General features: G+C 37.5%; 1 protein-coding gene across 2 annotated transcripts; it reads left to right on the top strand.

Annotated features, from left to right (window-relative positions):
- The first annotated feature begins 5390 nt into the window (after positions 1 to 5390).
- Positions 5391 to 113837, top strand: LOC124171575. 2 transcript variants are annotated; one of them, XM_046550754.1, is made up of 29 exons: positions 5391 to 5529; positions 70654 to 70732; positions 75996 to 76154; positions 77889 to 77999; positions 78376 to 78532; positions 78613 to 78740; positions 79847 to 79953; positions 81504 to 81648; positions 82281 to 82550; positions 84920 to 85195; positions 85773 to 85958; positions 87175 to 87384; positions 87804 to 88079; positions 88219 to 88357; positions 91080 to 91201; positions 92154 to 92305; positions 92863 to 93389; positions 94013 to 94224; positions 95592 to 95733; positions 96793 to 96917; positions 97531 to 97788; positions 98940 to 99112; positions 101837 to 102003; positions 102681 to 102911; positions 103455 to 103605; positions 103692 to 103878; positions 110278 to 110417; positions 110978 to 111101; positions 112339 to 113837. In XM_046550754.1, exons 1-29 carry the CDS (start codon positions 5491 to 5493, stop codon positions 112668 to 112670), a joined length of 5325 nt encoding a protein of 1774 aa, XP_046406710.1. In that variant the 5' UTR covers positions 5391 to 5490; the 3' UTR covers positions 112671 to 113837. The 2 variants fall into 2 exon arrangements, with proteins under 2 accessions (XP_046406710.1, XP_046406709.1); XM_046550753.1 differs by having other exon boundaries at positions 112336 to 113837.
- The last annotated feature ends 5226 nt before the right edge of the window (positions 113838 to 119063 follow it).

The following is a 119063-nucleotide window of genomic DNA, read 5'->3' as shown; positions in this document are numbered from 1 at the left end:
TCTCGTAATTTTGAAAAAAAAAATGCAGCAGTTGTCACCCAATTTTCATGAGTTGGTGACTTCATTGGAGTTCCGGTTAGTTTTATCGATCAGGAACATTTTAATTTCAGGGCACTTTAATGAGGGACGCAAAATCCAAAGATTCAAGCGTGATGGTGATGAAATTTTCTATATTGAAATAAATGCTTGCAATTAAATCGAAACTTGAAGCTTGTACGTGGTGGAAGGGCTCCATATTAGCTATAAAAGACAATTTGTTACTTCCGCAATATATTTTTTTCAATCCGACCGCTTTCAGCTGTGACACCATTATCAAGTTCAGAAAATGTATTTTTTAATTGATAATGGTGTAACAGCCGACACCGGTTTTTCACTTTCGACTACGTGTTGGAAGTGCTTTTTTCCTTCAGCTCGCTGAGGAGGACTGCATTGTAGACGAAATTCGTGTTTGATTTTCACCCTCGTTTGTGTCGGACCCCGCAAAGGTGTCACCTTAGCGAGGTCCGACAGCCTTGCGAAGGTGTCAATTCGGGTGTGTGTTTGTGTCTGTGGTAGTCCCTGGCGTGGAAGTAATTCTCGTAAATTTATAGGAGGGCATTCTGGTGAGGTGTTCTTTGTTGTCTTAATCCTCTGACGAGTGGTGACAAAAAATTTTTACGGCCATTTGAGAACCTCCTTTTGAATTATCTATCGATAGAGACCGTAGAGCTTAATTCCCCCGTTATTTATTACTTTGGTTTTCACGGAAAGATGCAATTTGGAAGGCATAAAAAATTAATTCTCAGACAAATACGAATAGTTAAGGAAAAATGATTGAAGCAATAAGAGACGAAGTCGATTAAATCGGTATTAAGTTATTGCACTTATAAACCACATGGGTAAGTTATTTTTTATAGTTTTACAGCTTGAGGAGATAAAGTGAATTGCAAAGGAGAAGCCCTTTCGTTCAATTAATGAAAGGTTCCTTCTTGTGATAGAACAAGTTCAAATACCATTCGAAATATTATTATTCTGATATTGTTTACAATGGATGACTCGAAGCAGGTATTTTTGGTGCTCAGTAAGTGTAGAAGTGCTTCAAACTTTCTGTAGTCAGAGATGCCGGCTTACAAAAAATATTGGGGGTGTCCAAACCGGGTATCTTGCCCCGGGAAATTTTATAAGTAGTGAGTTTTAAGTTTTTAAAGCATTTTAGAAGAGTCATATGATCAACATTAGAACCCTAGTAACTCGAATCTCGATATCTGGGCACTCCGGGGAAAATCAACAAGCCTGACAGATTTTTTTCTCAGACCCATAATGGATTTTTGAGGGAGCTCGGGCCTCCTCAGGCCCCATGGAGTCGGCGCCACTGTCCGTAGTGTATCCAAACCTTCTATAGAATATCGAAAAGCTATTCCGAAAATTTTGTAAGTACCATTTTCATGCCAAATTGGCAAAGCCGCCGAACCACCGCTGTATCGGGGAACAACAAACCCTCAGAGTTGGAAGGAACGGTCATTTTTCGGTGCAGTCAAAAAGGAGTATGCAGCTCTTCGAGAAGGGGAAATTGACCAGAGAAGTAATTTTTTATAATGGAATGCGTACGAGTCTTGGCCACCAAGCGAGCGTGAATTCCTCACAGATTAAAGTTATTGGTAACAAGTATTCTGTAGATCTCATCCTCAGCGGAAAGCATTTCTGTGCGTATAGCTGGGAGGGATATGCCATAATACAACTAATAAGCCATTTTTAGGGCTACCATTGGATATACCTTATCTCAAACCTGGAAATGCCCTTGCGATTGTGGTTATGCGGGGTATCTGACTTGCTTCGTCTTTATCAGAATTAAATTTTAATAAATGGCGACCCATAGGCAAGGAATTTTTATGAAGTCATACATGAAGGTCAAAGGTTCAGCTGAGGAAGCGGGAGTCTACACGTTTTCTTTGGCAAAATATTTCATAATATCGTCTTATCAACTTTTCGGAGCTTTGTACCAATCGCAAATTTATAAATTTTCGCAAATTTGTACCAATGAGTAATAAACATACTCCATGAAATAAATTCTATTATAAGAAATTTTATTTTCTAATAAAATTTTTGTTAAAACTATTCTATTAACAAAAATATGCACAGTTAATGTACAATCCATAAACGCAGCTAAATATATTAAAGTTGATCCATCGCCAAATATCTTAAATTACTTATTACAATCTATGTATCATGAATCTCACAATTTTGGAGCTTAGTAACTGAGATATAGCTATGTTTTCCTTCCTCATCAATGGCGGTTCAAAGCTGTTATTGATTTCTAGGCTGAGGCTCCTTTTTCTCCATATCACGCACGCATCATATCATGTGCAACACAATTCATATGTATTCATGTGACATGTACAACTTAAGCGAGGGATTAATAAGATGCGTTGCTGACTGAAACTGTTTTTTTTTTCGAGATATGAGGAATTATTATCACCAACTGGAATTTTTTCGTTCCTGCCGAGGAGGACGATAATCCAAAAGTTTTCATGAAAAATCGATAGAGGACCGGAAGAGAATCTAGGGTTCCTCTTTTGTTCTCAATATATTTCACCTTCAGAGGATCGAATAGGATGATACAGTTGAAATATTGTGGACATTGATTGGCTGCCTAAGCAGTTAATGTATCGCTGAAAGCAGTTGTTGATTCTTAATATTGAGACACTGGACAAGGCATTCCGCGCCATCGGGGCAGTTTCCCTTTGCTCTCGTTAATGAGGAAAACTAGCTAAATTAGAGCGCGATAATACCTAAGATCGGCTATTTGCCCGAGTTGTTGCTGGTACTAAGGGTCGAGGTTAATTGCCCTGTAGGTTTGCTAAAAATAAAAGATTAGAAACATGGAGATATATCTTGTTAAAAAACCAATTTTGGAAATACCAGGCATAGGAAAGACTATGAAGAATGGTATAATGCCATAAAAAATAAATAAATGTGTAGTATCGAAAATTGCTTTTGTTGCATTGGGTGAGAAATTTCTAGATACTAAGTTGGTGCTCATGAAGGAGTACAAACTTTGGGGACACCCTCTCTGTAGCCAAACAAAGGAATTGAGATATGCAGCAGATGGATGTGACATTACCATTTTTGTACGGATGATTTGATGAAGATATTTTTAATCTACCACAAAGATTAAATATAAAAGAAGGATATGTGGTAAGCTTAAAAGCAATAAACCTTTCCATAGGCTCAAGAACTCATAAGCCCTTGGTATGAACATTTTAGTGAAACCATCACTGCGTATAGCTCTCAAAGAAATAGTGAAATCCAGCATTATGAGAGTTCATTGCAAATGAAGATGACATAAGTTATTCCTATTGAAAGATATAGCTATTCCTATAGAAAGAAATAGCAATTTGTGTAGTTTGAGTTTGCGTTGTCTTCTCTTGTTTGGGTACTAATAATACTAATAACATAGGCCTGCATTTTAACGGTTCTTATATGTTTTTCAAGTTCTGCTGATGGAGTAATATATGTTTCGGTGCGCTAAATAAAAAAAAGTGTCTTATTTTTGCTAGATTGAGCCAAATTTTTTTTCTATATTCGCCATCTGTCAATTTTTAAACTGTCATTTATGGAAGAAAATCGAAAATATAAGACGCACACAATTGTGTGCGTACTGACGAGTAAAATGCAAGGTAATGTGCACATACCTACTTTTTATAATTGTTGCGTGTTAGCCTTATTAATTATTATATTCATCATTGGATATATCAGTGGAAATTATATTAATACTGCTATGCTAATTCAAGCAATATTATGCTGTTGTTGTGAAAAATTCTCATCGCTTTTTGGGTGCGATCCAATATAAGAACTGGTGCTTCGTTCATAAATCGATAAATAAAAGTGAGGGAACTATGATGAACAAAGTTAAATTATATCGGAAATGCGTCATATTTTGTGCATGCCAGCTCACATAAATATTTAAATTTTAAATAAGTGCTTCATCATCAGGGTTGTGCGTCAGAATATATGGGTGTGTGATAAATGCTGACAAAAATGTTTCCTGCATTAAAAAAATTAAGCTAAAATTATTGAAACTAAAATAATGTTCATTGTTTAATTTTATTCAAATTAATACATAAAACTATGTTAAATGAATAATAATGAGATAATAATATATTTTGTTCCACATTATGGTATCTACATGAAATTATAACAGCTTACTCAAGCATGAGTTTTTACAAGGATATAGGCACCCCTGTCGTAAGGACCAGTGTTAGGGTTGCCACCTCTTAAATTAACAAGCTGACAGCTGGCTGGTGCGGCCAAAAAAAGAAGATCCCGTAACTAATGAGTCAAAGGACGCGTTAACCTGTGTTCCTTTGAGAATATTATGAAGGATTGAAACAAAAACAAATGAAAACAAATACATTAATTACCACGATGCATATAAATATTCCATACACTGAACAGAAATTAGACTAATAATATTGCATAGCAATACGTTGCACCAAAACAATAGGACTTACGGCAAATGAAGTGACTTGGGAGCGTCGAGCATCAGCGCGACGTGGCGCCACTTAGGGTGGCACGCGCTCACTCTCGGGGCCGTATCTCGAGAACCACGGTTTACAATTGAAAAAAATTTTAAGTGCAGCATATCAAATGCCCAATGTGTCCTTGGTTACCATAGAAAATCAGTTGAACAATACCAGCGCCTTCTTATCGCCATTCATGCCCGAAAATCAGCCAAAAAAGCCAAAATTTCTCAATTTTTAGTGCGATGCAGTACGTCTTCCCGTATTGCAAATGCAAAAATATTTTAAATTGTATGTTTTTACACTGATTGACAAAAAATGAGGGGGTACTTGGAAAGACATTCGAAAAATCGAAAAAAGGGACCGCCCTCCTGACGCAGCAGGAGGGGATAATGAGTGCCCTTAAAATAACTCGTTAGATTCACTGCCGTTTTGGGAAGTCTCACGGCCAGTGTTGGGTGCAGTTCAATTATACATCTCTTCATCGCTCTGATCTCCTGATCGGTTTGCACACACCCAGCGCCGAAGCGAGCAATAGTTCACCAGCCATAAAAGGCGGCCACACAAGGGGTCCAAACGACCAAGGCGTATCTCACGCAACGTGGGAATCTTGTAGCGCGTGGTGCGACCGAATCTGGGGGTTGGGGGGTCCGATAGCCCCCCGTGGGATCGCACAGTTCAATACGGAAGGGGCGGACTTCTGGCACTCACGCCCACGAGACAACCGCCCCACCAGCCATCCGCATCCAGCGTGGGGGCCTGCTTGGGGCACCCAACCCCCGCCCACCCGCGCTGAAATCGACAACAATGGATTATTGCCGCATGGGCGACTGCCCTTCCGCCGCTGTCCACCTAGGCGACCATCCGCTTAGTCATTCGCGAGCCTTCCGCTGGTCGAGATTATTCCGCAGTGACCAGCGAACACCTCTGCCGCGAGCATCCGTCGAGGTTTACCTTTCCATGGAGCCTTTGGGACTAAAGCGGTAGTTGTATGACGGATACTGGATCAGCCATGAAGCCCCGCAGAGAGGTAGGTGTCAACAAGTGTTGTGCCCCCACCATTTGTCGAGAGCCCGAGGGAACTTGGGTCCATCTTCTCTTTAAATTTCTCTCGTCATCATTGATCATCCTGGTCGTCATTTCATATTAATAATACACTCGTTGAATTCCATCAATATACCTGGGTGTAAACCCAACAGCTCTCTATCAGGGACGCTGAAGTGACATCACGTGAGCAGTCAAGAGCAAAATCAGGACTAAGACTTGAACCTCGGATCATTGCCTTACCAGTATATAGGCTAGTGCTCTATCAGAATCCTTAGTTTTTTTTCAAGAGAGGAATCGCAAACCTTTTTGTGACTTCCGGTTCGGAGAAGGCTGTAATCTGGAAGCAGAAATGGAGACCTAACTTAAACTGAAGAATCTATCTACATATGTGCCGTTATTTTTCACCTCCGAGCATCGTGAGGAAACTCCTATATCATTGAGTTCTTCGAGAGAACTAGGGAACCAGGATAGCATATTGTCATGTTTACCGGTCCGTGAAGCGTAAAATCTCAAGTTTAATAATCGGTTCAGGGGAGCTTTTACTTATGGCTAATGTGATGACAGATCTGTGTACATCAAGTATATTAGTGTTCTAAGCTGGGTATTATTGATTAATTTTATCGACTAAATATGACGTGATGATCTGGATGATCAATAACGACATTTTGTTAATTTAATTGCCAAGAGCAATGAGCAGTTCAACGAAGTCACCTGTTAGGACACCTGAAAACCCTGAATAATTTTTCTCCTTCCATTATCGCCATTTGCTTGGCATTTCTTTTGTTGCGTAGAATTTTTCCAGGAAACACAACAGTGGGCGATGAACCACAAAAAATGATTAATTGGTTAGTCATACAAAAAGGACCAAGATCACAACAGCGAGTTTTCCATCATCTGGGAATAAAAATCGCAGTTGAAATAGGAAAAGCGAGGTGTGATGCCTTGCGCGTATTGAAAAGTAAATTGTGAGAGTTTCACGGGGAAACTTAAGTGCTGAGCTAGATGAAACACTGGGTTGGACAAAATTATTCTCATTTACCAAGGAAGTCATACATGGGCAATGCCTTCTGTTATAATGAATCAGAATTTAATGGAACGTGCTTTTGTGGTGTGCCACCGGTGTATTGAACGTTGTTATCGTGCGATGGACTATGCTATTGAATTACAAAAAGGAAAAAGACCACTATGCATTCGTGGAATGACTGCTAGCTGACAAAACTTAACAGCACACGAAGTTACTCAGGGAAATTTCACCTCTAATGCTTCATTAAACTTCTGATTATCTCTTCCCGTCATCACGAACTATTTACTGGACTTAGGAATGGAGTTTTTTGGGATACTATTTATTCTTTCCTTTTGCGTCGTGTTCCCTTCCTCTGTAATATTTCACCTCGCTGTAACTTGAAAAAATAGATATTATAAAAAAGAACAAAAGAATATTTCTCCATTTTAAGAATAGAAATACTCTCAAAATATAATAGATACCCCATACAATTTTACTTACACAGATATCTACTTTGGCCTGTGTATATAAAACTGAAAAAAAAATCCAAAATAGTTGCAGCGAAATTTATTTGACTAATAGTGCTATCCTTGTGAAACGTTAATGGCATGACTTGTTCGTTCCCAATAAAAAAATACAGCACACCTCATTTTCAGGAATATCTTCCTTTTCTTATCGGGGATGTAGGCCAGCAAAACATTTGGGCACATTACGCTACGTACCACATTATGCATTGAGCAAATACGAATCATTGCCACTTTATCTTTGATTTGGCAAGGTGGAATTGAAAATATTTCGCGCAATTAGAATGCTACAGCAGGAAACATAAATATGTACAGCATACTTGTATCAATAATTGTAATATATGTCGAGGTGGTTAAAAATTCCGTATTGATGATTACACTGTGGAATAATTTCGTTGGTTGGAAGATGGAAAAAGACAAAATTAATTGGAATTAGATCTTCCTCGAGCATAAAATTAAATCTTTATTAGTTATAAATAGATCAATGAATACCATAACTTACTAATCAGGTCTACTATTCATGTCATTTGAAACGGATTAAATTTTTGTACGCACTTGGTTATGCCGCAACTCTTATCGTTATCTCAGTTTGAAAGCTATAATTACCTAGACCTACATCGAAATTATGTAAAAATTTGAAAACTACGGCTTAAATAAAGCAGCCTTAGCTTTTCAAAACCTTTATTAGTCTCAAATACAGTGTTTATTAGTCATAGACAATTTTTTCGGTCAATATACTTTCCAGAATTGCTCACCGATGGTAACTCTAGCAGTTACAATAATAAATTGCTTAAATATAGCACTCAGCATAATGAGGTGATTTCGTTTTTATTTAATCATAAATTATTGCATGCGTACCTAGATTATTCCATTTTTTTCCATAACAGAATTTATGTAGTGGTTTTAATGTAAATTTTAACTGCCGGTAGAAAAAGTATAATAAGAAGAGATGCATTAAAATGAAATTTACTAAAAAATATTGCTCATGAAGCTATGAAGTGATTTTTAATAAAAATCGTGGACGTAAAACAATTGAGGCATTTTTTCACATTAAAACAATATAGAAAACGTTTTTCGATGCAACGCGTTTATTTCCACTCTCTAAGGCGCGTACCTTGTGATCACAAAATACGAATTCTTTTGTAGGGCTGTTAACCCCAATTTATGTTAGGGAATATAGAATCCCCAAAATGCATTTTTTTCAATGCTATTCCTCGCAAGCGCAAAGTATACTGCAAATATGAAGAGTTAATGGATCGCTCGACACCCATCGTCGCGCTGAGGAACTTCGTGAAAATCGATTAAAATTCGTCCTATTTGTTAACAGATACCAAGCTTCAACGGGCAGACCAAGGCTCTCTTTATGCAGCTTCCTTGACTCAAATGCTAAGAATACTTTCCGTAACGCTAGATGACAATCTCACGTTAATCTATTCATATGGTCTTCTAGGCCAACAAGCTTCAGACATTTCGTTGATTGCCGCATTCATCTTGTACAGGGATGCATTCGTTGGAGTCATGGATCTCTGGGGATGAAGGGTGAGTCATTCTAGCATACGCAGGAAATTATGGAGAGCCTAGATCCGGATCATAAATGAAATCGCTGTAGTTAAATTTTAAATAAATCCTACTAAAAAATGATTTCGCTTGTAGCCACGCACAAAAGTGTACCATTCACTTAAAAATAATTTTGCTTGACCGGGACTAAGACCCCCTGAGACCAGGATTAAGGTCTTTCATGTGCTGAGCTTCTTTCAAGTTTTCCTTAAATAAAAATATAGCATGGTGATGAAACGGATAATATGGGTACCTGTCTGACCGCTTTGATATCAGAACTTATTCCGGTAGGGTTGAATAGTGGCACCAGAACATTTCGTTGTTGGTTGCTGGAATGCAGCTGAAAGTATGATACCAGTTTTAGCAATTTTTACCAGATATAGCAATTTTTGTTCGTACTCACATACGTCAGTAAAAGCTCCCTTTTACGATGAAAATTCTCAATCACAATTTTTCCTCTTAACTAATGGTCTCATTTAAATGCAAACAAGGTTAAAATTTAACAATTAGATGCGGAATGAAAATGAACTCAACAAGAATTAGGGATTAGCGAAATATCGTCATGTTTTTGAAACTTATGCTGTATACAACCATTATCGAGTGATATATTAAGGAGGGAACGACCCCACAATTTCTGGAGAAAGTGAGAAGATGCAAGTCTTTAAGAAGACTCTCCAATGAAAGTTTTTATTTCACTTAAATAAATAAAACAATGATTAAAATAATTGATGTCAAAAGCCACTATTCCATAAATATCAGTAGCCATACCCATTAGCACTGATAGGTATTATACACCACCAAAGCGTAGTGGATATTGAATAGAAGTTCCCCCGAACAAAGATAGGAATCCACTCCTGACTATGTAGCAACCCAAAGTATAAAAAAACATTCCAGATTATCGAAGTTAAGTGTAGGAAGAGAAAATGGCAAAACGATCAGTAAGCACAAGATATGTGTTCAGTAGATATCCACAAATGGGAGAAGAATCCTATATTGAACATCAAAGAAAGAGGTTGAGTTTCATCTTAACCAAGAGGAGCTACTACATTGCGCTTTAATAAAAAAATGTATTTCTCTAAATGCCCTCTCAAAATTTTATCACGGTTTAAATGGTTCTCTAAGACAAACCGGATAATGAGAGAAAATGGAAAGTGAATGGGTGGAATTCAAAACCAAGGTAGATGATTTAATGTTTACTGTAGGGTGGGCTACATTTAAATTTAGTTTTTCTGAGGAAATATCCATTTAGATCCAGAAGTGTATTTTCCATGATATTTTTTAGAAGATTGAATTCAGAGGGTTTTATCGGAAGATAGTATATGCAGCTGGGTATATGGATATTACGAGGAAATAGACTTGTAGGTAGTTTGCCCTCCAATTTGCAAAATAATGTTAATGACCCTCTTATGCCCTTCAATTCAGTTACACGTATAGCCTGGAAAATTGGCATAGTTATGGGCAGACAGACAGATGGGCAGATTGGAAGTTTTACTTCCTAATTAAAATAATAATTTAATAGAATAAAAGCACTGCTGCCCAAGCTTTTCATTTGTAATACGAAATAGAAAAATCAATTTTAACGCAAATGCATTCGTTTATATCCGGAAAACAATTCCTTATTATCTTTTTTTAATAGGAAATTTTAATCAATTGGAGTATTTTTCAACTTTAGTACCACATGATGTTAGGGTGGCCATAAATGTTTTAACCGAGACCAGAATAACAAAGTAGCGGAGAGGGGGTCCCCTGTGAAGTCCGAAAACCATTTGCCTTAATCAATGCAATAAGGTTGTAAAATCAAAACTAAGCTTGATTAAATTTATTATTATTTTATTTTTTCCGTCTTTAACAAACTAAACTCTTGTTGCCGTATTGTGTCACGCTATCTGTTATGAACTGATATTACAAAAATATTGTTCCCATAATTTTTGCATAGAACCAGGGCATTGTAGAGAATTTTCGGCCAACGACGGGAAGTCCTCAAAAGCGGTCTAAACCGTGATTGTACCGGCAAAACCGGGACGTATTACTACTTTAAAATAATATAGTAGACACCAGGAAAGTGGCAATATGGGAGCATGATAATAGGATTTTAGCATTACTTTTGAACTTGGGAAAACTCAAATTAGGATTGTAAACATCAGGTGTTGCAAAAGGTTTCTAAAGATCAATCAAAGGTATGATTAGAAATTGCAGCGATTTGTGATTTGGTGTATTATATTTAACAAAAGTTTTTGCCATAAGAATCTCAAAAGACGTTTGTGGATGAAATCGAGAAAATTGAATTTTGGCTTCAAAATCGGTGCATTACACTGCAACATGAATGGTGCAGGCAAATTTTGAGTGATAGAGTCATTTTAATAATTTCATATACTTTAATATTTACAGGTATTTTTCTCCTCCTCGCCATGCATTTATGCCTAAAGTTTACTTATAATTTGGCTATATTTCACGTGGATTTCATCAGAATTACCTCATTGCACGAGAAAGATTTTTCTGCAACATATCCATGCTATTATTTCATAAAAAATAAACTGGTTTATTTATTGTTTCTTTTGCGATAACCACTACTATTGTTCACATGTGGTGAAATAGGGGTTGGCGTAAAATTTGCTAGAAAAGAGCTCCACATAGATAGGGATAAAGGAGTTGGGAGCCATTATTTAACCGTGCATACCTTAATATACCTATTGGGTTACACAATATCGCCATAGTATTTAATATTTCCCGTAGCTCACTATCCTCATACTCATAGGCGGATCCAGGGGGGGGGGGGCACGGGGGCACGTGCCCCCCCCAGACCCTTAAAAATATGCTCGATTTTTAATACGGTCCCATTATCATTTCGTTCGTTTTGTATGACGAAGTATCCTTGTGCCCCCCCCTGAACAAAATCCTGGATACGGCCTTGCTTGTGCCCCTCCCAGAAAGAAATCCTGGATCCGCCCCTGCTCATACTGACACTTAAGCATTTCCAGCGCGTATATTTTATGTTCTTTTATAAAGCTGGATTTCTGTCGAATGTACTCCACAAAAGTCGACAATCTGTTCTTTGCCTAATCTTGATAGGGAAATGTTCGAACGCTTTTTTGCTGGAGCAGCGACCAGTTAGTTTTGGGATTTATAGTTAAGCTACCCAAATTGAAACCAATGTATTGTGATATTGGATATGTTATTGAGGCATAAATATGACCAATGGAAATAAGTAGCACAAGTTTGGCTTTTTGCTGATTATTCTCACAGGGCCTACTTGCGTTTTCTGAAGTTTGACAAAAGAAATGAAAATGATTTACGTCTTCAAAAGATGAGTATGTTAAGAAGAAAATGCATTTGAATATTCTACCTCCGTATTTTCATATCAGTTCCCAGGAAATTTTCATACCACCTGGAAAAGGAACCCATTACTGACACCGATAATGCTAAAAATTCAGTTAACTAAAATAAAACATTGAATAATGACAAAAGTTACAAGTCTGAATTTAAACTACTAAAAAAATATGATATTCATACCAAATACAAATTTTCCTAGAATTGCATTTTTAATCGAGTTTTCCAGATGATTGTTCATAGCTAGGAATCCTTTCCTAAAATTTCTTGCTGATAAAAATGAAATAATCTTAGTGAATTCGCTAAATAGATGAATGAAAGCATATAGGTATTACTTTTTTCCGCCAAAATTGTCAAGAATTGGGAAGTATGACCTTATGTGGGAACTTTATACTTGTTCGCCTCGGGAAAGTATCTCGGGGGGTCTTCTGGGGCTTAAACCCCCTTGAAAGTTTTTTCTTTGTAGCGACTACCCGCAATAATTATGGTGAGGAGACCACTGGCCCCGGAGTATGTATCCTTTGGCATTCTATTTTCTGTAATTGATATATTTTTTATGTCTTCCAATGACAAACGATGATTTGATTATCAGCATTATTCAAATGAAATATATAGTTGATTTGATGAAATCAATAATTATAGGAATCGTGTGGATTAATATCCAAAATATTATAATAGGCAACCCCATAACACTGAAGCCCCAGACGAAAATTTCTGGAAACGTGCGTGGTTCACCTTAACACCCTTAGACAGTGGAAAGTTCCAAGATTTCAAGTCTAAAAACTAGAAAGATATATAGCACAGCAAGGGGTAGAACCTCCAATGATACAACTGCTGTTCGTGAAGACCTAGCCTTTCTGAGCACAGTTTCAAATGAAACATCCTACTCGGTGGGTGCAGTCAACTTGTACCACGTTCACGGTGGACAAAACGCGTAGGATTCCTTCAATTGGCCGTTTTGGCTTAGCTATGGCTCTGTTAAGAAGTGCAAAGCGAGGAACTCGATCTCTGCGACCCCACTCCAATTTTTCACGTAAAAATTTGGTTTTGCACGCTAACGATGCGTAGTTAAGATGTGCCAAATACCACTTTACCCATTCTCCTTTACTTGCATGGCGTAATTATCTCTCTACTTACATTCGAGGTGTCTAAAATTTCCAGGAACTAAGGTAAAACGACTCACTCTATAGTTAATAACTTTAAAATATGTAAATATGTTTTACAATATAAAAAACACGTTTTATTAAAAAAGAATAAAACGTGTGCGCGTAAGATTATTTTCGTTTTCACTAAGAGACAAGGACGATATCTATTGACCGGCTTGTATTAATATTATAATCTCTCATGCGCACCACGTTATTCGTTTGTGAAATCTGAAATGTTCTTTTAAAACTAATTGTAACTTTCTCATCTAACATATTTGAAATTATCTATAAGTTAAGGGGCCATAGGTGTAAACATAAATAAAACGTATTTTTTTTATAAAATATGATATTTTTGTATTTTAAAATATTTTAAGACTCATCATCATAATCATTTTCTTTGAGAAGAAAAACGGCTACACGAGACGGCCATGGTAACAACTGGGCTACGTCGGAACTTACACATGAAATGATTGAAGCACCTCCATTGAATTCAGGTGGCTATTTTTTTTAACAAATCTTTGTTTATTTTTCTATTTCTGAATATTAATCGAGATACTACTCTGATCATGTTAAAAATGTAAAACCATTGTATAGCCATCCAGTTTTGAGCTATTCTGAAAATTTCAGCGATATACGATTTGCAAGGTTTTTCCCGGAAGGACAAACAAACATGAAGGCGTGTATAGTAAAACGTGGTAGAATCCAAAAGTAGGTTCGAGAAGGTGAGGATAAGAAATCACCGTGGACTTGAGCCATTGGCGTATGACACTCACAGTCGGGGCAGGGGTTTACTAAGCAAAGATTCTTTTCCATGGGCAACTTCGTCCTTCGAGGATTTTTATACGCGGTGTTTTAAGGCTAGAGTGGGGTGAACTTTGGACTGGTGATGTCAAGGTCCCGGGTTCAAATCCCGCTTGAAATTCTGGCACCAAAAATATCCTCGAAATGCGAGGTGGGCCAGGGAAATTGATCTACTTTGAATTTAATTCATTAAGTTAGTGGAGAGAGAGCTCTACCCTCACCTATCTAAATCATTCAGTCTGCAAAAAGAGGCTTCGAAACCATTATTAGACGAAATGCTGTAGTTGGTGGTGGCATGGCTAAGCCTTCATTCCATTCTCTTCACCCATCAACCTCCGCCCTGCTCCAAACGATAATGTTGAGCATCCGTTGTCCGTTGGAGCGCCGACGCGAAAAGTTTTCAGGCCGTGCCGTCCTCAAATTCACGAGCGAGTGAACCAGGTGACAAGGGGGAGGGAGAGGAGTGGGGGGGGGGGAGAAGTGGTGGGGAGGAGGTTGAGGAGGGGGAGGAACACGCAAGAAGTTTTTCACATGTGCAGAGCAACAGGAATATCAGCTTATGGAAAAAATAGGAAAGATTGAGAAGAAATGAAACTCTAAGAGCCGGTTTTATAATGTCTAGTTGAACTGGAGTTAACGCTAAGCGTCGGTTAAGTCCCAAAATTCTGTTTTACAATCGATGGTTAAGTCAAATCTGAGTGTTAAAGTGGTAATCAAACTAAACCATGGATTTCCCTCGGGTAAAAGATTAACGTGGAGTTTAAATTGTTGAAAATGGCGGGCGTTTTGAAATGCTGAAGTACTCTACACAAGTTAGACAAGTAAAAGAAGTTTCAAACCGGCGGTAGGATTTGCTTTATAAAACTCAACCTCTCGTTAAACTCCACGTTACCGTTATCTCCACGTTAGTGAACGTGAGGTTTAACCAGACATTATAAAACCGGCCCTAAGGTTGATTAAGTAGATGAGTGTAATAGTTCACTGTAGTCTCAGCCTTTGCCTAGTTTGTTATAAATTCTAACGCTTCCAATAACCATAAATGTCATCAAATGGGGTACATATTTCATTTGAATAATGCTGAGAGTTAAATTTGCTGCTGTGAGTTAAATTCAGTTATTGGCATACATATATAAATTCGCCTATTCCAGAAAATGGAGTCTCCGACGATGCGTGCGTGAGAAAGAGAGCAATGAGCCTTGTCATGACTTAAATTTACTAGGTAATTCGTAGTCAGTAAAGAAAAATTTCCTTTTCATAGGCCTCCTTATCTTTCGAAAATTTTAACTATGGAGTGTCGTGAGGCTGTACCCAGCATTTGAGTAAGCTTTGGGCAAGTGATCGAAGGGTCTATCGTTCAAATCCCCGGGTAACGCCAATTGGCACATATGAAAAATAACATTGATATAATGAAGCATGAAATTCGCTTAGCGTGAGATTCCAGTACGCATTAGTCAATGATGACGTTTACAAAAAAAAATGAACGCTGAACCTGGGGAACTTGGCGAGAAAATAAGCTTTGGTAGTAATTTTTTCTCGGGAATTCATCCGGGTAAGCTCCTCGATCTCCATCGCTGCCGATGTTTCGATGGGATTCTTTTCCTGCGTCATTTGGGCCACTTGCCTGGAAAAAGTGAAGTCCTGGATTGGAGTTTGATCTATTTGGCATTAACGGGAAAGTGGAGTGAAGCTTCGGAACGCATAGTGTCGTTGTCATTTATTTCAATCGGTTTTCATACGTTTATGTGAGCTCAAGCTGTGCATCATGGAAGATGATATCTCAGGAAGAATAATAGCACCGATATGCTAAAATAGAATCGAGGAGTAACTCCGAAAAAGACATTGTTGCAGCTGAGAAATAACTCAATTTCAAAAGTGCAGCAATGTGCTCTTTCTTATTTATTTAGGAGAAAGGCAGATGTCGTCGAGTACGCGCCAATATTTCTATTGATACCCCACGGCTGTGAAGCTCATTTTTGTTTAAGCGCGTAATTTTAATTTATTTCAGCATTTTTTACAAAGCGTCTTTCAGAGTAAATGGCAAGAGTGAATTTGGTGAGGAAGCATCTACAGGTGTGGGTGGGAGGGTGTGAACGGGGACTTCCTATTCTTTTGGCGTTCATCCATCGAGGCCTCCACTATTTTAATCATAAGATGAGGACTCATCGAATTCTCTTTAGCCGAGCAAATTAAAGCGACAGCGATCTCTGTCTTCTGTGCAAGGAGCATAAATTGAAATGGCGAAATCCAAGTTCAAATGGTGAGTCTAATGGATTTAATTGGCTGACTACAGCGATAGCTTTTCTAAATATTCTATTTATTTCTATAGAAATCTTATTTCCATTTAATTTGAAACTCTTGCAGAAATAGAGATGTCAGGCCTTTGATAAAATATATTGAAATGCATTTCATTTGATAAATTTTCCATTTCCCATTGTACTATTGAAGTTTTGAGTTTTATTTTTGGATTCGACTTCTGATTATTGTGCAGAAATCGTGAGAACTGATGAGTATATTTGATCTTAGAAGAGCGGCCCGTGCGCAATTGTTTCTTCGCTGACTCTCTTGTGGGTGCGAGGTAGCGCCATATGTTTTTTTTATGTTCACCTCATAGGTAATATAAAAAAGAGAACGATATGCTTCTGCACGAGTGACCACTATTGAAATGCAACAATGGAGATACGAGTGGATAATCTGTCTCGTGAAGGGGTACTTATGATTATTTTTATAAAAGGCACGTAATTATACTTTCGAAGGCGTATTTGGCGTCATCTGAATTCCAAGAGATATTACTTCTGTCTCACTGCTACCTAAAAATGATAGGTTGCTAATAAATCACTTATAAGAATAATATGCTGATAAATTCCCTTCTCTCCTTCAATTCAGGGAAATAAAAATATTTGGTTCGCAACAGAACTATTTCATTGGCATCGAGTGTGATGAATCGCTCACATATTTTTTGAACTTAATATTTTAAAAGAGAGTATTTGAAAATATATGAATTGACGCATAGTGTATTAAAAATGTCTATTAGTATAAAATAAAATGTGACGTATTGTCTAATAACACTAAAGAATCTGAAATTGCATGCGTGGACAAGGCGTTTTTATACATCGGAGTGTAAGCACACAATGGAATTCAACTCAAGAGTAGGTACAAACTGCTGGACAACATTTTTCATATCTGTGATTAGCAAAATTGAACAATCAAGGTCCAGAATTACGGCTAAAATTGGCATGATGATAAACATACGGCATAATTCTCCCTATAATTATTTAAATTAAATGCGGTTCCTCACAATAAATAACGGAAATATAGAAATATGGTGCAGAAATTGAATCGCAAATTACCAAATAATACTCACTGCTACAAGGAAGATGAATGGTGTACACAAGGTGAATGAAGAACATGGTAGTATACTTGCACTTACTCCAAGTAAAACCCCACTAAGATATGGAAGTAATCACAAGTAGGAGTTTATTGACTCAATTGGTCTGAAAATTTTGCGAAAAGCCTAGATGTATAACTTTAAATTTAAGACCTCCTTAAATACACTTTAAATGTTTCCACTCGCAATGCTATTCTAATAGAAATGGGAGTAGGTATCTCATGATTCAACGATAGGTTAACAGCATCGTCAATCACTATGTAAATCATAATATATTATCAGAGAAAATAAAATTACTTCATTAAAAAAACTATTATACGTGAATTTTGCACCCTTAGCCTCAATTAGATTTTTTCAATTGTGTTTCATTCGTTAATTCCATTTTTCGCTAGTGACTCAAGAAGGTCAGGAAATACTCCTCACCTATACACAGCACTTAGGGGTGGCACATTCATGCCTCGAGATGTTGTTTTATCACTTGATCTTATTTCGCCAAAAACTAAATTCCTCCTCCAAACACATTTTTTGGAGCTAGTACTCGATTTATAAGCTTTATAATAATATGTAGCTGATTACCTAATTTTTAAAACTCAAGTCAGGCGTGATTCCACTTAATTCGTCATTCGTCAGCAAAAAAATTCTTCGAATAGACACAAGTGGTCGAACCTGAAGAATCTGTATTAACCTCACGACGTCAAGATATACGCTCTTTTACATGGTAGGGCAATGAATAAATCGATTTTAATCCTCTTCGCTGATGATTGATAACATGTACTTCCGACTACGTTTTCATTTGTCCTTAAATTTATCGGTTTAAGTATTCATAATCTGCATTCAATTCGGATTTGATGAATCTTTTCATTTAATTGGATACAATTAATGTGCCGTTAACTACTACCCGAAATTGATACTCATTAAAATAAATCAGTAGATGGACGGGAATATATGCAATGGCGATTATAAATCCTTCCTCATTCAGCCATTCTTTAATACGTTTTCAATAAAAAACGCGAAAGTTGCTGCCCACTTTTCATGAGTTGATGGTATCATAAGATTTTGGGCTCAAGTACCCCGTCAGAGAGAGAACTTCTCAGGAGTCGGTGAAATCATGTACTCTCCACGGAAGGATTTAACCCGTACATCTTTCGCCATTAATATCTCGAGAGGTCGCCGCTGGATCGAATGATGGAATACAAAAGGGTTTCTGTGTTTTTCAAAATCTATCATTACCGACACTTTCGAAAAAATTGGCGGACGAGCCTATTATCCACAGCATATCGAAATATCGAAGGTCACTTGCCTTGATTATGCTAAAAATGTTTGAAAATCATCTATCCAAGAAAATCAAACTCAGGTTCCCATTACTTTTGTTAGATTTGATCGCCTAAACCTCTGGTCACAATTTATCGTTACATGAAGACGAAGAGTAAACTGTAAAGGGGAAGCAAACGTCTTTTGTAATAAATGCAACGTAGGCCTTCATCCAAAAATTTTCTACGGATATAATGTAAAAGTGTCAAAATGTATAATGTTTCTAGTTTATATGCTCTTTATGTATCGTCTTTTAACATCAAATCACTGCCATGATTATTGTACTCATCTATTAAATAATTTCAGCAAAACATCTATAGGAATGCACTACACCAACCCACACTACTGCCCCCAGTGCATGGCGTCCGATATATCCTGTATTATTTAAACTATTGATTGTAAAAATTTAAAAATTGCATAAATTAGTTAAAATGAACCTTAATAGCCAGAATAATAACTTTTTAAATAAATATTTGACGAAAATAACCTTATGCACTAATGGGTTAATCAAGCCAAGGCTGTAAAAATTATAGGGGGTGTTCAAGGGGCTCAAAACCCCCTCGAAGTTTTTAAGAGACACGGTTATGAGATTTACCCCTTGCATTGAACCCCGCCCAACATTTACTTCCCCCGGTATTTTTTAACGCCCGGTCACTTCAAAACCGTTCCGATTCGAAGATTTTCCAAGAGAGTTCGTCGAATGATTAATATTAGTGATTCCTATCTTAATTCTTCACCATAAAATCCTCTACTTGATCTGCATACATGTACAAGCTGTGGCTCTTTACTGCTTCTTTCCTCATCCTTTATGAGATAGTTGGAATCCCTCTTAAACTATTTAATTTTATCGAATCGTGGCCTTCCTTAATATCCTCCTCCCAGTCAAAAGTTGTCCTAATGAGACCCTCTGATCATACCGTGGACCCCTTCAATTCTTCTCCCCCCTTTATATGCCTTTGAATACTATTCTTTCACTCCATTATATGGCAAAAAAAACTTCATTTGGTCGTTTTTAAATTATCATTATACTCGTGAATTAGCATTTAAGATGGCATTCTAATAACTTCCGTCTGAATGTATTCTTTTTTACGATGAATTTCTTTATTCAAACTTAGAATCATCTGAAAATTCCTTGGGGGTATATAATACACATGTGTCAATATTTTCCTGTTTCTCAAATATTAAATTTCTGCATTTGGGAAAATACTGAGGCATAAATGTGGAATTCGAGGTACAGGAAAATGTTGACTAGGTTTTACCATATATACTCTGAAAATTTCAACGTGAAAAATGAAGTTTTGAACGAGTAATTTGCCGAAAAAAAGACTAGTTTAGAGGAAGTTATGTGTCGCCTCGAGTGAAAAGGCGATAGAAATCCCCCCAACAGAAAGAGGACGGGTGGTTGAGTTAATAAGCTCATGCTTTCTTTCCAATACTGACCTAATTTTTCAATTTAATAGCTTTCCACTGCCGGCATCAGCTGTCACTGCCATCGGCACTCGAACGCAGAGAACAAAAACTCCCGAGTCTGCGGACACGGCGATTTGGGTCGCCGCTTCCCGATGCGCAGTTGCGACCGCTCGGCCAATGTGCTCTGCTCGTAGGCGCGGAGGATTCCATCCTCACATATTATAATGGGGTGGTTTCCTATTATTTTTTCATTGCCTAAATTTAAAGATTATTACTCCTGGAGTACGCATTTCACGCTTTTAGATTTTTAAATGACGATGTCTATTTTTCGCGATTAAATGAAAAGTGAAAATTTTCAAGCGCGCAAAAACGCGACGGTTAAGTATGAATGCCGGGAAAACCCCACGTGACGTTATTATGGTTCCTGCTGTCGCCGTGTGAGGTAACCTTGGGGCGAGGGTATATGCTTGGCTGCGATGCAGGCTGGTAGCACGTAGAGCTTGGCTTAAATAAGGATTATTAATACCCTATAAAACGATGAAAACTTTCCGACCTTGGGCAGTTTCAATGTGTGATTATTAAGAGATTTTTCCCTGAGCTCTGTGCCTCATGCATGCATTGGTAATCTCAGACGATGTAAAACTCCTATCTAATCGTATAGAAACTAGGTCCCTGTGACGTCACGTGGAGTGACATCGCATGGACGCCAATCTTGCCTTTTTCAAATGCGGTTAAATTGACCATTGCCATTCGTCTAAACTGGGATTTCTAAAACAAAATAATTTGTGTATTATGAATACATTAATGGTGGGTAACAAGTCTCAATCAATGCCTTTCGTTTTCTTTGATGAAGGAAGCTACCCTATTCTTTAGTCGGCCTCCACACGCGCTCTAAACCACAGCTCCTTTAAATGGGTCTACAAAAGTCACCACTCGCGTCGCTGACGGACAAAGCGACCCGAGTTTCACTGAGAAATAATATCAGGGCTGTTAACCAAATTTTTATTCTTCGTTAAAACTTTCGCGGGTACTCGTCATGTTGAATAAAAAAAAGCTTTTGGGCTTTGTCGCCGCACCAATTTTTGGGTGGCCCCAACGCTTCCCGACTGATGCTGGGCGCTTTCTCAAGGGATTCTAAAGAGGTGGGAATTTAAATTCATATATGTAGGTATCCGTGTCAGGGATGGGGGAGGCTGAAGGAGTAGGTGGTTGATTGTTTTCTTCTTCCTCTTGGACGACCGTCGCGTTGCCTTTGTCACCTGATGCTGGCAGTGGAAAGCTAATAAATTGAAAATTTTGGTCGGTATTGAAAAGAAAGCATGAGCTTATTAACTCAACCGCCCATACTGTTTCTGTTGGGGGTATTTATATTACTGATGATTTCTATTTATATCTATCAAACTTATAACTTTTCAATGCTATTCCTAGCAATTGCAACTACAATACCACAAGTTATTGTTTAAAATTGGGTTGCTCTACACTCATCGCCGCGTTGTAGACGATTTTGAAAACCGATGACAAAGCACCACAAAAGACAATGGACATCTAATGGGATGGCATGGAACCTGCTGTATGTAACCCCGTTGATGTCGTCATTGTCCCCCATACAAAGAAGCATGAAAAGTACGAGTCAAATATTACGAGTTTCTTGGGGAGCTGGTTAAAATGGCGGCTAGATTGCTGGCTTCAAACTATGAGAGGCCGGGTTCAAGTCCCGGTGCACAATGGGCTGAAACTGAGGAAATGGTCAATATCTGAATACGTAATCATAGATAAATTGATAGAAATTTTACGTACCATCTTTTTTAAGGATGCAAGGAGGCCATTTTTAGGGCGATCAAGAACTTAATATTGGATAGGAGGGCATTGCAGCTGAAAATGGTAAAAAACGGGACGGGACGTGAACCCGTGATACTAGTAGATAAGTTTTTAGTGGAGGTTTAAGCAAGAAATGGTACATTTTTCAGCAAGTACCATCTGAAGATTTCGAAGCTAAAAATCCTTCCTGAAAACTTACCATGCCTTTTATTGCATATGTTTATGCGTGCCTAATTTTTGAATTTCTGAATTTGAGCCTCATAACTTGGGCCCAACACCATAAAAAAACGAATTGCACACGTAGACATAAACCTCTACTATATCAAACCGTTAACCTTAAAAATCTAGAATGACCGGATTTTTCGACTACTTAATGTGCTATTTTGGCTCATTATGGTATTTATGTACTTTCTTTAACATTTTGAGCTTCGAGGTTGTATTTCTAATAAAAAGATGAGACTATACAGACATTTTAATGTTACGAATTCAGTATTTCTGGACTCTTGGACCCGGTGGACAACGCGAGAACTCTTCTTAATTTCAAGACGATAGCGTAGTATGTTTTAAATGAGTCACCAACAAACACTACATTCGACCGAGCCTGAAGGAAGGAAGTGTCGTCTGCACTGTCCGCATATCCGGAAGATGTGACGCGGAGGTCCGTGCTATGGGAGAGCAGGTGTTGTAATCACGCCGCCAGCGTTTGATCGACGGCTTTTAATCAAGGTTCGCCGAAGACGAACCAAAGCACCTCGAGGCTGATTAATAGGAGCAGAGGGATCGGGGATTGTTTGAAATTCTTCCGCTGAAGACGAAGAGCTTCGAAAGAACAGCGATTTTTTTGCTATCTTTCATGCTTTATCGAAAAACGGATAAGCTTTGAGAGGATATTTTAATTTCCTTCCAGGGTTAAGCAAAGTGTCTTTAAGCCTCTAGACATCATGTTTCAAAATATTATTCATTAAATTTTACCCTTTTCAGTTTGTTAACCTTCAAGTAATATGTGCTATGGCGGTGTCTGAGGGTGTGGAATACCCGCCAGGGTAAGCGGGAGAAGCGGGGGCCCTCCCCTGGATAAAATTCATTGCTAGAAATACGCCACCATCAGTCATATCGAGTTAACCACGCTTATTCATTTTATATCGAGTTGAAAATACGTCACCGTCACTCACATGCACAAGACTGCTTTTGATTCCAATGACCGAGCCTGCGTTCTGACATATACGCTTTACTTCTGCAAGATTGTGTATTATATCACGGAAATAAATTACGGCAAGTCTCGGAATGGGAGTAGAGACGAAGATTCGTACCATAGTGCTGCACCGACTGATCTTCAGGTACAGCGCTCCAACGGTTGTATGTTATGCCGCGGTCCTTCCCCTTGATACAAGTGCCTTACATCTTGGCGCAATTGACCTCCAGCTGTCGGCTGCCAACTCCAAATTAAAAAGTGCACGCGCAAGACTTGATAGGGCGTGTATAGCTTAAAGGTGGCGATTTAAAAAATATCAGCACCTTGTACATTCTGCCCTTCAGAGTAACGTAATTATTCTATTTTACGCCGACAGGCTGTATATGAGGTTTGTTCCATAAGTAATTCGACCAAATTCATTAAAAATCATTTATTCATTTATTGAATGCATTCGTACGAATAATAAAAAATATTGAGTCCATCTTGAGTTGAGTTATATTAACCTTTGAAGAAGTTCTGTCGGCCAATAATTGATTTATAGTTCTATTTATATCACTCTCAATAAGAATGTTAAAAATGTATTGAATATAAAGTACTAGCTCGGTGAAGAACCGTGTTTTCAATTTTTATCAGAGACTTTGCAAAAAACACATGTACGAAGTAAATATGTCGAAATATCAGAAAAACGTTGGAGGCGCCTTAAAGAGATCTTCCGGGGAAAAAGAAATGGCACAAGATAAAGGAGATGGCAACTGGGGATTCATCTGGTGAATCTGCTTGCCTTTAAGGTCTTGCTCACGGAACTGCTGGACGTAGGGATTGTTTTTCAGTCGTGCAAGCTTTTTTACTGCCTCAGAAAACAGTTCAGGCTTCAGAACAATAAACTCTTAGAATGTATGTAAATATACTAGGAAGTAAAGGCTCAATATGAGCGTTTTCTTCACCATTTTACGAACTAATAAAACCGTGATGAAGATGTTTTCCTCATTTTCGCGTCACAGCTAATTTCGGGTTGCTAATTATTGTCCGAAAAGTTTTGCCCAGTACTTCAATAAGAAATATTTTTTGCAACCATCAGTTTTTTAATTGAAATAATATAATACAAAATAATACGATACTGTAATCTAGAATTATATAATTCAAATTATATTAATAAGGCATTTCCTTATTCACTGACGATAAAACAACACCATAATCGGATATCACGAAGTGTGGAAAGTAAAAGCTACCAGGAAGAATAACTTAGAATAAAACTTTTTCCATTGAAGCCCTGGAAAAGCCATTTATGATCAATGAAGCTCCTTATATTGGTTTTCAAAAGGAAATGTATCGAATGATGGTTCAATAGCCTTGATACCTTGATACAAAGGATAATACCTGCTAATACTGTTAATTTATGAGACGAGAATCTTGAGACCAAACCTGAAACCGATTCCAATATCGGAAAACATGATGGGGCGTATTAAATATTATGGAGGGAATACCTTAAATCAAAATATAATTAGGCAAGCATAACAGGACTAAATTATCGGAAGATTTAAAATTAATGTACCAATACGAGAAATCTCAACGAAGTGGCGATAAACGTAATTTTGCTGCCATATGCCACATTTCCGTCATTTAACTCATCATTTGCTTTGACTCGGCCTGACTAGCGGTATCAAGGTGGAAGTAAAATTGGTGAGTTTCTTAACTTTTTCGATTTCAGACATTTTCGCCAATCCTCACTTAGATTTCTTGCATTCGGCGCCCTCGTGTTATGATTTCCAAAATGACGTATTTAGTTCAGTTACATGCAAATGTCGTCATTATAAGTCATCAATCGCAGATGGTGTGACGTATAACTCTAATTAAATCACCTTTTATTTATGTTTTCATATTTACCTATAGATATACCTACTGAATGCTTCTATAAACTTATTTTTGGCCTTCTTAGGCTGTGCATCCCATCTAATTCTCCTTTAAAGTATTTGCAAGGCCATCATGCCTTCAGTTATAACGATAAGTTATGAAAAGCCTGCAGGTAATATTAAATAGGATTTTTTTCCTGTGAATTTTTATGAAAATTATTACTAGGTAAACAGAAAAGTAGAATGTGAAGAACATATTGAAAATTGCGGCAAGTGCTATTTTTAACTTTAACGGTTTGAATTGCTTCTGTTAAGAAAGCATACCAACGTATAATTATAATGACCTTAACATTCCCTTACAAACGACTTGATTCCGCGTGATTACAATGATCTTTGTTTAAACAGCAGTAGAGTCTACAGTAAATCCAACTCTCAAGGTTTATTTGTTTCATAAATACGATTTAATTATGTTTTGGAGATGCTAAACGGCCCATATGCGGATTCCGCCGCTGGCACTAAGTCTGGAAGAACCGAGTAATCGAGACAATATCACTTGGTAATCTTTCGCCAAGGAACCGACGAGTATATTCCACAAAACTCAAATGAGGTTGTAAAATATGTATCACCGGTAAACCACGATATTAGGGAAGGACTCAGGAAATAGAGGTAAGAGTAAAATGTATTCAAAAATGAAATAAAGTAAGGTAACTTAACGATACAAGTTTGTGGCAAAAGAAAGTGACGCTGCTCACTGAACAAAATAACATCAGCGCGTTCTGCATTACGAACTTTAAAGAGAATATTACTCGGTGGCTTACTCGAAGAAAATCCCAAGTAATTTTATAAATGAAAGTGAAAAAACTTTGTGAATGTCCACAGTAGTGTGGGCATTCACAAAGTTTTTTCACTCTCATTTATAACTGTAATATGTTCCACATCTCGCTAAACACCATTGAATACACCAAGTAATTTTGGTGAAATGAGAGAGCAATTTAAAAAAAAAAATATTCTACTGCAGATTCGTTATTAAATGGAGACCGTAAAATAGTAACCAGGCATGCTGAAAAAACTAACGCGTTAAATTCCCACTTCAAAAGTGTTACTATATACTTTTGATTATGCCGCGCACGATCAAGGTATCCCATTCGTCAAGGAAGTGGTGGAAGCTATTGAAAGCAATGAAACTACGGTTAGTTACGTATTAACTACAACGTATTAACTACGTTGGATGAAGAGTTATAGATATCCGGAGACAAAGAGAAAACCGTCGTTCTTACGGAGTTAGTAACGCAGATTGTACCGTTCATAGTTATACTATCCAAGAATTCACTGTCTAAAGGAAAGGAATTCATAGATTGGAAAATGGATAACATCATATAAAAGCTCAAAATGTAAAATAAATATGATCCAGAAATGTTCGACCTCCATCATTAAATTGATTATTGACAAGATTCTTAAACATATTGTTGTTAGAAATGTTGTGGCTTTCCTAGAAAGCCGAAACTTTCTAAATGATTGTTCATGTCGAAACTTCCTTCATGGCAGTTAACAAGGCTTCCGGTAGGGTAGGCTTTGTGAAACAAGGCTAATGCTCTTCCTTCACGAAATTAAGGAAAATCGAAAAAAAAATAATTTGAAGCCTTATTTCACAATTTGTAGAAATAATTGGACACGGTGCCTCACAAAAAAACTTTCAAACATTAAAATCGTTCGGAAAATACAAAAAAATTGTTAATTGAATACGCGACTTTCTGAGCGGTCGTGAGGCATAGCTACTGACGGAATCAGTTCAATGTTGTGAAAGTCACATCCGGTGTCCCATAAGGAGGCCTATTTCAACCTCTTTTTTCATAGTAGGCAAAAATACCTCATCATTCAAATTAGCAATAAAATATGGATATTTCCTGACTCCGTTGTCATCAATAGTAAATTGGTGAAGATTGACTTTGAAATCCTCTGTTTGAAACTGAGGTTCGTGCGAGGAGCCAAGATTGAGAAACAGAACTAAGTGGCAGACGTACTTTGTAGTATATTTAGTGAGTAGCATGTCTTACACTCCCAATTTAAATATTGTAGAAGGAGCTAAGAAGGCGTTTGATGAAGCCAAGTATCGGGAAGTTACCATAATTTCCAACCTACCACCGTGGGAAACTCAGAAATTCTTTAGTTTATAAGCATATTAAAAATATAATCATAATACAGGCAGGTCTTTGTCTAACCTAGTGCCGCGTCCATACCCTCCGCGCGCAGCACTTATACGGCGGAAGGTTTGTCCTAATGAGCCTTTTAGTCCTTTATCATTAGATGTCACACACACAATACACTTGTTCATCGCTGTCGATACAGCGTTTTAACGAAACTAAGTACAGTGACGGCTCATATATTCTTTACCATCGTAATAATTTAGTGTACATTTACATAAAGGCACTTATCAACACTCACTTTCGTTTCACAACTCGTTACTAAGTACCGTCCATTCGCTCTCTCGATTGTCGCATGGCACTACCTGAAAAAAAAAGGGTAAAAAAGTCAGCATCATCAGAGTCGGCGATAGCGTGGGGCGTATAAGGCCAACCGTTCGCTTAAGGCTTCGCATTAATGCCATTGTCTGGATGGATGTCGTCGAGTCCTAACACAGCTGGTGAAAGAGAGGAGTAACTCCGCACTCTTGAGGCAGCATCTTGAGTACGAAACAAGCATACGGGATCCGGCGCGGAAAGATTTATACCGTGAACTAAATACAATTGAAAGAAATGCGCGGGGTTCGTCGAATTTCCTACGAGAAAATGGTGAAAGCTACGTATATTTTACCCAAATTAGGCTGGGAAACACAAGAGACTCCGAGGCTACGCGTTAAGGTAAGATTTCTCGGGTGATTAAGAATAAATACCCTTCATTGTGTCGCGGAGAGTATCAAATTAGAAACACACGAACTTCACAGGTGCGACCGAAACGATAAGCTGAGAGAATCTATATTGCTTACGGATAGGCATAGGGATTCGTTTTTCCCCCAAATAATAAAGGATTTTCATAAACTTTAGGTCGTACTCAGATAATTGAATCACTTGTAAGACGTACCTAGATTTTTATATCTCCTCCCACAAGTCGACGATTGTTGTCCTAACACTCCCCGCCAGACGCCTATAAATACGGCTCTCACGGTGGCATTTATATGCAGATTAGCCGAATATCCCCAGGACACTACGCTACTCCCCTCTGCGCCAAGATGAAGACTTCGGGCGCCTTTAAGTAAAACTCCTTCACTGTCTGAAAAAATAGCAATGCGCCTCATTTTGATGAGTTCTATCGTCCAAACGAAGCAACCACTGTCAATGACTCAAAAAGCAAATGAGAGACCATACATTTCTACGCTGGATCATATACCTTAGAAAATCATCTTCTCCGTAGTATTTGTTTCACTAAAAATTTTCTCAAATAAGTACACGTTTTACGCACGTAAAATCACGTTGCTCAAATCTGACCGCTTGGTAATCCCGTAGTTTTTGTTCCCATACCCTACAGTTTTGAGTCAAAGAATTCAGATCAATTTACATCTGTTTGCAAAACACAGTTTTATGGCAATAACATTAGAGAAGCTTATGTAAGCAACGCAAGTAAGAGTGAGGTGGGAGCCGTTGTTACCCGAAACAAGTCCACGCTTCGGCGCCGCAGAAATTAAGGCTGGGGGGGGGGGGTTTAGGTGCAACTAATACCGGGATGTGTGGGTGTATGGAATACCCACCAGGATAAGCGGTATGTACGGGATTAGCAAATTGCGGAATTTTAGGATAAATGCTTCAAAATGGTGAGTTTTACGACTTTCTGAGGTGTATTTTGTTAAACCCTACACTATTTTATTAGTAATATCAATCCAATTACATAAAATGGATTAAACTTAAAAATTTCTCTGAGCTCTGGGGGGGGGGGGGGGGGTTATTCGCCTCGCTGCGCCACTGCTCGGCACTAGAATAAACACTCAAAATTTAGTGTATTTTTGCACTTCATTATCCTCTGATCACAATTTATAATCGTCAGTTTCTAATTGGCGCAGTAGAGATGATCGGCTGGGGCGTCAGCCCACGCCGAACGCCGCTTGAAATAAGTCCGGACGCCCGCGCCGGCGCGGCGCCTTCCTTTCTTTATTTACATTAATACTCATACCACCATATAAAACACATTAGCCCCTTTACATTCATATATTCAATACACTTAACTATTATAAATGTAGGAACAACCACGCCCAGGATAGGGGCTACCTACCCAGGTGGGACTCGAACCCGCGACCTCTTGTATGGCAGGCGAGAACGTTAACCCGCCGCCACCGAGGCGGCAATTTTAATTTTCACTGCCACCCATATCCAGCGCCAGGGAAAGAGGTACGAAAGGAACATCTTCCTACACCCTGAATGTGTGTTCCTCACACGCCTGTGGCTGTTACAGGAGAGAGCTTTTTTACCCACACATGGCCACATCAACCTTTGGGTTGAAGCAGAGAGTTAGTATATCTTCCCATTAATTTCCCTTTGAAACAGTATTAGTCACGGTTTTAGGGGTAAATATGCGAAATATTTCGAATTTCACTTCATGAATTTGAAATTTTACATGAAAAATTCATAAAGAGAAAATCGCAAGTTTTTGTTATTTCCACCAAATCACTATTTTGTCAGTGATAGTTTTACCAAATGGACACATAAAAATTGACTGGCTTAAAATGAAATCTTCCGAGAAATTCAGCGTGGGATACCAATCTTTTCTTCAGTTGGTAGAGAACAACAAGAAGGACAAATCCTGAAAGTTTTTGTAAACCCACGTAAGCCTTGTTACGGAATGGGACCTTCCTACCGCCACTGAAATTCGACCCCGACTTTTTTTGCACAGCTATATCAATGCAAATTAGACATCCCCTCAAACTTTCCCGTTGGCTGAATTGCTGATCAGATTGGCTCCGGTCCTCGTTAAACGGAAATTCCAATGGCCGAAATGCAAGAATTCAGCTGGAAAAAAACTGGGCGGGAAGAGAAATGGACCCAGTGACGGACTGACTCCACCCTATCGTCCTTCTGGCAATTGTTCACTGCTATCCAATCACGTCCCTAGTCCTTGAGGACAAATGATGACGAAACGCAGCCAAACTCTCTACACTGCAAAGGACCTGGCATTCGCATTATACAACGCGTTACGCATTATGATAAGATCTTAAGCCTCAAGTAGTCCCGTCGCAGCGATATGACGTGATAATTTTTTAAATGGAGAGAACTTACATTCAGTTAAATATTTTAGCAAATTGCGTTCCATGTAATCTCATAAGGAACATTTCCCTTTCTTTTAATGGAATTTTTGTGTTCGGATATGTGATTTTGTACAGTAAGTTATCGCTCTTCGTAACAAAAATACAGCTCTTCGACTACTAGTGAGTGTTAATGATAAATATTTGACATGTGAAGATAGTAGTTGCAAATTATGACTAAAACGTGTAATAGGCAACGGATTCTAATGGAAAGACAAAATAAAATACTTCAAATAGCAACAGCTTTTTTTTTAATAAAACTCAGATTTATTTCCAATCATGTAACCATTATTATTAGAGAGGTTTAAACTCTGGGTCAATATGACCCGACGCGAGTAGTAGTTACGCAACTTTATCACACGCGAACACTTAAGGGATAAGCGTGTAAACAGGAGCGTAAGCACGCTAGCCTTTGCTCTCCGAGTAAATAGGTAGTGAAAGATGTGATAGAGTGATCAAGGCGGTGGTAGATGGTCAGGAAAAAAATCTATGCCCAAAGTTTTTCCAGGATACCCGCTGAAAGTTGTCAAGTGGCCAAAAAATTAGATTGTCAAGCTGAAGCTGAGCATGACGACGTTTTGAAGTACCTCGCCAAGAGTAAATTTTATTGTTAAAAATACAAGTTTTGCGAGCATTTACGGTTTGTTCTCCGCAAAACACAAAAACAGCAAAAACTTGGTAATAACGTCATAAATTAGGGAATTTAATTGCTATAAAGGTTAATTCTGGCATGTTTACGATGAAGCCGATAAATTTGGTAGTATTCAATAATTTTTACGATAGGTCATGTTGCAACCATTCAGGGTGACTTAAAATGACCAGGCCCAATTATGGCAGATAAAAAATGTTAGCTAATGAAGTACGTATAAATATTTACCCAAATATTGATACTTCTTCGTGAATATACCGTAGTCACCATAACACATATCACGTGATTTAGCCATTTCAAACTTGATCGAATGCGTAGGAGCCGAATTCCCCCTTGATCATATTCAAACATTCGTACCGATTGAACTAAACAAGGTGGAAGCAGCCCAACAAAAAACTAGGCCCTATTTGTTTCCTACTGGAGTAGAATTATTGTAGATTCCCATGCTAGGCACACAATTTATGTTTTCTACCACAACTCACATGGGGCTCATTCTGACTATGAAATGCGAAGTTTTCGTGGTAGAGAGATTTATAGACATTAAATGATACAAAACAGTGTCATTTAATCTTTCATGCTAATGTAAGTAAGAGTCTAATACTTTACCACTACTTTAATTTTGGAACTAGCTTTTCCTTGATAGTGGAATATTTAAAATCTGCCTTGTGAACAGCGGTGAAATTGACATGTATTGGGAAAGTGGCACGGAAAGCCAGAGGTCCGTGGTTCCATTCCCACTCCAGGGGTATTATTTCACACGGTAGTTCTCCTTGACAGTGATTGCAACTGTTAACTTTAAAAGTAACTGTTGGCTTTAAAATTTTATCGTTGGCTGATTTGGTGTTAAATATTTATATTTGAAGTTTGTTTTGATTTAATAAGATTTTTTTGAAAAAAAATTAATTAGGAATTGAAAACATTATTTCCTTCTTGTCCCTTCGATTTTCGCTACTTTATTCGAGATTATTGCCTTCCGATAAAAATAGGACTCCCGACAATTTTTACGGTGAGAGATGAGCATCACGAGAGGAGAGGACTCATGACGAATACCTTTTGTCTCACGGACTCACTAGCAAGTGAAACACAGTGGGCGAAAAATTCACACAGGATCAAATATGCCACTCGGTCGTCAACTCGATAGGGGGTCCGCCAAATATTTCTAGAGAGCTTTAAGAGACCGCATCACAACTGCTCAGCTGGTCTTGTTATGACTTCTTCTTGCCGAATAACTTGATTCAAAGTAATTTTAACATGCTAAAATCTAGGGCAGGGGTCTCCAAAATACGGCCCGCGGAGGGCTTTCATCCGACCCGCGCACTCGTTTCAAGTAGCGCGCCATTCTCGCTCGTTTAACTCTGTGAGACGCAGCTAGGAGCATTGCAGCGCTGTACTGCACGTCAAAGTTGCCTTCAACTGTTCGTTCATAAGAAATACGCCACCGGATACTTCAGTAGACGTTGGTATTGAATACATCAGTAATCGGCAAATTTGCTATCCAGCCCGCGGGGCGATTTGGAACTTGGAATGTGGCCCTCGTGGCCTAGTAAATTGGAGACCCCTGACATAGAATTAATCCTTTTCAACATGTATACGTAACTTAAATATAAACGTTTTACATTCGAAAAAGTACTGGAGCAAATTTTTCAAGCATGTGATACAAGCATATATTGGCAGCAGTATAGTCTTAAGCCATTAATGAAATCAAAGAAAAGGAATTGGGAGTGAATATCCATGGAGAAAAAATTAGCATGCTAAGATTTGCCGATGACATAGCCGTTATAGCAGAAACAGAGAAGGATTTGAAAAATATTCTGGTTAATATGGGTAGGGTAATGAGTAGATATCAACTGAAAATAAGCACGAAGAAAACCAAGATCTTAGTATGCAGCAGAAGAGAAGAAGTCAAGACCAACATTAAAATAGGGAGGCAAAAACTGATAGAAGTGGATGAATTCTGATGATGAGTATAGTCTTCGTTTTCAAGATGATATCATGAGTTTTAAAGAAGCATAAAGCCACAAAAAATGCTAATATTGAACAGTTCGTGCGAGGGCGATGAGTTCTCTTATGAAATTCCGATAGTGAGGCGTTCCCTTTTCTTGGGATTGTCTGTGGCTTTTAAATAATGACGGCCAGGAATAAAGGTTGCCTCTTATTTGACAAAAATATCTATTACTTTTATGCAGCTCATCCTGAATCCATCGAGCAAAATATGTAAATGGTTCAAAAGCTCCATATAATTTCTTAATGCGATAAAGAATTAGCAGATGTATTAATAAACACTCAAATGACGTAAGTAAATCAAAATACTTAGATTTTAAATGGCCTCGAACGTATACGTATAAATATGAAAGATCGCGATTTAACCTCTTTTTATAATTAAATATCGTACTTTGATATATTTATCTAAGTATGACAACGTTGCCGATAATCTAATTGGAAAACATTTCCAACTTATGATTTCAGCAAGACGCAAATCGTATTTCAGGCGAAAGAATTAATCGTTGTTTCTAAAAATTTTGCATTAAATACTCAGACCAGGGCATAAGAAGCATTTTTCCCTAGTCGTAATTGAATAATAACCGTATATATAAGGCGTTAGTCAGGAGCCAATGTGAAACAATAAGCAAAAATCAATTCCAACAGATTAAAAAGAAGAACTTTGTGGCTTCACATGAATATTCCGTTTATTTTTTATTATAAATATTCATGTGAAAGCTCAAAGTTCTTCTTTTTAGTTTAAATAATGAATCACTTTGACAAAGTTACGCCTCAAAAAATCAATTCCAACAAACATTTTAGAATGGAGGAAAATGAACTAAATTCTAAGTGCATGCAAATGGTGAAAGAGAGCAATATAATTAGCGGTTCTCATCATGGGCTCCCTTCGAAGCTCCATGCCGAGTCAAATGTTGAGGAATTAGAATATCTAAAACATGGTAACATCAATAATCATCATATTTTATTCATGTTGGGATTGGTTTGACTCTATTGTTTACTCTACTCTCCTACTGTGTTATGTTTTCGTTATTTAGTATACTTATCTTCTTTTTTATATCGTTCATAACTAGTAAAAAATAATTTATTCTTTTGGAGGCATTCCTTTGACGTCACCGTTTAATTCTATATATTTTTTCAAACAACGCTTAATTTTAACCTGGCTATTAACGCATCTCGCCATCAGTTGGAGCTATTTTGCTAATTTCAATTGATATTCCTCTCAGTGACAATTTATGAAAGAAATATTATTTATTTATTTAATTTCATTACCCCATAAACAGCGCATTTATGGCCTTTGCAATGGCGAATTAACAATCCACAAAGAAGGACATTCACGTACGCCCAAGACTTAGTCAGGGTATAAGGGTAACTTAGCCAGGCGGGATTTGAACCCGTGGCCTTGGATTTGGCAGGCAAGAACTTTACCCCGCCACCACCGAGGCCTATTGATTATTGCTCAAATCGAGATTTTTCATAAATTAGTGGTTTTCTATCATTTTTTTATTGCCTAAATCGAGAGACTATTACTCCTGGAGTATGTATTTCACGCTTTTAGATTTTTAAATGACGATATCTATTTATCGCGATTAAATGAAAAGTGAAAATTTTTAATCGCGCGAAAACGCGACGGCTAAGGGTGCCTTTACAGTTCGGCGTTGCGTTGACGCCGTGGCTCGCGAGCCAATCAGAGCTCGTCTTCGAGGATCGATGACGTCATGTCGCCAGCTCGCTGCGTCGTCGCAGAAAAATTGAACCTGTCGGATTTTCTCCTCAATAAGGCGGCAGTACGCCGACGATTTCAAATTGGTGTTTGTTTATGGGAAGCTTAGATATACAAATATGCAAGATTAGCTCTAATGGGAGTGACAAATGCTATTGATTTCATTATTTACTATTATTTTGAAGTGTTAAGCATAGATATGTCGTATCTTTCCTTAACATAACACAAATTTTTACCCTAAATTAGATTGCAATCACTGAGAAGTATAGATCAGCATAGCACATACCCGTCAATGGCATTACAAGCTAAATTCAGCGTGAGAGCTCCTCGCTGGTGACTACGGTCGTTTAAATTCCAATTGATATCTAATAATTGTGCCCTCATGATCTGTTCAGTTGAAGCTATTCAGATAGCACGACTAGGACAATCTGTTTGAACAGCAGTTATCATAAATAAATATTCCTGATAATATTCCACGTTACTCGTGTTCACTGAGTGTATGTAATTTGTTATTTTTCGTATATTCCGAGTTAGGAATTAAAATTTAAGGGTCATAATAATGCATAGGCAATGCGTAAAATGCCCAAAATAACATATGTATTGTGCGTTTGGCACGAAATCATAAGATGATATGCTCCTAGGCCGATTTTTAGGAGCCGACGCTTTTTGCTTTTCATTTGTTTTCGCAACGCAGAGCTGTGAAGGCACCCTAAGTATAAATGCTGGGAAAAGCCCGAGTGACGTCATTATGGTTCCGGATGCCACCGTATGAGGCCACCTTAGTGCGAGGCTATGAGCGCCGCCACGATGCAGCTGCTAGCAGGTAGCAGAGTATCCTGTAAGCAGGTAGCACGTGGCTTAAATAAGGATTATTAACACCTTATCAAACGAAGGAAACTTACCAACCATAGGCAATTGATTGATTATTAAGAAATGTATCCCTGAGCTCTGTGCCTCATGCATGCACTGGTAATCTCAGACGACGTAAAACTCCTATCTACTCGTAGAGAAACTAGGTCCCCGTGACGTCACGTGGAGTGGCATCGCATGGGCGCCAATCAGGCCTTTTTCAAATGCAGTTATAATTGACCATTGCCATTCGTCTACACTGGGATTTCTAAAACCAAATAATTTTTATATTATGAATACACTAATGGTGGGTAACGAATCGCAACCAATGCCTTTCGTTTTCTTTGATGAAGGAAACTACTCTATTGATGCTGATTGTGTCTGTTGAGTTTTGTGTCAGCCATGTATCACTACGGGGTGAACCGCTTAGGAGGTTCCCAAAAATGCAGACTAAAAAAAGTCGTAGAGAGAAATTAGGATTCACTTTGAACTGAACTCGAACTAAGATTCCCCAGAATTGTTGCAACTGATATATTTTCATGACACCTGGTGCCCTTTTAAGAGGGCATATTATACTACTTAATTGGAGCAATTAAATTTTTAACTGATTCTCATCATTGCAGCAGTCTTATTTTAGCATGAAATAACTATACCATCCCTTGAACATGAAAATATTTTTAATGTTTATAGGACTCTCGTAAATCTGTGTTTGTTAGTGATTCTCCGTTATAAAAATGCGTATATTTTACTTTTTCTAATTTTATATTTAAATTGTCCGTTTCGAAATTTTTATATTGTGAAATTCATTCTAATTTGACAATGCCGGAAAGAGAACAATGTATTCACCAAGGTCACCTCCTAATCAACTGACTTAGGGTGAATTTTAAGAATACCGGGAATAGCTACGGCGATATCCTCACGGAGTCATCCGCAATGCAATAACTGTCCGTAAGTTCCACAGAGAAAATCCTGGTCAAGGCGAATGATTTTTTATCTGTGGATTTTTCGCACTGTTTAGGGTGATTTGAGAGACCGTGGTGGTGAGCTCTGTGGAATATATACTGCTACGTTATATATACATGGACGAGCATACCTTGCCATTATTGTCTCGAGGACAAATCTAAATGGATATTAGGGGTGTTTGATCACACGTTCATTTTTCAAATATAGCCAAGTAATTGACAAATGTAAAATTCACACTGATAAAAGATCCATGTAAGTTCTCTAATTATGTCTGACTCGGCGTAGATTCGAAGGCTCCTGGTTCGAGTACTGGTCAAAGTTAATGATTCCTCTACCTAAACTCATCTTCCTCATTGTTGCTGGAAATAAAAAAGACAGGACAGTTAAAAGCTTTCCATCATCGTCAGCGCTGAGCCATCATTTCATTCATTCATAGGTAATGGCGTACTTTTTGTCTTTCGATTTAATTACTGAGGCTCTTTCTTCCTGATGTAATCACTGTATCTCTATATTAGTACAGCATGCCAAAGATACTTTCCGGCTTTTTTTGTGGAAATATTTAACTTAATGAAATCACTTAGTCTTCATTCCACACAATTTCATTTCGACTGACCTAGGTTTCGGCACATCATGCCATTTTAAAGGTGTGGAAATAAGGGTAAGTGATTTCACTATGTTGTTTGTACAAAATGCTTGAATATTTTTTGTTACATATTATTGTATTCTGTAGTTTTGGCTTGGTCTTTCTCGAAGTGTGTTTATAGTAGAAAAATTAAAGTACTTTTTCAATCTTCGCTCCATTCGTCAGCTGTAACATTAAAGGCTTTATCTAGCCCCGAATTGTTTAAGAAATGATGATAATAGATGCTCTCTTACATCCAGGCCTGTATTGTACCCTGATGGATATGTAATGATTAATAATAAGCGGTATTTAAGTCAAGGTGATCCTAATTTGAATTTTTTGAAGCATCGCTCTGTAGATATCGGAAACAGTCCGAAATATTTAAGTTTAACTATTTTTCATAGATGCTATTCACATGTCACAGGCTGTTAGGAAATCAGCCGTTTACAAAAAGAAAAAGAGGAAAGGTGCGCATTGAGTCTCACCTGCAATTAATTAAAATCCTACATTTCTAGGTCTAACTTCCTATACCTACCTATTCGTTCGGCAAAATAAACAAGTTATATAGTTTGCGGACGGGCGAAATCAGGGGTCATGAAACTTTACGCGGTCGGTTGTCAATGATGCGACAGAATTAATGAGATGCTGGATCGCGACGTATTTCGAGTTACTAAGGAAGCTGAGTTCGCATCTCACTATCTCAGCGGATGGGGAGCGATCAATTAAAATTACGTCGTTTTGCTATTTAATTCGGATGCTGTGGTTCAAGTTTCAAGTTCAAGTAGCAAGCTTTGAATCTCATAATATGAGATATATTTATTATATATACGATGATGATACGCGCGTAGCCAGGAAAAAGCTCGGGTTTGTTTGGATTTTATGCGAGTTGCCTACACTGGTAATTTTTTTGAATTCCCACGCATCGGCATACTACCTGAATAATTTATTTCTCGAATGACATAGCTCGCTTTCATTTACTAATTTAACTGATTTGGCATTATCCAATTTAATATAAAATAACCAAATGACTTGCTAAATACTTAGGATATGGCCATCGAATGGGTTTGTTCTTTTTTTAACAGTTTGAATTGTAATACAATTAGTTTTTGTACATTTCAATTGGTATAATTGCACTTTTAATTTTCTTTTCTAAAAAAATACCTTAAATTCCACTTAATTATAGTTATCGTTTTTTTTTGTGAAACTGGTGAAGATGTAATGGTTAGGTATCCGTAGGTGTTTTTTTCCAATCCGTCCGTTTTTTCGAAATAAATTTTAACTTTAGGGCTCTGGCGGTATTAGTTACTATTATCCGATTTTGAGAAAGGGCAAAGGTGCATAGGAGGGTGAAAAGTCCCCCCTCCGGGATTTTTTCCATGCTTAGGACATTGTATTGGGATTTAAGACTTTCGGCTAGAGTATCAGAAAAAATTTTTTGGTGACGTAACATCGCGAAAAATTAGAATATGCGATTTTGAACTTTTTTACTGTTTTTCCTATGTTTTGGACCTCTATAACACCTGTTTCTTACCATCTTACATACATTTAGTTCTCTCATGAACGCCAACGCTCATACGGATTGAAATTCCCGCCCCAGGAACAGATTTGTGTGGAAACTGGTGGCGAAAATAGTTTCAGGGCCCTTTAAGACACCCGTGAAAGCTAAAAAATATTCCCAGACCACCAACCCTCCTCCATCATTCCTTTTACACCAGGGAATAGATTTGATTGGCAAACGTATCACCAGAGTTTAATCTGCATCCTCGTTGATATTCTTGTCAGATATATTCATTGAGACTACCCCACTAAATCCTTGGGATTTCATCATAAGTTAATGATAAGTGTGTTATGAAATGAAGAGAATCTTTTTCCTGATTGGAATACAAATAAAAAATATAGTCAACAATATCTGGTCAAACAGATGGATTTATGGTGGATTTTCAAAACGCAAATTTATATTGACTAAAGGATATCATTGGAAATGAATCTTTAAAGGTTATTCGTCGTCCTCTGAATATTTATTGATCCATGTTATTATATTGTCCGTCAAAACAATTCCAGTTAATACCTCGGCCGGTGTTGCAATTTTATCTTGGTAATGCACATTATATATATAATAAATTATAGCGCAATAGATGAATAATATATAAGCGCAAAACCCTACTCTTCCATTTCTCTTACCACAATCACAGCAATATCTCAATAAACTGTCTCATTCTATCCCATTCGCTGTTTATTTTTTAAAGCAATTAGGTATAGTTCATTCTATTTCAATGTGTAGATGTCACTTGAATTCTTAATATTATATTGTTCTCCTTGGAATTACAAACTTTCAGTGTATCATTTTCATCTAGAATCTCAGCTAATTATGATAGGCTCTGCTTGATATGGTAACTCCCTGTAAAAAAATATCAAGTCAGGTAGAGTCAATTATGGAAAGTCTAAAATGTCAGAAGCAGTCATCTCTTTAAACTATCTCCTTCCACATTTCAACGCTTGTTTTCACCCTCTGCTCTCTAAGTATTTCGCAACATTCTCTAGCTTCCATTGCATTTACAACTTCCTCACTGATTTCAACAACACAATCAAGCCGTTTCCCAATTCCCTTATTAAGAAAACATGCTATTCTGCAATATTTTACTGTTTTGGTTAATATTTTACCATCCAACTTGTCTAGCAAATGATATTTTTCTTTACTTTTTCATTACTCATCTTAATGTGAATAGATATAACGCGGGGAAAACTCAAATCGAGCTCATTTTCATAATCTATATTCTCAAATTCCGCCAGTTTTCGGAGGCCCTGAAGCCATTTTCGGCTCCTGAGTTTCCACAAAAAATCATTACTTGTGGTGAGCAATAGTACGTGAGAGGACGAAATATTTGTAAAATGGTATGTAATGGGTGTTATGGTGGGCCAGAACATTGGAAAAACAGCATAAATGGCCAAAATCTCATACTTTATTTTTTCGCGATGTTCCACCATCTAAATTTCTTTCTGGCACTCTAGCCAAAACTTATTTAAAAACGCCCCCGGAAAACATTATCTCTTCGTGGCCCTATCAAAAATATTTCATGAAAACATACGATAGAAATTTTCCAGTAAACGCCATTTCTCCTTGTTCCACTTAAAATTCTTGAAAACAACTAGACATATGCTCCATTCTATAAGCTTTCAAGTGTCTTAAACCGCATTAAAATATGTGCTTTATTGACCGAGATTTCTAAAGACAACCACAAGTTAAATAGCTTCGCAGAATGTGTGTCTCTTGGTTAGCAATCTCCACTGACCTCCAGTGAAGCGAGTAAGGCTGACTGTTCTATCGTCGATGGCTAGGGCCGTCCCTTCCTTTTCCGATTTAGTTTTCCCTCCTTTCCCCGGGTGTATATCGAACTTTTGTTTTTATTGCGTTTTGCGCCGGTTTTCGCTACTATCGATGGCAGGGTGAGAGGAGAAGAAAGGAAGAGAGAGCGCATCATTATAAAGAAACAAAAGTATGGCATACCTACTCCGCACTTCCCCGTGATACCTTTGCCAAAGCCGGCCGCGGCGCGGCGCCACCAGTCCATGTGAGGCTACTAACACACGGATTCTATGTTAACCAACAGAGTTTCGTAACATTTTAACTTTTAACAGAAGATAAATATGGCCAGCTAAGACGCTGTGTCAGATGGACAATAACAATGTTAATGATCGTATAGCGAGCAGATAAAAATGTGTTATACGCACTTTAACGGGTAAAAATCAATGACGTTCATTTAAGGTAGATAATTACAGTAACATCAGCCTAAAAAAACACAGCCTAAATAAATGAAAATCAAACAGTGAATACATCAAAATATCACCTACGAAGAAAGCGTGTTACCATGCGAAAAGAGTCGAATACCAGGAGGTACTTACATTAGCCTTGAACAAATGTTTGTCTTCACTCCGGTAAGATGGAAAATGGTTAAAGTTTGTCCTTTTTCTTTGTAGATCCATACCCTGTGCAGCATGTAGTCACGAAACAAAACCTTTTAACCCATTTTTCGCCAATATTTTACTAAATTCCTACGTCAACAAGGAATATACCCCATAATGGCTGACGTCCATCTTCAAAAAAGTTAAACAAAAACAATGAAAGTGCCAGGAGGTTGGTGTGGCTGAGAGTGTGAGTAGTCAATAGGACGTCCGGCCTGACGACAGTTGGTCCCTCCGTGGAGGAGCCATCTTGCCGTCAGAGTAGAGGAAATACTTGACTGTAGTTGGGCTCTTTTCCTCCTTCATTGCTCTCCCAACCGCACATATTCATTTCCTAACCCTTTGGCTGTGCCAGTTTGTGATTTTAGCTACCAGCCTGTTAGGAAGAGAAGCAAGGAATATTTTCCCCCTCTAGCCTAGCCGAGCGTCTTGCAGGGAGTGAACACTTATTATCCGGGGCGTACCCTTCCTTCTTCCTTACTAAGGATGAGCTTACATTTGGGCAACTATCGTGAGCAAAATAACAGCGTGGAGTGGGTGGGAAACAATACAAAATGGGAAGTACGATTGGAAATAGGGTGGTTTCCTATTATTTTTTTATTGCTTAAATCGTAAGATTATTACTCCTGGAGTACGCATTTCAGGCTTTCAGATTTTTAAATGACGATATCTATTTTTCGCGATTAAATGAAAAGTAAAAATTTTCAAGCGTGCGAAAACGCGACGGCTAAGTATGAATGCTGGGAAAAGCCCTTGTGACGTCATTCTAGATCCCACTTTCGCCGTGTGAGGTGACCGTGGGGCGAGGATATTGTGCGCCGCTGCGATGCTGGCAGCTAGCAGGTAGCGCTTGGCTTAAATATGGATTATTAATACCTTATCAAACGAAGGAAAGTTTTCGACCATAGGTAGTTTTAATAGGTGATTATTAAGAGATGTTTCCCTGAAGTATGTGCCTCATGCATGCATTGGTAATCTCAGACGATGTAAAACTCCTATCTACTCGTATAGAAACTAGGTCCCTATGACGTCACGTGGAGTGGCATCGCATGGGCGACAATCTGGCCTTTTTCAAATGCAGTTAAAATTGACGATTGCCATTCGTCTAAACTGGGCATTCTAAAACCAAATAATTTGTATATTATGAATACAATAATGCTGGGTAACGAATTGCAATCAATGCCTTTCGTATTCTTTCATGAAGGAAACTACCCTATTCCAGGAGGCACCCCGTGCTGTGATGGCTGATCCTGGAGAGCTAAGCCCCTTAGCGACTCTTACGCTGAAGCAAAGTGCCCAAGTGTAGCAATAAAAGATGGCATGCGGGCTCGCGAGGCCTGTCCTGACCTTCTCCAGGAATTTAACGCACCCAAGTCGTGCGCGAACTTTGCCTCAAGGCTATAAAGTCTGCCACTTATGTTTTACTAGCGCGAATCATGATGACTCCACCAAACGCCCATGCTTGACCACTAATAATTTACATAAATGAGAGATCTAGAAGAGGCAGCTTCGTTTAAAAAAAGGGGGGAAACGGTTTTTTTTTAAGCTGGGAAATGGAAAAAGTAGGACGAAGAAATACTTATTTAATGAAAATCCTGATACTTATTTTTACTCGCGAACCTAAAATGGAGATAAAATATCCAATGGGGATTATCAAAATGGAAACAAAACCTATCGTCGTTGTAAGTCAACGAAACCCATCATAAACATCACTCAAACTAGATTGATTCCGTTTATGTCATACTTCTTCGTACAGAAACCAGTTATCGCTCTTTTTTTACCTTCATTATGAGTTTTATCACCGGGAAGCGCAGTCTCAGGTATTCAAGGCCCCGAGAAACGACCTTATTCCGAGGCGCCTGATTCTACTGGCTGATTATATGCTATGGTACTTGATCCCGGAGTTCAAAGAAACCGGTGACGCTGAATGAAACGTCGGGAAATCTTTCGCTTGCATCAATGCAATCCTGCACAGAACAGAACAATCGAAAGACCAGCTCTTTCACCATAATTTATTTCATCTTCCTACGAATTAATGCTTAAAATACCAGCTTCTTTTCAATGTCACGTCCAAAAAAGCAAAATTTGATAGATCTTTCTGTAAGATGGCACTATAGTCATAGGTCTGGGCTCTACTTCATTACTCATCATTTTTAGCTGGACTATTTCGGAAATGTATTCGATCTTCAGCAGACTTATGCAGCACCCTAAAATAAAAATTCATTATCTTGGTTAATTTATCGAATATGCTTACTGCCATGAAGGTAGAAAATCAAAATATAAACCAAAATGAAGTACAATCTCAAATATTTTTTTAGTAGCAGGCGGTGGATTAATTCATTAAGGGAATTATTAAAAAAATAGCCTTTTAGGGAAAGGAAAATACACAAATAGGTTTGTTAAAATGTGAAATACTATAAAATTGGAAACTGATAAAAGTCAAATAATAAAACGTGAAGGAATGTTAAATACGCGAGGATCCATTTCGGAGGAAAGGAGCCCTCCGCATTCTGAAAGGTGATTTTCTCTGAAATGATACCACAAAATCATTATATCATTAATGTAGTTATTATATGATGCATGTGCAGCGAGCGCAATTAGTATCTGACACTGGTCGGTTTAATTTCTGACTCACTCGTGAAACATGTTCTGAATACATATATTGCGGTGGTGGGTGGTAGTGGTCCCTTAGTCCACAAGGCAAACTAGGAAATTTCCTTATTTTCCTTAGCCGATAACCATCTCCAGAAGACCACGTAAACATCCCTTTCAATAAATATTCATTTTTCGGCATTATTACTTCCAGATACTCGCGAAAAATCATGCATTACTGCGTGAAAGGACTAGTCCGTCTAATGTGAATTGTTGAAGTGAACGGTGCTCAAGAATTCTTTCTGAAAGGCAAGAGTTCAAAGAATTAGCATGGCGAAGCTACAATCCTTCTCCAAGAGTTGTAGTAAAAGACATCACATTATAATCAAAAACAAAATGACGGCTCAAAGAATACAGAAATTGCACAACTCCTTCACCGCAATGAATATTCTTTCCTTACAACCCTCCGGAGGGTTTGCGGCGCTAGACCATAGCATAGTTAGCTGAAACATATTTCACACAGTATGCAAGAACAATTGCTGAAGAAGAAATTATATTTTATCCATTAATTTATGTTTATTAACAAGTCAGCATTGTCCCTATTCCACCTCACGAGATACTATATTTTCCTTTCACAATGTAAACACTAAAGCGATGACATTCCTTTTTTGTGCATGAATATAAGCGTCATGTCGTAATATATGCGGCTAACCGTTATATTTTCTTTAAAAAAGCTATTTACTAATGGAAGCCTATGAAACTCAATAGAAGACTAAAGTTATGCGGTTTTGTAAAGCATCATGTACTAGATATGCGAGGCCCAAGATATAACTAGGTGGTCACAAATTTGCGCAAGTGGAGCAATTCAGCTATTTGGGAAGTACTTGGGAGCAGAGTGGATACAGTAGTAAGGACAACTGGAAGAGGACTACGATAGCTAAGGAGGTATTCATGTGGGAAGAGCTGATGTCACGATCGTCAAGCAAGAGTACAAAGAAGAGGCGAAAGAAGGGTCTAATGTGCAGTGTAGCGATTTACGGTGCGGGAACATTGATACTTAAGAAGGAGGAGGAGAAAAGACTGGAGGCGTTCGAGATATGACCGTGAAGAATGGAGAAGGTGGACGGATATGAAGAGGATCGACCGAGTGACAGACATGGTGGGCGAGGAGAGGAAACTTCTAAAACAAGATACGGTGGAGACAAAGAACCTGGATGATTGGGGTGCGGAGCGGAAAGGGGACGTTGAAATCCGTATGAAAGGGGAGAATGCTGGTAAAGTGAGGGAAGGGAATGGAGAGAATAGGATATATATATATTGCATGAAAGGGAGTTGGCTTCATTGTGAACTAAGAAAGACGTCCAATCCTTCCTCCTATCAGAAAGCACTGCATTTGCCATCTTGCCCAGGATTCAGAATTAGCGGATGCCGTAATGATTCCTCAGTTCCGCATTTCTTTAGAATAAGCGCAGAGATTCATATCAAATTCGAGCCCAGTTAGCAGTTGAAATGTATGCGGTCATTAAAGAAAAAAATTTTTAGGTTTGAATAATTTTAAAGTAAAATTTAGCCACAGACGAATGAAGCCGCCCTCGGAATCGTCTAAACATTGGATTCACCTCTACTTTCACATGTTATACCTCTTCCCCTCAGGCTGCTACGAAGAACGCGGATAACAATGTACGCATTTTCTACATCGTTGCTGAGATTAGCTGAACCTATAATGAGACATTAGTTTACCGTCGAAAGATTGTTGGAGATTTTGTTAAAATATGAGGTGAAAATAACTGTATTTTATGATTTCTCGACCGCGGATCACGCAACGTAGAAAATACCAACGTCATCGCAGAACGTCACCCCCACGTATGGAGAAGCTTCACCGCAAAACATCTGCTGCGACGTAGAAGTTTCTTCTATCACCCTGTCAGTAATATCTTATTAGCATACAAATGTAACAGAAGTGATGATTGATTCAGGAAAAGGGCAAATTGTCGAATCGACATTTTACTCTGCGGCCGAAATCTTACAAAGAGGCATTTACAATTTTTCCATCCTGTACTTAACATGCACGATTAATTTTCAGCGTCATAATTTTATGTTCTTTTTAGAGTTCATTCAGGTCCATGCTTATACCATCCGTATAAAAATATTGGGGTCAATTTCGATGCTATACTAATTTGGCCACTTTTGTAAAATTCGTTTGCGACGACACTACTTTAAGAGTGCGATACTTCGTTTAAAAATCATGTAAAACAAAAAGGCAATCATAGCAGAAGGATAGAGTACAGCAGAAAGCAGACTGAAGCAAACGTTTCTTCTCATGGAAACTTTTTTCCAAATTTCTAGATGACTCTGATTCTTGGCAGCCAATCCAACGACCTCACATAACACGCTTAGAAAAGGGACTAAAATTAGGCAACTCGAAAACAAATTATTGGTCTTGGGTTGCCAATATTTGGTAACAGCTCTGTCAGGCAGTTTCTTGTGCTGTAAAGTAGATAGAATATACGGTTCTATCACTTAGCACTGAATTGTATTTTTTTTTCAGTAACTCAAGCTTATAGCACATTAAAAATAATATTTGAATCCGAATGGCTAGCTGGCTGAAAAATATGTAGAACAATACATCGCTACAAAAAACGACCATATGTATGTATGATATTGACGTAACGAAACTCAACCAGTGAATTTTAAGAAAATGTATTGGGCACTATTTTTCGTGGAATAATGGCCTTATATGCATAACGGAAGGACGCGAAATGACTGAGGCAATTTAAAGTCCATCAAATTTGTAATAAGGCCTATGATTGTTACTTAATAACAATTCACAGCTCCACACTCCTGCTCAATCTCAGTGTTAATTGGATTTTTCAGCTTAATATGAATAGTCTCCATACTGCGTAGAACTCTTATTGTGACCTATTTCTACCTGAATCCCTACCTCAAACAGTTTATCTGATATGCGGTGGTTTGAAGACGATTTAATGCGCAAACGACGGCTAAGGTCTGGCAGCAAGTACAGGGGCTGAGTTATGTAATCTGAGCATAAAAGAGCTAAGTAAGGGCAACAATAAGTGTTTTCCGTGATGATAACCCTAAGTAAGGAAAATAGGTTTTCGCATTGTTACATTGTCATATTTTCCCAGAAAGTATGCAATGGGAGCGGTAGCTCGGTCATTAATCCTGCGATTCGACCCTAAAGTTGGCTGCAAACGGTGAGGGTAAAGTTCATCCCTTATGAATGCACAGACTTTTGGAGAATTTCAACACACGGAGGTCAACTATTTCTTTGGGCCACCTGTCACCTCGAGAGTTATTAATTAAGGGCGTCCGAAGTCTTATCTCGGGATTTAAGCCCGGTACTTAACCCTCCGGAACTCGCGCTGAGCCTGACAGGCTCACATTGTTGATATTTTCTTAATAGTTCTTGACAAATTCTCAATAATGCGCTTAGATTTTCTCTACCTTTTCCTTACTCTTTTGGCTACGTTTTACATGCGCAAAATATCCCGATCAACCTATCATGAGGTTAGAATATGATACTTTTGCTTCGTATGCACGCGATGTGAGCCCCTCAGGCTCAACGCGAGTGCTCGCGTTACATTTTTGCTTCTCACCCTTAGCCTATTCTTATTCTCTGATTGCCTGTATAGACACAATGTAGGCTGTTATGGATAACCTCTAACACTATACTCCTAGTAAAGGTTCTTTTTCTGCCAAATCGGCTTGATATTTTGAAAGTCAAAACTATTTACATGGGAGTATGTCTGAGAAGCCACAGTTGCTCATCCTGCTGTAAATACAAGCGTGCTATTGTTGACACAAAGTAAGCTTGTATTGATTTCACACAATGTTATTAGGTACGGCTCGTTAGATTTACACCTCTTTTCGAAAAGTGTATTCACTTCGCCACTCGGCGGCCATAAAATTCGGAGGACACGGTCATTCTGACAAGAGAGTGCATAGATATTGGAGGTGCTCTTCTCGCTGAAGTTTCAACTGCGCCAGTTCCGCCACAAAACCGTGAGTTTTCTGTTTCAGCATGCTGGCAGTGATTTTTTGTTTGCGAAAATTATAGAAAATACAAATAATAACAGCAAAGAAGACAAAAAAATGATAGGATAGCTGTTTTCATGAGATATTTGAAAAATTTGACAAATGTAAAAGTTCTTACATTATTGGTGAATACACAACCATTTATGAGAAAATTGTGAATTTTCAAGGACTTTTCACATTCCAGCAATAAATCCCAAGTATGCCTAACAAATACGGGATACTAAGTTTTGCTTTGCTAGGTAGTTGCTAGAATATTTTATACTTATAACTTTGAAGTGTGTGCTGGTAAACCACCTGATGGATCGTTTTCGGTCAACAACAGCCCTTCTGATATCGTGAAGAGTTTATGCTCTCCATCAGCAGTACTGGTAGAAATATTTCGATTGACAATTTATTTGCCAGTTTTTTATAGTATAAATGAACTCTTGAATTTCCGACTTACCGTGATTGGAACAATTCGGAAAAATAAGCGGGAATTGCCTACTTTTTTTCGTTGAAACAAAAAAATAAGAAATCCAGTTCATTTGATTTCTGCAAGAACTGTTTTTTTTGCGTCATACACTCCAAGAAAGAATAAATCTGTGTTTATGATATCAACCATGAACTATAACAAAAAAATGATGAATGTAGTGGAGATGAAAGAAATCCAGAAATGATACCTTTTTATGACATGACAAAATCGGGAGTAGATACACTAGATCAGTTATGCATGGAATACTAAGTATCAAGAAATGCACGGCGTTGTCCTATGCCAAGTATTTACGTTATGCTAATATTGCTGTGGTAAATTCCTGCATTTCTTTTACCTCGGAACAAAAACTTAGATGTAAAATCTCGGAAAGCGTTATTTAGGCAATTGTCAGCTGGACTCGTAGATGAACACGCGTAAAGAAGGGAAACCATAAAATCGCTCCCCAAAGAGTTAGGGCTAATTATAAGACGAGCCTATCAAGACTTACAGATTAACCAAAGGCAACTAAAAAAACAGAGAACCCAAAGTTCACTGAAATTTTGAAAAATGTGTGCAGACTGTGGATACACGAAAAATATATTTACCGGGTATGTCTGCGAAAATAGTGGAAAGTGTATTTGTCTCGAGCATACACATTTATTGTATGGCGCATGCTTGCAGAATAATGATCATAGCTAAGTTTGCCTTATAATATTCGTTCTGTCCTAATATAAACACTGTGTAGTGGTTTTACGAGTCAATAAATCAGTAACTAGTAAAGGTAATATATTTTATATCACACTCGATATGAAGAAATAATTACATATTTTATCGACGTAAATGGACTTGATATCAGGAAATGGACCATTTCAGCATTATTAGTTAGATTTAAACAAAAGAAGAGGAAAAATAATCGACTTTAATAGGTGAGGACTTGAAAAAGAAAATTAAGCCTGACAGGCTCAGCGCGAGCACTCGCGTTCCAAAAAGGGGCGCGAGTCCTGCAGGGTTAAAGTCAGAAGAGGCAATAGCTTCCCAGCTCTCCCAAGTTGTGCCTAACCATATTAAAGTCCTTAAGATGGCGTAAAATACTATATCATTCTTCTTGTCAAACCTTCCACTTACGTTAAAACCAACATCAGATTTTCATACATTACTTCATTCCCTAATTTTCTAAAGTTTGTTAAGGGGAGTGAATATATAACATCTGTATTATAGCGTTGTTCGTCTTAAGTAAGAAAATAAACCGCTGGCAAAATGAAATAATATTTATTTTAAAAGATACCGTCCAAACTCTGTGGAAAAGGGAGTATTTAACGAAATCACCAAGACTAAAAAATCGCCCATATAAGAATACCCACCTATACTTGCTACTACGAGGTGAAAACTGTGAAATAAGGAGAGGTGTAGCGTGTTTTAGGAGCGTCCAGCGAGCGATGCGGACGTTGAGGTATTTGACAGCAGTGGGAGACGTCCCTCTCGATGACCCCATTTCAGACGACAAAGGCTTGCGAACCAGTCACGCGGGAATTCCCTCGCTCCACCCTCCACCCCTTCTACCAGCACCCATAATGCACTGCGCGAGGGCAAAAAGAACTCTGAACACAGTAAATAAAACGAGGAACTCTTTGCGAAAAGAATGCATTTACCATGCTCCACCGAAAATTTAAACAATGGAAGTCCTTCATGTTTGGGACATTGATGGAGTGAACAAGGTTGCATCATTTCGCCAATTTATTATTAGAACGAATTGCAATTCTCGGAAAAATGACAACAGCTACCTACCCATGTTACGTTATTGGTTTCAGTCACCAATCGATCACTAGCCCCTGTCAGAGTTTTTGAGATTGGTTTGGAAATTTGAGAAAAAAACATTGGTTCAGTATTTTAGCCAGAGAAAGTTTTAGCCAGAAATTTTTCTGATGGAATCAAAATATGAAAATACTAGATCCGTAAATTTATGTGACGCGAATTTTTCGTAGATTAGTTACCTTCATGACTACATTCACTGTTCACGAAAACGGTGACTTATCAAGAAACGGCGACTGCCCGCAAGTTACGCTTGTCTTTTCCACACCTTCTCCAAAAATTGGCGTATGAGGAAGGCATTTCAAATTGTCAACGTCGTAAGTCATAGTAAATAAACATTTAAATAGGCCAAAGTGTCGGGGAAGAGGCTTTAAGTTAAAATTGAGTGACCAATAATAGAGTGACTTGTGTCTTCCAATTTCATTTTACTAATCTCGACCTCTTTTTGCCATGACTTCCACGGAATGGACTGACAACCACGCCATCATCATTTAATTTTTTGTAGAAGTAGAGAAAAATTAAAATAATGAATGCAACTTATCTCCTGCACAAAAAGAAAGCCTACGGGGATACCATATTAAATCATTCAATAGATGAAATCTGTGCACAATGCTGATGTATTTCAGTAACAATGACATAATTAATGCCTATTCTGGTTCAATTAAGTGACTTAGAAGACAAAAGCTATTTTTCACCATGCTCGTGTCGCATTTTCGGCCAAATTTTCGGATCTATCAGAAGAGTTAAAAGAGAAAATACAGGAATAGAAGCAATGGCTTTTCGGCCGATAGTTACAATTTTCTATAATTTGGCGCTGAAACAGGCTTTTCAAGCCAAAAAATATCATGAAACTAAAGATGCGGCGATATTCCACCATATCCTGAACTGTTTGCATGAATTTCAAATAAAACGTACATCGATTGTGGCCGTCCATTGAACATAATCTTAGTTAACAGTTTAATAAGCTTCTGTTTGGACGTGAGTAAAAAGAAATGGGAAAATTATAACATATACATGCGTGCGATGTGTACAAAAACCCGCAAGTAAATTAATCAGAAATAAAATATATTGGTCAGAAAGTAGCCCTTGAACAAATTGCCTCGGATAGCTTCAGATTTACGATTATTTTATTATTGGAGGAACATATGAAAATTCTAAAGATTTCGCTTTTAACTACACGCTCGCCGATGAATCTTAAGCCGAAGAGAAGCAGATTAAATGCACTTGACTGAAACGATTATATTAACTGAGCGAAGCGATAAGATCAAGACGTCAAAAAAATATTATGGATGTATAATAGAGCCTAAGTTACTGAGATGTTCCTGATCACTTTCCGTTTCCTAGCTACATTAACTGATTGAGCCAACGATGGGATCAGAAAAAAAACTTTTTTTAAGAAACCAATAAAAGTAAATTTTATGAAATAGTGAATCATAGAGAGTACTTCGTGAGGGCTTTCCTAATTAAATTCTGTTTATATATAAATACCAGGAGGTAAACGAAAAACGCAGTTTGCAGAAAGCTTTCATGTTTGCATATGAATTTCTTCCTCCCTTCGATACAAAAACAATAATTCTGGAACTGTATTGTGAGATATATATTGCAAAAATATGCAATATATTGAGAAATATATTGCATAAAAACCCCATACCTTTCATGAGAACAGATTTAAGCCATTCAATCGTTTCATCGAGGAGACTTCACCGAGAGGTAAAGCATCAGATATGGGTGACAAATTTTCAGCTGATTTTCATCCTAAAATAAGCTTCAAAGTTAAATAGAAGAATTGGCACTTTTGAAATGTAAATAGGTAAACTTCTGTACGATGGAATTCGTTGATGCAAACTGTTGTAATGGAGCATTTGACTAATTCCTGGTGCATATCAAAAACTTCTCTGAAAGAGCTTCATAATATCATGTTCCCAATGAGTTTCACTCACATGAATTCTAAAACCCGTATCATGTATACTACATTCCATATAATGAGCAATTTTGTTCTATAAGCCTGATGCCTTATGCATAATAATCAAATCCACCCCTTTGTCAACACTGAAATCGGTACAAGAGTAAAAGGACAAAAGAATCACAGAAAATCCGTTGCCTATAAAATATCATACCTTGATGCTATATTTTAACAAATTGTGGCATCTGAAATTAAACTTCAGATAACGTATATGTAAATAATGGAAAAGAGTGTTAAAATTTAAAATACCACTTGCTGTCCTTGTACCACAAACGCCTAGGAGCAAATCTGATCGCCCTTTCAATCTTTAGCATAGTCTTATGAAGAAGTTTTATCGTAAAAATTACAGGTAAAGGAAATTAATATGAAGATGAAGATATAAAATACCATTTCGTGACAAGGATTTGATAAACACTAATATCTTCCATGTCCCTGAAATGCCCAGTCATCAATCACCAACGTTTTATTCTACATATTGTGCTTTGACCCACTATCATATAGTTTAAGTACATGTGACCATTTAAAAATGTTCATTTAGTCCCAAATTTAGCATGATAGAATTCAATTATAACTAACTCTTGCAAATGACTTTTAAATAAAGAGTATAATCGGTTTTCCAAATTATGGCACAGTCTGATGGCCAAAATATTGAAAAACATTTACGTTCAATATTCAAAGCCCTGTCGAAGACACTTAGTTATTATTGATTGCTTTGATTGTGCATACCTTCACCAAATAACGACAAGTACAATTAACTTTTATGACTTTAGACTAATTAATGTCAAAGATTGCATAATGGAAAATAAGAATAGCCAAGATTGTTTTAAATATACGTAATTTTAACTGCCAAATACATTTAGGTGGAAATACTAGGTGTAACACTATTTTACAAATTATAAATTTGGCTTTATTAAGTTTAAAGACTTACGACCCAGAATGTGATGATGTCTTAGTTTGGGGTTTTTTTGAAAGCACGTGGTTTGACAAGTCACGCCGAATTGGGGTCGAGATATTTTGGAAGCCGTTATCGATATCTAGGACAAAATTGTCATTTACAGTTAGCCTATGTCTCTTGATGGTGCACAGTATTTGCATATCCATGAGGTTGTACAGGTTAGTTACAACGCCTTTAGAAAAGAAATGCATTCTTTCTCTGAATTTCATACCTATTTTAACGTGATAGTTAGACAAACTAGTATTAATTTTAGTTCACCAGTAGCACAGTATATTCTAGTAAAGTATAATTTGTCTATCATACTTTGAAAAGGTTATTTTTTGAGAGGGGAAACCTATAGTAACAACCAAGTCCCTATTCATAGCGAAAGAATAGAAGGTGCTAGAATGGAAACGCCTCGCTATGATTCGAAATTCCATCGTACCATGTGGATGTTAAAGTAGGCCAAAGCAGTGTGGCCAATGTAACAAAGAATTTACTCCGGTGGGGAGAGGCAAAGAGGAAGGGATAAGTGAGTGAAGAAAAAAACGCATTGTGACGTTAAAAAGTTGGCACAGGAAAGCAGTCAAACGAGCACGTTTAGTCTCTCGAAGTCAATCGAAGCATATTCGAGAACCAATATGTCCGTGCAAACCTCAGATGCTATCCAAAGTGGAATAAATAATTAGATTTTAAAATTCTCTTTAATATGGTCGATTGGAATCTTAGTTGCTTTTTGTTAAAATTAATATTATAAACTAATTTTAAGAGCTAATTACCAAAAACTATTTTATGGTGCACTCTTCCGAAAATCAACCATTGCCTGGGAAAATGTCGCAATACCAGCATTTTTAAGATTGATTCTTTCTTTTCTCAAGAAATTGATAGTTCCCACTAGGATTGACTGCTCTACCACAGTAGAAAATGTGCATTTCTTTAAGTGCCATGGATATATTATGACAGAAATAAAAAACAAGTGTTTATCCTCATAGACTGGAAAAATGAATTATTTATGGTAAAATATCTTTTCTTGTGAAAATTGTATTCCTGTACTCAAAGTCATAGATTAAAATAAATGAAATCGTTAGTAAATACAGTTTCTTTTGGTTCATTATTTTTTAAGGTCGGATTTTTTAAAAAAATCACTTATTTTAAACTTCGAAGGTGCTCTTAGCATGCTCATTTTTATCAAATAGTAACGCCTTAAAATTAATTACTTTTAGTTTTTTTCGATAATTCTTCCGTTATTTCAACACATGGTTTTTCTGAAAGGAGCCTAAAAACAGACTTACTGTATTATTGACCAAATTTCTTTCAGAACATAAAAATGACTGTATTACTATTTTTATGGAACGATATATTATATTGTTATTATGAATTCTAGACTTTTTTCTATCTTAGAAATTCTTTAAGTATCAGTAGCCGAGATGGGAAGAGCATGGTATTTACTTTTTTCAATGGTTAACAGTGATTGGGCTGAATAAGAAAAAGAGATCATATTCAAGTTCCATAGGTAATAAATTAAAAATAAATTTAAACATTATTGTGTAATTTTTTATATTTAACTATTCATTCATTCAGAGAAAATACACCGGTGGTAATAAGAAACACTGAAGTTGGTGAATATTCTATTAATGAGCAGGGTATGCACACTTTTACCCTCCATTGACCCTTCTGCGCGTATTGCCCAAATTTATTAGTAACCCTGCTTTATACCATAAGGTAGCAAGTACTGGGAATAACGCAATACGGACTGCTTTTTACTTGGCAGTATAACATGATAGTCCTTTAAGTTTCAAATAGCGTCTCTTAGTGGGCTTAAGGCATACTTAAGTTGTATGAAAATAGGCCTCCAGAAATGAGTGTGCATTCAATAGACTTTTAAGTTTAATTTTTTCTTTAAAATTTAACCTCATAATTAATCAAGTATATTTAGTAACGTTGATTTTAAGTTACATAATGTAACTTATTATAATACCGATTATAAGTTGAATGTGAGCGCCTATAAATATAGGCAGTTGACACCATGAGATGGGTGAATGAATGTCTCACGCACACTATGCTGCTATTATATTTTATAAACTCGGATAACAATTTCAGTCTTATATGAAAAAAGTTATAGAAAATTTTACCTCTTTTATCCCATAACGGAGTAGAAACAGATTTATACAGATCAGACGGATAATTTTTTCCCATATCACCTACCACTATACGCCTTTTCACGTGAGGCGCCTTGAGGGGTAGTACGAAGATGCGGAAGCATATCTTACGCGTATTTGAGGAATAAAAAAAGATTGAACCGAAGTTTCAGAGAATAAAAATGAAATGTTTGCACCAGAAAAGTTTCACCTCTACTCTTCGGAGAGAGCTCTACGAGTTTCAGGCCTATTTCAGGCACGTGCGTTTACTTGCCATCGTGAATTTGCATCGAAACCCACCACTATGGAAAATAGCCGCGGAGTTAACTTTCATTCATCTCGAACATTAATAACTTATAGACATTACTGAATATAAAAATGTAAATTCAAAATGAAATTCAAAATACTTTTAGAAACAAGCAATAGAGTTGTAGCATCGGCGCATCACAAATAGCCGATGAACCTGAGCCCTTCCACCGTCGAACTCAACAATTCCCCATAGATTTTACCAATAGATTGTTACAGCTCAAGGTAGTCTGGGCCCGTGAATGCTGTTAGCAGAGCAATTAATATACCTAAAAGGTTCCTGATGCAAATAGCATTATCCGGAAACAAGGAAGGACAGATTTAGCCACTGTTCCCACACAGTGCCTTGTGCGGAACTGTTTCGGAGGCTTGGAGGTTGAGCCGAGGACAGGCACTTAAATATCGCATTCGCTAACACTTCCCAACTGCCGCGCGCTTACATTTCAACCATATTGGCTCTCGTGCCTTAATACTTGAGTCAAATTGATTCCTTTTTTTAAATTCTCTCAGGTTTTCCGCCATAGAGAGGAAGTCACGATTCATGAAAAAGTATAATTGCTTGCGAAATGGTTACAAAGTGTACTACGATTTAAATTTATTAAAATTTAAATCGTCCATATTTTACTTAAAAATTAAATAACGTGTGGCAAAGAAGACTGGGAGTAAGTGCGTAGCAGGAAACAGGCAAACCTTGATGGCGGAATGATTGAAATAATAGATGGACAAAATGCTCTCACACATTTACCGGGGAGCATCAAAACATAAAATAAACGAATAGTCGCAATAATAAGAACATAACTCCGGACTTATTTTTGTTAAATATTCGTCTTTAAGTCAGCCGAATGACTCTTTTGCAGGTTAGATATATTATTTAGTGACAAAAATCTCTGATAACAGCATTTTGTGGATCTTCAGTTGGCTACGCAGTGGATTGAGGGTCTAAGGGCTACAATGCCCACTCAGAAGATCATTCCAGCCTAACCCCCGAAAATGAATATTAAATGTCATTGGGAGAGAGCACTACTTGTGATTCCTTAACACATAAACTTGTCTTACATCTTGTGCTGTACTACAACTTGTGGACGCCTTCAGTTGATAAAGTGAGGATTGTTTTGTACGAAAAAAGGAATGAATAACTCGTAAGAAAAAATAATAATTAACTTAGTCGGCTCTGAAATTAAAACCCGTTAAAAATATGCATTTAAGTGCTCCAACAACATTTTTTTAACCATATACTTATGGCACGTCGTAAATGCACGCCGCAGCATAGCGATGGCCATAGAATGATTCTTCAATATAACAATGGGAATTTTCGGGATCGCTCATGAAGCCGTCGGCGAAAAACGAGACGCCCAAACGAAACAAAAGTAATTGCTGCAATATCTACGCATCTAAACACTATGGGATACTGAATTAATGGATATACATTGTATAATACAGGAGCGTATACCGATTTTTTAAAATCCTCAAACGTCGTAGTAATCATGGCGGAAAAATTGAAGGCTTGCGTGTGTATTCTTTGTAGTGCAGTTTTATCTTCATTAGTTTAGTAATGAATGCGTTGTTGCGCAAATGGAGGGCTGAGATTTACAGCTATTACCTGATACTTTTTTTTGAGTAAAATACTCCTTAAAAACGCGTTGACAACGGAGAAAAGCGTTAATGAAGGTGTATTATTCTTAAAAATCTGCAAATACATGATAATGCTTAAGAATAACAGCCCAAATCCATCTATGTGTGAGAATAAAGTGAAAAATGTTTTAGTGCAACAAAGCCAACGTTTAGCTACTAAAACGTTAAGTGTGGTGGTCTACAGCGACGCTCTCCACGGAGTTAAAGGCTCAGACTCAACATCTTATTACACAAGGGCAATTTTTGGCTGCTAAGCGCGGGGATGAGATTGAAATGGGAGAAGCCAAGATCGCGTGATGGATCTGATTAGTCTGGGTGGTAGACTGCAAAGACAGCGTACGTATTCATGTTGTGCGCTTTAATTGAAAAGCTTATTTCCACTAAAAATAACTCTCACAATGGATATGAATAAGGATATTAATAAAATAAATTTCAATTTTTTGTTCTTTTTCAAAAAATTTCAGTTTTCCCTTCGTACTAATACTGAAGTTGGGGTGCAAATGTTGGCCTCTGATCGAATAGTGCTCAGCCACCTCAAGTCGTCTTGTACGTATTTTCACTTTGAGTTGAGAATCCTCTGAGGTATGGCCGGCATTGAAGATGAAGTGTATTGCTGCTCCGCCATTGGATTCCAACGAGGGAAAGGATTCCTTTGTGGAGGGAATGACGCGAAAATTCCTTCGCTCCCTCACCATGCATGGCATACGCTCTTGAATGGACGCTTTCTGCCTCTGGCGCCCGCTTCCACATACGTTCCACGACACCAGCCTCTGCCAGCCCAATTGGCCCTCCCTCCCCCGCCCCACCGACCGCGCGACACCTGCGCCAACGAGCTCGGCGGAGCGTGTCCCGCGGAGCAAGGACCCTGACGGCGGCCCATTCAACGCCGCTTCCGGGAGGCGAATGCCCGCCCCCTCGACACTTCCGGCGGTGATATGGACGCAACATCGGCCACCCCTCGGATCCATTCTTTCGCACCTCTGGCCGGCCCCGCCCTGCGCGACACCTCGCCGCCGCCGCCGAAGCCGATTGCAGGCATAAGGTCAATAAGTTCAGTGGCCGACGCAGCTCAGGGAATGGCCGTCGTGGGAAAGGGCTGGGCAATGCTGTCGACTCGTGGTCTCAGGGTCGAATCGCCAGCGCGGACACAGATGTATTCCAAAGGCAATTCAGGCGAGCCACAGAAGGCTATGACGTGTCCACGATATTACATCAGAGGATTCTCAAGTCCGCGGCTAGAAGTTTTGTCGCCCCACGAGCATTAAAATCAGATTTTAAAATCGCCACTCGCGGCGCTACCAGTCATCTATCATTTTCCACGAAGAAATACAAGGCAGGAATATGTAACGGAGCCAATAAATTGTATAAACCACACACATAACGCACTCGAGAAAACTGTCAAAAATAAGACCGCTTCCACAATGGTTAATGGTGGAAGTCACACTGAACGAGATACAGCTGCCTAGTGGCGCCGCCGTTTAAAAAGCGCGCGAAATAGCAACAGATATAACGCTTAACCGCCTTGTTCCTCGGACTTGGGCCTGTCATTCACTATTCATAATTAGCATGGTACACATACTTATAGGAGTGGAGTAAATATTGAAAAGAATTATTTTCTGCGCATGGGACCTTAATTGAAGTAGCAAAATCAGAGATCACGTGTTGAATCCGATTTGCTTGCTTCGACGATGGAGTTAATTTTCATGTTTATATTTATGTCGGTAAATATGTTTCCTTTACATTTAAAACACATGAAAATAAACTGCCATGGTTTTAATGAAGCCACTCTGTATAAGATATAAATATCGAATGTACTCAAATGAATTTAGTAAATATATTTTAGTAAAGTATAATTACTCAGAGCTGTTAATAATGAGATGGTAGATTGGCTAATGCGATGGCTGAGAGGTTCGTGTGGTGCCTGGGCTGTTCGTTTCACACTACATATCATTACGAGCGTGTATTTTTATCTTGACAATGACAGTAATTTTTTAGACGTTGCTCGATCCCTGCTTCATTGCTACTTGTAGAGCGCAAGGCGGCCTTGCAGAAGCCAAAAGCATGTGCTATCGCTGAAACCCTCCACTTCATCACCGTCATGAAAAATAGAAAAATGTAAGCGAATTCAATTCTGATCGATAAAGCTATAAACATATCCGAATACTTTTCCTTACTGGTTAGTATGAAGTACAAAAAAAGAGAATTTTCATTTGAAATAAACAGCACATAAACATACGCCAAGTTACATGTTATTTGCCATTTTAATCGCATTTTTGGAAACCGAAAATTACTCTGTTTATGCTTACTCAGATATCCATAACAGGCAATAAATTCTTGTAAATAGCAATAACTTGCGCAAAGTATTCAACCATATTTATTTTCTAATAATGCATAATGCAGTGGAAAACTATGCATTATTACAATACTCTACCAGTATTTAATGCAAAATTACAATACAAACTCTGCACATAGTCTTGGTAAAACAGTTCTTCGAAGTTCGCATTTGGATATTGCAAGTAAACTTTATTAAACCACCTGGCGCATCATCGCGATAACTTGAGCAAAGTATTCAACCATAGCGAATATTCAGCGATCATTCGGTGCCTCCAGTGGCTTTGCACGCAAGGGAGGGCAGCGATGGACAATATCGCTCTTTTGCCGAAGTCGGTCCTTCCGGTCCCACTCAACTAAGTTACGAGCTCAAGCATTCGTTACTTTCGGTCCATTCCCAGAAGTTGCTAGCACGATTCAGCTGCCCACACCAAGTTTCGGCTTTTGTCGGTATTTCACACGGAATAACTTTAATTAGCTAACCCTCCGCCTGAAAAATCAAAAAAATCCTGAGACTAATTTGACAAAAAAAGTCCCATTAAAGACCAGAAAAATGTTTTAGTTTCCTGAATTTACTATTAAAGTTATTTTTTCTGTTTTCCATTAATTCCTTGGTAAATATGATAATTATTCCGATGACTTGAGTCACCAAAACATTTATTTCTCTTTCCTCACGAGCTTGCAACTGATATGAACGCTGGGAAAAGAGAATAACGCTGAAAAAGAATACCTCAATGGATTATGACTAAAGGGCATGGCTGAATAGAAGAGTCCCCCCTCAGGGATTTTTCCGTAGTTACCGCATGAGATTTGGGATCAAATAGGACTAACCTCCCCACTTTTCCAGCCCGCTAGAGGCCCACCAGGGCCGGCTGGCTCGAAAATACGATTTTCACTCTTTTTGAGATATCTCGGTCAATGAAGCACATTTTAAAATGCAATTTGCGGAATTTATAAGCTTATATTCTATTTTTTTAAGCTTATAAGCTTTAGCTGGGGGAAATGTCCAATTGTTTTTTTAAAAAATTCTGCACGAAAACGAGAAATGGTATCGATTAGAAAATTTCTAACGCATGTTTTCATAAAATATTTTTGAGAGGGCCAGGGCCACGAAGAAAAATTATTTTCCGAGGGCGTTTTTAAATACCTTTGGGCTAGTATGTAAGAAAACATTTTAGTTGGTGAAGCTTCGCGAAAAATGAAGAATATGCGATTTTGGCTATTTTTTCCTGTATTCTCTGTTCTGCCCCTCCATAAAACCCTTTACAGACCATTTTACAAACATTTCGTCCTCTCACGAACGCAAATCCTCATACCGATTGTAATACCTACCACAGGGAATTATATTTGTGGAAACTGGTGCCAAAAATAGCTCATTCACATTCACAGAAAGAGCTCATTCACAATTTTTCATACTGTCACAAACCATCTTACATTTAAGAAAAAAGCTGACAAATCATGTACATTCGGATAAACTATTTCCAGATCTTCAATTTGCTGGTTTCCATCGTGTGTAAGCCAAAATAGATTACGTTTAATCGAAAATCTAAAAAAAGGCAAAATAAAAACCGTTTCTGATCATCAATTAGACTTCGAAATAATTTTTCTTTCGAATTTAAAAAAGGCGTAAGTATTAATTTAATTTTGCGTAGTTCGAATTCCATAAAAATTCAACTATAAAGTATCTTATAATAAGTACGAAACGACTGAATTTGATGATCTCCCAAACTACCGCATAGTCGGCGGTGAAATTCACTATACTGACTATGGGATAAAAATGACCTTAGTGTAGGAAACGAATCGGCTCTGTGGACTGCCGACTATTTCGCCAACCAGATTCCTTGAGGACATAGGATCGCGACAGTGAGGTCCATTACAATTACTATCAGCAGATATTACAGAAATATTTTTTACATCATGAATGTAATTCATCGAAATGAAAAAAATTTAAAAGGGGCACTCAGAATGTAGGCAACGCATTTTTCACACTTTAAGGTTTATACTTTTTCCAGAAATTTGTGTCGAATATGGCACCATTTACGTGTAAATAGCGTTATTTGGCTTTCATTGCGGCATTCATTCGCTATAAAATCAATACTTATTGTTAGACCAGATACTAATTTTCATAAGTTTTTGTGATCCTTACTGCCCAAAAAATGTGTTAATGAACATGAAATAACTTTATTTAAAATGACGTACATACATATGTATTATTGACCAAAAAATTTTTCCAATACGTTGGCATGCGAGTCTGTACAAAAATAGGGATTATGAAATGCAATTCGATCATAATTTTGCATAAAAAGCCTATCATTTGCGGCCGTCACTCATCGAGTAGCAATGAGAATAATTTAATATTATCTATTATAATATACAGAAATAGTGTAACCTCATCGCATTCAAATACAGTTTACAAATTAAGAAGGGTTAAGATATAATGGCACACACAGATATTCATTGCTCACACTTCGCTAAATAGCTAAATTATTAAATTTCAGCACTGGAATCAGTAGTTAGTAGTCTTAGGGATGTGCGAGTAGCACTTTTTGATGCCGAGTCGAGTTTCGAGTCGAGTTGAAAACTACTCGCGAGTCTCGATTCGAGTCGAGCATGTTTGTAAATTTGCATAAAAATGAAACGCGCCTCGTGCGATAACCTCCACGATACCCAAAGAGCTGCTAGTACGTGTTGATAGTTGTTATACACACGGTGTCTAGCAAAAAAGGGAACACTGTGGAACTGGGCCTTTTAGAGTCCACAACTAGTTGAGAACCTCACACAAGCACATATGCCACGTTGAGCGGTAATTGTAATAATTATTACGAAACCGCCGCGTGAAAGTGAACGTTGAGATTAATATGACTTCCAAGAAATCCAAAGGTCCATGGTTCCATTCCTGCAAAATGCAAAAAAATATTTGTACTACTTATTGCTTATTTTCGAAACCCTTAAATGTGTTTAATTGTCATTACGAGGCCTTATTACGAAAACTGCAGTACTAAAATTAGGGAGAGTAAGATCAATATGCATTGTTGTAAATTTAATCTCTGCTTTCTGCCTAGCATTCTTGTAGAGACATCGCAATGAAAATTAAAGTATCATGGCTAACGATACTCAATGATGAGAAAGCCGAAAATATAATTCAGTCCGATTCATCTGAAAACGATTTTTCATACTATGTCACAGGAGTAGTCAGTGGTATAACATGCGTACCATGTATCATTAAATGAAGACTAGAAAAATGAATGAGAAAAGAAGAAAAAAATGATTAAATGAAGAAGAAAAGAAGAAAAAAAACGAAAATTGTTATTATAATTTACAGAAATGGTGTAACCTCATTGCGTTCAAATACAGTTTACAAATTAAGAAGGGTTAAGGTATAATAGCACACACAGATATTCATTACTCACACTTCGCTAAATAGCTAAATTATTAAATTTCAGCACTTGAATCAGCAGTTAGCAGTAGGGATGTGCGAGTAGCACTTTTTGATGTCGAGTCGAGTATTGAGTCGAGTTGAAAACTACTCGCGAGTCTCGACTCGAGTCGAGCATGATGATTTCTGGACCAGGCAATACAACAACGCATGCACCAACATATTCTCATTTTCCCATCCCATTATGAATTTTCTAGTCTAAATGCTTAGCTTGAAGTAAAAAGGAAAAGATTATGAGGAACGCTGATGAAAATTTTGTCAGAATTAGGAGATAAATGAACATTAACGTGCCTTGAACAGTTCGATAGGCACAGTTGAAATGAATTAACTCTAGTAATATGTCGAAAATTTAAGTAATATATCTATCCAAACTGCCAGGAAGAACCCTGAGTAAAAGAATTTGCACAATTGTAATAAAAATTACATTCTACTTAAGTGAATGATGTCATATTTGATCCTTTCAAATTCTCATGAAAAAAATAAATTCTTCTACATGCTCAGGCAGCAGGTTTTGACGTCTCCGTGTGACAGTATTACTTACTGCAGAAAATTGCTTTTCGCTACACACTTGCGTGTCTACACAAGTACATACTTTCTTGCCAAAATTGCAAGATTCGGGAACCTTGGGAATTCTTATTGAAAATTATATCAACGGTCTTTATTTTCATGGAATTTAAGAGGGCAAAGCGAACGAACTATAGAACTTAGCTCTAGCTTTGTGGGCCTAACATTTTTCTCTTTATTTCTGACTTAGTTTATTTAACCATAGCAACTCTATTTTTGAAAGTTCAAGAATAAAACTAAATGTAACGAAGAAATAAACTAAAATTAACCTCGGAGTACGTAGTAAACAAAAAGGCTAACAGAAGGCATCACTTGTAACGTCAAATACCGGGAAAAACCGGCTTTGTCCACTAATACGTTAAAGTTGCATATTTTTCTTCCTTTCAGAAATCTTAACAATTTTTTGCTTATTCTTTCGGCGTTTGAGTGAGGAGGATTGGGTAGGGTATAAAAGTATCGCATGAGAAAGTATCAATTAATGATACGGCAGTCCACTTCGAATACACCGCCGGGTCGGAAGACGATCGGCCGCCGCGGCTGACGAAAAGGTATTCGTCGCCCACGTTGACTACTATAGCGTATACAACAAGCTGATACTCTCACGCTAGGGCATTAGAATGACCAATCCACTTTAAAAACGATATCATTATATGGTTTTGCTTCCTGTCGGCAGAATTCTGAACTTACTTCTTACTGGCCTCGACAGCTCAGCAACCGAAACTACTCGACTCGACTCGCCATTCGTAATGCCACTCGAAACACTCGAGTCGAATACCAACATCTCGACTCGACTCGGATTTTCGAGGACTCGCACATCCCTAGTTAGTAGATGTTTTAGAATTGCAGCGATAAAACAGGGGAGAGAAAATCAATGTTTCACCGATGAAATGTCTTAAAACTTTGCTTTTTGCCCCATAATTAATATTTATACTATGAGCATCTACCTGATACCATATGTGCAAATACATCTTTCAACATTATTTTGGTACATGTACAGGAATTGGGGAGGCAACGTTAGCCTATGGAAATACGGCTTCAGTATTTTTGGAATAATCATGAATGCAACTTTCTGAAGCACACATGTGAATATACGAATTAAATTCTTCCAATATATTCAATTTTACAGAGGAATAATATTTAAATTGAAATGCCGTCAAATATTATTAAATGAAGAGTATTTTCGCAGCGTTTCTTGGAAAATGGTTCAATCCACTCACACCACCGATGAAAGGATATTCCATAATTGATTTTAAAAGTATAAAGCTGATTATATCCGTAGCATATGTGCAGTTTTGCAAAGAAAGATCGAATTAGTGAATATATCAAGAGACTCAACAATCACGAGCACTGGTGCAAATTTTCTCCTAGGGTGAAATTAGCCGTGCATAAAATCACCCCGGCCGAGCCAAATGATTGTTTAATGACGAATTCCTCCATCATTGTATAAAATGAAAATTTGCCAAAGCAAAATTTCGCGCAAAAAGACATTTTATGCTATCAATAAAACTAACAAAGGTAGAAAAGGTCTAAAAATATTCACCTGTAATTTTTTGTGTGACCTATAAACCACTTCCTCAAAATTTAACCGGAGGGTATTTTGAATGGGTGAGGATAGAGCTCATGTCGCACTAAACCAAAGGCATGTGAAAACACAAATTCAGGGTAGGGGGACAGTTCCTCACCCTAGTCCATCTTATCATAAGAGGATTTTTGATTCACAAGTCCGAAGTATAAGTTTTAACGGCACGGGTCCGACGTTTTGAGCAATATACAATTATATGATTATTTGCGTCGTTTCACTGATTTGGGTTATCGAATCATGTTTGAGGCATTTTTTCTTATCCGGCAATCACAGGGAAAATCCGGTTACTCATTTCCCAAAATCTAGGCAATTCTCTGTCTTGCAGTAGTTTGTCTCCGGCGCTGAAACGAACATGTTTGATCGACGCATCGAACGGAGTAAGATTCTGGGGAAACTACATCCCAGTATTGGTCGCAAAGGTATAAACCCCACTTGGGATAACGGCTCATCGAGGCCAGGGCTGTTGAAATGCTGCGGCAGAAAGATGGGTACTACTAATTTTTTTATTTTCAAAACCTTGGAAGGAGTTAAATAGTCATCACGAGGCCTTAATACAAATTTGGAGTACTAAAATAGAGGACAGTAGGATCAATATGTAATGTCGAAAAATTAATCTCTTCATTCTGTCTTTCATTCTGGGAGTGAAAACGCGCCGTTTATTAATGTGTCATGGCTAAAAGTCCTCGAAGATGATAAAGTCACAAATATACTCCAGTTCATCTGAGAACGATTTTCATATTATGTCAAAAGAGCACTCAGTGGCATAAGATACGTTCATTTATCTCTGATTGATTATAGAAAGCCTGATTCAAAATTTTAGTACCACACATTCCGCCAAGATGAACCGCTCATATTATATGATTTGATTTAAATGTTTGGTTCGAAAAATAAGTACACGCTTTATAACGTTATCTCTAAGGAGCACTCGTATAAAAAGGTGGTATCACAAAGCTGATCACAAAATTCAACAAAGACTGATTCAAAACTAAGCCATCAGGTATTACTTTATGACGAACCCCTTATGAGGAGATTTTTGATAGATTTTTCATCAACTGCGGCTAATGTAATTTATCAATCCTTCATCATCGTCATTATCATTAGTCAACAATCCAAGGATTGGTTTGAAGCAGCTCTCCATTTCTCTCTGCTATCCGCTAACCTTTTCATAGCTACATATTTCTTCTCTTTTACATCCTTTATAACCTGTCATATGTAACTCATTCGGGACCGTCCCTTGCCCTTTTACCCTTCCACTTGTCCTTCAATGAATGTCTTTATCAGGCCATCGAGCCTCAAAATGTGGCCAACTAAGTTGTCCCGTCTTCTGCTTAAGGTTTTTAGGAGGTTTCTCTTTTCTCCCACTCTTCTTAGCACTTCCTCATTACTTACACGGTCAATATATTTTATCTTCATCATTCTTCGGTAGCACGACATTTCGAATGCTTCCACTCTTCTCTGCTGCTGTCAACGTCCAAGCCTCGCTTCCATAGAGGCTTCCATACTCTATATGATCTGTAGCATCTGATGAATTGTTTTCCTACTTCTATGCTTGTATTCTCAGCTGTAAGAAGATTCTTCTTTTTGTAGAAAGCCTTCTTCGCCTGCGCTATTCTACTGAGAATTTCTTTCTTGCTTCGTCCATTGTTGGTAATTCCGCTTCCCAGGTAAAAAAACCTCTCTCACCTCTTCAAGCTTATGCTTTCTTAGGTTTAGATTTTTGTCTGAGCCTCCTCTCTTTTGCTGCAAGCTAATATCTTAGTCTTTTATTTGCTGATTTTCAGCTGATATCTGACCATTGTCCTTTCCATCTTTGTCAAAGTCTTCTTCAAATCCTTCTCTGTCTCGGCTATGACTGCTATGTCGTCAGCAAATTGCAGCATACTAATTTTTTCTCCGTGGATATTGACACCCAAAGCTTCCTCCTTGATTTCATTGATGGCTTTCTCAATGTAAACATTAAAAATTAAGGGTGAAGTGCACACCCTTGTCTCACCCCTTTTTTATTCTTCCTTTTTCACCGTTATGTCGACATTTGATCGCAGCTACTTGGTTTTTATACAAACTATGAGCAATTCTACGATCATTGTGGAGCACTCCAATTACTTTCAGAATTCTAAGCATTAAATTCAATTCCACGTTATCAAATGCCTTCTCTAAATCGACAAATGCTATGAAAGTCGGTTTGTTTTTCTCAATTCTCTTCTCTAAGAGCAGCCTAAGAGCCAAAATTGCTACCCTTGTGCCCCTGCTTTTCATAAATCTGAATTGGTCCTAATCCAGGAATTCTTCTGCTGTTCGTTCTATTCTCCTGTAAATGATTCTTGTCAGAATCTTCGACGCATGTGACGTCAGGCTTGAGGTCCTGAAGTCTTCGCACTTCTCTGCTCTCTTATTTTTGGGAATGGGTGTGGCAGTTTTAGTGTCCCCCCACAATTTCTGGTACCCTCCAGATATTCTTCCAAATTCCTCCGAACTTCCTCCGAACTTATCCGCAGACCTTCATCCGCTAAGGTTTTTCGCGCCAAGGATTTTCCCCTAAGGCCCTTCGACTCAAAGGCTCGGAGACTCTAAGTCTCGGAACTCTTGTCTCCGAACTCTGTCCTTCGAGCGATGCCCTTCGACGCTGCCCTTCGACGCTGCCCTCCGACCCAGCCCACCTGAAGATCAGCACTTATACAGCTAGTACGGCGGAGGAATACCGGCACCTGCCAATCTAGGGGAAATGGGTGCTAAGCCTTAAGAATGCAGTTTGGAGTGAGAAATACTCCACTTTGCCCTTTCACAACTCTCTCTCCCTCCAACACCTCATCCTACTGTATTTCCCCTCCTCGAATTCCAATGGCTTGCCTCAACCAGCTATTACACCACTTGTCTCCAACCCAGGAGATGGAGGAGAGTAAAACCGGCGGAACGCTGTTCTCCCCCAACCCTTTCTTGGATGACGAGACGTTTTCTAGAGGTCCCAGTCAACACGGGCGCCTACCAAGAGTTTTATACCGATGCAGCTGACTTGGACATCGCTGTATTCCCCCCACTCCTTAGCAGAAGTCCACTCTGCCACTGTTCGGGGCTCTGCCATGCTCTCTTGCTTATCGGCGGTCTGGGCGTGCACTTCGGTCGACTGAGGGAGTGATTTCTTATAAATCATTTTTGGTGCTGGCAAGCAAACACAGCTTTGTACTTAGCTTTTCAAAGTATTGGTAATGTTTCTTATGAGATCAGTAGTTATCATCGTTGTTTTCTGTAATAATTCTGATTTTGAATATTTCTACTTGGAATACATTTTGACTGAAAATGACTCCTTATTTTGTAACAATTATTTCTTTGACTGCTGATTATTCTTGTTTTGTGATGTCTTTCCCTCATCCAGCTAGTGATAGACGATCGGAGTTCCCTGTGTCTGGGGCTTACGTTACAAATCTGCAAGATTTAATGACGTAACGCCACATGGGAATAATGACGTTCTTCTCGAAGTCAATAGGTAAATCTCCTGTTGAGTACATTTCGGAGATAGTTTTATACCGTTGAGTTAAGACCTTTTCTCCTGCATTTTTGATTAGCTCTGCTGGAAAGTCATCTATTCCTGAGGCCTTATTTTTTCGCAGGTCTCTTATTGCAGCGTCAAATTCCGATCTTAAGATGCTCGCTACAATGTCATCCTTTCCAACTTGACTTTCCTCTTCGATAATTATTGAGCTAAGTTCGCTTCCGTTTCATAATTCCTCCAGGTATTCCTTCCATCTCTCGGCTTTGTCTTCGTTTTCAATTAGAATATTTCCATTCTCGTCCCTTATGGTATTACATCTTGAGTTTCGTTCCTTGAAATGACTCCTCACTATTCTATAGGCCGCTTCCACTTTCCCTTGTACAATGTTATTTCGCACGTCCTCGCATATATTCCTCATCCACGCTTCTCTAGCTTTGCCATAAATCTCGTTCTTTACTCTCTTGTAGCAAGCCTGTCCTTCCTCAGTATTCGTATTCTCATACTTTCTCCGTTCTTCAATGAGGTCTAGAACTTCATCCGTGATCCATGGCTTTTTCTAAACACATTTTCTTCCCCCTAGAACTTCTCTAGCGGCCTCCTGAACACAACTTTTGATATTCGTCCAGTTATTCTCAACTGATTTTTTTAGACTGATATAATAATATCTTGCTGTACACTACTTCTTGAAAGGGCTGTTAATTTTTGGCTCCTTTAGTTTCTCTAATTTCCAGGCGTTCCTCGCTGATATCTTCAATTTCTTAAATTTCAGATGGCATTTCATCATCACTAGATTATGATCACTGTCGATATCTGCCCCCGGGTAGCTTTTAAAGTCCTTTATCTGGTTCCTAAACCTCTGATTCACTAAAATATAGTCTAGTTAAAATCGTCTTTTGTCTCCTGGCATTTTCCATGTATGTCTTCTTCGCATGTGATTCTTAAATAGCGTGTGAGCAACCACTAATTTATGCTCTATGCAGAATTCCAGGAGCCTTTCTCCTCTTTCATTTCGATTTCCTAATCCATATTTTCCGGTTATTCTTCCATCCTGGCCCTCGCCGAAGACAGTGTTTCAATCACCTAAAACAATAAGGTTTTCTTCACCCCTTACCTGTTTGATTACTTCACTGATATCATCGTAGCCGTCTTCAACTTCTTCATCGTCATACTCTGTCGAAGGCATGTACACCTGTACCAAAACGGATCTACCGGCTTAGTCTCTAACTTTACCATGACTATCCTTTCATTGTACTGTAGAAGCTTTTCAGATGTATTTCGGCGCTCTTTCTGAGCATTATCCCAACCCCAGCACACCGTTTAGGGATCCTCTATACATAATCCTATAGCTTCCACTCCAAAAGTCTCCCTCCTCAGGCAATTTCATTTCGCTGATTCCTAGCACGTCGATATTCAATCTTTCGATTTCCACTTTAGGGTTTTCTAGCTGTCCGCAGGTCCTAGGTGATCTCAAGTTCCATGTACCTATCCTCATAACTTTATCACAATTGACCGATGTACCCTCTCGGGTAGTCTTCGCCCGGAGATCCGCATGGGGAACAGGTTACCTCCGGAATTTTTTACCCGAGAGAATTCCATCATATCAGATAATTTAAAGGTGGAGTGGCTGCGACTCCTTTGGATAATAATGTGGTGGCTTCTCCTTGCCTTCCACATAGCAGTACTACAGCCGTTAAAGTAAATGTTACCACGCCTGAAGTGAAATGAGTGTGTCTGTACTGACCATCGTGGTCTCCACCTTCACTCATGGGAAGAAGAGCTGCTGCCCCCTCCCCGGGTGATGTGAGGCATAATTGTTGGCGGCCTCCCATCGCCAAGTCACGGTATCTTCACAGGTTTAATGTATCATTTAGATGGCCTATCTTACCCAGGCATAGACCCATACCACCTCGGAATACCGCCGCTTTTTGTCCATGACTGCTCATTTGACAAGTAGACTCGCTTATATCGCAGCTAACCTCTATATCTAGAGGTTGACCTACCATCCGCAACCCGGTGGACACACTCGTTTGGCTTAAAGCTCAGCCGCGAGTATCAATCCTTATTGTATCTAAAACTTGTGCCGTGACAGGCATAGCGTCCTCTGGTTTATTTGAGTTGTGCCGATAGTAAATAGTCTTTAGCGCGATGTAACCCATATTCAAATAATAATGCAAGTTAGTCATATCTAGAGAAGTATGAAGTAATAGAAGTAAGATACAACGAGGCTATCCACTAGAATGTGATTGTGAATTGCACTTTTATGGCTACATGCCATAATATTCGACTAAATGGCAAAAAAAAAACCTCACGGAAAAATACTGAAGCAACTTAAATTCGAAGCTGAGTTAACAATATCATTACTCATCGTCATATACCTTTTATTTATCTCATTGCTGGAAGTAGAAATAGTATTTTGGCTTGATTTTTCATTTACTTTTCTTTTTCATTTTAGGTGTGGGCTGATATCTCTGGAGTAACATTAGCCTATTTTGTTGGAGTAACCATTTTGAGTTTGCTGACATCTGTATCGGGTAAGTACTAGAATTAATCTTTGCTGTAAATATTTTGAGGGTCATAGTGAACTTAAGTGGAGTAAGCATAGTGTAAGTACATGATAATACTTGAGGCGATAACATCGATTTCTCACATAACTCTACTCTTGAATCAAGCAAGCATATTTGACCGAGTAATAACCGAGAGGTAATAGTCTTTAGCGGGAGTAGTCTACTGTCTTGTCTTTATTGCAGTAATTGCAAACTGTACGAGATATTGAAATAACAGGTGCCCATTTATTTTTCCGCAGAAATTTTGTCAGTCTCAGAAGTAAATTGCTTCAGCGTAAGCTTCGTGGCATAAAAATAACTTACAACCACTTTAATTGAACAATATTTTCAGCATTTTGGTGTATATTGTCTCAAAACGTTAACCTGACGAGTTTAGCAAAATATGGAGCATGTGGATCAATTTTGTTTTATTTTTATACTTACTTCCGTACTACCAAAGAATTATCGTTTTGATAACTGTTTGAAGTCCCCTTAGGTTTTCCATATCTGCAAAATGGTTATTAGGTTAGGGAGGCTATGTATCAGTTAAAGAATTTATTACGAAGGAAGCTATTATTTCATACATAGATGTAGACATCAGTTAGTCATACAACTACTTCTACCTAAGCTGCACATCTTTTACTCTGAAATAATTGTTACCCAAACCACGAAAAAAACCATTGCCTTTACAAATGTGAATACCGTTTCATTGTAACCGTATATTCTATTATATCAAATCCCTAAATGTCTAAAAGCTCTTGATGCAAAGTTTATGAAGTTTTAAATTTTTCTTGCTTTTGTTGTTACGCAATTGATTTTGTTATTCATAAAAACAAAAATGAAATAAATTTACCTTTGGAATTGCGTAAGGAAATTAATTTTTAAATTGGTACTTTAAACTGTCACGTCTTATTCAAAGTAAGATTTCTACTGCCCGTGACGTTCACCGCTTTCAAATAGCCTGGGTTATCAATAAGATGCTTTTTAATGCCTGCTTGATATTTTTCTTCTAGACCTCGTATTTCATATACTTACACGTAATATTATGTAATTTTCTATTCTATATTCAATGAATATAATAGGAAATAAATGTCATCACGGCCACTCAATGCAGTGTGATTTATTGATTGTTATAATAGCTGCTGGCCAACGAAAGAGTGAAATATTTTGCGATTCAGTGGTCTCGCACAAACCGCTATCGTAAATCGTACCGAGACGAATTCTATGGTAAAAATGGTAATTAATATATGCCTGGGAGTCCATTTTTCTGCGAAGGCCGGAAAAAGGCTGGCTTTATTGAAATGATAAGTTCGCTGGAAACGCTTCTCACTTCCCTTATTCTGGGCTTGAATCAGGGTTCCCAGAATGTCGCCGATTGCTTCGGCCATTAAAGTTGAAAGGAACGCATTTACAGCCGTTTGGAAATTGAGAATTATCAGCTAGGCCCAAAAAACGGAAAATTTAGTGCCAGCATTTCGATTTCCTTTACTTACGCCGTATGTACTCATAATACGAGGGTTTTTTTATATAATAATTGTTGTTATAACATGTGCATTTCATATGAAGCATGGTTATTTGATGTTAGCATAATATTTGGTATGTTATGATGCAAAACATTTTGGTGGTACCATATGGTACTGCTAGACGCTTACACTACTATGTTTTGGAGGAAAGCGCAAATACGAATATTTCTATGGTTTCGTTTTCTACTGGTTCTTTATCTTGCTATAATTTATTTGTCATCGATTTGGTAATAAATTTAGCGTTATTTTAATGTTATTACCCATATCAAATGTGTCGATAGGTTAATTTCATTTACATAATGACGTCATCCAAATACCTAAGGCCCTGAGTTGTCCTCATTCTTTCAGAATCTCGTATCCTTTGTGAGCTCCCTCACCAGGGCTCAAGAGGTGGTAGGTATGATTTTAAACCTGGACCCTATTTAGAAAGACGAGAAGTAAGAGTAATCGCGTACTGAATTAGGAAGGGGGTATGAGAGGAGAGAATTCAAAGGCTTTCTAAGGGGAAAATTCAAAACCGGCTGATTCTCGTCCAAAAAATGTATCGTTATGTATGACTTAACCTTATCAACCATTTATTCCTTAGATTTTCTTACCCGTGTGCGAACCTGAGAAAATTTTATTCAATGTATCATTAGTAGAGATGCGTGAAAATCGCAAATGCGATATAGATGCGATGTGCGCAAAAGATGCGATGACTGGACTTTTATGAAATTTTTACGCAAACTTGCCTTTTCGACGGCAAAATTCGTACATTTTGTGCCGAGCGCAGTTTAAATGCTCCGCCGACACTAAAGCATGTGAGCGACTGGCCAGCTGCTAGTTGGCTGGGACTCTACGTGGCCGCGAACTACAAGTGGGCGCGGGCAAGCTACACCTCCGCCACTATATGTTTTATTCCTTAATTTATTATTGTTTTACAACATAATTATTTAAAATATTTTGTATTTTGTCATATAACTGTGTTCCACTACATTTTTTCGTCATCTACCTCATTATGAAAATAAAAAATAGACAATACAAAATGCGATAAACTGTTATTGAAACTGCGATTAAATAAAAATGAAAGTGTGATTTTCACGTATCCCTAATCATTACTTCACACTTTGTGAACGAATAATAGGGCTAAAGAACCAATGGCGCCGGCACCCCCACCGATTGGTCTCTACGGGAAGAATTAGTCGCTCACGGTTAAAAATTCAGTTCCAAGGATTAAGAAGTACAAAACTAAGATTAACTATTGAGTGTTGATTCTAGAAAAGAACTAAGATTTGGTATTGAGTATTTATTATAGTTCTGAGCATATTCTTGGAAATTTTAATACATCTTACTTTCTGGTAGGCCGGACGAGGCGCCAAGAGGTGGACTCGTTTTCGGTGTTGGCGGCAGGGTAGCACCCAATTACCATTCCTTCCCATCGCTAATGAAATCAATGCGTTGGGCAGTGGTATAGTCAGTACATTCATTTGAATCATAAGGTAGTAATAGCGGAATATGACTTTACATAGAATTCCATAAATTTGGGCGCATTTATAAGAAAGGGTAAAGGTGGTCGTCAACTAGGTAAGAGTCCCTGTGGCTTAAAATTTCCAGCTCTTCCAAGGCGTCTAATCTCCGTCCTTTCTTCTCAATCGTCCTTTCTCACTTCTCGCTCCCCCTCCTCCACTTTTCCACTTACTCATCCACCCCTACACCCACCCCACCCACAGTGACGCCTAACCTAACTCCAAACCCATCCCCTTCCTCCCCCTAACCAACGGCTCCCGGAAATTTCCCTACCCAACCTTTTGCTATATATACTGTCAATTTACCTGCATTTTTCACCTTGATAATTACTATGTGGAAATTGCAAATTTGTCGATCCTTCTATTCCTGCGATTATGGATTTCCACCAAGTTACGCCCGCTACTATTAATTATATTAAGTTAAATTTGATTAAAAACGACACAGCCGCTCTTGATTTATAAATGGTGTAACTAATCTGTTATTTGATTGCTATGCGGTACGAAGTTCGCCGGGTCAACTGGTATATGAATAAAATGCATTTCCCGACTGAAAGAAATTACACCATTTTTTGAAGGTGCACGTATGTATACCAAGATGAACAACAAATTAATACAAAATGGACCTCAGGGGAACATTCCAATCTTCTTTTTTTGGTCTCTTAAATGGACATGATTCTAACTGACAAAGGAGCATTTTATGAATGTAACTGAAAGGTGCTGCGATCATGTAAAGAATATCATAATATCCGTTTTTGTGTTTACCATAATGAGCATAAAACTCTAAATAAGTATAAGACTAAATAAACAAACAACATGGTATTAAAGATAGAAACAAAAATTTTGAAAACTTAAGAACATTCAATGGGCAATTAAGAGCAGTTGAATACGAAATATACAATAATGAACATCGATTGAACGCTATTTCTTCTGTTACGGATTCACTCGGTATTTTGATCAGAACGTTGGTTTGGAGCTCATCCCAGACAGCGTCACTGGCGTGTGAGTGACACACATTCAGGGTTTGAGGGTCCGCTTGTTTCCATGGTCAACCTCGCATTTCGAGGATTTCGTTTGGGCCTATCTCAAGCCCGTGTCTTGAGTCAAGTCTCCTACTCCGATCTTCATTGATCTTCATTCAAGTTTAAGTATCGCGAATAAGATTGGTTTTTATGGGCTCTTTCATCTATTTATGACTTATCGGTGATGCAATCGCAATATAATGTATTGAACCCTAGTATTCTGCAATATCTTTCAAGCCATCTGTAGCAGAGTGCACTTCCCACTACGCTACCACGCTTTGTTACGAATAGTCAGAGGAATGCAGAAATAGAATTCATCCGTTTTTATGCCAGGGCAACCGTTTCTCGACTATGTATTTTTGAGTGGTGCATATCCGCGCTCCACACCAAACGCCGCGCTGGGTGCAGTCGCAGTCAGCTGATGGGTCCCCTACATCACGATAGACTTGCGCCTTAAATATTGTTGCGTCTTTACCTTAACATTGAATACATGTAGATTACTGAACTATTTCAGACCTATTTAAATGGGAAAAGAAACACCTTTTCAGCAAAGCTGTACTCTTGACTTAATTAAAGTTACAACTACCACGGCATATAATTGCTGACACCAAGGCTCAAATCCACCTCCAAAATTTCCTTGAGTTACGGTGATACCCCTTGACCTCTTCCGCTAGATAATTGTACCTCATTCCAGGGCTCAGTGCAGGGTGTTCAGGGGGAGGAAAGGTCGGGCGCCGCCCGACCTGGACGTCTCGACCTGGGAGAATTTTCGTCTGATTTGGGCATTTTGGAATTGCATTATTTTTCCAGAGAGTCACCTTTAAAGTTTAATTTTCTATGGCACCCATTTTCCTTACTTTTTAATTTTCTAATTCATATGCTATGTGTTTCAAAATAAACAACTTGAACTGCAAACATTCTACAATTGTATTCAATATACCCCCCGGTAACGTATACTTGTTTCCCGACCTGTTAACCTATCTGCATCCACTTGCCAATAATCCTGACTACGGCCCTGCCTCATTCCTTTTCATTTCTCTTATTGACAAGTCAATAGAAATTTGTATTGGAACAGCAAGAAATAAGACGAGTTAAAATCTATTTCAAAGCTAGTGTTTGCATGAATTTATTGCCTTGAAATCATAAAAACAAAAAAGTACACGTTCAAATTACTCCGAATAAAACGTTGCATTTATTTTTCCAGGTCAGTGTTTTGGTGGAACGGAAACGTATGAGAAGACAACAGGAGTGGAATTTGTGTATGGGGCAGCCCAAGGCCTTCTGACTCAACCTGGAACAGGAATTACGCGGGATTGCACAGCAATATGTCGGCAGACAATCACATGTCACGCATTCAGCGTTGGTATGTACTCTCAAATTTAGTCGCTAGCAATCATAAAAAGACTTAGATAAAATTCTCTTTATCAAGAAATTATGAATATACATTTGAATATATTAGATTTTTACTTAAAATATTAGCTATTGCTTGTCAAAACGTGGGAAGCCTTACTTTCGTGCAAAAGAAAACTCATTCATTTTAATCAACACATGGTAGTGGAGTGTGACGATCAATTAGATACTTTTTCAGCTAATTTTTAGCATCCAAATAAGCATAGAGAATAAATAAAACAACAAAAAATTTAACAATTAATTAATGAATGCCAGACATGGGTCTAAATGGAACCCTAATCTTAGCATATCTTTTAGTTAAACATCGAAATATATTTTCAACAGTGAAACGTGACCAAATAAATGCGTGCTATGTTTATAAATAAACAACCTTGACGCCCATTACGGTTGTATGATATCGTTGTCGCTCCGCGCGCATTAAATTGATATTTCAAAATCGCCACTCACAGCGCTATCAGTCATCGACTTCCACTTTTCACGAGGAAATACGTTGCAGTAATACGTAACTGAGTCAATAGATCATGTAAACCACACATTTAATGTATGCGAGAAGATTGACAACTAAAAATGACCACTTCCGATACGGTTAATGACGAAAGTCACACTGATCTGGATACCGCTGCCTAGTGGCGCCGCGGAATAAAATTCGCGCCAAACAGCAACGGATATAACGCTCAACCACCACATTCTTGGGCCTCTTTAATGGATTCCCCTTGATCAGAACTTATCGGGTGTAAAACTGACAGTTTTTCTCATTAAAACTTCTTCGCTATCTACAGACTGCAGTAAAAAGTGTCTTTAAGTGTTTATGCATTGCATAACATAGCAAATTAATTTTCGAAGTAGGTAGGTCGAAATTCTTATATTCTGAGCACTGCTTTAACGTATGATTTTGTACGCAGTCACAAGGAAAGGTGTAAGTTCAAAAAGAAGAAATTCGCTGCGCATATTTTATCTGGCATGAAAGGGATTCCGACCCAATTCACCCAAATTCCGGTGAAGAGCGCCACTAGTTGCACCATCAAGCATCTTATATCACTAAAAATTCAATATTGCTTTACACTTCAACTGCTGCAATATGTAACCTGAAATTTGGAGATTTCAGGTTAGATGTGCCAGTTCAAATCCAGTTTTTATCAGTCATCGTTGCCAGTTAGATATGCTAGTTCCAATTTTCCGACATAACTGTCAAATTTCAATGCCATCTATCCATTGAGACGCCAATTCTTCGCGAACAAAGATACTGAGTTCATTCAATACGGCAATTCTCATATTCTTAATTGAAACACATGCTTCAAAATATGACTGCAGGCTACATTTACCATTTACATTTAGTCTATTTTATAATTGAGCCAACGAAAATCGTTTCATTGCACTGTACATTACCGCAAGTCGTGAAAATTCCGCGGCCCTATCTTTACATGATGATAGGACATACCACATATCACTTTGATAGTGATTGAATTCAAGCGTAACTATAAGTTATTCTTCGGAGCCAAAGGGTTTCCCTTACTCAAACATTGTTACGTGAGATGAATAATTTTTTTAATGCAGTGGATTGGCAATGTCTCAAGATTTCTTCTGCCGTCTGTCTCTTCATTTCTGTAAAATGACAATCATTGAATATTCAAACTATTTGGAGGAAAACTTTACGTTATATTAATGTCTACAAAATTCTTTCAAACAGATTACGAAAACTCAAGATGCCAGTCATATGGACAGGACTCAATGGGACACAGGAATAATCTGCATGAAAAGGCTGGAAGTAATTACTTTGAAAAAATATGTATAAAAGGAGGTAAGCGTTTAGAAAGTAGTAATAAAAATATTTGCAAATTATAAAGACTGTGATGCGAAAAAATAGTGATCACAAATTTTAACTTTTTCTATCCTATATTACAATTATAGCGAAAGGAAATGCAATAAGTACCTGCATTTCGAGAAGTCATGATGGCAACTAGTAGAGTAACTGAAATAATTACGAAAGTATTATTACTTCATAAGAGCCTATAACTTGAGTATATTCTACCCCACACAATTGCAACTTGTGGCTTTTGTTGTTTCATCTTCTAATTTTTCCATACAATATTTTTCGAAGGCAAAGCAATGCATACTATTTCCATGTGTTCTAGGCATAGCTTTTCAGTTGAATAATGAATATATTTTTTCATCAGTCTCCAATATGAACTCCATGTGTGGTGATCGCCTTTGGGCATTTGAGAGGGTAGTTGGAGCATTTTTAGAAGGCTTTGATGACCGTGAAGAGCACAATGTCCAAACAAAAACTGAATGTGAAAAACTGTGCTTGTTTGAGAGCACCTTCACTTGCAGGTAAAATATTTATCTCATAATGTGAATGGATGAATTTTTCCCTCTAGCTTTCTAAAATTATAATTCATGGATGTATGCAGGTCAGCTGAATATGATGAATCCCAGAACATATGCAGGCTAAGCAGAGAGGATAGAAGAAGTCAGCCCAGCTCATTCAGAAGAGTTCCAGGCAGCCCCCTTGATTATTTGGAAAACCAATGTGTACGATGTAAGTATCAGTGAAATTGTTTCCAACATCAAACTCGTCCTAATGGCATATCTTATCGAATTGTAAATTCACAGAGTAAAGAATTTCAAACTTCACTTAACAGTGAATTGGTTAAGCTCGGTCTCTCAGAGCGGCACTTAAATCGTTCCGATGATGCAGATGAAGAATAGCGCGCTCACGGGGGCGAATAGACGAGAGGTAAATTTTCCAGACTTTTGAGGGTTACTCCATAAAATTCTGGAAAAAATAGGAAAGATTGTAATTAATGCCAAAAGGTGGCTAAAAAATGGCAGTTTTCAATTCATCAGCTCAACAAACAAGTCTAAACATAATTGGAGAATACCTATAATTCGTTTTTCTATAAGCAGACACGTAATTGCTCAGAGGAATTGCACACCATCAAGGTACCACGGAAAGAAGAGAACCGCCCGCTCAAAGAGCGACCTAGTTCGGCCCTTGCATGCTGCAGTCCATACTCTTCATTAGCATCCTATTCCAGACTTTTTCTAAGTTATATGAGCTTAAATTCTAATTCACGTAATTGATTGCGCTCAAAGAGCAACTTTCGGTCCAACGAGCATCACCATTCGCGTCTTTAATTAACTCTAAGCATGAGTAATGAGCGTGCTAAAAATAAAGATGAATGACAAATCATTTAATAAGAAAAGAAAAGGTTATAGGCTACCCATGAGAGCAATGTGGTTATTTTCACAACGCAATAATAATGGTAGCATAATTGATACATTTTACCATGAGGTCGCACAATTTTGGTCTTAAATAAATAGAAAATAATCAACTATTTAACTTCAGTGATGAAAATGAGCTGCGTATAGTTTTCATCTCATATCGGAATATTATTTGAGACCATTGTATTTTGGACCAACTAAGGAAATTTTGTTTTCATAGATTAATTTATTGCGTTCTCTATATTGGTCAAGGAGATGAAAGTCATAACTAATGATGAGGCTGTTTTCGTCACTACCTTAAGGTTAAGCTTTCAGAAAGAAGCAACTCTGAATCACCTTCACAAGAATTAACCCTTTGTCTCATAGTGGTTATTTTAATTTGTGCTGTGATTAAGTTTCATTTTGTTCCTTTTCCCTTAGCTCTTCCCGATTGCCGCTATAACATAAGGTCCGATAGCACGGTCATATCCATGGATGAGCTACAGTTTGCAGCAAGCCAAGCTGAGTGCGAAGTCCTCTGTGATCAGGTGTGTTCGGTTTGATTTTTAAATGCAGGCATTTCTGCTGCATGGAGATGAATCATGATCTCAAATTGCTATGGGTGATTGGGTCAACATAGACAAGTTTTCATTTACCTATTGGATACGGGAAGATTTTCTCTGTATTATTTTGATACATGCATTAAAATGCAGAGGAAATCAGCTTTGCGTCTTCTACTACCTTTGCATGACTGATTTTACATTTCCATTTACATTGATCGCAGACACTGGCCTTTGGTATGGGATTTCTATGGGCTTCAACGGTTATAGAACGTATTTTTTCCATTTATCTAATTTGGTTTTTCATACATAAAAATTCATATTCATAGATTAAGCGTGAAAAACTCTTGCATACGGAATTTCTTCATATTATTGTCGTAAGTGTTAATGCACTCGCTTCCGATGGAATGGTTACCATCATAAGTACTCTCATAGATTAATCTTACATCTTCAATGATTTTGTCGACATCGTACGATTAGGAATGTACAAAAACCATACTTTTTATTCCTACTTGGCATCATTGTTCAACCAGTGTGACTAAAAAAACGGAGTTATGTTAATGAATGGAAATAGTCCTTCGCAGAGGCGATTTACGTTGAAATAAAACATGAACTGGACTCCTAATGAATTCATCATCTTATAGACATTTTCTGTGAATTTTTAATGTTAAGTATATGTCATTGAATAACAGATGTCTAACAATACCTCCTATGGGAAACAATCACTCGTCAAAATCCATATGTTTCGACATCGGCGCAACCCTCAGATGATAGCATTTTATTCAAAGATGATAATTGCGTACTTCCGGTCTACACATTAAGTGTTTTCCAGTTTTAACTATTCTACAATGCGCATAATTAATTGCGTTCGTTGTAATTCAGTTTTTAGTTATGTTTTGTCCTTTAAAAAGGACAAGGTTGAATGATCGGAACGGTTTATCACAAAACTTGAGCTTTTGCTGACGACGGCAATCAAATTCATTCTTAAAATAACAGCTGATCACTGTAGTGATTAGTAAACTGATTACCTCAGTGATACTTATACGTAAATTATGCAAAAAGATGACTGACGACAATTTTAGCTTTCTAATCTGGGTGACGATGACAGTATGAACGATAAATCCAAGTGGTTGCTAAATTTGAGAAAAAACTTCGCGAGATGGGCAGTTCGTCAATGAAAATTCGTCGATTTTTAGTTCAAATAAGCTATAGTGAGCTATATCATAATAAGGTCCTTCGCTTTATTGACTTGAGGCTAAACATTGTCATTTACTTCGTTCAAATATGGGTTTTAATCGTTTATAATCGATGGATTAAAATCGAACATCGTGCGTCATTTGTTTTCAAAACGATGCAGTAATAGATGCAGCAAATTCTCCAGATTAAGTACATCCCATATATTAGTTTTGTTGCTCTTTTCTGCTGTTATGTGGGCTGGTCACCTTCTCCCAATGACTTATATTTACGCATTGAAAAAAATGAATTAAATTCCCATTCAATATGTAATTATTTGTTTATGTAATATCTTTTTTCCACAGTCCCGTGGCTTTACCTGCCGATCTTTCACATATGCTGCAGAAGAAAAACGATGCTACCTAAGCAGTGATGACTCAATTTCTCTGAATAATATAGCATTAATCCCAAAAAGAAATGCTGTATATGCAGAGAAACAATGCAGCATCAGTAAGTCTTCTTTCATGGTTATTTATGTTATCTAGCAGGTCATTGCTATTGGAATAACTTAGAATGGCACCTAAGTCAAACATGAATAGTGATGGATTTCAAAGATGCATGACTTGCATGCAAACTACTTCTCTCAAACAATTTCCAAACTTTGCAGTTACATGTAGTGAATACCACTGCTAGAGAATTTCCCTCGAATTATCAAGCGATAAACTATCACTTGAGCTAGTTTCTTTTAATGGTGAAACACTTCCAGATTAAAATTATCGTTATTCAATTAATCGAAGGAGAGATTTATAAATAATCAAACATTTTAATAAAAGAGTTTATATTATTTACGAACTTATTAATTATTTCATGCAATATATATAAGAACATAAGGTATAGAATTAAATTATACATAATAACTTTTTCTGATTTTAATTTGAATTGCATCACTTCTTCATTATGAGGCAATAATGTCACCGTATTTTCCATTGATGGAATAGTTTGCTATTTTAATTTGGTTTACTGGTGACTTTTAAGAGCTAAGAGTCTTTAAATATCGAGGAAAATTTATGAAAATAATATATTATGTAGTGCATGTTTGTGATCAACAATCACAAAATCATATGTTGCATAATGTTTCTCAGGTCAATGTGAAGATGGAACATTCACCTTTGCCAAGGTCACTGGTCATTTCCTAAGGTCGGCACAAAGCGTGGGCCTTGCAATGGCTTCCTCTCCCGGCATTACCCTTGAGTGCAGCGTAAGGTGCCTGGAGGCTGGCTCAGACTGTCCTGCATTCAGTTTAGACTATGGTGCCATGAAATGCTTTAAGTTGGATAGAAACACTCAAGGCCGGGGCAGTGAGCTTCTACCAAGAGAAGGTGAAAGCTTCTTTGAAAAGATATGCCTCAGAGGTAAGTAATTTATAATTAGGAACAAATTTTGATTTCTCTCATGATTTTTTCCCCTGAATTCGGTGAATTACGAACCTTGAAATTCAAAATTGACCCAAAAAGTTTGCCCCGAACACAAATATTGAAGTCAAAACTAATTTAGGTACACATAAATCCTCTATTTAAATATAATCTTAATGCCAAATTCAAAATTTTCTTAATTTTTTTCAATTTGATCTCCATGCTACTAATAGGTTTTGTGGAATGACAACTGGAATCTCTAATCCGTATATTTGAATGAATATTAAACCTTAAAATTAGATAGATTAACAGCTTCAAATTTTTGCATAAACGATGTTTTAAACGTTCGCTTTAACAAAAACTTTTCAGAAATGTATTTTTTTCCCTGCAATGTGGATCACCCAGTATTTTGAAAGAACTTCGGTTGTAGATCATCATAGCTATTCTTGCTAATCACGTATTGTACTTGGGTGTCATTTTTTTAACAAAACATGTATTTGCAAAAGGTGATGCAACTGTTTTCATGCCCTGATCATTCACAATCGCGAATGAATCAGAATTAATGCCAATTAAAAACATTTATTGGCATTAACCTTCAAACGCCTAGCATGCCTATACAGGCACGGGGAAAAGCTAAACTTGATGCCTGGCATTCCAGTTACGGCATGCTAATTTAAGGGGCATTAAAAAGGGTAAAATAGAATTAAATCTTGAAGTGATGGTCGACTACTTGGAATTTAAATCGGGTAACTGAAGGCAAAACCCCATTTGTCGACAGTGAAAATTCTTTCAAATAAGTGCATTATTTCAATTTAGAGCTATAGAGTTCGTGGTGTTTTGCGGATGGAGAAAGATTTTTCCGATTTCAATCATCAGGCCAATAGCCTGGGGGGGGGGGGGTGACTTTTTGGGCTTCAACCCTCTTCTCTTGCAGTTCTATTTGGTTCACCCTTGTGGCGTCTACCCGCGATGCATCAGCTAAAGAGATATTTTGTCTAGGGGCAACTATCTTCTGACACTGCATTGTTCGATATAGTAACATTTCAAGTCTGCCAATAAAGAACGATGAATTGAACTTTCAGAATCATGCAAACTAAACATATAGCTGACTTAATGAAGCGTATGGTTTTCCGATGCATGCATAATGACAAAAAAATACCAATACAGGCAACATAAATATCTCCAAAAGAAAATTTCTAGCGACCTGCCTGCATCATGTGTGTTCCCGGTGGCGAAGCAGAAGTTTTGGTTCAATTAAATTAAAACTGATTACTAGGAAAAATGCCTTGTAGGAAATCCACTACCGTTCTTGTGAAATTGCAGAGGGCATTAATATAAAAAATGTACCGTCAACTGGGACGACCATTGCGTTTTTTCACAGTACATGGAAGAGAGTCCTCCAACAATTTTTGCATCTGATTGATTACCCAAACTATCAGCCAAGTCAGATGAGCCCAAAGCCTGCTAACATGATCCATCCAAATTTTCCAAAAATCACTTTGACAAGAAGGCACCTCGAGGGGACTGCATTGAGGAGGCCCTATTCCATCCCATGGAAAGCTGATTTCTTTTGCTACTTCGGTCGCATTTTAATCGGCTTTCAAAAATTTGTGCGGCGCGGTGATGAGTGCATGCAATCCGCTTTTTTCAAATATTTTGCAGTATAATTTTTGTCATTGAGAGGAATAGTATTATAAAGTAATGAATTTGATACACCATATCATCATGTGTGCAAATTTCGTTTAATATCCCAAATAATGCCTGATTTTCCCGTGAAACTCGGATCAATTTGTCCGTCAGCGATGCGAGTGGCGACTTTTGTAAACCCATTTAAATGCGCGGTGGGTGGCAACAGTTGTAGGAGGCCGACTTGAGGACCCTCTTTCGTAATATTCGTGAGGCAGCAGTGAGACAGGAACGGAGCCAAAACTGAAGTCCGCCAAAGTCAACGGCCGTGATGGAAATCTAGAAAACATGAATCTATCTTCATCTTTTAGCAAATCCTCTATTAAATTAATAAGTGGGTTCTTAAATGAGTATCATGGAATTCAAATTCTATGCACGTTACGAATTATTCCACAAATTTTTCATTGATATTTTTTTTACCTATATACACCAAACGTAAATCGTTGAAGTAAGGGGTGGCCCCTGGAGATGAACGGATCCCTACCATACTTAACTTACAATCATATGCTAAACCATGAGTTATACCTTCACCCTTCATCCATAACAGCCCTCAGGTTGAATTTCTCAGTGAGCGAGTGACTCCTACTTTCACAGGAGCAAAATTTATGAACTTGAAAGAAATGAATTTTTTATAATTATTTTATAATCATGCCATTAATTACAACTTTTTACAAAAAATTAAGGCAATGTTCGTGGCTGTGTTGGGAAGGCATGGGCATTTGAGCGGAGGCCAGGAAAAGAGTTGCGCGGAAATGATGACCTCAAGCTCATCCTGACCCAAAGTCGCCGTGACTGCATGGAGGCGTGCCTCAGAGAGCACAGATTCGACTGCCGCTCCGCAGAATATGATACGACAACAGCCGAGTGTCGTTTGAGCCGAGAAGATAGGCGAACAAGACCAACAGACTATGTTGATACAGCACCTACCGTGGAATACCTTGAAAACCAGTGTCTTCCGCGTATGTATTTCTAATATTTATCTGTCAGTTTCACTATTCCTGAGAGTATTTCCAGAAATTTTTATCAATAATTTGGTTCAATATTTACTTTGACATATGCTGATCATGTTCTTTTCAAATGTATCGTAGTGTCCTCATATTGGTAAATAGGAGAATATAATGTGGAATAATTTTAAAATGTTCTGCAAAAAATACGCTGGGTGGGGAATATCAAAGATGGAAAAGACTAAAAAAAACTGTAAAAGACGGAATTTCCTCAGAAATTCATAAGAACGAATACTATTAAATGACCATTCTTTGAAATTTATTAAATATGTACTGGCTTGAGAAAAGGAAAAGTTTCCTGTAGTTTATGCATCATAACTTTACTCTTTAGTATGTAATATTGCCTAACTTATTGCTTTGTTGCCATTGGTGAAAATCCCTATGTAAACACGGTAGAGGAATAAATTAGGATTTGAGAGAATCGTAATTATTTATTTTTCGCATAAATTTTCAAAACTTCTTGAGTCTGTTTGAAGTATTACATTATAGGTCTCTCTATAAATCTCTGATAAAAATGTTGTTCTTATTTCAGAGGAAACACGATGCAGCCTGGATTCAGTTCCTAATTCCTACCCTAGATACTTGGATACTGTTCTTTCACTAGTTACTGATGAAGCTGACTGTGAAAGAAGGTGCAAAACCTTCAGTGACTTCAGTTGCCGTTCATTTTCCTACTACCCAAGTGGGAGTCAGTGCTTCATTAGTGGAGATGACAGGGGTAAAATTTTTCTTCTGTGTCAATAATATTTTCAAAGTTCTAATGTAATTGTCCCAGCTATGAAGATGCACAGATTACTGTAGTGTTGACTAATCTCTTGATATTTCATTTGTCCTCAGTTTTTCTGTAGATACTGAAATAAACCAAAATATTTCACTTTCAATCAATGACTAAGAGAAAAAAATAGCACTAAAATTTCCCGAATGATTTTTAGTTAATTTGATGTTGCAACTGAAGATATTAATGATTTTTTTCTTTGTAAAAGAATACCAAAAATTACATAAGCATATGATTCCGATTACTTGTATCAGTTATGTCAATTTTGTATCACAACTCACCATAAGATATCTCATTTGTTAAGGAGTTTCATAAATATTTTGGCAATGTGATATGTAATCCATTATTACAAGAATTATTGTACTTTGAAACTGACCAAATGGGTCTAATGAAATGGATATTTTGGGTTGGTACAGTATAAGTTTACAGAAGAGTAATCAATGATAGGATTTTAATTTTTTTATCCCATTTCAAACATAAGATGCTTTATTATAGTTAGCCATCTTCTTTAGTGCCATGCATGAAAATTATTATTAAAAATGTTCTTTGGCATTACTTTTTGCCATTGGCAAATTCATCTCTGAATTTCTGGTAAGATTTCAAGGCAAAGGCGTTTTAACTAATTGATTTGACTGAAAAGGAACAGATACAAAATGTCTATCACCACTGTTCTAGCTACACACCTGGATGATTTCCCAATAAGGGTGGATGGTAGTTGTTTACACTTCCGACCTGAATATCTGTTTATGAAAATTCTGAAAAATGTAATATTTTTTAAAGGAAGCTGTTGATACACCTATAAAATGAATTTTAAAAATGCCTAAGTCAGCGTGTTAAACCCATATGCTTAGGGCTCGGAATATTTCCCTACTGTGTACTTCGTGAAACACTCAACATTTGATATACTGGCTCTAAATATAAGGGATATTGGGATACTTATTTTTATAAAAGTGAACAATTAAGTATGATAAAAATGAAATTTTTCCAGAGAAAATGTTTAAATCCTAAATTAATATAAATAATAAATATAACATGCATTTTTTTAGAAATCAATCGGAAACTTTCAGGGGTGAAGAGCCTCCTAATTTATTTAAGTATTTGGTTTTCATTGTCAATTTTAGCATTGATTATGATATGTTATTCATTATATGTGATTTAGCCTCTGCTGGGAATGAAGCATCAATGACTCGACCAGGCACCACCTATTACGAGAGAAATTGCCAAGTAAGTGAGCATCAATCTCACAGCCATGGACTGGGGCTGGGGCATGGTTTTGGACCACCACTGAGTCTGGAACCTGGCTCAGGTCCTGGTGTTGGCTTAGGTCCAGCAATACCAGAAAGACCGCAAGGACCTCATGATTCAAAAGGTATAGTCGTGAGTTAAGACTATAGCCCAGGTTACCATGGTGGGCAATGGTTTTAGTATGAGTATGTTGTGTGCAGTAACTGCAGTTAAAATTTGTTAATTTATTATTTTAAATCCTTACTTGAACATCTAACTAAGAATTAAATTAGCATAAGAGGAATCTTTCCCAATATTTAAAATTTGCAGAATGGGATATGAATGCATTGGTAAAAATTGAATAATTGAAAGATGAGATAGAAAGATTTCCGTTAAAATTGTAGCTTTGCCCAGGAAAAATTACTGACTTATTTTGAGTTTGACTCAGTTATGTGGTGTTTTCCCAACATATGAATTATGGACTATCTTAGTGGGAACCAGGCACAAAATCACAATACGTTTACGATTCAATTACAATGTGTACAATATTTTTCCCTGGCAAAGGAGGAGGCTGTGTCCTGTCTGGTCGTCCTGAGTGGGAAAAAGTTTCAGGCTTTGAACTTCAAGGCCAAAGAAGTATTGGTCTGCTGTATAGGGATCGCATCCCTGGCATATCAGCCCACTGCACTCAAAGGTGCTTGGAAGATCCTCGTTGCAGAGCTTTCAACCTTCATTATGAGAGGAATGACTGTGTTGGACTCGAAGCCAACAGTGAAACTAGTGGAATTGATCTGAGAGCAACTCCTGGAGTTGCCTTCTTTGAAAGAGTGTGCTTGCAAGGTATAATAATTTTCTGCTTTGTCATTTTCCATTGCTTAATGTGGTTTGGATTAATTAAAAAATAGATTATTAGGTAATTGTAAATTATTTCATGAAAAATTGGGCAGATTATTTTGATTAAAAATACCTCTCCCCGTAGCTCCTGGCTGTGGCTTAGTATGGACCTTTGAGAGACATCCAAATTTTGAACTGAAAGGCTTCGATCAAGTGCGGTATCCAGGAGTAAGCAAAGCTGAGTGCGAGGACAGATGCCTTGAAGAAAAGCAATTCATCTGCAGGTAAATATTTTCATGGAAAAAATTACTTTAATCATAGCAGTCTGTGCTCCATGCTCCATGCCTTTGACCATCAAGAGAAAGAAAGCATGCTGGAAAGGATTAAAAATTAATTTTTATTTGTGCCAACTACATATGTACTCATTTATAATTAATTTGCATAGGAGCAATATTTTTCATGTTATTCAATGAAGATGAAATTGGAATCAAAGCAACTCCAAAAACTTTCCTTTTCCCCTACTTGCAAGACCAATATACTACTCGTATGTGGATACAGCACCCATGGTGGAATACTTTGAAAAACAGTGCCCTTCCAGTGCATCATTTCATTGATTATCCATCTATCAGTTTGACTTATTTGGTGCATAACTTCCCATTTAATACACTAGTAGTGGCCTCACTCTCATATTCATCTATAATTTCCTTCAGCAGCCGCTTCAACGTTTAGTCCCAGTTTTAAATCCCCAATGGTCACCCCTTACTGCCAGAGGCCTATAAATTTACTATGCCTGAATGCGTATGCCAAGCACCAAGTAGCATTATTTTCCCATGCTGCTAAAGACATGCTAGGTACTTCAAGGTTAAATAAGGCTTTACTCTTATAAGCAAATGTGTTGATTCTTTTCCTGCTCAGTGGATTTATTAGAGGTTGTTAATATTTTAAGAGTCTGAAGAATCTCTTGCACAATTAGACCCTGAGGCATAGTTATTTATAACATGACATGTCAAATCACTAACTGAAGGAGATTCTCCCTCATAATAGGCAACACAAGTTTCAGTGAATCAGAATAATGCTTTGTGATAGTTTTGTATCATGGGCATGGGGAATATATTTTATCCTTAGCCACCATATCATCCTGACTAGTGAGAGGAAATCCAGCAGTCTTCAGGTGTAGAGGCTCACTAAAAAGCCGTCCGCTGTCTGTAAAAACACATTCTAAGCATCAGTTCCTCTTTTCTGTGGAATGAGCAAACATTGAACAAGAATTTTTCAAATACTTTGAATAAGGATGGGTTGGTTCCTTTTTGCTTGTTCCAATTCTTTGGGTTGATTCCTGACATCGATTCTTGGTCAAGATCCTCAGTTATGGTTTAAACAAGTTTTTCATCATATGTATTTGCTTAGTAACCAAGAGGAAATAATGATTTCGGTTGAGGTGTAGAGTAAACTACCTTCACTGATCTCACAAATTCTTTTTCCATAAACACTCAATTTAATTATGCAATGTAAATTATGGCCAAGAAAAGATTTGAAACTGGGCATTAAAATTATTTCAGTACCAGTTCTTTCTGGTTCCAGTTAGAATTCCGGCTCTAAGCTCAAAAGTGGTGGAACCCACAACCCAAGAACAAACCAACTAATCCCTATTTTCTAATTTCTAGTATCAAATTTTCATTTGTGCAAAAAATTCCACAGAGAAAAAATGATTCGCCTTGATCCAGATTCCTGTCAAGGCAAATAATTTCTTCTCTGTGGAATTTTCGCACAAGTCGTGCATTTGGGTGACTCCGTAAAAGGTATTACCTGGGCTAGTACGGGTATACTTAAATTAGTTGAGAGCTAGTTTTCAGAGTTTGGGCTTTACTCTCTGGCTGTGGCGCAGCCCGCACAACTTGGTCTGTTAGTCCTATAAGCAGTCTAGACTATCTTGACCGGTATAGTCCACAAATTACCACAGATGGGAATGACGCCTCGGTAGCTAAACTGTCTAAATGACTGGCTCGGTAGCCAAAGCACTTGACTGGAAATTGAGGGATCCCGATTTGAGTCCTAGGAAAGTGAATGTTTTTTTTTTCATTGGAATTTTCGCTCAATTTGCGCATTGTGAATGGCTTGGTAAATTTATCAATATGACTAGTCACGGCATACTTAACCCTTTGAGTGGCAACCGATTTCCTAGGCACTATGCCAAAAGTGCTGAGGAAATTTAGCTGATTTTGCAGTAGGTTAGGGAAAAAAATTAGGTCTCAAAAACAAGTAAAGGTATATGTTCAAAAACTTTAGGTTTCTAAGTTTCAAAAACTTTAGGTTTTTAAACTAAGTTTCATTTGTTGTCTGGAAAAAATGTCCTCAGGCTCTATGTTTAGATTAAATGAATCAATAACTATGCATATACATATCCAGGTATATATCTCATTTATTTCAAATTATGTTTCTTTTGCTTCTTGCTGGGTGATGTTTTGAAATAATGCTGAAGTTTTGAGACACAACTTGTTTTTCACCATCACCATGTTCTCTCTCTGCTCTGCCAGATTATATACCATTTCATTTCAACTGTTTTTTATTCCCATCAAGGACCCCTCCTTGATGGGAATAAAAAACAGTTGATATGAAATGGTATATAATCTGGCAGAGCAGAGAGAGAACATGGTGATAGAAGCTGTCTTATAGGCTGGCTGGTCCAGCTGATCATTGGAATATTTTCTATTCCTATCAGGTGTAAATCCTGAATGAGCATAGAGAACACAGGGAGCTGAGAAGCAGAGATGATGAAAAACAAGTTATTTTTCAAAGAATGGTCATGTTTAATAAAAAAAACATCAAAGATGCAAGTCCAAGAAAAGATTTTTCACTAAATTCACATGTAAAATCTAAAATCACTTATTAAGTAACAATGACACCTATTCTTATTTCAAAAATCTTAAGACAGTTACCTATAGGCTTACCATCTCTGTCTTACAAAATTGTACAGAGGTACATAAAATGACTATGAATCTTTTGCAGATCTGCTACTTATCACTCCCGGCTTAGAGAGTGCCGGCTCAGCTCAGAGGATCGTTTCACCCAACCTCAAGCTTTCATACCATCGGTGGACTTGGATTACATTGAAAACCAATGTGCTCCAGGTAAAAAAAGCTTTATCATTTGTGACTTATATCCAAAAATAACACACCCTGTCATGGGATATGGACTATTTATTCCAGCATATGCAACACAATCACTTAATACAAAATTTCCCGATAAAACAGTGGCATGAGTGAAATAAGGTGCAGGAGCTGATATACATACTATGGAATTGTGTCCTTCTGACTGCTCAAAGGGTGCTTATCCTAGGGGAAAAGTTACCAACCCAGGCTCCCGCTAATCCTTTGGGGGAAGGGGATTGGGCACACCCAGAATCAAAACTAGCTGTGGTTGTTCAAGTTGTAACTTTTTGCACAGAAAAAGTTAATGAAACCAAAATTTAAAGGAAATTATGACTGCATTTTTTTAGCTTTTATAATTATTTGATTGAAAAATAATGATATTTATTTTAGTTCAATGTCTTATACTAATATCATCTTTCTTCAAAAGGAAAATATGTTCATAACTTCTGTTTTGAACTAAATGTATAATCGCTTCTTGGGGGGGCAGTTGCACCCCTCATCCCCCACTGGGTATGCCAATGGGAAGGGGTCCTCTTTACTACATGGCAATTCATTTTTGCAATATGAAGAGCGAAGTGCCATCACTGGAGACTTACCAATATGATTTCCATCTCAAATGAAGTAATGCTTCATTCATAAACTTTTAACATGCCACTCAAATGTGTGCCTAAATGTCTCACCATATGTGTGCCATGAAATGACTGCAGCAGTTACAATTCTTAATTCATAAAAGGAATTATGATATGAAAAGGAATACATTAATAATTCCCAATAATCAATATACATAGTGTTACCAGCACAATTACTAGAACATTTGCATTACATATCCAAGTTCCCTTTGCAAGGAGGAGTTAGGTTGTAAGTTATTTCCTACAGCTGATTTTTCATAACCCACTCAGATCTAATAGAGTATTTATTCTGTTTTTTGCAGTGCTTGGAAATTGTATTTATAGAAACCATCAGCGAGACAGACTACTGATTCATGTGGACAAGTCAGTATCCCTCTTTAGTGATTCCAGCTGCCAGAGAGCATGTGATATGGAAAGGGACTTTCATTGTCGCTCCTATTCATTCCTAAGTCAGGTGAGAAAGTGGAGTATGATAATTTATAATTATTCTATTACTATGAGTTTAATTCATTACTTCATATCAGTTGGAATTTATATGAGTGATTCAATATGGTTAGTAATGAAATCTAGCAAGCAATATTCATTTACTCACCAAATCAGACTTCATACCACAAGACACATAACACTAGAATTTTTGCATTGCATTAAGCAAGGCAGGGGTCATTGGGACCCCTCATTATTTTTCCAACTTCTTCAATCCTTTGCAAGTTGTAATTGCCATTGTATTGGTGAACTATTAGATTCAGGCTTGAGGGCTTGGATTCTTGAGAGTACGTAGTAAATCATTGGGGCTGATGAAATCCTAGCTGTAAGAATAATACGTACTCAGTTCTCTGAAGAAGGTAAATTGCCCACTGTGAAACTAAAAATGTGTGGCTTTTTTTATCGAGTATTTGGAAAAATAAGTGTACTATTTACATGAGAGAATGCATTAGAGAAATGACGGCATGATCATCAATTGAAGGTAATGCCAAAGAATCATTGTTGAAGGCAATAAAATATCCTTTTCAGACTGGAATAAACACAAACCAGTGCCTCTTGAGCAGTGACGCCTCGTCATCAGTCAGCAGTGGAGGATTTCAAACGCAGAGTGGAGCCATGTATGCAGAGAGAGAGTGCTCCGTGGGTGGTGGATCTGGCATCCATGGAGGAGGGCCGCAGCACATTGGGGGCCCCCAGGGCTTCAACCCTAATGTGGGCAGCCCCCAAGGGCCCCACATTGGCGGCCCACATATCGGTGGGCCCCATGGCTCCACTGATCCATCTGTTCCATGGCCTGGAGCACCTCTATTTGGTTCCCAACCAGCTCGCATCCCTCCTTATGGGGGACCAGGCGCTGGCAAGTTTCCCCAACCTCCAATAGCACCATTCCATGGACATGGAGGCCCAAACAGTGGATCCTCATTACCTCCACATGCCTATGAGCATAATGATATCTATGGTGGGCTGTACTCTGACAACGACCTAAACCCTTATCCCTGCCGATATAGCTTGACCTATGAGAAAGTTGCTGGAGCCACATATGCGAATTCCAGGCGGTGAGTGAAACATACTTGTAAATACAGATAGCTCACATAGAGTCCTTGATTATTTGATTTCAGGCCCAGACAGAGTACATTTTGAGCAGTTTAAAATTGAAAAATAGGTCCTAATCCTGCTGTCATTTCAAGTTATGAACTTATGAAGAAAGATAACCCTTGCATTCACTCTTAAATTTCCAGCTCATGCACATGAGTGCAAATATCTAAAATGGGCTTGTTCACCATTCTTATCATAATTTCAATTGTGATAGAGTTTTAAAAATAAAGCGACCAATTTTCCATTTTTCCAGCTTTGACTTACTTATCAAGCTCTTAGTAGTAAAATATTGATGGCATTAACCCTTTCACAGATGAAAATTTGATGACATCAGAATTGATGGCATTGTAATTGAAATGAGAAAATTAGAACTGGGAATGGAGTCTGAAAAAATATGGAATGACTTCATCCCCATTTAATTTTAAATCATCACATAACAATCGTTACAATATCTGTGCATTCAATTCCAAACTCTGAAATTGGAAATTGAAACTAATGTTTAACTTAGTCCAATATATGTGAACTCAAACTTTGTGATAACTATAGGATTTTTTCCTAATGAGAAACATTTTTTGTGGTACAGAGAACCACTGCGAACACGAGGGGATGCAGGTGTGACTGCAGAGTGCCTGGTGGAATGTGGTCAGCAGAGGGAGAGGTGCCTAGCTGTGTCACTTGAGAGCATACGAGGTGGGAGACAGCGCTGCTATGCCCTCGACAGATCAGCAGACTCAGACAAAGCCCCACTGCAAGCGGCACCTGACCTAGGTTACTTCCAGAAAATATGCCTTAGAGGTAAAATCCAAGATATCATTTGATGAGATCTTCAAAAATGGTTAATGAGAACATCAAAATGGTTTTTAAAAATCCCATGGAACTAGTTCACTTCAGTGTCAGGGATGGATGCAGGCTTTTGTTGTTTTGGGGTGACAAGCATTTCATAACTTCATTACTATCAACTGTGCCTAGGTGCAGTAATAATGCATTTAAGGTCTGATCTTCATTGACAAATGGCTTTCAGAATTTCATATGTTATCATGTTTGTTGAGCTGGTGAAATAAAAACCTTCATTGGAGAGCCACCTTAAAGAATGCATCCTTTCAAATATTCCAGAAATTGAGGGGAGGTGGCTGCCCCCTCAACCCCAGGCCCCTTCAACTGCTACAGGTGTCATGCTAAATTTTAATTTTCCAGTCATTATCTGCTCACTAACGGGTGAGCTTTCCTGAGAGCCCAGACACTCTCGTATGGCTTTGCTGATAGGGGAGGGGTAGTACCGAGAGAGGGCAGAGGAGCGAACATAACATTGCGAAATGTACATAGCCGCCCTACTTTGTCACTGAAAACATGTGAGTCATGTGTGGCCGCAGGCATTTTGGGCCCGGCATCTAGACAATGTACCTACTTATTTGGAAATTAATTGGATAATCCCTTCATAGACGCCCATGACATTGTCAGCTGCTGTGCTGAATATGGCACTGTTGCAATGCGTTCTTGAAAGGCACTCATAAAGACATACAAGGAGAATGCGTGAGGTTTGGCAATGCTGCTCCAGAAGCAGATTCAAGAGTGAACACGACAGAGGTCTGAGAGCGACCGAGTTTTCAAAGCGGTAGGCTGTGCCTGCTCTCTGCTGATTGGCAAAGGGAAATTCATGTGTCGAGAAACTTTCCCTCCCCTCACCCCTTCCACTTGCTTTAACCACAGCTCACCCACAAAGATAAAATGAACAGAGAAAAACAATTTTGTATAACTGAAATGGTGTTTCTTTTGGGTGAATACTTCTGCTATTATAGAGTAAAGTCAGTTAAGGACCATTAGTTGATGGGTGCAATGATTTAATAATCCACATCAATTTCCTATCAGAGTTTGATTACATAGGAATACATTGGAGGGGCATTTTGAATCATTCAGGCCCCAAATAAAGCATATCTCTCTCCTCACTGAATCAATGAAATGGGGTGTGTAACAATTTCATACCGTCCTCTTGCTTATTACTGAGGCTAAGAAATGAAATCAACAGACAGTCCTAAAAATAACATACATCCTAATGCATCAAACAAAACTGTCAGGTACTGAAATGTATACAATGATGAGTATGTGCCCATGATACCTTGTGAAGCAAATCAACATGATTCTTTTGTTTTTTTTCTATTTTGAAGAACGTCCTTGCACCAAAGCATGGGTATTTACCCGTGTTCCCAGCTTTGAGCTTGTGGCTCCATCAGCTGTAGAAGTGCCAAATGTACCAAACAGACGTCGGTGTCAGGATGAATGCCTTAGAAGTGCAAGGGTAACATGTAGGTAAGTAATCAGAAAAAATACCACCTTGAATTAATTCTCTGATGCATATGATGAAATAATTTCAGAATAATTCAACTCCAGGGGAGGGATAATTGGTGATTTCAAACATTATATTTCAGATGATTTATAGCTTCATTTCTGTACTGTAACGTGGAACCTAAATCAGACTTCAGTTCTTTCACTCAAATCCTAATCTCTGGCATCAAAATATTGAATCTTTCACACTTCTTCCTTTCTAAAGAACTTCATTTAAAAGTAAAACTCATAACTATACCCATGTCATAGCCTTTTTCTTTTATTGTTTCTGAAAATAATTACTAAATTTGAAAAATGGTAGATGTTATTGAATTTGATGGATACATATTGTATATTTTCTTTATGGTTATACAGCAAAAAATATAGACTTAATTAACAATTATTTGCTTGACATTGAACTAACTTTAGAAGAGTAGCTACTGGTTCACAGAGGAGATTCAAGCGTTTGGGCTACTAGAAGGTCATGCATTAGAAATACCATTCATGAGGAAGACTCAAAACTTGGAGGAAATGAAATTGAAAGTAATGCAGGATGTGGAAATATACTGCACATCAGCCATGGGACGCAATTGCCCCATGTATGGGGCAAGTGCGATCCCTTGACAAGATACTTAGAAATAATTTATGAAAATTACCACTTTACAGAGAGAGGAATGTAAATCAAATTATCTTTTTTAGTGATTGACTTATAACTCATACATTGAATCTCAGGATTTTAGCAAGCCTAGAAAAATTTCCTAAGCTAGTTAAAGTTGATGTGGCACCCCTGGGCGATCCCGTAAATCGTCTGCTGGTGACTCGCCCAGGGGCGCCATACCAACCCCTTCCTAGTGACAGAGGCAATCTGGCATGACAGAAAGAAAAGGAGAAATAAAATACAAGCAAAATAAACTATGCTATATAGGTGTCGCACTTACCCCACCTTATCTAACTGTCAGTGTATATATGTATATATTTTTTTCCTCATTCCTTCCTCATCACTTCTACCTTCCTAGCAATGATAATAAAATATATTTCTTCCAGATCCGCAACATACTATGCTCATGACAGAATCTGCAAAATCAGCCCAGATACAAGGAGAACAGTTCCTGAAATGTTCAGACGTGCTGGAAATGATGTGGATTACATGGAGAACGAATGTGCCTCACGTAAGATTCTTTTGTTATATACCAGCTACCCACTTAAACTACTGAACTGGAACGTTGAAGAACTTAATTAATCTTTTGAACAAACATTTGATATAGGAAATAGCTGTCGCTAATGTGAATACATATGTAGCTACAACTGGGAAGGATGAGTAATTATGGTTGGCCTAACTAAATCAACTCTCTTTCAAGTTCAATGCAGAGTAGTTCTCAAAGTATGGACCAATAGTCATGAATAAAATTCTCCCCAAGAGAAGGTTGGCAAAATCATTTTTAAAAACCAATATGGATAACATCAATGCATCCTGAACTTCAATCAATTCTTAGGCTGATAATGCTGTTAGGGGGGGAGCATGCTAGCAAAGTAAGTTATGGCTACTGTTCGAAGGGTACCAGGTTCAAATCTCATGCGAGGCCTTAGAGTACCACCAAATATGTGTAAATTTTTTAAGCATGAGTTGGCTCAGAAAAATGAACTGGCTCCCCTATCCTGAATGTGTCATTTCACATGCCATTGCCTCGATCTGGTGCGAAGTCCATCATCACCTATCCTTTGGGTTGAAGCACTGTGTGTGATTGCTTCTATATAACTTTTTCCCCTCCTGTTTATCCACAGAGCCTCCCAATTGTGAGTACACTGATTCGCCTGGCCACTTTCTACCATACACTGATCGCTTTGTTCCACGAATCCTGGATGTGCCAGAATGTCGCAGGCTGTGTGACCAAGAGAGAGAATTCCCATGTCGTTCTTTCAACTTCCATGCTGGTCGACGAGAGTGTATGCTCAGTTCTGATGATTCTTTCACCGCTGACAAGGCAGCTTTGGTCAAAGACCGAGATTTCTTCTACAGTGAAAGAGGAAGTTGCAGTAATGGTAAGTCCCTCCCAATTGGCTCCTCTAAAATAAAAATTCAAGGTTAAATAACCAACATAATATCTCCTTAAAATGGAAATTAATCTTTTATCACCATATTACAATCAAATGGTAGCAGTACTTTTGTTTTTAAAATTGATATGGATGCTCACAGGATAAATACATTTACTATGGGGGATGTTAGACTCTTGGAAAAGTTTGTGCCAGAACTGTCAGTCTGCAATGAAAATAGATATCCTTTCTGATGGTATGTAATCCTAATGCAATTCTTATGGCATAGTCAACTCAGTATGAACTTTTACTGCCAAGATCTTTATAATACTTGAAGTGATCAATATTATCCTTAACCTTAAACCACCATCGCCTGGATAGCTATATTAAAATTTTCATTTCAGAAAATACAGACATGCTAAAAAAAAAGACATTTCTTTATTACTTGGCTGAACCTCCATTAAAAAGCAACATTTTGTTAACATTTCTATGCATAGGATAGGGAAGATGAGGCCCCCTGTTGATAGATCTAAGGGCACCACTGCTGAGTAAGAATATAACGAGCATCAAATTCTATTATGAGGACAAAATTTTCTAAGTTGAATTATAATCTGTGTAGAGGCAACATCATTCATGCTATTAATTTGCATACCACATAACTATTTTTTCTGAGGGGTGGTGCTAGCCAGAAGAAGCAAAGGACCCTTTTTCTAATGATTTCATTGGGTACTATTTCCCTGACTATGAATCATTTACCGGTACACCAGTGTCTACTATAGCTCTTATTAATGGTAGTTCACATTCGAATTAATCAATTGATCAACTTTCATCAATTATCTTTAAAGAGTTCCCTTACTTAGTCCAAACCAGTCACCTGATATAACCCTAAATGCCCATTATTTATTATCACATCAATTTATTCAGCAAAGAAAGAAGGAAGAAGGTTATCATTCATTGATTACGATTTTTGTGGATGAATAAAAGTCCTTAATTGTTCAATTTAATTTAACCCAGTCCACTCCATTGCAGTAAGCAGTTCATAGCTGAGGAGCAAAAGCAAATAAGCTATTTCTTTATCCTGCGTGTAACCCATAGAAGCATTATGCTAATTAGGAATACTATGTATTCCATACTAATGTTATGATTCTCTTTCTCCACAGTTCGGGTGGACTGTACACAAGCTGATATGCTGATAACGCTCTCCTTTGGTTCCCCATTTGATGGACGTGTGTATGCCACTGGAAACCCTCAGGCTTGCTTTGAGATGGGGAACAGCCAATCACAGCTAGTGCTGAGAATTCCAATGGGTACACAGTGTGGAACTGTACAACAGGTTAGACCCTTTTAATACAAACTCTATAATATTGGAATGAAAACAATCCATGGGCATAAAAAATTCATAGGATGTGAATTCATTGTGGTGAGTGGTATTTGGAGGGAGTAACCTACACCCATGATGATAGTGTTGTGAGGTAAGAATAGGGAAGAAAGAAAAAGAAAAAAAAAACCTTCCCATCTTACAGATGCATTTTAAGTAATAAAGTGCAGGAAAATTTTTAACCGGATGGCTGAAAATTTTATATCAATCGGAGTTGTGCAACGTTTTGCAATAAATATCATATCGCTAATGGTTCGTTTCAACTTTTCAAGGAGATTTCAGGAACAGTTTCACCAACTCAAGAATCAGGGGCGTGGATTTTGGGCTTTGCAGAAAGGTTACTCAAAATTAAGTAACAGAAGTGTAAAGTTCGCTGTGCTCAAAAGTCATGAGTAAATATGTATGTATTTAATTACGATGATAATGAGATTTTCACTTAATAAATTTCATATTCTCGGAGGACATCCCCTCACTTCGTGCCATTTGGCGAAAAAATTAACTATATGACATTTTCTTGGAAAATGTAAAACGGGTAATCCCAGGTAAAAATTTCTACAATTACGAGGGTAAACTATAAGATAAGGTCTCCACTTTTTTGTCATTGAATATCACATTTATTTACATTGTTGGATACATTGTTTGAAAGGTCATGACTTCAGCTATTTTTCGATGGCTTTCCTCTTCCGCACGATGAACTTTTGAATCTCACCGTCCAGAGGGGCTGCCAGGAATTTTGTTCGGGGGGGGTCCAAAACCAAAAGGGAAAATTAAAAAAAAACAGGGTGCCAAGTAGAGGTTTTTAAACTAATTTTATAACCTTTCGTAATCGAAAAAACTTCATTTTTCAAAGAAATCTTTTGTAAGTTCATGTTTTGTCAGCATTTTGTTTTCATTTGTGAAACAAATTAATTGTGATTTTATATTTCGGGGGGGAGGGGACGCTCTGGGCCTCCTCCCTTGCTACGCCACTGCCGTCGCGACGACGCGTCGTCGTACCAGCTTCCATCTGCGTTGCGGAGATAGGCGTTGACCTCCTCTTGTACTCTGTCGCGATCCCTCCTCGGTGTTTCTTCAGGACGAGCAGCATATGAAAAACGCTGGGTGCGACGTCGGTGCTGTGCAGACGCTATCAAAATCTAATAATCACGTAACTTCCTTCATGACTGTCAGTATGGACTCCGAAAAGGTAGATCATGCGAAGCACAGCTCGCGCTCTTTCTTCACGATGTTCTAAAATCTGGTGAATCGAAAGGGCAAGTTGACGCATTATTTCTAGATTTTAAGAAAGCTTTCGACACGGTACCTCACAACAAACTTTTATACAAATTATAGTCATGCTGAATGAACGAAATAGTGGTAAACTGGATATGTGACTTTCTCAGTGGTCGTAAACAAAAAGTAGTTCTTTACGGAATTAGCTCTGATGAAGTAAAAGTTACATTGGGTGTTCCACAAGGAAGCGTAATCAATTAGCAACTAAATATTTCTTATTCATTATCATAGGTCATCCTAAAAATTGAATGTAAATGTAGATTCCGTTTCTGTATTTTCGATAAAAAGTCTATTAACATTCAATTGTTCACGCAGAATCACAATCCGAACAGCGATTCATATGAACTGGCATTGTAATGGGGTTTAAATGTTTCATTTTACCGAAGCGTCGTTGTTATAGTTTAATTTGCCGGTTGATTTGATTTCATGAGAGGTATAAAGTTGCATTACCTAAGTTACACTTATCTAAAATTCTACCTAAGGCATTTTCCGTTTTTATCCGTTTTCGGGATACTTATTTAGCTTCCATATATACTTTGTCCTTACTTCTAACAATATAGCTTATTTTAATTTTTTATGATTGGAAATGTAATATGGCCAATATTTAGCTTTAAGTATGACAAGAGCGAAAAAATACCTTATCGCACAGCATGGCCTATTTTTGGAGACATGAATGTCCTGCAATACAAAATGTACGGAGTTGATGCGGGTATCATTTGTGGAACATTTATTCATCTTAAAATATTTTATGCCAGTTTCTCCCAATGCATAGTTAGGGAGAAAAAAATAGTTTTTTGTCCTCCCTTTTTAGTGGGGTCGCACAGACCTTTCGGAATTGAAAATTTGGATCTTCAATGTGGGCGCTGGTGCCAACAACAGATCAAAAAAATAACTTCATATATTTAAGCAGTACTTCATGCTTTACTCGATTGGCCTGATATGGAGACCTGTAATAATCATCGCTTAGGGTTGATGAAATTACCATTGGTATGAGTAACCTTTTCGCCGTAATGTGCTAAATATTTGCTCTGTGAAGAGATATTCTGGGCGATGTATTACTGTCGTAATATAGGGTTTGGGAATATGCAATGAATCACGAATTTCAATGAATAAAATAAATATGAGAAAACTAAAGGGTTATTTGGTGCAAATGGCAAGGAAAAGGGTACATCAAAACCGGTAGATATTAGTTTAATCCACATTATTAAAAAAAGAAAACAAAAGTATTTCAGATGTTGATTAGATTAATGAAACATCATAAAAAATAATTCCTCACCACCAAACGCACTTTGTTGATTATCGCCTATGATAGCCCGTTGATTTCGAGCAAAATATGCCTTTCCTCGGCTATGATCTAGCTTTTTTTTAATGTGAGTTACTTACGTCCATAAAATTGCTTTTTTCCAGGGAAGAGGTCGCTATGTGAATCATGTGGTGATTCAACAGAATCCAGTCATCATGCAAAATACTGACAAGACAGTAAGGGTTGAGTGTCGTTTTGATGCAAGCGATCAAACTGTGTCCTACGCTCCGAAAGGCAACAGGGAGACTGAAGGTGGAGGAATCAGTGTGACGTGAGTGGCCATTAATCTAATGTTTACACCTGTTTATCTCATTGTTACACACAACAAATCGCTTGATAGACATTTAATCAGGCGAAAATTCAATAACATCTTGCAAGATATTTATGAACTTTGGTAAAAGAAATATGTGAAATATTCTTGCAATCGCAAAACGGGTACCGGAGCTGCACTGTACTCATGGTTGTGAAATTTTGACAGTTGTGGCTTATTCTGGTGCAATGATAACATTAATTTATTCTATTTTACACACATAGTCTTTGATAAACATTGAATAAGACATGAATAAAAAAATTACTTGGATATCAAGTGTAATTATAATAAATATGGAGCCTTAATAAAAGATACAGTGTCCGGCGTGATGCGGTGGAAATCTTTGATATTCAGCTTAGTAAAACCACTTGTTTGTTTCCACACACTTTGATTTAAACCAACCATGGTTTCGGCAACTCGTACCATTATCAAGGTCTTGATAATGGCACGAGTTGCCGAAACCATGGTCGGTTTAAATAAAAGTGTGTGGAAACAGACAAGTGGTTTTACTAAGCTGAATGGAGCCTTAAATTCATTTACGTAATTTTATTTCATGACAGACATTTAATTTAAAAAAGAAAAAAATGTCACATTTGTATCTCTGAATGCGATATGCGTGGATTGTGCCTTCATTATAGAGTTCCGTTCCGGCCTTCTGGGACCAACCTCGTGAGCAACACAGCGCCCACGCCTAGCGTTCGCATGAGGATTGTGATGAGGGGAGGGAATGAAGCCACTGTGGTCGGCCTCGGAGAAGACTTGCAGCTCCGCATTGAGATTGACCCCGGCAGTGCGTTTGGCATCTTCGCTCGCAACCTGGAAGCCCGCACTGACAATGGAGAACTCCTCACCCTCATTGACAATGTTGGGTGAGATGGAAAACTATTCTTCAGCATCATAACACTCTGGAACGAAGATGTTTTGTGCCATCTGATAATATTTAAACAAGATGCTAGCAGTGGTTATTTATAAGGAAGAATACATTCTATTTTTCTAATCAGCTCAATTATGACTAGGGGATTTTTTTTTTGAAAATTTGGTAACATCATCGAATCCAATCACCAGATCAGAGTCGCTATTTTCTAGTGATATTACCTGCATGTTTTTTTCTCACTTCTCTCCTGATATCAAAGCGATTTTTTCAATAAATATACATTTTAAACTAAAAATCAGGAATTTGAAGAAGAAATAGGGGAGAAGGGTGTTGAGGTAGTTACGGGCTTAACCTCGGTAGCTTAGTGGCTTATAAAGATAACTCAAACAATCCTTGTGTATATGTGAACTAACATAAGAAAATTATGGTTACTCTTTAATGATCTCAATTTTAAAATGATATAATACAAATAACTTTGAACTGGAATATTTTTTACCACTAAAATGAAAATGCACTAATTCTTCAAATATATTTTCAGCTGTCCACGAGATCCGAATATTTTTCCAGCTCTACAAATTGAGAGAGGAACACGAGATCTTTTTACTGACTTCAAAGCCTTCCGATTCCCTTCCACTGCTACAGTAAATTTTGTTGCAACTGTGCAATTTTGTCAAGATGTTTGCGAACCGGTAAGTCAATAGTTTTTTAAACGTGTTATTTAATCTGCAACGATACGAGAAAAAGCATTCTATAATTCTATTTCTTTTTCCTATAGATAAGCTGCTATGGAGGAGTCCAATCATTTGGCAGACGGCGTAGGTCAGTGAAAATGGATGAAAGTGAGTTAGGATGGAAAAATGAATCGAATTCTATTCTTAATGACAACAGTACCACAACGACTTCGGAGGCATATAACTCAACAACACCAACTCTCTTGAGAAGTAATAATAACATCAGCAAAGGTTCGTAAAAATACAATGATTTTCGTAGTAAAACTACGGACTTTATTGTAACTTAATTGCATGGCATTTTTTAGAGGAAACCTCCAAAAGTATACAATCATATCTGCAGTTCTATTGAAGTGATTTAGGACACTAACTTGAAATAAGATAAAATCTCATCTCACATAATTATGAGATTTTTAGACACTGTCCAGCTAAGGGATGTAAATTTACCTAAAACTACGGCGTCCAATTATTATTTCAAAAGTCCACAGAAAAAATAACTTTCGGAAACGTAAATTTGGAAACGTTTGTCATAGTACTTTTGTCGATATTAATATTTCAATATGATTAGAAAGCTTATGATGATGACCTACTATTAGCAAAAATGTTATTAATGACCATAACATTAGACCGAACTTTAAATTAAATACATTTTTTCCAGGCTTTAGGAAAATAAAATGTACTGCTTTTTTACACTGCTGAAATGAGTTAACGTGTAATATAGCTTAAAGTCACAGAAAATCCTCATTAACAGGTTAATTATAGAAATAAAAATAAATCACGAAAAACGATACTACCTCCATTGTAAATTAAACGAAAATTGCCTTGGAAAACAGAAGATGAAATATCGTGATCACTTCAATGAATGGATATCAAGGGAATATTTGCCAAGGAATATTATCAGAAAACTAATACAATTAGATAATATAAACTTTGTTCTCTTTTTCAATTGACTCATGAAGCCATCTGTGGGGACAGGATAGGCGCCCGGAGATGGTTTCTCAAGTTAGCTACAGCTCGGTTTCAGAGACTTAATTTACATGAGTAACTGGGATGGAAGCAATTGTTGATGACTGGGTTATACGCCATCGCACATTCCACAACACACCTCAGTTCAAGTCCCGGTGGTGACAAGTAATATTAGGTGTATTTGCGACCTTGACTTGGGAGTTCGGAGGATCAGTGGTTCAGTAGTTAACAGCTGATCGGAGGGTCCCGGGCTAGAACTCAAGAGAAGCGTTTTGCGCAAAAATATTCAGGGAAAAATAAATACACAAAAGCCATTACATGAAGGTAAATTATGGAGTTTTTAAAGAGCTATAAAACGCAAAATAAATTACCTTACCATCTATTGATGAACCATGTTGTTCAACTACGGAGTCTTTTAAAATGAAATAAATAACATAGATATAAGAAATACACGTCCAAAGTGAAAAATAGTTTCATTGAATTTTTTCATGCAGCACACCTTGCGCCCTAACATATTTCAGCAAATTTGTGGTGAGAACCATATCTCATAGAGGAAAAATTCGCATTCCACTACATATTTTTCTAAAAGCGGTTACATTTATCGTACGCGTGTAAGCCTTCTTCGCTACTTACGGAGGCTTTCGGAGCTGCAATATTTATGTAGCATTAAACATTTCAAAAACTTCAAATATTCCCTACATTCTCCTTAAATGGTAAACTAATTAAAATATTGCGGGAAATGGGAATGTTTTTCAAATTCCCCTCATTCCAGTATTACAGAAAGTAACGTAACTTCATTTCCGAACTGCGGCGAAAGTGGCGCCGCTCAAATCGCTGCGATACTTTTGAATTGGACTGCACATTCGATGGCATTCAATAAAGCTAGCATCACCATCGTTCCTTTCACGTACGCCATAAATGATTTCTAGTTATTTAACCCCTGAATTCATTTTTTTGGCTCAACGACTCCTCTGCGGCGCGGAAAATTCGTAAAACCATCAAACAAAAGAAACTGATTCAGCTAAATACATCGAAATGTTTACTTAATAATGGATAATTCGATGTGATATCACATCGCAGATATATTTTTTTGATTGCTGTACACACAAAGTATGCTATCCCATTGGGAAAGGATACATTTATGAGTACTAGCGAAGCATTTGTATGTTTGAGATGCAGTTATTCTTGTACAAACGGTCGTGTATTCATTGCTGATATATTGCATATTTTTGCACTTCCGATATTTATTTTCACTAGTGTATGCGTTATGAGTATGGAAAAACATAACTACCAACGTCAGTATTATATACATTTATATTAAAAAAACAGAAATACACCTCAATGTCAGAGTAGAAACGAAATATTTTACAATGCTGAAATGAATCGTAAAGAAAATAACGTTAAGGTAAATGAGAGAATGACACACATTTATTAAGTTAAAAATACCTACGAGCGAGCAATTAGTAGCATATGTTTGCTACTCCTAAAATGTTATAGTTAAGAAAACAAAAATCTGCCTCACTACATTTAAAATTTTCAAATATTGAAAGCGTAAAAGTGCGGAAACATAGGGAAACTTAGTTTACTAGAGATGGTTAATGTAAAAAACAAAACATAATTAACCTAACTTGTTTTAATTATTTATTGCTGATAATATCACAAATAGCACTTAACACAAAATTTCACTTTACATTTCACGAGCTGTCTTTATGATACTTATAATCAGTATATTCCGAGTCAACTGATTTAATGAAAAACCAGGCTCACAATTAATTTAAAACACTAATGAATCAGTTTTACAATCACTCTGCACACACTAAAAGAATTTGCACTCGTTAAAGTTCGAAAGGATTCTTCAAATCTCGCTTCCCGCTCATCACTTACGATTTATAATCAGTTTATGTTGTTTCCAGAACCAAATTTTTATAGCCAAAACAAAAACAACAGCGGTACGAAATGCGTGGAATGTAAACACTGGCGAAATCTCATGATTAAGTAACTAGAATAAGTAATAAAATCAAACAGAACTTATTAGCGTACAAACGAATGAAAATTAATACGCGTTTGCTGTACCCTTAAAGAGCAACTACTTCAAATATGACACATATCCCCTTCGCAACAGTTAGTAGATACCTTTGATCGAAATGTATACCGATGATTAAATCAGTATGAAGAAATAAATAATTTTGTAGAAGCTCATACACTCACAAATCACTTCACTTGTCGCTTCACTCTTTACTTCGTCTACATGCAATCAATTCACTTAGTGGTCACTAAATGCATAAATTGTATACACTTACACTGAAGGCACAAGTTCACTGCACGTCGTACTTTCCTTGCAGCTATAAAAAAAAACTTTCGATTCCTGTCAACAAATACACTACATTCGTTGCCTGCCTTACTTGAAGAATGGATTTTCGTGTTCCATTTTGGCACAAATGCGTAAATCATCTATAAGAGTATACAAATAGAACCGGAGTCAATCATCCACAACGGTCCGCCATATTTAGTAGCTCTGTTAGACAAGGCCGGAGGGCAACTAAGAGCCGGCTACTAAGATAGTAGTATACTAAGCTTAGTAGCCTTTAGTAACAATCTATGAATACCTAATATGCTACTACTTAGAACGCTACTTAGGCGTTAGTAGCTTCCTAATGAAACTATGAATACGGCCGGAAGTAGTTAACGCAGTGATAATCGGTTTCATACGCCTTCGTCTACATTGATCCTCGATGGATTTGAAAGCACTTTTACAGCCTCAATAGCCACGTTTTTATCAAATCACTTTTTCCGTTTGCTTGTCCTTCCAAGCAAGATATATCAGCTCAAATTTAACCCACCTCCTGATGAGATATCGACCTGAATATTTCAGCACAGATCAAAGTCACAGGCTATGCATTCTTAAGCTATATTTTAGTATTCAGAAGCATAGTGAAACCTTCTTTTTTGACATGAAAATATTCGTATTAACCACTCAGCTGCAGGATAAATTTTAACAATTTAAATGTTCGCATTGCAAGTAGGTATCCTATGGTGAAACAGATAATGCGTGTATCACAATGCGGAAAATGGGTGCACGATCATTGCATGCAGAATATTCACGGTTCGTATCCTTGAGCAGCCGTTCCTCCTCCTCATTTTTTAAAGTTTTCCTCCATTAGTCTAGGCTTTACTATTTAGCACTTGTGTATTTGTATTGATGTTTTTGGCAGCCCTATCTGCCGCTTTTTTATAAAAGAAAATTATGAAAATAATATGAAAATGGATTAAAAATTTAATATAAAACACTCAATTTAACTTAAACTAAAAATAAATATTACAATACAATAAAGTAAAAAATGAATTGAAAAAACCACGTTTTTATTCCATCTAAAGAGCATGAAATAAAAATGATTTGGTTGGAGGCTTCACGTATCAATTTTACAGATAAAAGATAAGCGTACAAGATACAAGCGTACAGTAGTCTCCTTATGTACATTGTACAACCCTAGAGGGAATTCCATTCAGCAAGCAATGAAATAGTTATCCGTCGCCTATATGCTGCACGCATGGCGTACATATCAGTACAGTTGCCTATCTCACAAGGGGTACATTAATTATATATCGTGCTAGACCTTGCGTACTGCAGAAGAAGAGCTCTGCACTTATTCAGTGTAAAATGCACTCGGGTATTCTGAACAGCAGGCTTTAACACTAAAACCGCGGACGGGACTTTTTTGTCCCATCGCCCTTTGCAAATGTTTGCCATTCATGTACTAGTAGTTTGATCCCTTTGAAATTTACTGACTTTCACTCATTTTTTATGATATTTCGAATGGTCATATCGAACATATTGTACGATGTTCTGTTCGCGAGAAAAACGACGATTTACCTAGAACCGCGGGATGGGACTTTTTTGTCCTATATGGGGAAAACATACAATTTCAGTATTTTTTGTACACTTATTTTGTATTTAGCATAATAACAGTTTATTACGAAGGGGATCGATGCACAGATACCGTTATTCTGCCAGTTAGAAGCATAGAAGGGAATAATTTGTGCACTGCGCCGGCCACCTACTCACGCAGCGCCGGCCTCGTCACCTCTGCCCGGCGCGTCTGCAGGCCTGAGCTTGCTGTCAACAACACTTTTGCTGTCAAAATGAGTTTACTGTATTCCGAGTCATACTTGATGAAACGTTGTAAACATTACCTAAACACGTGTTTTGTTCACAAAAACCACAAAAAAAACCGTCAATTATACTTAAACATGACAGGATCAACGTATTTTGTCAATGGGACAAAAAAGTCCCATGCTGCGGTTTTGGTGGGGTTGGAAAGTTCAGCGGTTCTAGTGTTAATTAACTTAAATACCCATAAATCTCATTTTATTGAGTAAGGATAACTAGCAATGTACAAACCCCTTAAAGGCGGCAACGAAATATAAAGTGAAGTGGGTACGCCTTTATATTCAGATAGGCTGGAGTAGTGATTTATCGAAGGCCGTTGCTTCAAAAAACTAGTAATGTGTCCATTGAAACAAAGTTATGGCTTAAATAAGTCCTTTAATGATTAATCTATGACCTATTTGTATAATACTGCTAAGAACTAGAGGCTATAATGCAATGAATACCCTACATTTCGGTATTTAACCAAGAAATCGGCACAAAATCATCTGCCCGCTAATTACCCACTCAGTGGTTAGCAGTCTACTAAGGGGAAGGAACTGGCCCCTTTCCTTGAATTTAAAAAATTCACACCCCTTTAGTATAGTTTCACTCGGGATATTCAAACCAGCTTTGCGTCCGAAGCCCTGAGCAAGTCACAAGTTCATTCCAAAACTTTTTTACATTTAATCATTTCGAATTCTAGTCCGATTCCATTGATTCCTTAAAGAATGTATCCCATTCTCAGCTGAAAACGTACAATTATAATATAATTACATTATGAAATCGTTTAAAGTTAAATCCAATAAAACAATATCGCCATATTTGCTAATTTTCTCTGTATTACATTTCCAGAAGTGGTCGTATGGCGACATAAATCAATAACTTTGTTTCACTATGCTTATACCTTTATGTAAAGAGTCATCACCCTCAAACTAATCACATTCAATAGTTTGGTTCCCGTAGATATATGGCCCACAAAAAATGAAAGCAATATTTATTGCGCATAAAAGGCGCAATAATTATACAATCACTATTGCGCATCAGTTCATTGTCTTAGGCGTAGAATTAACGGTGCACCGATTTAATGATTTAATTCCAATTTTTCTTTTACAAAGAAAATTTTTCATCGATGTTCACGTCTTGATGTCTAAGTTCACTCCATGAATGAACATGTACTCGGCATATAGACTTCAGTAACTTCAACTCTAATTCTCTAATTAAACCTCAAATACTGTTTCTTTGAATACTTACCGCTTCGCTTATTGGATTACATAACTTTAGTAAGTTCAACTTCAACACGCTTGCACCAAGTTAAAAAAAATCTGATTTGAAGCCATATTGTTATAGTTACTTATCTTAAACAACGAATGTCATTACTAATCGTTAATTAAAAAATTTACGAAAACTTTTGTACGGCATGCATTAATTTTGAAGGGATTTCATACATATTTTAATAGTAGAAACAACAACAATATTCAGTAGAGTTTCATAAATGGAGAACCAAATTATTTTATTTACAGAGCACTCAACCGTGACACCTATGAGCCTGACAGGTGAAAATGAAGCATATAAATCATCTACAGAGAGTGAAGCTGTTATCACTACAACCAAGAAAACAACAGAGGTTGATTTGCCGAGTGAGCTTCCGCTACAGTTGCAGGTGGGAAGATATCCATTACTTGCACACTTGTATGCTATGATTTTATAAGTTGAAAATTTTATTTTACATTCGTAAACTCCTTAATAATGGGGCTAATATCATCCGTGAACAAACACCCAAAGGTAAAATATTTCTCTTATTCATAACATATAAAAATAGTTTAATAAAGACTCTGAAAAGATAAAATTTAATATTTCATGGCAGGAAAGAAAGTTTTTGAAACGTCAATAGACCAAGAATAGAGGTGTTTGTACATAAAATTCTCTGCATACGCTACCTTATGCAAATGTTCTATTTTAAGTATTCACCTCCTAATGTAAATTTTAAGCTCGAAATATTTACATGAGATATTGAATTGAGTAAGAACTGCTGTTACAAAGTTTATCCTCTTTAAACATATGTAATGCAAACAATATGCCACAGAGTTGGAAGTTAGCTGAGATTCTCAAATTGCATAATGAATTATTTGGAAGTTCAAATTTCCAACAAAACTTATAACTTAGCTTTAAACTAATTGGAAAAAATTAAAAATCAGGAATTAATGAATGCATACTTTTCAGCTGGTCGTTGGAGAGGACTCCTTGCCCAAGATTTTGAAAGGAGGAAGGGGAGATGGAGTGAATTGGATTAAGAACAGGGGACCAATTATCAAGGATTCAACACCTCACCCTTCTTGGAATATGAGTAAGAAAATTAATGATTAACAGGAGTTCTTGAGAGTTTTCCAAAAATGATGCTTAACAGATTCAGATTGAGAATTAATTACGTTTCCAAACAAATGCTCATTTGCTCAGGCAACTGTGCACAAAACATTTGAATTAAGATATCCATCTAAGGTAAAAAATCTGTCATCAACGATTACTGTAAAATATGGTTAAATATTGTTAATATTAATCACCTTTATTGACCAAAGATACAGCGCCAATGATATATTGCGCACAGTTAAAATTAATATTTTACGTTAACAAAAATCTTCTTCCAATTTCAGTAAACTGGAGTACAATAGATTAGTAATAAGGGGAAAGCCGTTGATAAATATACTGAACAGTACAATTTCATGTTGCCACCAAGGCACTGACTTTTTAGTGCTACAATGGTGCGTTTTTTCACTTAAACAATCTTCCTTTCCATAATTGTAATACAGAAAAAACTGTGTCTACCAAACAATACATACTGAATTCCCCATATTGTATGCAACAATCACGGACAAAAAATTAGAGAATTGTAGCGAGTGGTAAGGTGAGTCGTAAAAATTAGGTGCCTTCACGGATCAGCAAAGAAGTACCTTAACGCAAGCACTCGTTTTTATATGGAGTGGCTCTTGCACTCAAAATAAATCTCGGGGAAATGGCAAAAGAAATGTATGACTCAAATGACTTATTGGAGAAACTGTTTTTTTTTGGGCAAATAAGTCCTGGAAAGATAAAAAGCCACATGTTCAAGCTACTCACAGGAAGAGACGTATCGCGAATATCAATGTAAACTGTTTAAATGGATATGCATAATTATCGAATTTAACAACATTTTTGTGCAGTAAAATCAATGCAACACTTCGACCGCTAAGCAGCCTCATGTTTTAAAGAACAATACTGAAGATAGGTATAAGCATCAAAACAATATATGTTCATAAATGAATTTGAACGAACTGAGTTTATATCCAACGTATAAGTGTTAGCAAAAGAAGGCGATTAAAAGCACTCCCTCGTTGATAATTATTTAAATCTTCAACAACTGTTTCTTGTCATCATATCATCTTGTCATCATATCACAATCATTTCATAAGGTATAGCCATTTGGCTCCCCAGGCGGACTAAGTGATTAATTCATCTCAGAAGAACAATTAATGAATTTTACAGCAGTGACTTTCGTTGAATATGCGATCAAGTGTCGTATCTAATATCCATGTTTTTGTTTTCAGAAGATATGGATGATGACGATGACACATGCTCAGCGAGACCAAATCTGATCGTTGCCTTGCTCATCACCATCGCTCTCAATGCTGCATTCATCCTGGCTTTTGTCATGTTCTACCGAGCTAAAAGAAGGCAGTGGGCCAAAGAGACCCCGGTTCACAGTCCACCGCCGCCCCCTCAATACTTCACGCCGGAGGTTCTCTTCCGAAGTGTTTACGACCGCCTCAGGCCAATGCAAAGCACATTCTCCTCCAACGTGGGAGCTTCAATGGGTGTCAGCCCGGCGAGCACTTCACCTCCAAACTCCATACATCAAACCCTCCACACCAGGAGAAAATGAGACAGGACACGGATTCAGCGCTGTCGTCCATAGTGGCCGCCCATATTGAGGCTTGAGTGTTCACGGAGCGCGGACGCTCACTGAAGAGGAGTGCGGCGAGAACCTTCACTTGGTGGTGGGAAATACTGAGAAAGAGCGGTTTTGTGTTGTTTTTTTGACTTAGTGGTGATGCCAGTGACCGATGGTTCAATCCATAAATATTGAGGGCACTTTTTCTTGGGAACTTTTCCAAATTGAGCTCCTTTCAACGGAAAATATTTCATCACGGCTTCCAGCAAGCATCCTCATGTTTGTTGAAGTCGGTGAAGCAAAAATTGTTCAGAAAATATGCACGCAGCGATAGATGGCCATAGAGCCGATGATTATAGAAATATAAACTTATTCACGTTCAGAAGCCACGAAAATGAACCAATTATGACACCAAGACAACAAAACTTTCAAATATTGCCAATAAAAAAGTTGACTTTTTTCGAATTTGAGACGCTCACGGAATTTTCTGATGGGTTCTACCGCGTAAGTTCCTCGCAAAGTGCGTTACAAAATCTCCTCAATAATACAACTCCGCATAAAACATCTCAGGAAGATAATGATTATGAATCAGAGATATTTCAAATCATTGGATGGTATATACCAAAGGAAATCATTGGGCTGTCTAAAGTTGCGTGTGTGCAGTTGGAGGTATTTATCAGGTGACAGTCACTCCGATGAAGAGCTTGAAAGGTTGATAACTAAAGTGCATTTTGAAACGGAAGTATTACCAACTTTCGCACTTAATTATGATTTTAGCACAGATAATAATGAAATAATCGTTTGTGGGATTTAAGAAAGATGAAGGATTGTATCAAAGGCCAGAAGTGAAGTTGTATGTTTCCGTGAACTCAGGCCCCCCGACGGCAGCGACTTTTTAGACTATTATTTATGCTTAAAACTTTTGTCTGTAGTACTATTTAGGAGTGTTGAAAGTTTTGAAACTCATTTTGCCTGATAATTTGACTTTAAATTTTGTCACATTATTTGAAAATCTCTTGAAGGATTTTCAAAAATAAAATAAATATTCTTGTGTTTTTTCTTTCTAAATTTATGTTGTACATAAAGCTGATGTAATGACATTCTACAATGTTACTTGCTATTTATTTCATAGGATTCAATAAAAAACCAGCAACAATTCCTAGTGGCTAATCAACAGAAGTATACTTTTTCAGTACCTCACTTTGATATTTTGATTCTTCTACTCCATTTATTGGATTCATATGGACGACTCCAAATAAAATGCAAGAGTGAGTTCCATTTTACCTGGTTACCACCAAATCATTGAATTATAGAAGGATATTTTACAATCAAATGATGAAATGGAGAAAGACCAATAATATCGTGATACTGAGCAAACGATATATCAAATTTACCTCTCCAAGTAGCCACAATAATGAGGTGACATGTGGGTATAAGATACATCTCTGAAAACGTGTTGATATTTTCAAAGTTCTCTTTCTGTACAACTGGCATTTTTTAACACTGTTTGCCCTAGGAAAATAATTCTCCGAAACTGAAAGAGGAAACATTTCTTGTTAACAATAAACCCTATTCCTCCTAGGCTTTATATGCTCATTAAAACTCACAAACTGGACGCACCAATCAGATCAGTGGTGTCAAATATAAGCGCTCCAGCGCATGAATTAGCTCATACCTTGACTCGACTGATCTCGCAGCACTCTGCATTCAAGTCTAAGCGCGGTATCAAAAGTTCGCTTGATGTTGTGGACAAAATTAAAGACATCATACCTCCGTAGAACTCAAGACTTGATCTTTTGATATCGTCAACCTTCTCACTTGTTTGCCACCAGAGAAATCAACCAGCCAAGCAATCGATCTCCTGGGGGCAGCCAATATCGCAGAAAAACGAAGGACGAATTATCCACTCTTCTCAAAATATGTGCGGCACAAAATTATTTCAAGTTAGACGGTAAATTTTATAAACAAAGTAGTGGCTTCGCTATGGGCCACCTTCTTTTCACCACCACTTTCTCTGTTGTTGGCAGATGTTTTTGTTGATTATTTGGAAGGAATAAATTTTAGCTTAGGAAACAGCCTACTAAATTCTGTGGTATACTGGTACCACCACGTTGACGATATAATTGTGCTTTGGAATGGAACTGGTCGGCAACTGGATATTTTATTGAGTTTTTTTAATGATATCTATCCTACTATTTTTTTACCTGTGAAAGAGACTCCAAACATTGCTTATATTATCTGGATCTTACAATCAAACTCGATAAATACCGGCATTCCTTCTCCATTTTTCGGAAACCCCCTTGTACCGATCGTGTCATCCCAACAAGTTCAAGATACCATTACCCACACAAACTCACAAATTTATGGCTTTTAATTCAATGATTCATCGTCTGTTAAGCATACCGCTATCAAAAGAAGACTTTAAGAAAGAAATCTTCACCATTAAAGAAATTGCTTCAGCCAACGGGCATTACCAAATTTCAATAGACAAATTTCTATTTATAAAACAGAGAAGATTGGCTATCGACCAAATATTTTCGGCGGACGAGAATAAAAAGAAGCAGTGGTGCACAGTGACTTACTTCGATGCACTTTCTAAGAAAATAGCTCATCATTTACCTAGAGACAAATTACGCAGGGCTATTTAACCTAATGCCACTCTGAGCAGACTGATTGTTAAATGTAAGGATAAGATAGACCAATTACATAGATGTGGAGTGTATTCATTGAAATGCATCGAATGCAATGGTTGGGGCAGACAGGAAGAAAGAACACATAAATGCTTACAAAAATAACAAAGATGGTAAAAGTAATTTTGCTAAAAACTTAATATGCAACTGCCATTGTAGCGATTTAAAAATGAATATTGTAAAATTATGCAACGACCGCCGTGAATGGGATTCTAGAGAGCAATTGGAAATTTTAAAAATTATTGAAAGTCAGGACAGCACTCTGATAAACGAATGACTTTGTCCATCCTTTTCCCCTATTCTGGCGTCCGTTTTAAAATTCATCTCTTCCTCCGTTAGGTAACAATAATAAGATAAATAGATCATAATATACGCCTGAGATGATAATAACTCAACGAAACCCGGTCGCGCTATGTAAAAAAAGCAGTGGTATAAGTAATAGTGTAATATCCAAGATAACTTATAATGGAATACCACAAAGTTAATAATGAGTTAGTGAATTTTGAAAGAGGAACCTTTATTTTCATGGCCTCTCGACAGACCAAAACGCTATCCATGTTCCTTAATTCTAATGAAAATTACTATTGTATTCTAAATTACCATGGGATTTTAGGGAACTGGATTGAAATTAAGTTTTTTCAGTGCCCTGAATCACATGGTCATTTCCAATGCGTCCTGATTGCTTGAAAGGCGGTTGATTGTTTTAGAGACGGAAAGAGGGACAAATTGAGTGATGGAGATATGTCTGGGATTTCCATCCCTAGAGCCATCGGGTGAAAATCCTATACAAATAAAATGTATTTTCACATTGCTGCACCATGTCACGGGGCTTGGTAACCTAGTGGGTTGAGCGCATTCCCGCTGACTGGAGGGTGGCGGGTTCATATCCCCGGTGAAGCCTTAGGAGATCCGATCACAAAAATCCTCCAAGTACGAGGTGGGTAAATTACAGTAAATGTCCCCTAAATGTTAACTTTATGACAACCACACGAATGTTCGTCTGTAGTGAGCCTATGCCTCACCTAACCATACCAAGCTGTATGTTGGTCTCTAAATGAGTGAGTTCGCCAACTGTGTTGAATTTTTTTATATTAGGAACTTAATTGCATTAGTTTTGATTTATCAGAACAAAACGGAGAGAATTTTTTCTCATAGAATATTATGAAATATTTACCGTCTCTAAAAAAAGGAAATAAGTCGAGTTTAACCCATTTACGGCCAACGTTGCGAAAACGCAACATTATTGAGAAATGCAAAAAAAATGTTTCTATTGAATTTTATCAATGTAGAATTCACTTTTTTCGATAAAAATAAGTTTAAACTGATTTTTAGTGAGATTTTAATGACATTTAATAAGCATTTCGATATTTATAAAAATACTCAAAATGTGTCAATTTTCGAGTCTCTTGTTAAGCAAGATAAATAATTTTTCCTAAGAGTAACTATTCCCTTTATTAAGTTTTTTATTCGTCCATATGGACGTAGTCATTTCAATTAATAGATATTTAAGCTTATATTTCATCAGGGAGACAACATTAAGCGAAAATCATATCCGGAAAATAATGTTGCGTTTACGCAACGTTGGCCGAATCCGGTATCTATAGGCAGTTATGCAACCCGCATTACCACATATTTCCGTCTCGTAGGGTTATGCCGTTTTTACTGTCAGATATAATCCTACGCCTTTTTATGCCTCGTATTTGACAGATATCGTCATATTTGATAATTAAAATTCTTAGATATTATGTTTCCAATGAGATGCTACATTATTTTACCTAAATCAAATATAATTTAGAGATGCAATACGGCTTGAAAGACATGAGTCAAAGTGAATATTTTTACAGAAGATAACGTAATTTCCAATTTTTAATTGCCATTTTTATCACAATAGATTTACAACAGATTTTAGATAGAGTTACAACAAATAATGACTATTTATGGATTACATGAAAGCATTTCGGGTGTAATGGAACACAAAAGTTTGTACATTCAATCCGACTTAGTCCTTCCTTACTTCACGATTCAGCGATATCACCGATTTCCACAACAAGATATTGGGTGAAAGAAGACGATAAGGCGTAGATTTGGTTCGGAAATGATTGAACCAAAACATATTTAGATTACTAAAAAATAATCTACACTTTTCAGACAATTCCTGTCTGGACAAAAATGACAGATTTGTAAATTATGACCTCAATTTGACGACTTGAATTAAAAATTATTACGATTCGGAATAATTGCGCATAAATTTTGAAATAATGAGCAAATGGTACCTTACTTTGGTCACTACAGTGCATAAATGTTCTTTTAAAACAAGCCTTTTAGATTTTGCTTTTAACTTTGGTGCTTATGTTATTCAGACGGTTTTAGGGTTCAACCAGGCGATAGAACATTACTTCCATCGAAATTTAGGCTTGGAAGCAACTGTTATTCTGGAATTTCTCAAGGTTATCCGTGATCCCTCAAATCATCGTATGTTTTTCGATATCTTCTCTTCATCTTGAAGACTATTTATTGTTTTGAAAGAAAAAGGATTATTTTTCACTGGAGCCATCCAGGAAAATATAACGGAGGAGTGCCTGATAGAATATAGTAAAACCATCGACGTGAAACCGAGAGGAATATGAAAACAAACATTCGATAAAGCCGAAGGTCTTAGTATTATTGTTCGATGGAATGATAACTAGATTGTCCCTGTAGACAGCAATACAAGTTTTTCGCTTCCATTGGGCACAGGGAAAAGTTTCAGCAGAAAAAAGAAAATACTAATTCACATACTATTCTATATTAGTAAAAGAAAATACTATTCGTGTTATTGGGGAGTATAGTAAATACATGGGAGGTGTGGACCTACTTGATAATGCAAATACAAATTACCGCACTAGAATTCAGGGGAGAAAAGGTCCTAGCTTATCAACTCACTGGACAGCGTTTGCACCAACGCCAAGAGATTGTACAGGTTATGCAACGGAAGTAAATTTCACTGGTAGACCGCAAATCGTATCTAGCAGGGACGCATCTAAAAAGTGAAGTGAATCAGTCAGTAGATGACGTACCCCTATATAATTCGCGTCCTTAAACAAAGAAAAAGTTAGGCTATGTAATTCATCGCGGATTCGTGAAGCATGAAATGACGAATTCGGCCATAGAGTTAAAAAAAATTCAGTAGTTGCCGAAACACTGTAAAAGCCAAACCATGTATTAATGTACGAAATTTTATGTTCCATTGCACCCAAAATGCTTGAGTATTTCATATCTAGCCATTAATTGTTGTAATTCAATCTGCAAGGATAAAATTAAAGTTAATGAAAAATGTGAAATACATGCTCTTCTGAAAAAAATTTTCGCTCTGACTTATTTCTTTCAAACCGTAAAGCATGTCTATTTTATAGTGGATTTAGGTCAAATAACAACATCTCATTGGAAACACAATATCTAAGGATTTTATCAATCCAATATGACGATATTTGTCATATACGTGGCATAAAAAGGCATATGATTATATCCGACAGTAAAAACAGCATATTCCTATGAGATGGCAATGTATTATAATGCGGGTTGCATAACTGCATACAGATACCGGATTCGGCCAACGCACAGTGGGCGGAAATCGGAAAAAGCCGGACAAAATTACAAAATGGCTTTTTCTGAGTTATAAACTTGAAACTTCGCAGGTATACTCAGAAATGATTGA

The sequence above is a fragment of the Ischnura elegans genome, chromosome X (genome assembly GCF_921293095.1).
Source record: "Ischnura elegans chromosome X, ioIscEleg1.1, whole genome shotgun sequence".
Classification (NCBI taxonomy): Eukaryota; Metazoa; Arthropoda; class Insecta; order Odonata; family Coenagrionidae; genus Ischnura; species Ischnura elegans.
This window is presented reverse-complemented; position numbering and strand designations above follow the sequence as displayed.

Excerpts from the sequence above, each read along its gene's own strand:
- LOC124171575 (XM_046550753.1), top strand. The coding sequence starts at position 5,491 with ATGACGGATACTGGATCAGCCATGAAGCCCCGCAGAGAG. Across the intron at positions 88,080-88,218 it reads TGAAAGAGTGTGCTTGCAAG|CTCCTGGCTGTGGCTTAGTA; the intron begins GTATAATAATTT and ends CTCTCCCCGTAG. Across the intron at positions 88,358-91,079 it reads GAAAAGCAATTCATCTGCAG|ATCTGCTACTTATCACTCCC; the intron begins GTAAATATTTTC and ends AATCTTTTGCAG.